The 144179-nt window shown below is 37.9% G+C and overlaps 5 protein-coding genes and 1 long non-coding RNA gene across 9 annotated transcripts; 2 read left to right on the plus strand and 4 right to left on the minus strand.

The window, feature by feature from the left end:
* Positions 1-9847: 9847 nt before the first annotated feature.
* LOC115987483 (transcription factor PIF5-like) lies at positions 9848-14622 on the plus strand. Of its 4 annotated transcripts, none has more exons than XR_004091098.1 (9): positions 9848-10018; positions 10702-10866; positions 10960-11830; positions 11907-12005; positions 12089-12154; positions 13053-13118; positions 13189-13258; positions 13598-13727; positions 14170-14622. XR_004091098.1 is itself a non-coding variant. In XM_031111041.1 (9 exons), the coding sequence occupies exons 2-9, from the start codon at positions 10790-10792 to the stop codon at positions 14172-14174; spliced, it is 1614 nt and encodes a 537-aa protein (XP_030966901.1). In that variant the 5' UTR covers positions 9851-10018; positions 10702-10789; the 3' UTR covers positions 14175-14622. The 4 variants fall into 4 exon arrangements, 3 of the variants coding, with proteins under 3 accessions (XP_030966903.1, XP_030966901.1, XP_030966902.1); XM_031111041.1 differs by having other exon boundaries at positions 9851-10018; positions 13189-13488; XM_031111042.1 differs by lacking the exon at positions 9848-10018 and adding an exon at positions 10034-10163 and having other exon boundaries at positions 13189-13488.
* A 51065-nt stretch (positions 14623-65687) lies between these two features.
* Positions 65688-69443, minus strand: LOC115987670. Its single transcript, XR_004091183.1, has 4 exons — positions 67253-69443; positions 67010-67180; positions 66479-66939; positions 65688-66362 (listed from the first exon to the last, which is right to left on the minus strand). It is a non-coding gene; the product is annotated as an uncharacterized LOC115987670 (long non-coding RNA).
* Positions 69444-71645: 2202 nt separating this feature from the next.
* LOC115987669 (protein PAT1 homolog 1-like) lies at positions 71646-91093 on the minus strand. Its single transcript, XM_031111260.1, has 5 exons — positions 90703-91093; positions 89436-89584; positions 77928-77984; positions 76932-77007; positions 71646-74257 (listed from the first exon to the last, which is right to left on the minus strand). The coding sequence occupies exons 1-5, from the start codon at positions 90764-90766 to the stop codon at positions 72171-72173; spliced, it is 2433 nt and encodes an 810-aa protein (XP_030967120.1). The 5' UTR covers positions 90767-91093; the 3' UTR covers positions 71646-72170.
* Positions 91094-110226: 19133 nt separating this feature from the next.
* Positions 110227-110946, plus strand: LOC115985513 (secreted RxLR effector protein 161-like). The gene has a single exon (XM_031108453.1). It carries the CDS (start codon positions 110227-110229, stop codon positions 110944-110946), a length of 720 nt encoding a protein of 239 aa, XP_030964313.1.
* A 21777-nt stretch (positions 110947-132723) lies between these two features.
* LOC115985515 lies at positions 132724-133557 on the minus strand. The gene has a single exon (XM_031108454.1). The coding sequence runs from the start codon at positions 133555-133557 to the stop codon at positions 132724-132726; it is 834 nt and encodes a 277-aa protein (XP_030964314.1).
* Positions 133558-136079: 2522 nt separating this feature from the next.
* Positions 136080-137172, minus strand: LOC115985516 (glutathione S-transferase T3-like). Its single transcript, XM_031108455.1, has 2 exons — positions 136744-137172; positions 136080-136655 (listed from the first exon to the last, which is right to left on the minus strand). Exons 1-2 carry the CDS (start codon positions 137170-137172, stop codon positions 136080-136082), a joined length of 1005 nt encoding a protein of 334 aa, XP_030964315.1.
* Positions 137173-144179: the final 7007 nt, after the last annotated feature.

The raw sequence follows: 144179 nt of genomic DNA on the forward strand, positions 1-144179 counted from the left end.
GGAAGATGGAATAATCAATTCGGAGCCATACCAGCTTTCAGATCTAGATCAGAAGTTAAGAGATTGGAACATTCTCAAAGTTCCCATAACCCAGGTCTATAAGTCATCATCATGGTCCTTGAAAAAGTCTTTCAGAACAGACTACCATGTTAGAACTATAGAACAAGTTTACATCATCAACAAGGAGTATGAAACATGCTACTTGTTATCCCTTGCAGCTGTGAAAGCTCACAGGGAAAAAGATCATAAATTCCTCCACATAGGACTTGTCCAAGTTGGAGTAAAACCATTGATCAGAGAAGGGTTGAACAATTCAATCCTTATGGCCCTTAGAGACACTCGCCTCATTAGGTTTAATGACAGTCTCCTAGGAACCATTGAATCCAGTTTGAGTAACGGTCCAGTTCACTTTGACTGTTTCCCAAACCTCACTGTTGCACTTGACGACCCTCATATCCTGAAGGTCCTCACCCTCAATATCAAAACCCATGGAACCCTTGTGTTACATGGCACCAGACAGCTTGCTCTTATATACAGAGTGTATTATAAGTGCATGAGGACAAACATGTCCATCCAAGCAGTTGATAAGAGAAAGGCAGGAGAAACCACTCTTATCCAAACCTCAGATGTTAGATCCACAGTTCAGGTACCTAGAACCCTGAAATGGTTTGAAATCACATTCCCAGCACATTGGACTATAGAGAATGAAAATTATCCTCTACAGATCCAAAACCCTGTTAGGAACCCAGATCTAGATCTCGTCCAGCAGTTAGCCGATGGAACGGTTAGACTTAGCTTTGACCAATCTAGGTTTAGGTCACCCTTAGAATATGATGAACCCAGGCCTAGATCTCCCATAAATCTGTACCAGGAACCAAGGTCTAGATCCGTAGATCTACGCCAACCCCTAAGGCAGCCAACTATCCTTCTAAAAGATAGACCTGCATCCCAGTATAGTGCGTCTAGAACACGAGCTCCCTTTCCCACATCTAGGAGAGACTCAGGTCCACAGTTTCAAGGTGTTAAAGACCACCCACAGGTTAGTACCCCTTGTTACACAGCCAAACAAGACTCAGTTGCTGATCAAGAAGAAGACAGCAATAGTCAGGACAGTTTTAAACCTCCTTCACCATCAGGATCTGATATGAGAAATCCTATTCAGCAAGAACCTGAATATGACTATCAGCTCTTAATGTTGACAAAAGAATTCACCCCTGATATGGACGCTCTTGAAAAGGATTTTAATTCTGAAAAGAACAGAGTTAAGAGAGAAGCCTATAGAGCCAACCATACCAAGGAACAAAAAGTAGAAGTTTTGGAGAAATGGAAGTTATTCATGAAAGAGGTAAAAGCTGATTATCCTTTCTTTGAATACTTTGAGAAACATTTCAAATGGCATAAAAAGAACTGTGTCATTTCCAAAACCAACTGGAAATTACTTCCCAAAAAGGATGCACCAAGTTCTAGCAAACCAGAAATTGTTAGGTCTAGCCATCCTCCCCAAGAAGCCTTACTCTTTAACCATCGTGGTACTGATGTTATTGCCTTCCCCTTCAAGTGTACAACCACCCCAGAGGAAAAGGTTGTCAAGAAGGTAATAGAGCAAAACAACTATACCAACCAGTGCTTAGGAGTCATTGGACAACAGCTTGATAGGATAGAGGATAGGATTGACAATAAGGTTATCCTCCAGCCAGGAAACCCTAGCAAACTAATCCAAACTCTAGAAAAACCCTTAGTCAAGCTCCCCACTACTAGACAAGCTAGCCTCAAACCTAAGGACCAAACAGCCTTACAAATAGTGGCTCAAAAGCTTGAAGATCTCGTGAAAAAAGAACCAGTCTCTCCTTCACCAGATCCGACCACAAACAGTAGGGATCCTAGGTTAAAAACCCTACATGCCCATACAGCTTCTAGCAGTTCTAGCAGAACCTCCTCAGAAATTGAAAAGGAGATAGAACACATAGAAGACCAATTTCGAGGATTACAGGTAAATAGGCTTTACCAACCTAAGGTAACCCCAACCAGCCTTACCAAGAATTGGTATCCCAGACCTACACCCCCTGACCTCCACTATGAGGAAAGGTCCATCCAGTTTACAGTATCCAGTGGTAAACTCTATGAATGGAACATAGATGGTTTATCTGAACAAGAAATCCAAAACAAAATCCAGCATATAACCATGGTAGCCAATAACTATCTAAATGATGGTATTCCAAATACTGAGGTTGTAGAGCTCATTGTTTTAGGATTTACTAGAAAACTGTTGCATTGGTGGAACAATTGCTTAACAGAAGCATCCAAAGAAGACATTAAACATGCTGTTCAAAAAGATGAGGATGAGAACCCTATCTTTGATGAACGCATTGGAAGAGGGATTCCCGACGGAGTCAATACCCTGATCTATACGATTATGAAACACTTCATAGGTTAACCCAGCAATATCACATCTAGGATTTACGATCAGTTGAGTAACCTTAGATGTAAGAACCTTGGAGAATACTGGTGGTATGAAGATGTGTTCACCACCCATGTCATGCACAGAAGCGATTGTAACTCTCCATTTTGGAAGGAGAAGTTTATCAATGGCTTACCCACATTGTTTGGACAGAAGGTCAAAGAAACTCTTGCTAGCTCTTTAGGTGTCATAGATTATGATAACCTAACCTATGGAGACATCTCAAGTACAATCCGAAATGAAGGAATGAAGATGTGTAGAGATCTCAAAATCCAAAGCCAAGCCAACAAGAGCAAAGCCAAGTACGAAATAGGAAATTTCTGTACCCAGTATGGCTTACCTTCAATCATCCCCAAAAAGAAATCTAAACACAGAGGAGAAGAACCCTCTGGAAAACCCCATAGGAAGAGAACAGCCTCCAAACATTATAGAAAACAGAAGTTCAAAACTGATGATTTTTACAAGAAAGGCAAAGCCAAGTCCACAAGGGAATTTACACCTAAAGCATCAGGAACATGTTTTAAGTGTGGAAAGAAAGGCCATTACCAGAAGGAATGTAAAGCTAAGGCCAAAACCCTTATCAATACCCTCATTAGTGACCAAACCAGCAAGAAAGAGATCTTCAAACTCTTAGAACTCGACCACCCAAGTAGTGAGTCCAGTGATCAAGAGAAACACCAGCTGTTTAGGACATCCTCTGAAACCTCTAGAGTATCTTCTAGTTCCTCTAGTGACACGGATGAAATCCTAGCCTGCCAGGATAGTTGTTGTAGAAACAAAACTATCCATGTTCTTTCTAAGCAAGAAGAGCTGCTTCTTGATCTCATAGAACAGATCAAGGACCCAGAAGAGAAAGCTCAAAGACTTAGTGAGTTCCACAAAACCCTAGTCAAGAAAGCCAGTACATCTAGACCTAGGTTTCAGGAACCCAAAGTTGATTTGGATAAAATCTACAATAGGTTTACCAAATCCAAAAAAGATATAACTATCCAAGATCTCCAGAAAGAGATTAAGGATACTAAATCAGAAATGAGAAACCTTAAGCAGGAATTAGTCATCCTTAGGGTTGATCATGGTCTCATGGATCTAAGAGTCAAAGACCTAGAAAACACTTCTCATCAAGGCAATGAGGAAGGAACCCCATTACAAAACCCTTCTAATGAAGAAGCAGATGAAACAGATAACCCTACTACAGATATGGAGCCAGAATCATCCATTGGATCGTTCTTGCAAACCATCAGTAGAATTAACTTCCAAAAATGACATTCCAAAGTTAGGATTGTCATAAGTAAAGATTTTGAATTTGAGATAATTGCCTTAATAGACTTAGGCGCTGATCTCAACTGCATTCAAGAAGGAATCATTCCTTCTAAATACTTCCGGAAAACCAAAGAACGGTTAACTTCCGCAAGTGGAGGAAAAATGCAGATTGAATTCAAAATCCCAAAAGCACATGTTTGCCAAGACAATGCGTGTTTCAAAACCACCTTTGTTCTTGTCAAAAATATGACAGATAGAGTCATCTTAGGAAACCCATTCATGTGTCTGTTATATCCTTTCATCACGGATAGTGAAGGTATCACTACCCATCCTTTTGGTCAACCGGTTAAGTTTAAATTTCTTAGAAACCCAGAACCTAAAGAGGTTGAAAATCTTCAAGAAGTTTCTGTTTCTAAATATCTTAACCTCATCAATGCCAAAACTATTCCAGAAAATCAAGTAGAGAACCTTGATCATTCCATTCCCCTCTTAAAAGATGAGTCTTTGAACCTCAATCAATTTCATCAACTTTCATCATCATGCATTCAGCATAAAAGTATTTGCTCCATGACATCTCATGATTTTAACAAAAATGTTTTCAAGAATAACCATTTTGTTAATACATGGTAGGAAGAAAAGCAAATAACTTTTCATACTAGCCCCACTAGTAAGTGGAAAATGGCTTCTTCAAGTAGGAACAAAGGAAAAGCCCCTGTTCAGGGTTCTCCTTTTCAAAGCATGAAGGCGCTTCCTCTGGATCAGAACCCGGAGAAGTAACATCCCTTCAAGAACATGTTCCGTTTCAAATAACATTTTCAGGTGGTAATATGGCCATCACTTTACATGAAGTTTTATCCAGGAATTTCCAATTTGCAAATGGAGTATATACAGGACTTCCACCCTCCATTAAAATTGTCCTCGATAACCTTCAAAGAGCCTTTACCCAAAACAACACTCGCCTTTTCCAGAAAACCCTCAGAGCACTAGAAATACACCTAGTAAACCTTGAGGCAGAAATTGAATTAGGCCGAATGTCTATTAGTCAACTCTTTGGCAAAGAGGATATCCATTCAATGGATAAAACAACTATGATGGGCACCGATTATCCTAGGCTAAGTCTTAAGACTCAAAGCCAGCTAAGAAGTGCTGTTGCCAACTTGCCTTCCGATATACAAACACGTATCTTGGGAAGCAAGGCTATGACTGAATCATGTGACATATGGTTCAGGCATTTCCAAATTATGGTCATCACCCATTTCCCAGTTTATGGTGAAAACTCAGATGATGCTGATAATGCTTTCATCCTGCCATCCTGGGAAAAGTACTTTGGAAGCAGCCATAAGGTCTATGAAAAGAAACATCCCTTCCCCGGCCTAATAATCAACTATGAAGATTGGTCCGTTGAAGAAGACCCAAGCTGGCTTTCACAGATGTTTGAATACGGCTTCATCAGGCTCATCAAGCTAACAAGCCATGACCAAATCAACCAATTCCCACAGATCGTCCGTCAGGTTGTCTCAAAAATCAAAAGTTCTTTTGTTTCCATCAGATGCTGGAGTACTCTCCCACAATGGGATAGAAACAATTGGATGAATGTCCAACCTACGCACCATCTGGTACTCATCAACGGGTACACCCATAATGGTCCTTGGTATGAAGGAGACTTTTATCTCCATAATGAAGATCCCAAAACCCTTGCAGATTTCTGGAGAGGTTACTTCAACAATGAGATTATAGATGTCACCGGCGAGCTATGGCAGAACTACCATTTTGTTGGAAATACTGGCAGGATTTCAGTATTCACCACCAGGCCATACTCCGAAGCCCTCCATACCGAAAGGATTGACTACATTGAGCCCAGACAGTTAGTTCTGCAACAAGTAGAATATGAACCTATCCTGTACTATGGCTTCTGTGATAAATATGCCAAGTATCATGAGCACAACTGTGACTACGACCCTCCATGGGATCCCTATGATGGGTACCCGTCTGGCCATGATACTAATTAAAGATTTGAAAAGCAAAGAGACAGAAGAAACAGAACTCTCCTGCCTCTTAAGCATTTCCAGAACAGCTCCCGGATGCTCCAGAACAGCTCCAGGACCCCCAGATTAGCTCAAGAACCACCTTTGCAAATTTGGTTACTATACAGAACAATACCCGCACCAGTAGAGTTGACCGACAGAAGACTATTTCTTGCACAGTCCAGAACACTATGCAGAATCACTATTTGGGTGGTCGAGTTCTAAGAGTTTGAAGATCTCTTTCTTGCTGGTTTGGTCACTAATGAGGGTATTGATAAGGGTTTAATATATATATATATATATATATGTATATATATTTCTTTTTAAGCTCATAAGAGCACCTTGTCTGTTTGGTTGATGGTTGAGGCTGTTGGCCATGTTTGTTTTTCTTTTTTAGTGACTTTAGGATAGTGAGTCACTCCTTTTGCTTGCAATTGGCAAAACAGGTTTTGGGATAGTGAACCTATCCTTGCTCATTTCTCAAGTAAAAAAGGTGGGACTTCAGATATACAAATCTCATGCAACTCTGCAGAGTTGCACCTTGTTTGTAGTGTGCATAGGTTGAGCCCCAGCTATATGTTGAATTATTTTTATTTTTTATTTTTTTTGATTTCCCTAGCAAAGCTCACAAATTAAAAGAGGGGCATCTGTAGACACCGCATTTTGTACCCCTTACGACTCAAGCTCCCGTTCCCCAATGATGTTGGAATTCTAAAATCCAACGTTGGTTTAGAGCCTGATCAGATTGAAATGGTCTTGAGGAAAGTGTTTTTAAAAAAATATAAGTCTTTCATGAGTTAAATAAGCTATTTTTGGAAAAGAAAGGCCAAGGGAGTATTTTTCACAACACATCCTCAGGGTTTCAGTCAATATAAAGTTCTACATTGGAGGTTCCTTTCTGGCCTACATGATCTTCACAAGAGTTGAATCAAGTTTTTCACTCCTCAATCAATATTTCTTCTTTGGCCTTTCTTCGAGTTTCAAGTGAATAGATTGACTGAGGGGAACGGTCAAAATCAAGCTAAGGAGCTTTATCTTTTGAGGTATAATGCTCTAGTTCTTTTTCTTTTTCTTTTCTTTGTTTTGATCTTCTTTTCCTTGTTGTTTTTCTGGTTTGTTTATGTTATAATATGCCTGCCTAGTTTAGGTTTTTCTGTCTTTGTCATTTTAAGCATGTTAGATTGCTAGTTTTAAGTTTATGTTCTGCTGTGTTCTTGTGTTTTTGGGTTAGGGTTTTTCTGATTGAGGCTTTTCTGGCCTTGATCTTCGAGTTTCAAGTTTACTAATCACTTATTTGTTTGATTGTGAAGATTGACTGAGGGAAACGGTCAAAATCAAGCTAAGGAGCTTTATGTTTTGAGGTATAATGCTCTAGTTCCTTTTCTTTTTCTTTTCTTTGTTTTGATCTTCTTTTCCTTGTTGTTTTTTTGGTTTGTTTATCTTATAATATGCCTGCCTAGTTTAGGTTTTTCTGGCTTTGTCATTTTAAGCATGTTAGATTGCTAGTTTTAATTTTATGTTCTATTGTGTTCTTGTGTTTTTGGGTTAGGGTTTAGGGCGTGTATGCGTACGCATGCTTTCTACATTTGCATGCATACTAGAAGTATGCGTACGTATACAACTGGGCTGCATACGCAGGCCTTATGTATGTGCACACATACTCATGCCCAAAAACCCTAATCCGAACATTTTTGCTTCTTTTTCTTTATTTTACTTATATAATATGTCCCTACATTGTCTTGTTTTATGCTTTTGAGTCTCTGCCTCCATGTTTGTTTGCTTTGTTTGTCCTTTGATTGCTAGCTTAGGGTTTTTATCTTTTTGTTTTGTCATGAACATACATATAACATGTCCATGCATTGATGTATAGGAGTTGTGATGCAGTGAGGTAAGGCATACATTTACATGAACGTGCATCTATTTGGATATTTGATTTTGATCTCGATTTGATGAATATGAATGTATGTTTGCAATGCTTTGCCTTGGATAGGATAGCATGTTTGTTTGATCCTAACATGTCTATGTTTTTGCCTTGGATATGATATGTGTTTGTTTGTTGCCTTGGATATGATATGATAAGATGCATGATAAATGCATGTTAGCGTTTAGGATGAAAAATGCCATGTTGTTTGCTAAATGTATGCTAGTGTGTGTGTGAATCTAGAATACAAGTTTTGAATATGCCTTTAATGAGATTAAGGCATAAGACACAATAAGTGGAAGCCGACCCAAAGGTCGGGTGGGGTTGGGTGCCTAACACCTTCCTATCCCTATACCTAAAATCTGGATACATGCTTTGGTAGTAGATCGGTCCTTTCACGAAGGGTGTTATATTTATGGTTTCTAAACCTAATCTAGGTAATGACTCCATTTTCCTTCTTCGCCCCGGTCCATTTAGCTGAGGCGTACTCCCCCTCCCGTTGCACCCACAAACCCACCAATAGCATCATCAACACAAAACTCACAACCCGAATCTAAAAGAACCTAGATCAAAGTGAGTGAGAGCAGATCCAAACCACCTCTTTCCCATATACCCATTAGAATTCTTGAGATAGCAGAATGGAGGAGAGGTAGAGATGTGGGTTCGCAATGGTGGCGGTGTTGCCGTGGAGTCGATGGCATTATCGTCCAAATAATTTTGAAGACCCACAACCCAAATCACCCAAACGACCGCCTATTAAAGGCTCCTCATCACAAACTCAAAACCCACCATCTCCCTCGTCAACCCATCCACCACCATCATCTTCTTCATCCACTCATTCCGCCACTGCCAACAAAAACTAACCCCTAAAATTTGTCAACCACTGGTCCACCAACAAAAAATTACTAGAAACCTAAATCTGACCCACCACCCTAACCGATCCATAACCCATGAATCCAGTCACTAATCTCGATGCCTTCATTGATCCACAAAACTCCATTATCAATTAAACTCTACAAACCAAAAGCACAGATCTAGATACCCCAAACACACCCACCAAAAATCAAACCCTAAAAACCAAAACCCATTAACGAAGGTGCTCCTTGATGAATTGTAACTTTGTGGTGGTTTTACACAGCTTGTATAGATTGTTTATGGAGAGAGAGAGAGAGAGAGAGAGCATGTGGGCGGATGAACAAAAAAAAAAGAAAAAAAAGAAGAGTTCCTAGAGAGGCAGATCAGATGAAAAGAATAGGAAAATATTTTTATTTTAAAAGGTTACTTTAATTAGATTATATTTTTGTTTTCAAAATTTATTATATTTTTTGTTTACATTTTCTAACACGATCTCTCTCTCACTCTAAACCCAAACCATTCTCTCTCAACCCAGATCATGGTTGATACATAAAATGGTCTAATGATAAAAAATAATAAAAAATAAAAAATAAAAACTCATTTAAATTAAACATAGTTTTAAAGTTAAAAATTGAAAACAATTTTTAATTTAAGATTAAAAAATTAATTTAATTAAATTTAAAAAATTAGAATTTTGTTTTTAATTTTAACTTTTTAATTTAAATGTTGAAGTAGTATTTTTTTAAATTAAATAAAATTTATTATTATTATTTTATTAGCCATGTCAACATCTAACATGCCACCTATGTATACTGTTTGCTACATATGAATTTCCTAATATTGGGTTGACTACAAAAACCAAAATGGACATAATTTTTTGTTAACTAAAATGTAATGACCAAAATGAAAATTGGTCCTAAATTATTCACACCCACAATTGGCAATCTTTTGATCTACATATGAGTGGTAAAATTATTATTTAAAAAAATCCCCTGACGATCTTGTCCCTCAATATCCCCAATAAAACATCCCCTGCCACTGTACACGTGGCATTGCCCTTACTCATTTTCAGATCGCACCTTCTGGTTTATCAAAAAAAAAAAGAAAAGAAAAAGAAAGATCGCACCTTCCTTGCTCTTCGATTTTGGATTTTCCCCTAAAAAAAAAAAAGGAGAAAAAAGTCGAGAATTAATTAAGAAAGAAAGACCATCCAATCCATCCAGAGAGGGCCCCACATTCACATCCAGTTCCATTGATCAAGTGCCACGTGGACAGTCCGTGTGCATTACTGTACTCAAACCAAAAATCACTGTGACACTACCGAATCTATGCCCTCTGTCTGTCTGACCTTTTGTATGTTTGTGTGTGAGCATGACGGGATCCCTGTCATTGTAAAAGTCTTGCTCCTCTCTTTGGTCCATTCCCGGTGTCTCTCATTATCACTAACACACTCAGAGAGAGAGAGAGAGAGAGAGAGAGAGAGAGAGTCTGGACTGGAAGGTGAGGCTTTCTTGTTTAAGAAATTGGGTTTGAATTCTTTTCTTTCTGTTAGTTTTCTGCTTCACTACTTCACTTCTACTTCTACTTCTACTTCTACTTCTACTTCGGGTGTTGTTTTACTTGCACTTCTTCTTTTGCAGTAAAGGTAGTAACCTGTTTTCTTTTCTTTTGCCTTTTCTTCTCAATATACATACATACATATATATATATATATATATATATATATAATGTTTTGTGACTGGTTATCAGTCATGCGCTAAGGTTCCAATTTTCTTTCTTTCTTGTTTTAGTGATTATGGTCTTTGAATTTTATGCTTTATTTAAAACATGCTTTCCTTTTTTTCCAATATTTAGTAACAAAAAAAAAGTCTAAAGATTGCGGCTGTTTAGTTGTTTATGAAATACTAAAATATTTAATAAAAAAAAATACTAAAATATTTTATAATGTTATAGCTAAATCGGGATTCCATTATTTTTTTTCTCCTTTAAGGAAGAATTTTATTATTATTATTATTGTTGTTGTTGTTGTTGTTGTTTACTATTAATTAATAGCTTTGAATAATAAAAAAAATTAATTGATACCTTAGCTGATTAATAAAATAATTAATACCTTTTGTTGTTAAGTGGGTTTGTTTAATGGTTTCCTAAAAGTGATGCAAAGAATAACTCGGTTTTTGATACAGAGACAAAGAGTCTGAAGCGTGAAACTGAAGCCCTCATCTTAATTTCCTGTTTCACTGTAAAGTTGGGTTTGGTCAGTGTAACTGTAACATGAATAATAATTGGCTTCCAGCTGGTTGGAATTTTGAGAGTGATCTTCCTGTGACCAATCAGAAGAAATCCTTGGGGTCTGTACTCTTGTCTCTCTCAAAATTATTATTGATATAAGTTGCTCTTTGCAATCTCTAATCTTGTGATAGAAATTCAAAACATTTTTACAGGCAAGACAATGACATAGTAGAGCTGTTATGGAGAAATGGTCAGGTAGTTTTGCACGGTCAAACGCGAAAACCAAGTTTCAATCATAATGATTCAAGACAAGTAGTTCAGAAACCAAAGCTAAGAGGTAGTGGCTCATATGGGAACTCAAGCAATTTAATTCAAAATGATGATGATGGTGATGAGACTGTGTCGTGGGTACAATATCCTCTCGAAGTTGATCCCCTCGAAAAAGAGTTCTGTTACAACCTTCTTTCTGAATTGTCACCATCTGATCCTAAAGAAATTGAACAAGACAAGCTTCTTAATAAGTTTGGTGCTTCTGACACTGATGTTGATGCTACTCATGTCATTGCGAACTCACATCAACCAACTAGTATTAGTATTAGTAATTCTGCTGTACCTGAATTCCCTGGCAACTTGGGCCATCATCCTCCTAGATTTCCTTTTCCTGAATCAGCAGCCCAGAAAAATCATGAGTTAGGAGGGTCAGAAAAAGTCTTGAATTTTATAGGATCTTCAAATGGGCAACACGGAGGGGAAGGATCAGGTCAATTGATGCAAGGAGAGGTTAGAGAGTGTTCAGTAATGACGATTGGATCCAGCCACTGTGGCAGCAATCAAGTACCAAATGACCCTGATTTTAGCAATGGTGTTGGGACTTCTGCTTTATTTGCTGGACCTGTAAAACAAGATGTTCACAAGATAACGCCTCAGAGTGAAAGACGAAAAATGGACACACTTGAGCCTACTGCTGCTTCTTCGTCTGGGGGCTCAGGTAGTAGTTTTGGAAGAAGATGCACACAATCTACTGGTGTCAATAGCATGAAGAGAAAGGTCAGGGATGCTGAGGAATTAGAGTGCCAAAGTGAGGTGACAATTCTCTCTCTTGCTTTCGACATCATTTAATTTTAATTTTTTTCTGAGCATAAGTCTGAATATATTTTAGGCCGCTGAACTTGAATCAGCGGCTGGAAACAAGCCAGCGCAACGATCAGCATCTTCCCGCAGGAGCCGCTCTGCTGAAGTTCATAACCTTTCAGAAAGGGTAAGACTTTGGGAATTTCCTAGCTTGTGAAATTATTGGAGTTTGTACATTGTAACTATTACCCTACTCATCCACTGATACAGAGACGGAGAGATCGGATCAATGAGAAAATGAAGGCATTGCAAGAGCTCATACCACACTGTAACAAGGTCTGCTTTTCTTGCTGTCTTTTGTTCATTTGTTATTGTCTCAAGGGAAATAGATTATGGTTGCCTGCCACTAAATGTGAACAACTGTTGAATTTCCTTGATAGAGACTCATCAATCTATGCACTATCTTTTCCTTTTTGGCAAAATAGTTAATGACTAGTTCCCCTTGCTCTCTCATAAATGTTACCACGGTCAAATAAACTTTTTAAGATGAGTGTGTACCATGTTGAGAACGTTGTGAAGTGGCAGGATATTAAAAAGAAATAGATTTTAAGACTGTTGGTGCATTCGAATATAGCGTTAATTGAGAACAAAAAGGCCGCCCAGTGTACAAAGGTCCTGCTTTGTCATGAGGTTTAGGCAAGGTGATTGATAAGCAATCTTAACCTGCCTTTTTGTGTGTGTGTGTGTGTGTGTGTGTGTGTGGTGTGTGTTTTGAAGGGGCTGATTCTTGAAGTGTAAATTTAGAACAAGAGAAGGTAAAATCCACTGTTCTGATAATGAAAACGAAGAAATATCTTCACTCGAGGCTGTATTAAATGTTTCCAAGAGCCTTGTATCTCAATTGGTAGCATCTGTTATTTCCCATGGAGACATTTAAGGTTCAAATCTCCTCACCCCACCTATTGAATTATCAACAAAAGAAAGGGTTGTCCTGTCATCATGACCCGGTATCTTTGAGAAAATATTACTCTAAACAAAGCAAAATGGCAACAAAGATTCTTTCAGCCATTCGTTGACTCTTAGCATAAAGCTTTAATTCAGTCTTTGGTTCCACAATAAAGTATAAATAAAAAACTAATGTCAGAAAATTTATATAATTTACTAAAGTTTCTTCTGATTTTCAAGAAATCCTAATTAAATTGTATTTATAACCAAATTTGTCCGCATATTGCAGACTGATAAAGCATCAATGCTAGATGAGGCAATTGAATACTTGAAGTCACTTCAGTTACAACTTCAGGTATTATATAAAAAAAACTCATAAAAGCAAAACTGTTCTTGTTACTCAAGCCACTGACTTCATGTTTTAGGTAATGTGGATGGGAAGCGGGATGGCTCCAATGATGTTTCCAGGCGTCCAGCGCTATATCTCTCTAATGGGTATGGGAATTGCTCCTCCTCCTATGCCTTCTAGTCACAATCCAATGCATTTACAAAGGGTCCCACCAGTTGATCCATCCATGTCCATGGCTCCATCGACAAACCATGCTCTAATGTGCCAAACTCCAGTTTTGAATGATGTTAATTATCAAAATCAGATGCATAATCCTTCTTTTTCTGAGAAATATGCATGTTATATGGGATTCCATCATATGCAAACTGCGTCTCAGGTTTATTGTTCTTACCTATTATGAATTTTGTTGTTTTAGTTTCTCCATACATGTGAAAACCATTTGGCTCCTATGTGCTCTAATTACTATCATATTGTTTGTAGTGCAGCCCTTGCATATGTTGAGATTTGGTTCCCCAACAATTCAACAGAGTCAAACAACGGTACTGCCTGGGACTAGCAGTGCACATTTAAACGGAGGAGCTGCAATTAATGATACTGCAAATGGCATGAATGATGGTAAGCCAATTCTGTCTTTTTCTTAAATCAGTTTTGACATTGTTATGAGGAAATGTATGTCAAATGAAAGAAGAGTTTCTGTTAAGGACAATGTCAAATGAAAGAAGAGTTTCTGTTAAGGACAAATGTAGACTATTCTTGGTGATTTAACTGAGCTTTCCAAATGAGAATTTATATTAGCTACCTTACCTTAATGTCCATAGGGTTGAATAGCGAATTGCCACAACTCACAAGGTTTCCACAACCCCAATTATAGGAGTTTGTGGTCCATATATATAGTACCAACCCTCAATGTATTTTAAATAAGAGGGTCAAATTTTTTTATAATGGCATTTTTTTTTTTTTGAGAAGTCTTATAATGGAATTTTTCTTGGACTGTTGTTTTTTTGGTTAATTCCCTGATGCCATGAGAGTAACAGCGATGCTTTTCTGATGTAAACAGGTTAATCAGACGCATATTTTATATGGTCCCCCACCACTAAAATTAACCCGACCAATGTTGTTGGATGGAGAAAAGGGATCACTCAATTCAGCAAAAAAAGAAAGAGGGGTCACTCTTCCTGGTGGATATTTGAAACAATTATAGCTCGCATAGCACTCATGCGACTTGGCCTGCCCAATGAAAGAGACAGATGAAGAGTCACTTCGTACTTGCATATGTCGATGATAAACTATTAGAAGAGTTGATATGTATCAATCAGCCATTGAACTTGATGTGTAAGTTTTACGAGCAGAGCAGATGCACTAGTTTTTGTAGAGTCCTATTTTTTGTTGCCTCCTGCTTGGAATTCTTTCAACTCTGTCAAATAAAAGATAGTTGCTGTTTTGAAATATGTACAACTAGCAGCATTTTTCTTACTTTTTTTAGTAAGGGAATACAAATCCTCTTATTTCACTTTTTGTGTTCCGCTGAATAGAAGGGTTTTGCCAATCCCTTCATTTGTTTTTTTCTCCATTAATTATGCGTTTGGATAACTAATTGCATTTCAACGTTTGGCATTTTTGCCTTTTTATTTTTTTTATTTTTTATGTCGTAAATGCACTTTTAGTTTTTTTTTTTTTCCTTACATTTTAATTTTACCACTTTTAGTCCTTAAACTAATTAACGCGTGTTATTTTTGTCCTTTTTGTTAGTCAATCGACGGAAATAGCTGAGGTGGCTGCCGGAAGAATTAAAATATTATAAAAAATGGCACATCAACATCCTTTTTTTTTTTTTTTTTTAATTTATCAATTTTAACTAAATAAAAAAGAAAAAACAGAATTAAAAACAATTAGAACACAAAGAACACAAAAACCAACCCAGAGCCAAACACAAACTCAAATTTAAAAACACAGAACACAAAAACAAATAAAAAAGAAGGAATTTAAAATCTTAAAATGGCAGAACACACAAGAGCACAAACCCAAAAAAATCATACAAACCTAGAAATCAAACATAGAAAAATCATAAAAGAATATTGTAATAAAACTTGATTGCTCAATACAAACTCAGCTCAACCACAAACCCAGAACCAACCAGAAACCCAACTCAACCACAGAAAAATCATAAAAGAATATTGTAATAAAACTTGATTACTCAACACGAACCCAGCTCAACCACAAACCCAAAACCAACCCAGAACCAAACACAAACCCAAAATATTGTAATATTATAATAGATTCCTCAACCATAAACCCAGCTCAACCATACCAACACAAACCTAGCTCAATCCCTCTTTTTTGCCCTTTAACCTCCACATCTCATTTTTGTGGATTAAGCGCCGTTCAAGATGCTCTTAGCTTGTAGATCGGGGACTTTAGAAACCCCATCTCTTCCTCAATGAGATAGGAATCGATCACAAACAAGAAAACAAGCAGCGATTGTGGCGGCGACTGGTCGATTTGGTTGTCTTGGGAGTACTCGATGGTGGTGTAACGAGAGAAGTGGTTGCACTGGAAGCAAAAAAGGGCAGATCCAGATCTTGGCGGTGAAGTTGACGATGGCGAAGGGGTTGAGGACGGAGCGACATATGCGGTAGCGGAGAGAAGGGAGGAGGGTGATGTTCGGAAAAGGTCTGATCGGAGAGTAGATGGCGGAGACTGGGACGACGCAATTCGAGGATTCTTGCTTCGTGCCTGGGGTCACGTTCCATGGCATTCAGACTCCGTCGTGGGATTCTAGTTCTAGGAATTCTGCCATTTTGGGATTTTGAATTCCTTCTTTTTTGTTTGTTTTTGTGTTCTTAAATTTGAGTTTGTGTCTGGTTCTAGGTTGGTTCTGAGTTTGTTTCTGTGTTCTTATTGTTTTTAATTTTGTTTTTTCTTTTTTTATTTAGTTAAAATTGATAATTTTTATTTTATTTTAAAAATAGATGCTAATGGGGCTTTTTTTATAATATTTTAATTCTTCCGGCAGCCACCTCTGCTATTTCCATCGATTGATTGACGGAAATGATGAAAATAACATGCGTTAATTGGTTTAGAGACTAAAATGAAAAAAAGCCAAAATGTAGGGACTAAAAGTGCATTTCGGCCTTTATTTATTTATTTTTTACCAGCGCCTCTTGCACTGTTCATGGGACATGAACAGTGCATTAAGGCAAAATGAATAGTGTTTTGTGAGTGTAAATAGTAATTGGAAATTAATTTTTTATTGTTTTCAGTTTTCAGTTTTCAGCAAAATAAGTGGTATCCAAATGCACCCTAAATTTATTGCATGCAATGCTAACATGTTGTCATTCTAGGTGACCTATACAAAAGCACATATGCATGTCTTTCGTATTTGGAAATTATAATTTTTATCCATTGGAAAAAAAAAAAAGAATTGTGAATGCTCAGTCGATGCCCTATCCCTTAAGATAGGTAAGAAAAAGCTTTATAATGTAGAGAATCTTATTTTAATAGAAGGGAGGAGTCAAAAAAGAGTTTGTGATAGAAGTGTTGATGGGAGTGCTTTGTTCTTTGAAGAAACAGCGGTGGCTGTAGTGCAGCATCGTCAAGAACAATGATAGCCTTTGGATGGAATTGCTGGGGGCTTGGGAACCCCCGATAAGTTAGAGTGTTGCGTGAATTTGTGCAATGGTGTAATCCTAAAATTGTCTTCCTATCAGAGACAAAACTAAAGAAGAAAGCTATGTAAAATGAAAAGGAGAAAGCAGGCTTTGCTAATGGGTTGATTGTTCCAAGCTCGGGTAGAAGTGGTGGAATAGCGTTACTTTGGAAGAAGGACATTTCGGTGGAAGTACAAGGGTATTTAGACAATTACATTGATGCAATCGTTACTGATCCTTCATCTGGGCACCCAAAAACCTATTGGAGAAAGGAGTCTTGGAACTTAGTCCGAACTTTGAATAGAAGATACAAAATGCCGTGGATGTGTTTTAGAGACTACAATGAAATAGTATCCATGGAAAAAAAAGTTAAGGGCAATGAGACGTTAAAGATAGATGGACGACATTCGGGAAGCGATACATGAATGTGGATTCAAGGATTTGAGGTATTGTGGACCTAATTTTACATGGTGTAATATGCAAGAAATGGATGATAGAGTATATTTAAGCTTGGATAGAGCATTGGCCACGACTGATTGGATTGACCACTACAGAGAAACAAGGGTGTACCATTTGGTGTATTCCACATCAGACCATTACGCCTTATTAGTCATTGATACTCTACCATAGAAGCCTCTTAGAAAGCGAAGATTCCATTTTGAGGCTATGTGGACTAAAAGGGAAGACTGCAAAGCTGTTATTAAGGCTTCTTGGAAAGGGTGTTGGTAGATGAACACTCCATATAGCTGATAGGCTTAACTAGTGTGCTGCTAATCTGTTAAGATGGAACAAATAAATTTTTGGACTTGTGCCAAAACAAATACAAAAAAAGAGAAGGGCTCTTAATGATCTAGTCCTTATAGACAGGGACGGAAACCTAGGTAGTGAAATCAACAAGCTGAGGAAAGAGATTAATGTTCTCTTAAATAGTGAGGAAATAATGTGGCATTAGCGAGCAAGAGTACTTTGGATGAACTTAGGGGATTGTAACACCAAGTATTTTCATTCCAAAGCCTTAGATTGAAGGAAGAAAAATACCATTTATGGAATCTTGGATGAAAATGGGAATTGGTGTGAATCCATTGAGGGTATTGCAGACGTTGTTGTATCTTACTTTGAAAAACTATATACAACCTCTCATCCTAACTGTATCTCAAAGGTCATTGGAGCAATCCCAGCTAGAGTCACTCCTAAAATGAATCAAAGTCTCATTAAGCAATTCACCAAGGAGAAAGTGGAGACAGCCCTCAAGCAGATGCACCCGATGAAAGCCCCTGGCCTAGATGGTATGTCTGCCAAAAATATTGGGATGTGATAGGTACTAATGTTACTAGCATGGTGTTGAATGTTTTGAATTGTAACATGTACATTATTGAAATTAATAAAACCAACATCACTCTGGTCCCAAAAACAAATAGTCCATCCAGAATGACTAAATATAGACCCATTAGCCTAAGTAATGTAGCCTATAAGCTTATATCAAAGGTCCTTGCCAAACAACTAAAGGCAATCTTGCCCTATCTTATAACAGAAATCAAAGTGCCTTCCTTTCTAAAAGGCTAATCACGGACAATGTCCTGGTTGCCTTCGAACTTATGCATTATTTGGAAAGCAAAAAAGATGGCAAAGATGGCTTCATGGCAGTCAAATTGGACATGAGCAAGTTGTACGATAGAGTAGAATGGGCCTTTATTGAGAAGGTTATGGAAAAAATGGGTTTTCATGAAAGATGGATAAGTCTTATAATGCATTGCAAAACCACTGTTTCCTACTCTGTATTGATAAATGGTGTGGCTTATGGAAGCATAATTCCTACTGGAGGTCTCTGTCAAGGAGACTTCTTATCCTCATATTTATTCTTGTTATGTGCAGATGGTTTTTCCTCTCTAATCAATAATGCTATCTAGAATTAGATGTTGGGTGGTATAACCATTAGTAGAGGAATGATCACCCATCTTTTCTTTGCAGACTACAGCTTGCTGTTTTGTAAAGCAAGCGTCCACGAGTGCCAACAACTCATTGATATCTTCTAACTCTACTAAGCTGCATCTGACCAAAAGGTTAATACTGATAAATCATCAGTATTTTTTAGTCGTAATACCCTTGAAGAAGTGAAGAGTGGGGTAATGAGTATCCTTGGACCAATGAGTGATTCTTGGCATTCCAAGTACCTTGGCCTACCATCTATTATTGGCAAGTCAAAAACTGAAGTCTTTGTAGAAATCAAAGAGAGAGTGGGGAAAAAGCTGTTAGGATGGAAGAATAAAATGCTATCAATAGGTGACAAGGAGATCCTCATAAAAGCAGTTGCCCAAGCAATTTCGACATGTACAATGAGCTGCTTTCAACTACCAATGGGTTTATGTGATGAGATGGAAGGGATGATGCGAAGATTTTGGTGGGGACAGCGTAAACAAGAAACAAAGATAACATGGGTGAGATGGAAGAAGATGTGTAAATCAAAGCTTAGAGGAGGAATGAGATTTCGAAACCTTCAAGCCTTCAACCTTGCAATGCTAGCAAAGTAAGGCTAGAGATTGCTAACAAAACAAGAATCCTTTGTTGCTTGGAAATGATTAAGCAAGGAACCTAATGGCGAGTTGGTAACGAAAATCTGATCCATATTTAGGATGACAAATGGATGCCCACACCCACATCCTACATGGTAATTTCTCCCCCAAAACTGTATGACGACTTTCCCATGGTCTCCTCTCTTATTGATAGAGATACCAAAAGATGGAAAGCCAATATTATCAGATCTATTTTCCTTCCTTTAGAGGCAAACACCATTCTTAATATTCCACTAATCTACAATATGCCTAAGGACAAGATTATATGGGTTGGTAATAGAAAGGGGGAATTTACAGTTAAATGCGCTTACTAGATTGCCCTCAAGGTGATTGGAGCAAAGGGTGAGGGAGAAATTTCCACTGGGGACTGCAAGAATGCTCTTTGGAAAAGGATGTGGCATCTTAAAATCCCTACAAAGACAAATCTTTGCGTGGAAAGCATGTATGGATGGTCTCCCAACATCGAAGGTAAACTTAAAAAAGAGGGGGTTAATATTGATAAGCTATGCCTATGTTGTGGAAAAGGACCTAAGTCAATCTCCCATTCCTTAATTTATTGTGACATTGTGAGGAGAGTTTGGGATTGCTGGTCAGACCGCCTTGTTGAAATCCTTTCAATCCCTTTGGATTTTTTTGATTTAGCTTTGGAGATCATGACACAAGGGACAACTCAAGACCTTGAATTCTTTTTTATCACAGCCTGGTCAATTTGGTACAATAGGAACCAGGTAGTGCATGAGTCAGCTTGCTAGTCCCCCAATCAAATCTGGAGCTTTGCTAGAAGGTATTTACAGGACTATAAGGAGGCAATCATGCCTCTAGGCCATCATAGGTCTTATAAGGGCAATAGATGGGTAGCTCCCCCATGCATGTTTAAAATCAATGTGGACGGGAGCTACATCAGAAAATGGAAGGAACTCAAGCATGGGAGTGATCATAAGAGACTCTCAAGGTTTGGTGGTGGTAGCTTGCTCAAGGTACCTATTTGGCCAATTCACTACCCCTAAAGTGGAAGTGCTTGCTGTTGAGTATGGCATCCTTTTTGCTCGAGAATTGGAGCTCTCACAGGTAATCATAGAGTCAGATGCTCTATCAGCGATGCAGAGTATAGTTGATAAAGAGACTGATGGAAGTCTAGGCCATTTGTATTCTGGTATTAGTCAAGTCCTTGAGTTCTTTAGCAGGTGGGAAATTAAGCATGTGAAAAGGGAATACAATAGGGTAGTTCATGAGCTTGCCTAACTTGCTAGGAGGAACGAAGCTTCTCAAAGATGGATAGGGGCCTCCCCTCCTACAGTTTAAAAGCTAATCTCAGCAGATTGTAGTTAGCTTGAGGCTCTCTTGGTCTTGTATGTTTCTCTATTGTACTCTCTTTTTGTTCTGCTTGTATCTAGTTTCATATAAAAAAGAAAAAGAAAAAGAAAAAGATTGGTGTCTTAATCTGATGATAAAGAACTATCATTAGAAGTGGATGCCATAGGTTGAAACTATATCAAACAAAAAAAAAAACTATAATATTTCTTTTGATTGGCTAGTTAATAATCCTTTCATTTCCAAAAAATAAGATATTCTATCGGTTTTATTTTTTCTTAAATATGAAATTTGATAATAATGATATTTATTAATAAGCATTTATTATAATCCTGTTTGAAAATGAAACTATCTATTCAATGCTTACCAAAAAAAAAAAAAAAACTATCTATTCAATCATATAAAATAAAATATGGTATAGTAAAATTTTATTAGTGCGTGTAAATATATGAGGTTTTACAAGTACTTCTAATTTAAATTTTATCAAAAAAATTAAAGTACAATATTTAGTTGATTATCGCGCACCCTTAGCGTGATAACCACTCCACAAATACAAAATTTTTATAAGGTGGGGGAGACAAGAGCCAGGGTTTAAGTTTCTAAGAGAGAGCTTCACAAACATATACATTTAAATTAGGTGAGAATAGAATTTATACCTTGAATAAAAAAATTAAAAAGCTTACCTAGTGTACGTGCAAGTTAGATTTTGAACTTGTATGAAAAGTGGACGAGCTATCTAACAGTCCATTTTAATGAAAAAACTCGAAAGTGATAAAAATGAAAGCTTTGACATCATAAGAGAAAAAGAAAGCATTGCAAGGAAAGTAAAGAAAACAAAGAATGTACGTGGAAAACCCTTAGGAAGGGATGAAAAACCATGGGTGAGCAAGGGGGAATGTCCCTTACTCTTTCAAGCTCTCTATAATGTCAAAAATGGAAGTTTTTCCTTGTACAATGATGGTGTTCTTCCTAAAAGAGAGACATTTTCTCTACCTCACTTCCTTACAAACTTTCTACTCTTTTCTTTAAGGTTCTCTCTTGGTTCTTCCCCTAATGGTCTAGCAACATGTTTCTCTTATAGTTCGAGGAATGTTGTAAGGTACAAAAGACAGGTGTCAAATTGCAATTCCTCCATTCAAATCCTAATACAACTGCTGTACTATGTAATGGCTGGAGGAGAGAGAGAGTGAGCATGATAAAGTCAGGGTAGTGGCATAGAGGGTGACCCTGCCACTATGTGGGGAGCAATCCTTAGACAAGGAAAGGGACATCAGGGGCATTAAGAGTGATGCATGTGTCCTCAAAAGTGGTCCAGCACAAGCCCAGCCAATAAAAGGATATTTCATAGCCTCTAACCATAGGGGGTTACTATCTCCCTTTTATGAGTACTGGGTGTACATATCAAGTGCAAATCTCACTCTTCCCCAAGATGGTCATGCCATTGACACGAACCAAAGATCCTTTACTTCAACCAATGTTCCCTCTCCTTTGCTCACAGTCATTCCACGTGTAGGGTTCGGACTCAACCATGTTAGCACTCGTTGGTGTACAGTACATTAGCCCCTTGACTGTCAATTGCACTTGGTGGCTAAAGTCTTTGACAGTCACATTGTATCAGACTTCAATTCTCAAGCAATTATACCTCGTGACGTTTGAAACTGGACACATGGCTTTCGCGGGCGTTTCTAGCCGTTTTGGTGTCGCTTTATTTCCCGCGCTTGGCAGACAGACATTACTCTTCATATATGTCATGTCTTTTCACTTGACTCCAGTTGGTGATTAAAAAGGAAAAGATCTTACTATATTCTTCATTCTTTTTGCATCTTCACATCTTCTTTTTCTCAAAGAGAAAATATCCCATTGTCAATGAAATGGCCAGCCTTTCTTTAGCAGGTTCCAACTCTCTTAGGGGCATCTCAAGTTCCTCTAGAGAGGACTCAGGTTCTTCAAGTAACAACAATGCACCACCACCACCCTTCCTCCTCCCCTCCCTTTTCCAATCTTTCCCCCTCCCCCTCAAGTTTTCCATCCTTAAGAAGTTCAACTATGGGAAGGGAGTGAAGAAGGAGAAGAGGAGGACTCAGAAGAGCTTCAGTTGAAGGCCAAAGAATATGCTAAGGATGAAGCCTACAAAGCCTTCATGGGGGCTGCTCCAAGGCGTGGAGCTTTTCAAATAAGCTCTGATTTAAGCATAATAGCCTCCAGCGATTCTGATTATGACTCAGAGGAGTCAGATTCCTCTGATGACTCCGACTCTAGAGATGATGAAGGTGATGAGGAGGAGGAAGATGAGGAGGACGAGGTGGAGGAAGAGGAGGAGGACATGGTTTTGGATTACCCCCAAGAAGATTCTGATTCGAGGAGAGACTTGGATACCTGTAAACTTTGCTCCCCTTAAGCCGCTCGCCTTCAACTTGCAATCATCTTCTTCTTTTATTTTTTATTTTTTTTATAGGTAGGCCATATTATTGGCCTTAGGTTATAGGTTTTTTTTTGGTTAATGTATGGAAAAGGGGTGATAGGCCAAAAGGGCAATACAATGCAAATCTCCCTTTCTTTTTGGAACATATTTATATTTAATATAAACAATATAGTTTGCTCTAAACATTGTTGTGTATTATATATATATATATATATATATATTTATTTATTTATTTATTTATAAATTTTTTTAATTACTGTATCCCTTCACAAAGGCATAACATGCAAACATGTCAGTTAAACAAAATGTGAGACAAAGTAGGATTAGACCTGTTGATGGAGGGTTATGCCTTTTCACCCTTTCTGCAAAGGCAGTTTTCCTTGTTTTTCTTCTTTTTGCCAACAGATATTGTCAGATATTTTGGCTCTCCCTTTTGTTGACACATGTCAATCATTTTGAAAAGGTGTCTCACTTTTGAACAACCATTTTTAGAGGGAAAATAGTAAGTGCCCAAAGTATAAAAGGAAAAGGAACTATCTCTTTCCCCCGTTTTTCTCATTTTTCCTTATCTTATTTTCTTTGAACCCAAACTTTAGAATTCTCCACAAGCACGAAAACCATGGGTGTCAAACGCAACCTAAGATCCAGTTTTTCAAAGATTATAGAGCCTTCAACCCCTGAGTTTAATAGGCCACTGCTAGGGTGAGAAGAGAATCCTTCCACAAAGGAGCAATGGATCATCTCCCCTTTTTTTCAAAGATTGCCTATTCAATAAAAGTTTCGATTGGGACTCTGTTCCCCGTTCTTAAAATCCCCCTACACAACATGTGGGGAGCCTGATGATCTTCTCACTATGGATTTGGATTTGAAGCACATTCCTCGACTTGGCACTTGTAGAGGAGATTTTGCTCCCACCACTGATGTGGTATTCAAATCTCAACCCTCTATTTCCAAAGGCTGGAGAAGTTGGTGTCGAAGGGTGTTAATACATCCTCCCTTCATGGATATCCTAAAAATGTACATCTTGTCCACACCGTGCTAGTGCTTTCTGGCCTAGATATTAGCAGGGATAGTGAAAGCCTCATTTCTCTCTTATACTAGTGGAATTCCACTACTTACACCTTCTTTACAGGGTGTCAATAAGCCTTTCCCTCCCTTAAGGATGTTTGTGAGATATTGAGACTTCCCCTGTTTGGAGATGGCGAGGTGGCTAACATTTCCTTATCTCCTGATGAAGCCAAACTTGTGAAGTTCCTTAAAGATGCAGTAAAGAAAACCTTGAAGAAGCTAGTCTTGAAGGCAACAAGGAAAAGAAAAGCCCCTAGTGACAAAATGCCAGAAGACACTAACGTTGGCAATGACAAAGATTCCAGGGCCAACTCGGATTAGATATTTCTAGAGAAAGTATGCTGATGGCGTGGATGAAGAAGCCAATTCGGATTCTTTAAAGGAAGGCATAGACTTCATTGTAGGAGAAGGTAACTCTAGCCCTTATGAACTTGAAACTCTTATTGCTTTCTTGCTATCTCGCCATCTATTTGAAGGATATAGACATCGCATTTTGTACCTCTTACAACTCGGGCCCTCGTTCCCCAATTATGCACAAACACTAAGGCTCAAGGCCAGTTTAAAGCCCAATCAGATATTAAATTGACTTGAGGAGTGTTAAAATGGAGAATATAACCTTTAAATAAGCAAAAATCTATTTTTCAAAATAAAAGACCAAAGTGGCCCTCGGCCCACATACATGGGCAGTGGTTTGCATACGTGGGCCAAAGCATGCATACGCAGGCACATTTCTACATACGCAACTAGGGTTTCAAAAGCATGGAAAATGCAAGTCTTTTGCAATAGTGGCTGAGGTTTGGAATGAATCTCACATCGTCTGGGGACCATTCCAAACCCCATTTTTTCCACTATATAAAGCCTTACATGGTACATTTTCAAAACAAATAGAAATCCCATAGGAAAAACCTAAGATTCACTAAAAAACTAGTGAATCATAAGGGAGTTTTTCACAAAACACCCTCAAGTCAATTTTATTTGATTAAGACCTTTTCTGGCCCCAATCCTTTTAGTTTAACGTTGCTAATTGCTTGTCTAATGATTTGTGATAAATTTGATTGAGGGGAACGATCAAAATCAAAGCTTGGGAACTCTTTTTTGAGGTATCAAACTTCAACCTTTCTTTTCTCTTTTTAGTCTTTCTTTTGCTATTTAATATGTTTTTCTTGCTTTATTTGTGTTATAACATGTTTGCATAGTTTAGTTTTACGCTTGTTTGATGTTTATAAGCATGCTAGGTTGTTAAAATTAGGGTTTTCTTCTATACTATTTTTTTCTATTTTGTGTTTCTGCATTAGGGTTTTTGAATAAGTCCCACACACGCATGCCACAAGCATGTGTATGCTAATTAAACCCTGCGTATGTAAGTCTCTGGCTGCATATGCAAGCACTTGCCTAGAAACCCTAATTCAAACCTCTTGTGTTGTTTGGTATGTTACTTCACATGTCTTGCCTCTGTTTAAACCCTTTTCATGTGTATATACGTATTTGAGTCTCTGGTTCACATGCTTTATTTGTTGGTATCTCTCATATGTTAGATTAGGGTTTGTTTTCTTGTTTCTTAATACCATGCCATTCATTCACATGCCCATGCATTGATGCCATAGGTGCTAAGTTATTGCAAGGGAAGTAAAGGTAAGTCATGCATTGAACATGCATCTTTTGTGATGAATATGCTTGTATGATGTTTTGTTTTGAGTATGGATGTTTACATGATCATGTGATTACCATGATTAAGTCGCTACCTTGCTTTAGATGTATGGTAGCGTTTTCACATGCTAGATGAATGTTAGGGTTTGTATATGTGTGCAGTTTGGCTTTTTATTGCTTTATGGATAGATATATGTTTTGGGATGAATGATGCCATGTTGTATGTTAGAGGCATGCTAGAATGTGTGTGAGTTAGAATACAAGTGTTGAATTTGTTTTTAATAAGGTTAAGACACAAGACATAATAATAGGAAGCCAACCTTAGAGTTGGGTGATCTTAGGTGCCTAACACCTTCCTAAGAACGTACCTAAACTCTGAATCCATACTCTGATAGCAAGATCAAAGGTCCTTCCTCAAAAGGATGCTATATACATGGTTCCAAGACCATTGCAAAAACTAGGTGGTGACTCCCTCTTTGTGTCCACAATATCCTCAAGAGAAAATCCTAGGTAGACATTTCTCTTTAGCTGTCAAGTTAGCCAAAGGATATTCCTTCCCCCTTGCCCCTTAGTTCTTAGGAACTTTGTATTCTCATTTAGATCGTTTCACCCTTGACCTGCAATGTTCATGAGGTAGATTTCAAGTAGAGACATTCGTACCTATGGCATTTTTACAAATCTGGTCGTGGGAAAACTTTAGGAACTATGCTCCATTAAAACCAACCTGCCATCACCCAAAGGATTACCATGATCATGGCATTGGAATAAGGATGTGGTATCTTCTAACAGCATCTCATGTAAGGTGCTAGATGACCCCACTGACTGGACAGGCAGACCTTATTTCTCTTTGGTGGGCGGACTCCCTCCCTTGTTCCAGTCTTTGACAAATGAAACTATTTCTCGCTATAAAGATGTTCCTTGGTCTGAGAAGGAACTTTCTTTTGTTGCTTGTACCTTTACTTCCCATCTTTAGGCGCTCTTTCAAGATGATTTTGAAACCCAAGCTTATAATCCTCGGAGACTTGCTGGCCAATTTGGTTTTAACCAAGGTGTACTAGGACATCTCTCTACCCTAGCCCTTTCTACTATAGTAGCGTCATTAGCTTTTAAGAGCAACAATCTTATTAAGGTGTTGGTGTTTGGTTCTGAAGTTCCTTTTGCCTCTCCCTCCAGAACTGGATTACCTTCACCTCGGTTTAAAGCATGGTGGCCTGGCATTAGGGAACATGTTAGGAACTTTGGGGAGAGTGGGTCTCAACACATAGATATCTCACCCATCTTCCAAGGTGATCTGACTTTGAAACTCTTTGCCAAAGCCAAAACTTCAGCCATCAAGAGAAAAGGGAAGAACGTCAAGGTTTCTGCTGTGAAGAAACCAAGAGTATGTACCTTCTTCTTTTACTTTGTTTCTTTTGTAATATTTTCCTTGATTAATGGCGTATATGACTTTCCTTTCTCCTTTCTCTCTTTTGAACTTTGATAGTTTAAAGAATTTGTTCTTCAAACTCAAACCAAAGTGAAAGCCCCTCTTTTGGCATAAGTTGCCTTTGTATAAGTTGTGGTTCCTAAGGAGGAAACAGAATCTGATACTAAAAGGGGGATTTGAATTGGGTGTATACCGATGATCCCAAAGAGAAAGAAGATTTCATAGAAGTCACTTCCAAAGAACAAGAATGTGAAAGCACCAAGGCAGACTGCAATCCACTGATCTCATTGCTTTCTCCCCCTTTGAAAGCAGTGTGTTCTAAGCTACTTTCAAATTATCCTGAGATAGTAGGGGATACTACCAAAGTGGAAACTGTCTCTTAGGAGCTTTATTGGGTTTGTTGTATCCCAACTGCAATCTAAAGGTAAAGAGGACAATTTGACCCTTTCCTTTGATGAACTCCTTTCCACACTAGGTGATGCTGAAGGCATAGGTTTTAATGTCAGGTGGCTAAAGAGCCGTGTCATCGTATTAAGAGACCTAAAGAAGGTAGGGCCCTCCGTTCATGCCTCTTTGTCCTCACTTCACTAGTTGAGAGCTAACAAAATCTCTTGTATCAACAAAACAAAGGAGACAAGGTCAGCCATAAAGGCACATAGCACTTTAACCACCCAGCTCCAAGAGTCCATTGTCAAGCTTTAAGAGGAATTTTCATCCAAGCAGGAAGCTAATTCTGCCCTTCAGACTCAGCTAGAAGGTGTTTCAGCAGAACAAAGTTTTTTGGACAAAGAAATTGAGAAGTTGGAAGGCGAGCTAGGCACTCTGAGCCATCCATATTTTTCTCTTGATAATATCAGTACTCTGACATACATTATTTAATTTTCAAGTTTGTAATATTTATGGTCATAGGAAACCCAATTATTGTATTATAAACTCTGTTATGTTCTTATTCAGTTAGGATATTGAACTTTGTATGCATATCATGAACAATAGAATATGAAGTAACTAAATGGAAAGGGTCTTATATATAATAATATAAACATTGTGGAAGCAGAGAGTATCCAGTTACAAAACTAAGCATAGTCATTCTTGCATAGTACTTATTAAGGTGAGCTCTACTAATGGGGCTATACGCCTTTTTACCCGCCTGATCTTTTAGCCAATAGTGTCTAGTTTGATGTGTTTCTTCCATGATGTAAGGTCTTTCCCATTTTGGAAAAAACTTGTGTCTAACAGCTCTAGCCACACCTCGTACATGAAGGGCTATTTTCCATAAAAATTTTCATACTTGAAACTTTCTTTCTTTAACTTGGTCTTCATGCCTTACCTTTATACTTGCCTGGTAAAGGCGGTTATGAAAGGAAACATTGTTGCATTTTTCCTCAACAATCTCCAAGATGTCTTCTCTGGGTATCTCTACTATCTCTGCTAACTTCATTATTGGCCTTACTAAATCTATTGGGATGACAGTCTCTATGCCATAGACTAGGGAAAAAGGATGAGGCTCTTGTAGCTTGCGATTTGGCTGTTCTATGAGCCCACAAAGCTGAAGGAAGTTCCTCTCTCCATCCTTTTCCATTCTCTTTAGTCTTTCCCAATATCTTCAGTAGTCTCTTATTGGAGGCCTTAGCCTGGTCATTTCCTTCGGTTTAATATGGTGTTGATGTCATGTGAGTTATGGAGTACCATTCTGTCAAACGGTGCACATCCTTATTCAGGAATGGTGTCCCATTGTCAGAAATAAATTTGTTGGGTACCCCAAAGCAACATATTATATTTTCCCTAAGAAAATTAGCCACTAAGCTACCTGTTACTTTCTTCATGGCCACAACTGCCACCCACTTAGTAAATAGTTTAGTGGCTACCAATATCCAAACGCATCCCTCAGAAGGGGGATTTATGGGACCTATGAAGTCCAACCTTAGCTGTGGAAAGGATATGGAGCCATTGTTGGGTAGAGACTTTAATGGCTAGTATTTATCTCATCCCCTCGCCTTTGATATTCTTGGCACTTCTTGGCGAAATCTTAAGCATCCCTTTGCATGATGGGCCAGTAGTATCCCTAGTGCAAAGCCATTTGCCATAGCTTCCTGCCACTAGGGTGTCCTGTTGGCTCTCCTTCATGCAAATCCGAGAGGATGCCCTTTACCTCTTTCCTAGGAATGCACACCAGCCATTTCCCATGGAAGCTTCTTTTGAACAACTTCTCATCCACTATCTTGAATCTTGTTGCATACTTCTTTAGCTTCTCCCTTTCTAATCGATCAGCAGGTAGTACACCCTCTAAAAGGTATCTCAAGTATGGATCTAGCCAATCTTCTTCTTGTACTTCACTATTCAACACTTCTACTTAATCTGGAGTTATGATAGAACAAGTCTTACAATCTCTTTACTCTTCCTTGGCATCATTGGCCATCTCTGGCCAAAAGACCCCTAGTCTCTACAATCTTTCATATAGGCCGACATCAAGGTTTACCCCACAAACATCATGGTGTAACCTATGCAATTGTGTTAGCCCTTCTTGCCTCGAAACACACTTCATCAGCAATCCTTCTAGTCCTCTGAAAAAAAATTCCCATTGATCTTGAGGAAATATTTCATAATTGATGGCAAACTCATCTCAATGTCCTTGTCCTGGACCATTGCCTTCAACAAAGGTTTTCACCAATCTTTGGGGAGGCATAACCCACATTTGATCAGGCCAGACTGTTTCTCTACCTGAAGTGTCATCTTCTCCTTATTTAATACATATTTAGTGGCTAGGGTGGCTAGTGAATTAGCCAGCTTGTTCTTATTCTGGTTAACCATCTTGCATTTTGTGGAGGTGAAGTGTTTCATGAGCTTTTGCACTGTGGACTTGTTAGCAACCAAGCTAGGAGTCTCCACCCTATAGGTTCCTTCAACTTGCTTAATGACTAACTTGGAATCCCTAAATACTTTTAAATTTCTTATGTCAACTCTTTTGGCAGCCTTTAATCCTGTCACTAGGGCTTAATATTCTGATTCATTGTTTGAGTAGGGGAAACACAGCTTATAAGCAAACGTGTGATTTTCCCCAATGACTTCAGCACTACTCCTAATTCCCCCTCCTTGAGATGTAGATGACCCATCAAAGTGCATAGACCATTCTTTTTCTTCTATCACCAAAACCTCTTGTTGGGGAAGTGAGAAATCACTTGTCCTTGGGATGTTGGCTAGCAGATCAGCCATTGCTTGCCTTTTAATGGCAGATGGTCTTATGCATTTGATATCAGGACATGATGTCAGAATAGCCCATTGAGCCATTCTCCCCGACAATTGAGGGCGGGTTAAAAGATATTTCACAGGATTACTCTTTGTCACCAATTGTATGCGATGCCCTAGAAAGTATTGATTGAATTTTAACATATCAAATGCTAAGGATAGATATACCTTTTCAGCTGTGGAGTACCTCAAATCTAGTCCTTTCATACGCCTGCTAATATAATACACTAGCTTCTCCACACCTCCTTGTTCCTGAGCCAGTAGTACCCCCAGTGACTCCTCCGTGTTGGCTATGTACAATAAAAGAGGCATGCCAGGTGATGGAACAACCATGGTATGAGGATCCTCTAAAATTGCTTGCATTTTTGTGAATGCTTTCTCACATTGGTCACACCATACAAAGGCTACTCCCTTCTTGGTTTACTCGACCAAGGGTTTTAAGATCTCTGCTAGACCTGGGATGAACCTTCTTAGGTAGGACACTTTTCCCACAAAGCTTCTTAGTTCTTTCAAAGTTGCTGAAAGGGTGAGTGCAGCCATTGCCTTGGCTTTAGTGGGATCCAGGTCAATCCCTCTCTAATGAACAAGGAATCCCAAAAACCTTCTTGAGGATACCCCAAAGGCACATTTCGAAGGTTTCATTCTCATGTTGTACTCCCTGCATCTCTCAAAAACTTGTCTTAAATGCAACAAATGTTCAACCAGGTTCTTTGCCTTTATCACTAGGCCATCAACATAGTCTTCGACTTGCTTATGCAATATATCACCAAAGATCAAAGTCATGGTCCTCTAGTAGGTAGCACTAGCATTCTTCAATCCAGAAGGCATCATTTTTTAGTAGTAATTCCCAAAAGGGCGTCCTAAATGCAGTTTCTTGGGCATCTGCTGGCTCCATAAATATCTTATTATAACCACTATAGACATCCATAAAGGAGAAGCATTCGTATCTAGCAGTTGCATCTACCAGAATGTCGACATTGGGCAAGGGAAACTCATCTTTAGGACAGGCTCTATTGAGATCTTTGAAATCTACACAAATCTTTATCTGTCCGCCCTTCTTCTTTACAAGAACTATGTTGGCTAACCACTCAGGACATTTGATTTCTTCTATGAATCCTACCTCCAAAAGCTTGCTCACCCCAGCTTTGATCTTTTCCTTAATATCTAAGCAATATTTCCTTGCTAGCTCCTTCACAGGCTTTGCTTTAGGATCAACATTCAGCCTCTGAGTGACTAGCTTTGGATCTAATCTAGGAATCTCTTTATAGTCCTAAGCAAAGATGTCTTTATACTTCTTCTATAGAGCTATCGGTTTTCTCTTTTCTCCTTCAGGTAAACCTTTACTTATCTTAACTATTCTTTCTCTTCCTTCCTCGTCAAGGTTGATCTCAACGAGCTCTTCTCAGAAATTCTTCATAACATCATTCATGCACTCAAGCACTTAGGCACTTCCTTCACGGGTTCTGCAATTATGCATTCCCCTATTGGCTGTTGAGTAAGACTAAAGGGGTTAGGCCCGCCATTCTCCCGACCCCTTTCCCTGATTTTCAAAATTCATAGACCACCCTGCCATCAGGCTTGGTGGTCCTTCTGATCTTAGGAGGTCTCTCAGGCTCTACAACTTCTCCATCATCTTCTTCCTCCTGTCCTAAAACTATGGCATTGAAAGGAAGGATCTTGTTCTCTCCTTCAAATTCAAACTCTTGATAGAAAGCTACCTTTTATAGTGGAGTTCTACCCATCATAAGGCATCCTAGTGGCCTCAATGGTCATAAGCCTTCCTCTCTAGACGGCCTTCACACATTAATGATATGTGGAAGCCACTACTTTGTGTGTTTTAAGCCAAGGGCAGTCTAGAATAACACGGTATGAAGTATCACCATCCATCACATGCATAAAAGTGCATGCTCCAATGGGCCTCACCTTCAAATCTAAGGATAAATGTCTCAGAGTGCACTGCTGTAACGATCGTATCCCTACCACTTGAAGTGGCTCTCGAATGGTTCTTTCTCTTGGAATGCCCAAAGCATCCAATGTCAGGAGAGGTAGAATGTTGGTAGAGGCACTAGTATCTACTAAGGCTTTCTTAATTTGAAAAGCTTCTAGAAGAGCAGTAACATACAAGGGCCTCTCACCATCTACGGCCCTGTTGGCTAAATCTCTGGTAGAGAAGATCATTAATTCCCTAATCTCTTGATATGACACTTGCAACACACTTCCCTCGGAGTAACAGATCCCTGGCTTTTCTCCACCACTCGAGTTAGGGCCTAAGCTGCCTTTCTTCTAACCGATGGCCTAAGTCCCATCCCTTCAAGAAAGGCATAAACTTTATCATCTTGCTAGATTCTCAACGTCATCTCTTCACCCTACAATGGCACAGGTGTAACACTGCTACTATATTCTCAACCTTTTCTTCCATAGGGTCCTCACATCCTATGAAGAAGGTCATTGCCACCTCAAGTCTGTGCATTCTTTGGTTTGCACGCTTCCCATTCTTGATGACTAAATCACCCTTGGCCACCTTTTCATGGAATAGTTTCTTATAGCATAATAGTCCATGGGGTAGTGATCACTCCTATGATACCAATAGTAAAGCACACCTCGCTTTTCCTCCTCTATTGGCTCATGTTTGCACTCAGGCAAGACCACCATGCTATCCTTCACCCAGGCATCAAGGATACTATATAGCTCTTCCACTGAGATAGAAAAGGGGTGAAGGATACCATTTCTTTCTCTCTTCCTGCCTTTGGTGGCCTTTTTTGGCTCTTCTACCATAGCTACATCCACCTTTTTGCTCTCCTGCTTCCAAGGCTATCTAGGGGTACTTGTGGTTTGTGAAGTTGAGCCTTTGGAAGGTTTCTTCACTGACATATAGTCCTCCTAGATGCTTCTACCAATCTTGTAAAACTTGGGATCAGAAGATTCTCCAAGTAAGGACAATATCCATATAGCATGCCAGCAATACAAATGTCCACCAATATTTCTACCTCTACAAGATCATAGCAAATTAAGGAGAGGTCCCTAAACCTACGAATGTAGTCTAGTAACCCTTTGGATATCCTCTGCCTTTCTTGTTGTAGGTCCGATAGAGTGAGCTTTTCATCCAAGGCAGAGAACTTCTTCATGAACTTGGTAGCCATATCATTCCAGCATAAAACTGACCCTGACAAAAGGCTGGTGTACCAAGTAAAGGCTCAACCTTCTAGGGATTTAGAGAATTCCCTAAGTCTCAACTCATGGTCGTGAGAGTGAGCCATCAAGGCATCCACATACATCCTAATATGCTCCTTAGCATTCCTAATCATGTCATCATATTTAGGGAATATAGGAGGTGTGTAGTTGGTAGGATAAGGCTTTTTGGCCATTTTTTCAGGGTAAAGAGACCTCATATCGATGTAAGTAGAACTCTCTGCTTTCCTAGCCTAAAGAAAAATGGCCACGATATCTTCCATGGTCAAGTATGGAGATGCTTGGGGTCCTTCAGGCTTTAGGGGTGGAACATGATTTGACCTTTCGGTGTCTTCTTGAGGTCCTTAGCCTCCTTGTGGGGTCTGAGGGGTAGCTATCCTTTGGCGTAAAGACTAGAGCTCTTCCTACATAGAGGCCTAAGAACGTTGAAGATTCTTAATGGCTGCCATGTGGTCCCTGTTACTGGGCTATCTGACCTCTTCAAATGATTTCGTGCCCCTCAGTCTGCATAGAGACATGGTCTGCACTTACTTCTGCAAGCTCATTTTCTCCTAAACCAGCTTAAGCACCTGCGTTTTTCTTTCTTGGAGGCATCAAATGGCCAAATAGAAAGCTTACCTAGTGTACGTGCAATTTAGATTTTGAACTTGTATGGAAAGTGAATGAGCTATCTAATAGTACATTTTAATGAAAAAACTCGAAAGTGATAAAAATGAAAGCTTTAACATCATAAAGTTGAGAGAAAAAGAAAGCATTGCAAGGAAAGTAAAGAAAGCAAAGAATGTATGTGGAAAACCCTTAGGAAGGGATAAAAACCATGGGTGAACATGGGGGAATGTCCCTTACTCTTTCAAGCTCTCTATTACATAAAAAATGGAAGTTTTTCCTTGTACAATGATGTCGTTCTTCCTAAAAGGGAGGCATTTTCTCTACCTCAATTCCTTACAAACTTTCTACTCTTTTATCTAAGGTTCGCTCGTAGTTCTTCCCTTAATGGTCCAGCAACATGTTCCTCTTATAGTCCAAGGAATGTTACCAGGTACAAAAGACAGGTGTTAAATCACAATTCCTCCATTTGAATCCTAATACAACTATTGTACTTTGTAATGGCTGGAGTAGAGAGAGTGAGCACGCTAAAGTCAGGGTAGTGGCATGGAGGGTGACTCTGCCACTACATAGGGAACAATGCTAGGACAAGGAAAGGGACGTCAGGGGCACTAATAGTGATGCACACATCCTCAACAGTAGTCCAGCACAAGCCCAACCAATAAAAGGATATTTCATAGCCTTTAACCATAGGGGGTCACTATCTCCCTTTTGTGAGTGCTGGTTGTCCATGTTAGTCGCAAATCTCACTCTTCCCCAAGATGGTCACGCCATTAGCATGGACCAAATATCCTTTACTTCAACCTTTGTTCCCTCCCTTTTGCTTACAGTCATTCCACATGTAGGGTATCTAACCATGTCAGCACTCTCACATGCCTTGGCTGGTGTACTATACACCTAGCAACACTAAAAGAAGCCATTAAAAAATCAAAGGCATTTACTCTGAGAGAGAGAGAGAGAGCCTCTGACATATATATATATATATATATATATATTGGTAATAAGGAAATAACATTAAAAGATGAAGAGACGCAAGCATCTTAGGACAATGCCTGTTAAGGTACAACCCAGAAAAATCAAAAGAAAGACAATTCTCTAAGTCCGTAGGAGGACTATCATACATAATAAGGCCTAAGGGTTGGTGAGTTCCCCTTTTTGCAAGGTGATCCACACATCTGTTCGCTTCTCAAAAGTAGTGGCTAAACCAAGTTTGGGGATTCTAGTAGTTAGTTGCTTGCAGTCATTGACATTAGAAGAAATAATAGAATTAGGTTGGTTGGGATTAGATATCATGTCAATAATAGCTTTGGCATCTAGTTCAATGATCACATCAGGAAAATTTCTGTCAAGGCAAAGAGTAAGGCCATCTCGTACAACCCATAATTCAGCCATATAGCTGGATGTGATGCCAATACGACGAGAGAAGCAAAGGATCTAGTTCCCATCTTCATCCCGAACCACTCCTCCCCCTCCCGCTACTCTTGAGTTACCAAGGGAAGATCCATGCAGATTTGTTTTCCTTTCAATCTTGTTGAACTATAGTGACAAGAGTCAAGTATGATGGTAGAATCTAATGTAAAAAACTCAACTCCACAATTTAGTTTGAACGCCCTAGCTAAGATTGGACACACTAGCTAGCCTAATTTGGGAGAGGAAATAATTAGGGTTCTTGGCCCTTTTTAGGGTGGGAGTGAGGTATTTTGATTAGGGAATGACATGATGATGAGGATTGTAGTTTGGAGGGCTTTTGAAAATGATGAATAAGCACACAGGGAGACCATTAATGTAGGCAAACCTTTTCAAGAAAAAATTGACTTGCCGCCATTCATGAGACCTTGAGTCCCGCAACAACTATTCTATTACGGGATCTATTACAGTTTATCAAATGTATCTTTAGATCTTCTTGGCATGTCTTGGCATTTTTATAACTAATCAATAACTATAGAATTTTCTTCTACAACTTGTTATAGAAGAAAGCCAAGCCTAAATTTTACAAAATATAAGTACAAACTATTGCAATTGAAAGTATGCAAGTGCTAATACACTACATAAGGTTAGCTTAAAAAAAACCTGTTGATTGTTTAATCTTCTAATAATAAAATGATTGTTTGATGGAAAAATAAATTCTCTAATAACATAAGCAAATGCTTGAATGCATTTTGGCAGTAAAGGGTTTATACGCGAGTCTTTTGGCTAAATATTGCTAAAATATGAGTCCCTAAGAGTGAAGAGAAAAATAACTAACAAGCCCAATAGTGTTTAGGAACCAAATTGGTTAGTTTGAAATATCTTGCACTTGATTGACATTAACTCAAATCTCAAGGTAAGTTAACAGTATTTACCTTCAATTATTATTGGCTTTTATGTATATGTAGTTGATTTTGGTCTTTGAAGTTTAAGGGGAAAAATAAAATTTGGGTTAATTACATATTCATATTATATGATTCTTGATAATTTTATTTGTTGCAAAAGCTAATATGAGGTCAAGGTTTAAAACAAATGGATTGTCAAAAAAAACTGTAAAATAGATAGGTTTGAGGTTTTGAGATTGAAGCAAGTTCAACTATGATGATATAATAATCAATTTCATATTAAATAAATACAGAAAATAGAATAAATTTGCAAAATTTACTAACATTGATTAAAAAATTATCCACTAAAATTTATGTAATTTCAAAATATATCACATGAGTTAAACAAGAAAATATAATATATTTAATTCCTTAAGTATATGGCATGCTTGCATAAACAAACAAATAATTTCAAATTTTTGACAAAGGATTATAATGAGCGAAGACTAATTACAAAAAAAAGAAAGAAAAAAAAAATGATGTTCAAAATTCAAATCCACCATGCCCCGTTGGCTTTACTATTGATTTAAAGAAGAGGGAAATACTTATACTTCTTTATTAAATATCTAATCATTTTTAAAGAATACATATTTTTAGCTTCCAAAACATGTATCAAATGTGGTACAGTCTAGTGATTTGTTCTTAAATAAAAGCTTAGGTTATGTTTAGTAACAGTTTTTGTTTTCTATTTTCAAAAACTTGTCTTTGGGAATAAAAAGAAAAAAAAAACAATTTTCTTGTATTTTTAAATCAAAACATGTTTGGTTAGTTGAACTAAAGAATAAAAAATAAAAAAAAATTTCTAAAGAAAAAAATAGAAAATTTGTTTGGTAATTTTTTTTAGAGAACCTGTTTGGTAATTTTGATGATGCTAAAACAAGATTATATACTTCTTACAAAAGGCAAATGGAAATTATTATCCAAATATAAAGGCAGGGTGATTAAAAATATCTAAAGAAGCTATATGTTATATAGTCTATAGACTCTATACTCTATGTGCACAAAGCTATATGGTATTAGTTTTAGATGGATATTGCAAAAAACCTTTGGCAATGCTGGTAACAGTACGACCAATTTTGACATTTAAAATAGGGAAATTATTAGTTTACATTTTACTATTTAAGGTTTACATTGTAGATTAAAAAAATTTGTACATGCATAAATTTGCACGAATAGTGTATAATATTGTACATTACATGAATAGTAAATATAAACCAATAATTGTTCTTTATTAGTGAGAACCAACCAAGGAACTAAGCCAACATTGCACATGGAGACCTGTTAGGACATATGTATTTCATTTGTTAAGAACATATGTCATGATTTTATGTAATTGGCTTATCTTTTGACAAAACGCACTTTACTTGTATTTGGGTAGATTTAGGATGTCTTTAAATACTTCAAGAAACCTTGTTTCAAGATCAAGTATTGAAGCCGACAAGTCTGTTCAAGAAAATAAGTTCAGAGTGCAAAATCATTAAAGCTCGACAACTGGCTCAATAGCTGCATCTATCGAGCTTAAGGAAGCTGTTCTTCATTCGGTGTGCTCGACACCTTCTCGACACCTGCTATCTGTCGAGGTTTAAGATTTTCAGAATTTTCAATATGATTTTCTTGGGATCCGTGAATGTGTCTTTGGGCCTTCTTTTCTCCTAAACCTAGACATATAAAAGGATCAATTTAAGGGCCGTCAAAGTGTTCACAAGTTGCACAAGCTTTGAGCAAACTTTTTTCAAACAAATTGTGATCAGAGACGAAGTTTTTGCCCTAGTTCATCTCTTTCTCTTGAAGAAGTCGCTGTGTATGTGCACCGAAGGGTTTTGTGACCAAGCATCTTCTTGATCTTCATCATGTGGACGAACTGAAGAACTTTGCAATCAACAACCTTCTTAGTTGGTGATTGAAGTTGCGTACTGGGATTTACGCAATTGATTAGTCATGTACTAGGAGTCATGCCTATGAAAGGGAACTGTCACTACAGAATAAGTCTAATTGGGTATTGGGGTAAGGGTTCAACTATGGGTTGGTAAGGTACTTGGATTCCTTTACTTGTAACCGCTTGTTGTGATAATAGTGGAGTTTCAGGAGTGGTGACCTGAAAATCACCTGGTGGGGTTTTTGCCGTTAGGTTTTCCTCATTCGTAAACAAATCACCGTGTTATTTATTTTCTGCTGTGTATTTAGTTTATTGGTGATTTGTTTGTGCTACCACACGTTTGCATGATAAATTGATTAATTAAAAACTTGGCTAATTAATTAATTAATTTCTATCACAAGGGGTCATTCAGTTTGTGGCATATTAAGTGGTATCAGAGCAGGCACACTCTGATTAGGGTTTAATCTTTGTTGTGTTGATCCATTGACCCCTGTTTGTCATGGATAGAGGACAGTCATTAATCATACTTCCTTAATTTGATGGCACTAACTATGCATACTGGAAAGTACGAATGAGAGCTTTCTTGCAGTTTTTAGATGAGAAAGTGTGGCAAGCTGTGGAGATAGGCTGGACTAAGCCTACTGAAGTGCCAGCCGATTAGGATGATGCCAAGATTAAGGCGGCAAACTTCAACAGCAAAGTTTTGAATGCATTGTTCAGTGCTGTCAGCAATGAGGAGTTCAAGAAGATATCCTCCACTAAAACTGCCAAGGAGGCTTGGACCATTCTCCAGACAACCTATGAGGGTACGAAGGCTGTCAAGGACTCAAAGTTTCAGAGGCTCACTACAAGCTTTGAAGAGATAAAGATGGAGGAGGATGAGTCTTTCGATGAGTTCTACGCCAAACTAAAGGACATAGTGAACTCAACCTTCAATCTTGGGGAAACCATTCCTGAACCCAAGATTGTCAGGAAAGTGCTCAGATCTCTGCCCGAGAGATTTCATGCCAAGATTACGGCAATAGAGGAAGCAAAGGATATTTACAAGATTCCTCTGACTGAGCTGGTTGGAAACTTGCAGACCTACGAGCTAAGGTTGACAAGAATAGGCAAGTTGGGTAAAAGCAAGAGTATGGCACTGAAGGCCAAGAGCAGTGAAACAGATGAATTTTCTGATGATGAAGATTCCAAGATGAAGTCCTACATTACCAAGTAGTTCAAGAAGTTTATGAAGAATGCCAATGGAAAGGGTTTCGACAAGGACTGCAAGCAATCCAGTTCCTATCAGTTTAAAGGCCAAGACAAAGGGAAGAAGGATGCTATGGAAGATGATCAATACACTGTTCCCTCAGGACCTAAGTGCTTTGGGTGTCAAGGGTTCGGTCACATGAAGCATGAGTGTCCTACATACCTCAACAGCATTGGGAAGAGCAAGGCACTTGTTGTTACCTTGAGCGCCACTGAGCCTGAGGATGATTCCAACAATGAGGATGACAGAATCTTAAATGCCTTCACGGCCACGGTCAATCCTACTTATGGGATTGTTGAAGATGTGGTTGAAGAAGAGGAACTGGTGGAATCTAAGTTTGAGAAGATGGATGATCAAGATGACATCCATACAGCTAATGAGAAGCTGTATAAGCTTTCTGAGAAGCATGAGAAATTATATAGGCTAACCACCAAGAAGCTCAGTTATGTGGAACTTGACCGTGAGGAGCTTTCCACAAAATTTGATGAGGCTAATCAGTCTATTGGAGCACTGAGATTCGAGAACAATTTTTGGGCTGAGAAGACCAAGAAGCTTGAAGCGGTGTTGTTTCAAGTCAGAGCTCAATTGGAGAGGACTTCAAGTGCAAAGTTGGATGAGATGCTAAGCATTCAAAAATCTGCTTCAGATCGAACAGGCTTAGGGTATGGTCTTTCTTCCTTTAATACTGCTTCTTTTAGTACTACTGTTTTTGTTCCTCCTGCTAATAATGTTAAAACTGAGAACAATGAGATTAAAACTAATTAGCTAGTGAGAACTTAAACAAGGGTAAATCTATCTTAGGAGCACCCCCAAGCTTGAGAAGAAAGATGTTAAAAACCTAGGGCTAAGAAGGCTAACTCTCAAAAGCCTAAACAAAAGAAGTAGCATCTCTGTCATCATTGTGGAGTTGCCGGTCATACTCGACCAAATTGCTACAAGTGGCTTGCCACTCAACAGAGTAACGACATGATAGCATCTGGGAACCAGAATCAGCTTCAATCCTCTCTCGTTCCCCTTGGTGATCTTTTCAAAGCCCTCATGTTCCTTTCGAACTTAAACGGTTTTAATTCTTCCCCTTCATCGCCGGTTCAAGGGTAAGTTAGACAGAAAGGTTCTTCCAAGGTGTGGAAGGAAAAGGGCTCCAAGTGATTCTGTCACTTTCCTCTCTCTCTTCTTGTTTTTATGTGTGCATTACTTATGTGTTTTGCTTTCATGTTTTGAGTCAGTCTAGTTTTTATGCTTTATTTGTTTAACATGTTCTTGTTTGGTTATTTTTCAGTTTTTGCTTTGTTTTGTTTTTGATATAAAAATTAAAAAAAAAATTGAAAAATCAGAAAAAATACAAAAACAGTGTGTGTTTTGTGTACTTTGGTACTTGTGTACCTTGGATGGTCATTGAAACAAAATCTTTTAAACTTTGTATCATTTGTAGCTTAGATGAGCATCTCTATGCACAACTAAGCAAGTGAGCTTTATGGCTCGTGTATGTGATGAGTACGATTAAGTTATCTCTTAAACTTAACACGCATATCACTCTTTTTGACGGGAATGACTAAAAAATCCTAAGAGAAAGGTATAAATAACCATCTCACCATTGTTGCCCGCCAATCATAATAAGACACCTGTATACTTCGGCATAGCAAAAGTGTAGTGTCAATAACATTTGTATGCTTAGGCATAGCAAAATTTGAATGTCAAATATCATTGGGTATTTCTTTTCTCTCTCTAATAAGCCCATGCATGATATGTTTAAAAGAAAAATTAAAAGCAAAAAGATAAAAAATGCTTTAAAAATGATTGCAAGCATGTATTCTAGGAGATGTGGGAGTTATAGGATGTACCTCAAAGGTGATACTCCCATCAAGCAATTATGATTGTGTGTGAGTTAAAGTAAGTTTCTCATATCTCAAATCGTCATAACATGCATACACTTATGCAATCTTGCGATGTCTTTCACACACAACATGCAATACTCTTTGCTATTCTTGATACATGTACAGGTACAATGTGATTTGGCCATCACAAGGTTTTACATGTATTAATGTATGCTCACTAAACTGTCTAAACTTGTTTTTGAAATATAAAATTAATTAGACTTGTTTAGTGTGTGTGTGTGTGTGTGTGTGTGTGTGTGTGTGTGTGTGTTTGTGGAGATCCATGTGCTTAAATTTTCATTTGAGAGATGATTTTTAGAGCTTAATATGTTGATTGGATCATTGGTTGAGTTGCATGTTGGATTGCATTCATGTTTGTGTTTTTCATATCTCAAAAAACTGTTTTTAAAAGCTGGCTCGACACCACCTCAATACCTTCTCGATAGCTGGCTATCTGTCGAGCTTCCTTAAGCCTTTTCTTATCGCAATCTCGCCTGCACCTCGATACCTGGTGGATCTATCGAGATTGGGTCTGTATGCTCGATAGCTTCTCGATACTTGGTGGATCGATTGAGCTTCTGTTCTTAATTCTGGTGTGTTGATCCTCAATACCTCCTCGACACCTCAGTTGTCAATGAGTATTTCCTTGACACCTCCTCGATAGATCCCTCGATACCTGTCAATACTTGCATCTGTTGAGATTTACTGGCTTTCCTATATAAAGCCCTTACGCGATCCGGATCTCATTTCCATTGATCTCTCTCTTGATACTTCTTTGTTTCTCTCCCAAAAACACTCCAATCTCACTCCTATCTTGGTTCTCAAGGATTTTACAAGGTTTTTCAAGTTTTTTCCTCCCTTGGTAAGCTTCTAATCCTTTCTTATTCATGCATTTCATGTTTTGAAACCAAGGATTTGGGGTTTTTGGAAATTTTTGGGGTTTTTCAAAATTGATAAGATTTCATTGAAATTTTGGGTTGGGTTTTCACTTAAATGTGTTTAAAACCTCATACATTGCATCACATTAGCATTATAATGGTATTGCCATGCATTTAGATGTGTGCTATATGTTTGTGTGCTGATAGGTTTGGATTGGGCCGAGCCCATGATGCAATTTCCTTTGCATGTCACATGTTCATGCATTTCCCAAACATACGTACTTCTTTTCAATATATTTGATATATTTGAAAATGCTTGGGACTTTTCTGATTGTTTTTCTTTCTTTCCCTCTCTGTTGTTTACGTTAGTCGTGTCTATGGCACCTAAGCGTAAATCCACTCCAGCCCGAAACCCTCTTCATTTCGGTGCTTCTTCTTCGTCTGATCCTACCTTATCTCATATCCGGTTTCATGATGATGATGCCTTTAAAGCATTTTTGGAGAACTTTTCTAGACGAGGCATTCATTCAGAACGCCAAGTCATCTTGACGAATTTTGCAGACACCGACCTTCCCTCTGTCATTCACAGTAGGGGATGGGAGTCATTGTGTGACATCCCGGTCACTTGTCCTCTCGTACTTATCCAGGAGTTCTACTCCAACATGCATGAGATTGATCGGTCAGTACCTCTTTTCTTCACTTGCGTTTGAGGTACGTGCATTCCAATCACACCGCAGTTGGTTGCGGATGTGCTTCGGGTTCCTAAGATAGAGTTTCCTGACTATCCCAGTTGTGAGTGTCTGAGGACTGTGTCCAGGATGAGCTCATGTCTGCTTTCTGTGAGTGCCCTACTGCTTGGGATAAGCGTCTTTTTACACCATGTCGACCTTTTGCTAAAGGTCCTAAATTCATGAACATGGTGACGACTTTTGTTTTGCATCCCCTTTTTCACTATAACTCCATCACAGAGCCTCGTGCTCGGTTTTTGTTGTCTCTTCTTGAGTATCTTACCATAGACTTCCCTTCTCATTTCATTCTGTCTATTATAGATGTTCATTTAGATTTGGCGACCCGTGATAAGCTCATCTTTGCTTCCGCTATCACGAGAATTCTACGCCATTTTTCTGTTCCTTTTCTCTCTTCCGACCACTTTACCGTCATGTGTGCCATAGATTACGCTACCGTGAAACGTAGCGAGGCCTAGCTTCGGTCACAGCAGTCAAATTCATCAACTCTTTCCTCCCGTTCCGCTCCATCCTATTTGGCTTCATCCATATTGGCTCCTCCTTCTTCTTCGGGCGATGTGTCTCTAGGAGATATCATGGCGCAACTGCAGCGCATGGATGCGTGCCTCAATACACTCTCTACGGAGTTATATTAGGTGAACGTTCGTGTCGGTCGTATTGCACAACGACAGGCGTCTATGGGTGGCTTTGCTCCTAAGGCTACTCCTTCACCACCTTCTCCCACAGCTTCTACTTCTGAGGATGAGGATGATGATGATGGTGATGATGATGATGCTTCCGATGATGATGATGGTGATGCTAGTTCTGCCGATGAGATGTCTACTTAACACTCTTACCCTTTGTCATTCGTGACAAAAAGGGGGAGTAGTTTTGGTATGAGAGTAGTCCATCTTAGGGGGAAAATTAGTATAGGATCATTTTGTTAGGGGGAGTGTTGATACATTTTTTAGGGATGTAGTGAGGATAGTATGTATCTTTTCTTTTCTTTCTTTTTAGATACATTACTTTTGTACATGAGGTCTTATGACCATTTATAGACATATATTGTACTTATCTCTTTATTTATATTGATGTATGTTTTTCTTTCACCTACCCTTCCATGTGTTGTTTCTTTTCTCTCTTTAACACATGTTTCTTATACTTGTATGCAATCTATTATTTTTGTTTCACACAAAGATGCCTTGATGAGTTTTGTTTAAAGTGTTTCAGAAATACAGGTTGTCAAAGTCTACTTGTCATAAACTCTCTTCTTGCAAAGTTTTTCAAGAGTTTGTGTTAGAATAGATTTAATTGTATTCAACAAGTGAATATGAGTTGAATGATTTATGACTTCTCTCATATGTTCATTTGTTTGTTGTGGTTTTGTCACGAATTGCCAAAGGGGGAGATTGTTAGGACATATGTATTTCACTTGTTAAGAACATATGTTATGATTTTATGCAATTGGCTTATCCTTTGACAAAACGCACTTTACTTGTATTTGGGTAGATTTAGAATATTTTTAAATACTTCAAGAAACCTTGTTTCAAGATCAAGTATTGAAGCCTACAAGTCTGTTCAAGAAAACAAGTTCAGAGTGCAAAATCATTAAACCTCGACAGCTGGCTCGACAGCTGCATCTATCGAGCTTAAGGAAGCTGTTCTTCATTCGGTGTGCTCGACACCTACTATCTGTCGAGGTTTAAGATTTTCAGAATTTTCAATCTAATTTTCTTGGGACCCGTGAATGTGTCTTTGGGCCTTCTTTTCTCCTAAACCTAGACATATAAAAGGATCAGTTTAAGGGCCGTCAAAGTGTTCACAAGTTGCACAAGTTTTGAGTAAACTCTGTTCAAGCAAATTGTGACCAGAGACGAAGTTCTTGCCCTAGTTCATCTCTTTCTCTTGAAGAAGTTGCGGTGTATGTGCACTGTAGGGTTTTGTGACCAAGTATCTTCTTGATCTTCATAGTGTGGATGAATTGAAGAACTTTGCAACCAACAACCTTCTTAGTTGGTGATTAAAGTCGCGTACTAAGATCCACGCAATTGGTTAGTCACGTACTAGGAGTCGTGCATCTGAAAGGGAACTGTCACTACAGAACAAGTCCAATTGGGTATTGGGGGGGTTCAACTGTAGGTTGGTAAGGTACTTGGATACATTTATTTGTAACCGCTTGTTGTGATAATAGTGGAGTTTCGAGAGTGGTGACTTGAAAATCACCTGGTGGAGTTTTTACCGTTAAGTTTTCCCCATTCGTAAACAAATCACTGTGTTATTTATTTTCCGCTGCGTATTTAGTTTATTGGTGATTTGTTTGTGCTACCACGCGTTTGCATGATAAATTGATTAATTAATAACTTAGCTAATTAATTAATTAAATTCTATCACAAGGGGTCATTCAGTTTGTGGCCTATCAAGACCCACAAGATATTATGATCAATTTATGCAATTTTCTAACAACAAGCATAAATACTTTATCAATATGCTTGCCTAAGATCTTCCTACTTGTAAGGTGGTGCTTCTCTATAGGACAATTGAGTTTCACACAATGGAGTTTTAAAAAATAAAAATAGAGTGCAAGATAAAGAGAGAAAATCCTATGCGAGAGAAGGAATGAGATAGAAAAAAAAATATTGAAATTTCTTATTACTAGGATTTGAACTCTAGTGCTAACTCATAAAATGAGACAAATTCATTAAATTAGGCGCACATTTTCATTGACTACTAAAAATTAGAAACTAAAAACAGACTTATACATGTTTTCAATTTCCTTCAAAAATTAATTTTTGAGAACAATTTTTGTTTCTATCCATTTTGGGTTGCCAAGAAAATATTTTAGTCTCAAAAATAGAAAATAATTTTGAAAACATGATATAAGGGAAAAAAACAGGGCCAAAATGGCCAAATACCACTATTGGCCAAAATTTTAGCAATCAACCACTGTTTTCAAAATAATTAGCAATCTACCATCTTTTCAAAACTCGAGTTTGTGAAACTCGAGTTTGCTGAGTTTTAGGAACTTGAGTACCATAAAAATAGCCACCGTGGCACACGCTGAGGTGGATTTTTTTAATTAAAAAATGCCACTTGGAACTTGAGTTTTGTAAAATCGGGTTCCTTGTAAACAAAACTCGACCTCTTTAAGCTCGAGTTATTTAAAAATTAAAACATGGAACTTGAATTTTAATTTTTATTGATGCTCGAGTTTGCAAAACTCGAGTACTGTGTATGATAAAAGTTCATTACATGCATGGCACTCACTCTTATATATAGTTGTTGTGGCCTTTTCTTTTCTTTTTTTCTTTTTTTTTTTTTTTTTTTTTGACAAATGGCCCAACAACAGAAGAAACCCAACAATAGGGAAAGATGAGAGGGAAAGGAAGAGGAAAGAGGTAATTAGCCAAATGGGCTAACGTGGCAGAAATGATAGCCAATATGCCCATAGGCACAACAAGAGGTAAAAGTAAAGTAAATGGATCATGGAAACCTAAAGAATGAGGTAATCAGCCTAATGGGCCAACATGGCAAGAATGACAGCCAACAGGCCCATAGGCACAACAAGAGGTAAAAGCAAGGTAAATGGGCCATGGAAGCCCTAGGAAAGAGGTAATTAGCCCAATGGGATAACATGGCAGGAATGACAACAAGCAGGCCCATAGACATAATAAGAGGTAAAAAAATAAAATAAATGGGCAGTGGAAGCCTAAGGAAAGAGGTAATGATCCCAATGGGCCAACAGGGCAGGAATGACAACCAACAGGTCCATGAACACGGCAAGAAAAGAAGCAATAGGAGCAGAAGCCCAATGTACTGGATAGACATGGACTTCAACCAAGACGATGTCCAAGCCCATGAGGAAATAAGAGAAGACAGTACAAGCCCGAGAGCCCATGCCCTTCATGTCGTGGAGGATAAGCATGAACACAAGAGACACGTACCAGAATAAGACATGGCAAGAGCGACAGAAATGGTGTGGGAACAAAAGAAGACAGATGCAGAGGGTAGTGGAATTCACATATAAGGGTTGGAGCACCACCTACTTGTATCCAGCCAATACAGGAGAGGTGGGTTCTAGGTCACAGGACTTAGAGGGTGTGGTTTGGTGGTGGGGGGGGGGGGAAGGGGTCTATTTTGGGGTTCATGTCGAGGCCTCTTTTGGAGAAAAAGCCTTGCTAGGATGGCATTTCGCCCAAAAGAGGCAAGCAAAGGACTCGGACCACCTGATACATGCCATAGAGGTAGATAGAGACAGAGAGAGCCCCTAATCCTTATCCATTCGGGTAAGTTAGAAAGGGTGAGAGGGAGAAGCAAAACAAAGGAGTTTTGTCCTAAAATGGGGATGGTGAAGCAAGCACAAACTAGGCAGAGGTAGTGGTTGGGCAACCAACGGGTTAATGGGTGATCCTGAAGGGATGTCCACAAGAAGCCAAAAACGGTTGGGGAAGCCTTAGGGACAAAAAGAGAAATCCCTTGAAATTAAGCAATATAACAAGGGGAGAGGTAGCCATAATAAAAAATAAAATAAAAAAGAAGGAAAAAAAGAAAAAATAAAAAAGAAAAAAGAGAGGAACCCAGAGAGAGGATAGCAAGAAACTAAGAGCAATAGGACCTAAGAAAGAAAGAAGGTGGTAAAAAAAGAAAGAGAGAAAACACGGCAGAAATAGGGGCATGCATCAATAGACTATCTTTTCTCTCCTCTGGGATTCTATAAATCATAATCCAAAACCATTTAGGCCCTTTCTCTAGCACAAGTAACTTCAATGGCAGAAACCTATAATAAGGTTATACATGTTGGGGTTTGGTTCCCATTTTGGACCTGTTCTTGCTGAAAGACTCGACCTAGGACTAGGAGAGTGAACTAACGTTTACATTACCATTTGTTTTGCAGCAGTGATTCATGCTACCAGTTGTTTTGTTGTATTACCTTGTTTTTAATTTTTTTAATTTTTATGTTTGCTGTATTAGTTGCCCTGTTGTAGTCTCTTTATTATTATTATTATTATTATTATTTGTTGTATTAGTTGTTCTACTACCGGATTGATTACTATTTGTTGTACCAGTTGTCCCGTGTTGACATCATTTGATATACCTGCTGTATTGTTTGTTTTGCTATGGTATTTTTCTGTTATGTCTACTGTTTCAATTATTCTGCTGTGACATCACCTGCTACGTTCACAAGGACGTCTAGCTTGCTGCAACGTTCTCCGCCCTGTCTAAGCATTAGGCATGCCTGGCTTGTGCACAAGCTGGCCTGTAGTATAATCACACTAGGTTAGTCCCAACTCCCTTACCCATTAGTTCACAGACCTTGGTGTGGCAGAACAGATTTTGGCCTATTAACGCAAAAAGGCCCCTATATTTAATTGGCAACTCCACTGGGGAGTTGGGAAACAGACAAGGAAGGACAGGCAAACCCTTGCGAGCCTTGCCCCCAAGATCTAATACAATGCGGAACATCAGCGTTGTACCATCGCAAGCAAAGTCTTGGCCAGCTACCCCACGCCAGCCCATCCAAGTGGAAGGTGTTGTTGGTGCGGAGGCTGAGCCACAATAGTAGCAAAGGAATCCAGGAGACAATGCTAACCTTTTCATTAAGATGATGCAATCAATGAAGCATACCCAACAATAGTTGGTAGAGGAAGTTCGTTAGCTAAAGGTTAACAAGACTAAAGAAAAGGGTAGTCAGCACGACCTTGAAAATGTAGCTGACAAAGAGGAAACCTCGGCAGGCGGATGCCCATAGAACATAGAATAGCACTTCATAACGATGGCAAATGTTGCGGCATTGTTGGAACGAGAGAAGGCCAAAGCGCCAAGTAGAGATTCTACTCGAGGAGATCACAATACCCTATGAGGTTGCTCAACAAGCCATACCTTGATAAATACCAGCCACCATAAAGGCACTGATAATACAGGAAGTGTAAAAGCTACCTACAGCAGGATTCATCAAGCCAATCCAACACCCAAAATGGCTGTCCAATATTGTACTTGTCAAGAAAAAGAATGGGCAGATCAAATGTTGTGTAGATTTTAGAAATCTAAACCAAGCCTGTCCCAAGGACGAATTCCCCCCCACCAAACATGGAACTATTGATAGATTCTGCTACTAGACACGCCATGTTCTCTTTCATGGATAGGTTCAGTGGCTACCCATTGTCAATAAGCACCATCGGAACCTTGGCACCCATGCATTCAATGGTGATTTGCAAGGGTCTAATGTGAGTAGCTCCTTCAAGAGGGAGATCTTCATTGGAAAAAGCAAGAAGAGGATGTGAGGAACCCTCAACTCCCATGAGAGACAAAACTTCTTGTGGTGTAGTATCTATAGGTACTTCTTCTCCATTCAAGATGTCCAAGAGAGCCTTACGATGCTTTAGAGAGGCCATGAGCAAGTCCCATACGGACACATAAGCTTAGGTCTTTTTCAATTGCATTAAGACCCTATCTTCTTCTTCTTTATCTTCTTTTCCTCTAGTTCTGTGGGCTTAGACCCTTCCCCTAGATCTCTACTAGGATGATCCTTTTCCAAAAAGGAAGGCTTGTAGTGCTTCCCACTCCTAGTGATATTTGCTATATTGTCCTCTAAAACCCTCTTCTTCAATTCCGTCACTCCTTTGGAAGTATTCCCTATATTGCTATCACTTCCTTTAAGACTCATCTTCTTCATCCTATATTCCTTGGACTTTCATGAAATTGATATTGACATTTGTAGTTTCTATCAACTTTGAACAATCTCACTCAATCTCATCTACTTGTACCCAATTTTGATATGGAGGAGGAGCCTTATGGTAATCGGCCAAGGGTTCTTTCTAATATTGGGCTTGGTGATGATGTTCGGATTTGGAAGGGTTCCATTGTCTATGAGGTCTTGTATCTTGTGTTTAAGGTGAAAGCAATTATCGGTTTTGTGGCTGGTTTTTTGGTGGTAGTGGCAATATTCATTAAGGTTCCAAGTGGAAGGTATAGGATTAGGCATGGGTGTGGGGTCTAAAGGCTTGACGAATCCTTTGGAGGATAGGTTTTCATATGCTTGGGTGAGGGTCATTCCTAGGTCAGAGAATTCTCGGCAAGCTTTCTTTGGGTAGGCTAGTGTTTGTTGGGCTATGATGGCGCTCACATTTACGAGATTGGGTGCTTTAGTGGTGGTTGCTCCTCCTCCATATGTTTTCTTGGTTGGAGGCTTACTCTAAACCTTTTCCAATTGCCCATTGTTGATTGTGTCTTCAATTCTTGTCCCACAATCACATAGTTCTCCAAATGAGCTAATAAGCGATGACAAAAGCCTACTATTATAAGCTGGAAGCAAGTTCTTGATGATCATGTTGAATTGGTCTTTCTCATTTGGCCTATTAACCATTCTAGATGCTTTGGTCTTCCATCAAGTCATGTATTCGGAAAATTTCTCCCCTACATCTTGTTTGGTAGTCTCTAAATCTCTTAAAGTCACATCAATCATGGTGTTGAAGATGAATTGGTCCACAAACAACTCCACTAATTCATTCCACACCTCAAGGCTATAGTACCACCTTAATGCACCTCCTGTAATCGAGAGAGGAAATGCATGCAAAGTTTGCTTCTCATCTAGCCCTTTCATTTCAAGGATGCTTAAGTATCTCCTCACATGTTTCTTTGGATCTCCAGTCCCATCAAAATTTTCTGCATCAGAAATCTTAAACTTGGGAGGCAATGCAATAGGAGCCTTTAAACTCATTCCTCCCATGTTATAGAGGTAATCATCCATCCCTTGCGCCTTTCGGAAGACGAGTTGCATTTTCTCCATCTTTTCCTTCATAACCATGGTTTCTATGGTGAGCTTCTAAAATTGCTTGCTCCTTTCATATTCCATTTTATCCTTTTCGTCCCATTCTTCATCTTCCTCCTCATCATCATGGATTTCCACATATGAAGGCTTCTTGAGCTTAGACTCTTCCAACCTAGAGAGACACCCTCCCATTCTCTTAAGGGCCACTCCATGTTCATCCAAAGCCTTAAGGATCTTTTGTGCCATTGGGTCTTCCATGGAGGAAGTCATTGTTTCTTGGGGGCTCTCTTCTTCGTGGTGTGTGTCCTCAATCTTGATCAAACGCCTTCCTTTCTCTCGAATCCAAATGGGAGTGGGGATGTGTTTTCTTGACTTTTATATGCAATGATGCCTGAAAAAAAACTCCATTTTCATTAAGTTCATGTCCCAATTAAAGGTTTCTTTTAAACTTTATATGTTCTTAGAAAATTCTTAGGTTCATTTTAGTGAAGACCTAATTACAATGTCACTCCCTTCCCTCTCATGGATTTTTGCCCCTTGTTTCATTGGGCTTTGGTCCATTTACAATAAAGGTCTCATCTTATTCTTATGGGCTTTCATTAGAATGCACTTAGAATTTTTCAACCCTTTGTCTCAAACATGGGCTTACAATGTATTCATCCCCTTTGGGCTTTTCATTTTTATTCATTATTTCATCAATTTTTTTTCATGAAATAGCCCTCTATCTAGAATATATTGTAGCCTCCCTCTCAAATTCTATGAAATTCTCATCATTTTGGACCTAGGCATGCGACAAAGAGACCCAAGATTAGGGAGAGTCCATAGCGTATTTGTTACCTTAGGTCCAAAGTCCTCTTTTTCAAAAGGGTTTTTTCCACTTGGGCCTATGATAGCAATTAAGATATGGTCTTATGAACCTTTCAAGTTAAGATATGCTTTTGGATTTAGGGATAAGCCTCTTATATGTGAGAACTTCTTCTTTTTTTATCCCAAAACATCTTAGGTTATACCATAACTTTAGGGCCACCCCTTCCATTTTTAATATCTTTTATTTGTCCTTTAGAATTAGGTGAACACATGGTATATGATTGAACAAACAAGAGATATATAAAGGGTATCCTTTGTGATAGGGTCTAGGATCCCTCTAGTGTGGGTAGGCTCCCTAAGGCTAAAGGGATAGATAAGTAGGTCACTCATAACTAAGTGGGCTATTATTCCAACCACGAGCCTAAGTAGACCCCATAATAGATTGGTAGCAAACCTTTTACGTACTCAAAGCCCATTATAGGCGATAGCACCGATTATGAGTTGATGGGATGAACTTCAGAAAATTTGGGTCTGAATAGAGCCTTCCATCTTCCTACTCATCACCAACCAAGGTTAAGGGACAGAAGAGAACAAGTGATGTGTGAGCAAACAAGTATTGAGATAATTTTTATTAAGGTTAAGAAACAAGACACATAGGAATCAAACTCACCATCCCCAATGGAGTCGCCACCTAGCTTTTGCAATGGTCTTGGAACCATATATATAGCATCCGTTCCAAGGAAGGACCTTCGATCTTACCACCTAAGTATGGGTTCGGAGTTTAGGTATGCTCTTGGAAAGGTGTTAAGCACCAAAGATAGCCCAATCCTAATGTCGGCCTCCCATCATTGTGTCTTAATCTTAACCCTATTAAAAACTAATTCCATATGATGGGTTAAAATGAATTGACCCCTTGCAATTAATTAACTAATTACCCAAGTTAATTAATTGGGTTCAATTACATGCAATAGAGTGGTAGCACAAACAAATCACCAATTATACTAAATGTAGTGGAAAATAAATTTCACATAGGCGATTTGTTTACAAATGGGGGAAAACCACCAAATCAAAACCCCACTGAGTGATTTTAAGACCACCGCTCCCAAAAATCTACTATTATCAATCACAAGTGATTACAAGTATAAGGAATCTTACCAAACTCTTTGGCCTATCCTAAAATACCAACCTACAGTTAAACCCTTACCCCAATACCCAATTGGACTTGTATTGTAGCGGCTATCTTTCTGTTCAATGCACAAATCCCAATACATGACTAACCAATGATGCACAAATCCCAGTACATGACTAACTCTAGCAACTTAAAGAGGTTATTGACTACAAAGTTCTTCAATTCATTAACAATGAAGATCAAGAAACTCTTTGGTCACAAAACCCTTAGCATAAAGACACAGTAGCTTCTTTAGAGAAAATAATTAACTATGGCACTTTCTGCATATATTCTACTTGTATGACGAGCTTTAAAATAAGCCTTATATATGTCTAGGGTTGTGAAAAAAGAAACCCTATACAAATATACAAGCATGGGCCAAAAACCAGATTTTGAATTTCTAATTTGGTAAGTCTCAACAAAAACAGCTTATGTCGAGCTTCAACATTAAATCTCAATAGAAGCCTTTCTATCGAGATTGTTGTCGAGCTTTAATGAACAACTCTTCTTAACTTGTTTCTTGGTTAGATCTTCATGGCTTTAACACTTGACTTGAACAGCATGTTTCTTTTAGTCTTAAACCAATCCTAGATCTACCCAATTACAAGTAAAGTGCATTTTGTCAAAGGATTAGCCAATTACATAAAATATGTCCCTAACACAATACTTGTATTCTAGACTCAAACACACACTAACATGCATCTAACATATAACATGGCATCTTTCATCCCAAAACACATATCCATCCATAAAGAAATAAAGAGCCAAAACCACACACAACCCTAACATTCATCTAATCATGGCATCAAGGTATTCATTACATCAGAAAATCCTAATACATCTAAGCATGCTCCATCATATCATACCAAGGCAGCGAAATAAGCATGGTGGGCAGACATAGATTCATCACATGTTTCCCAATATATTTAGGCATGAAATCACACATCAAACAAGCATATTTATTATATCAATGCATGAACATTTCTAATACATGACTTACCCTTCACTTACCTTGCAGCAACTCAATACCTATGGCATTATGCATGAGCATGTGAATGCATGTTCATGGCACCAAATATAAAACCCTAATCCAAGCATGTTGAAAGAAAAACAAGCACGTGAGGTAGAGGCAAAAATACATATAATCATATGAAAAGGCTTTAAAAAAAAGGGCAAAGCATGTGAAACAAACCAAACAACCAACATAAGGAATTTGGATTAGGGTATGGTTGCGTACGCAGGATTTAACCTGCGGACACATTCTCATGACATACGTGTGTGGGACTTGTTCAAGAACCCTAACCTAGAAACCCGAAATAGAAAACAGTGCAAAAAAAAAAAAAAAAAAAAAAAAAAAAAAAAAAAAAAAAAAAAACCTAATTCTAACTATCTAGCATGATCAAAACACAACAGAACTATAAAACTAGCCTAAGCAAACACATAAAAGCCTAAACTATGTAAAGAAACAAGATTAAAACTAAAAAGAAAGATAGAAAAGGAAAAAGGAAGTAAGAAAGAATACCTTAAAACAAAATTTCCTAGGCTTGATTTTTGACTATTCCCCTCAGTCAAATCTATTACAATTCAACAAAATAATGATTAGAAACTTTAAACTCAAAGGATTGGGGCCAGAAAAGGTCTCAATCAAATAAAAATGACTTGAGGGTGTTTTGTGAAAAACTCCCTTTGTATTCACTATTTTCTAGTGAATCTTAAGTTTTTCCCGTGGGATTTCTGTGTGTTTCGAAAAGGTACCATGTAAGGCTTTTTATAGTTGAAAAATTAGGGTTTGGAATAGCTCCTAGATGATGTGGGGTTCATTCCAAATCTCAACCATTATTGCAAAAAATTTGCATTTTCCATACTTCTGAAACCTTAGTTGCGTACACAAGAATGTGACGGCTTACACATGTTTTGGCCCATGTATGCAGGCCGCTGCCCACGTACGTGGGCCGAAGGCCACTTTTGTCATTTATTTCCAAAAATAGATTTTTGTGCATTTAAAAAGTGATGTTTTCCATTTTAACACTCTTCAAGTCAATTTAATATCTAATTGGGCTCTAAACTAGCCTTGGGCCTTAAAGTTCGAGCATCATTAGGGAATGGGGGCTCAAGTCATAAAGGGCACAAAATGTGGTGTCCACAAGCCCTCGGTCAAGAGACTCAGAGGGTGTGGTTTGGTGGTGGTGGGGGGGGGGGGGGGTCTATTTTGGGGTTCCTACCGAGGCATTTTTTGGGGAAAATGCCTTGTTAGGATGGCATATCGCCCAAAAAAAAAAGCAAGCAAAAGGCTTGGACCACCTAATTAATGCCATAGAGGTAGGTAGAGACAGAGAGCCTCCAATCCTTATTCGTTCGGGTAAGTTAGAAAGGGTGAGAGGGAGAAACAAAACAAAGGAGTTTTGTCCTAGGATGGGGAGTGGCACAGCAAGCACACTCTGGGTAATGGTAGTGGCCGAGCAACCAACGGGTTAGTGGATGATCTTGAAGGGATGCCCACAAGAAGCCAAAACGGTTAGTGAAGCCTTAAGGACAAAAGGGAGAAATCCCATGGAATCAAGCAATATAAAATAGGAGAGGTAGCCATAAAAATAAAAATAAAAATAAAAAAAGGAGGAACCCACGAAGAGGATAGCAAGAAACTAAGAGCAATAGGACCTAAGAAAGAAAGAATGCGGTAAAAAAAGAAAGAGAGAAAACACGGCAGAAATAGGGGCATGCATCAATAGATCATCTTTTCTCTCCTCTAGACACACCCACTTTTTGGGATTCTATAAATCATAATCCAAAACCATTTAGGTCCTTTCTCCAGCATAAGTAACTTCAATGGCAGAAACCTATAATGAGGTTATTCGTGTTGGAGTTTGGTTCCCTTTTTGGATTTATTCCTACTGAAAGACTCAACCCAGGACTGGGAGAGTGAACTAACGTTATTGCGCTTGTCTAGAGTTGTTGCCATTGTCCTACCATGGCTTCTTTTAACTTGTTTGACATTTATGTTACCATTTGTTCTGCCGCAATGATTCATGCTACCAGTTGTTTTGCTATAAAACCTTTTTTTTAATTATGTTTGCTATATCAGTTGTTCTACTGTAGTATCTTTTTTTTATTATTATATTTGCTGTATCAATTGTTCTGCTACAAGATTGATTATTATTTTGATGTACCAGTCACCCTATGGTGACATCATTTGATATACTTGCTATATCGTTTGTTCTGCTGTGGTATTTTTCTATTATGTTTACTATATCAGCTATTCTGTTGTGACGTCATCTGCTGCGTTCGCAAGGACGCACAGCTTGCTACAGCGTTCTCCACCCTATCTAAGCATTGGGCATGCCTAGCTTGTGCACAAGCTAGCCTGTAGTATAATCCCACCAGGCTAGTCTCAATTCCCTTACCCATTAGTTCACAAGCCTTGGTGTAGCAGAACAAGTTTTGGCCCGTTGACACAAAAAGGCCCCCACAGTAGTCAACGTAGTTCGTTGATATATTAAATTAAAATAAACATTATAAATCTTCTCTATTTTCTAGCATGGTTTTCAAACCCAAACCATTCAAATAACTGGAAAAGAGAGAGGTTTAAGGTTTTTAAAATCGGACCAAGGTTTAACCGAAGTTGAACCATGATGACGTCAAATTGATTTAATATTAGTTAAAATACAAATAAATGTATTAAATGTATAAAAATATAGAAATTTACCCTTAAAAAAATATAAAGCAATTAAAACAACTTTCAAAATAATTTTTGTTATTTTTATAAAGTAAGTAGAAAATAATAAATATAAACAAGTTTTAAAAAATTTTGTTTATTAATCTTTCAAATAAAAAGCATTTTAATTTAAAATAAAATTGTTTTTAACATAAATTTACAAATTTCATATTCATATTTATTGATGTAAAAGCATAATTCTAGAACAAAAATAAATTTAGAAAATACTATTAAGTAAATAGTGATAAAATTAAATGCATAACTATTAATCTTTAAAATTAAAATAAATATAATATAAATTTCAAGTTTGATATAAGGAATCAAGCCAGTACAGTGGTTGTTGCGTTGGAGGTCTTAAATGTGTTGGAGGTTGTTGGTTCTACACTTGATGAATGCATTTCTCCCTATTTATTTCAAGACCCGTTTTCAATCCCTAAAGAACGGGATTAGGGCTCGGGTCATGAGTACCGGGTCGGACCGTCGGGTCCGGTCCAGATTTGATAACCCTGTTTTCTAGTGCAATATAATATAATTGATTTTCGCGAAAGTTGTGCATTTACATGGCCTCTGCTTTTTATGTTTCAAGTAGAGAAGGAGCTGTTTGTGAAGTTTTGGTAAGAAAACAATGTGTGATCTTTGTCAACTTAACAGGTCGAAGATGCAAAGAAAGAGCGACTCAGCTTCAATGTGATTCATGTTTCTGCAAATCCTTATCTGGGTATGTTTGAAATTTGGTAATGAAACTTTCAATTTTGTTTAATATTAGTAATTTAGTTTTAAAGTCAGCCGCATTTTCTTTGATGTTTCAAGCAGAGAAGGAGCAGCTTGTAATATAATCAACCATCTTCTTTTGACATTTTACTTTTAGTATGCCATACACAGTACTCAGCTTTGCAAACTCGAGTACGAATACAAATTTACAAAGAAATTATTAATTTGTTTCGCTTGGCATTTTTCAATTAAAAAAAAATCCACTTCAGCGGGTGCTACGGTGACTTTTTTATGGAACTCAAGTTTCAAAAAAGTGATACTTCCCTAAATATTTCCAAAACAAGCTCAAGTTTCACAAATTCGACTTCCAAAAAAGTGATACTTCCCTAAATATTTCCAAAACAATAGTAAATTGCTAAAATTTTTGACCAACAATGGTATTTGGCCATTTTGACACCAAAAAACAAAAAAAAACAAAAAAAAACAAGCAGTTACCAAACATATCCTTAACAAACTAACAATAGAAAATAAAAAAGAAACTAATGATGGACAACTAAGGCCTAGCAATTTTTGTGGGACCATTTTGGAATTTTTTTGCATTTAGCATTATTTTTATAATATTTTAGTTAGTTGTCTAACTTACAAAACCATTCAGCAAACTAGCATCTCGAGTGTCTAAAACTCAAGTTTCAAAATAGAATTCAAGTTTCCAAGTCTTGAGTTGCAAGTGGTGGCATTTGATGTGGAAAAAAAATCCACTTGGAAATCGAGTTTTTAAGACTAGAGTTCCACTATTTTATTTCCCACCATCTATTCTTCTTCTCGTCTTCTTCCTCCACCCAGTATTCTTCTTCCTCTTCTCCACCCAGCATCTGTTATTCTCCAACCAGATCGTCTTCCTCTGTTCTTCTTTGTATCTGGTTCTTTTGTTTCTGGTTTTATGGAACTCGAGTCTAAGAAACTCGAGTTCCAAGTGGATAAATTGTTCCACCTCAGCAGTTCGAACTCGAGTCTTTGGGGCTTGAGTTTGTCACCGAACTCGAGTTTCACGAACTCAAGATGTTAGTTTCCTAAATGGTTTCAAATCTATGCTTACTAACAAAATATTCTCTAAAAATTATGCTAGATGGCAAATATCCCGCCATTTTGGGACTTGAAACTCAGCACTTGTAGTGCCACTTTTTATTTCTCTCTTCTCTCTCTCTCTTCTCCCCTTTGTCCTCTCTTTTCTCTTTTGCAAAATCAACACTATTGGTGCCATTTTTGTGAGCAATTCGAGACCTACAGTACCGAATTTTACATCTCTCATTTTGTTAAAAAAATGTTGCACAATACATATAAAGCCTATAAACTCAAATTTTAGCATTATTTATCTAAATTAAATGATCTTTGTTGTATTTAACATGAGATATTATTTAAGGACAATTTCAATTTATCTCTCTATGATTTGACAAATTGTTATATTTGAACCCCTACCACTAACTATTTCATTTTAATCCAAACATTAAGGAATCAAAATGCAACTATTGAAAAAACTTGTGGGAATAAATAATAATTTGGGCCAAACCACAATTGGATAATTTAACTGTCCAAAAAAGTTTAAATTTTGTTAATTTGGATGGAATACTAATAGCTTCATTTTAATCCAAAATGTAGCTGATCAAATATAAGAATTAAAAGTTTTGGATTAATTGTAATAGGATCAAATCACAAAGATAAAATTTTTTAATTTATTATTTATTTCCAAGTGGGCAAGATGCTTGTTGTCATATTTCCAACTAACCATGAGAAGCCTATACAACATTTGAATTCAAATTTACCAACTAATTGCGTGTGGTTGAGTTTTTCCACAGATCTTTTTTTCGGACAAAATCCTTACTGAGATTAAAAATAAAAGTAAAAAGTATATTTATTCTCAACTTTGCCAAGTTGTCCTCTTTTTCATTCTTTTAAGTGAAATTCTTACAGGCTGAGAGTCCCTAGTTGTACTTGAGACGCAAATATCAAATAGGCATATAATCAGAATCACCATCATCTCACTTCTTCCATTCCATATTCTCCCTCACCATCATCAAATATTGATTCTAATAGCTAGTACTCCCACTCCCGTCTCATTTTGAACGGAACATTAGGATCCTGAATTTTTGGCTCAATCAAGAATGTTCAACTTTATTATTTGTGTTCATATGCAAGTTGTGTTGGAAAAAGAAGAGGGAGGGAGAGAGGAGAGATGGGACCCACAAGAAGAAGAAGATGATAATAATAGGAGCCATTGGCATTCATTCAAAGATAGTTGGGTATGTATGGACACCACATATTTTTTCCTTTCTTGTCTCGATCAATCTTTTTCTTTGATGTTGGAAGGTAGTAAGGATTGATGCTGTTAACATGTAACATGTTGGCCCCAATCTTAGCTGTCTGGTGATGTTCCTACCACCGTCCACCATATTTTATATATATATATATGATCCAACATCGCTATCTCATGCCACTTCACTTGAGATTAAGCATTGGCTTCCTTCCCACGCAAAATATTGCTAGTGATAAATTAACTTTAAATCAAGTCTTAAATGGAACCGCGTCGAGTCGAAACATTTTTCTTAATAATTCATTTTTCCTAAAATGATGACATGGGATAGGATGGGATGGGATGCTACATGCTGTAGTGTGATCTAGTTAAGATAAGCAACGAGGCGTTCTTCCAGAGGCATTGATTTCATAATGTGTGTGTGTAATCTTATTTTGGAAGTAAAACAGAGAAGTTTGAAAACATGCTTATGTCGTTTCCTCATCTCTACTTCAAATTTTCTTTCTTTCAGTTTCTTGGAGCTTAGGTTTCACTTATCGAGTGATGATCTTTTTCTTTGCAAGGGATTTGGCTTTTGCGTTCACATCTTCTGTTTATGAAATTCATGTTAGAAATTTCCTTAGATTCCTAATTTGACTTGCTTTAGGTTTTCTTGATATGAAAGGAAATGTTTTTCCTTGGTACAGAAGATAGTAATTCTCCTTGATATGGGAGGAAATTTCTTTTCTTGTTGAAGATCTAATTGGGTGTTATGTGTTCATCAAGAAATAGAATTGAAACATTTATAAATAGGTATTGTTGCTGTTAGAAATATTGAATGATTGTATTGTATTTTTCAAGTAATAGAATATACATGAGTGCCTTTATATAGGAGGCAGAGTGTATAGTACAAGTAAATGTGCTATATAAGTAAACAAGGTGGGCCTAAAGCCCACATACTAATACACGTTAACAACCCCCTCAAACTCAAGGTGGATGTGAGACCAACTTGAGGTTGTCAACCAAAGTACGAAGGTGTCCCTTAAGATGTGACTTGGTGAAGATATCTGCAAGTTGATCTTTAGAGGAGACTGAGATCAGTTTGAGAGCACCATGTGATGATAACGAATAAAATGACAATCGATCTCGATGTGTTTAGTCTATTCATGGAAGACATCATTGTGAGCAATATGAATGGCACTCTGGTTGTCTCAGTAAAGAGGAGTAGTAAAGGATGTGGACACACCTAAGTCCTTGAAAAGCCATCATAGCCAGAGGAGCTCAGATGTGGTATCAAAAAGGGTATGATAACAAACCTCTAAAAGCCAATTGTTGTACCTGAGAGGAAGATGTGTGACCAAGTCGAGCATGCCAAAGTGTAAGGGAAGAAATAGAAGAAATCACAATAGCTACAGCAACAGAAACAGGAGCAACAAGAGGAAAATGAAGGTTGTTCACGGGAAACATATATCCAACTCTGGGACCGGTCCCAAGCTCTTGTCTCATCCTCGGATCCTGCACAATACACCCAAAATAATCAAAGATAATGCGATAACCCAACTTAGCTAATTGTCCCATAGAAAATAAATTGTAAGAAATGTCAGGAACATTAAAAACCCTAGGAACCAAAAGTTGGAGGTCGAAACGGAACCTATATTATGACCAGACATTGTGGAACCATTTGTTATGCTAATATTAAGAGGGTGTGGTGCAGGTTTAAGTTTAGAAAATAAGGATGAGTGACAGTGAGATAAACTAGGTTGCCAACCAAGCATCTGTAAAGAGAGGGATTAGACAATCGTTTCCCCCCTGAAGGAGTCAAATGCGCATTAAGTTCAACTGGGGTGTCAACAGTTTTACTATCAATAAGTCTAGCTCGAGACAAGAGTTCAGAGGCATACTTAGGGATGGCAATTTTTGCCCGACCCGCGGGTATCCGGCCCGGCCCGACCCTAATGGGCCGGATTTTACCCGGTCTGATTAGGAATAGGGTCGGGTATGGGTTTTTAAAAAAAAAAACCCGAAGCGGGTCCAGGTCGGGTTCGGGTTTTATAAAAAAATCCGAGACCCGACCCGAAACCCGGCCCGGTTAAAAACCCGGCACCTAAAATTACAAAAATACCCTGTATATATATATATTCCTATATTCTAACCCTAATCCCTCATTTCTTCACTCTTCAGCAGCCGACACTCACGCTCCATCAGTCCTCACTCCTCACCTCAGTCCGGCAGTCCCTCTCCCTCAGCTCACGCAGTTAGCCAGTCCGACACTCCCTCACTCCCTCAGTCACGCCTCCCTCGCCTCCTCACCCTCACTCCGAATAGTGATGCCTCATTCCGCCACATCGGCAGCCACCACACCTATAAGTTTTACTTCTTCTTTTTATTTTTGTTTGTTTCTAAATTTTGGATTTGATTGGTTAGAAAAATGTAACCAAAAACGAAAATGAATTCTCAACTTCTGATTCCAGTTTTACTCCTAAGTTTCTTTCTTTGTACGCTTTTCTCTTTTTTTGTTTCTATTTTTTTTTTTTTTTTGGGTAGAAATAGAATTGTTTGATTCCTTAAGTTCTGTTTGTTTCTCTCAATAAAAAGTTCTGTTTTTGGTTTGCTAAAAGTTGTTTTTTAAATATCTCTAATGATTTGGTTGGTGATTTTTTGTATGATGGAATTTGCTGAATTTTTATGGGTTATATTTTTGTACTATTTTTTGAATTTGAATCATGCCCTTGGCTGGTTTTTGTTTTACAATTTTGGAATATTTTTTTTCAGTGTTTCATTAAAATTTGTTTGGAGGTTTTGATTATGTGGTGGTTCATTGAATTTGTTGTGGGTTTGGAGGTTTTCAATTTTTTAGCTGTGGGTTAGTTTTAAGGTTCGAAAATGATTTCGTATGTATTTCCTTTTACTTAAATGAATGGTTCTATATTTTGATAGTTTTGAACAATAAATGGTGTTTAAACATTTCTCTTGCAAATTCCTACAATTTGTCCTCTAGGTAACAAATATTGAGCTGTTGTATTCTGTGAGAGAGAATATTTTAACTTTTTTTTTTAAATTTAATGTTAATCATAAATTTACTCTGTTTGAAATTTATTTTCAATTAACAGGAGAACCGGGAAGACTAATTCGCGAACACTATAGAACAGCTTCTCAAGTGGTCCAGAACCAAGTTAGAATCTTTGCAATTTCACTATTGATATATGTATTGGACTGATTTGGCATTTGGCATTTGGGCCATGTTATCTAGGCTTGAATTGGAATATGCAGGCTTGAATGTAGGCAAAAATAAATTTGGGCTAATTTTTTTTTTTTTTGGTTGGCATTGGGCCCAATCCCTAAACGGGGCCCGCGGGGCCCACGGGGCCCGGCTGGGGCTGGTCCGGGCCCCGGGAAAAAACCCGGTACCCTAAACGGGCCGGGTCCGGGCCACGGGTCTTGCCCCACGGGTCGGGTTCGGGTATGAAAAAACCCGGCCTGAACCCGACCCGTTGCCATTCCTAGGCATACTTGGCTTGAGTAATATAAAGTCCATTTTTAGAATGAGTGATTTCAAGACCCAAAAAGTAGCTGAGATATCCAAGATCTTTCATCTCAAACTGCTGACTGAGAAAATCTTTGAGTTCTTGAATGCCATTGAGGTCATCACCAGTTATGATCATATCATCCACATACAGAAGAAGTAAAATAGTGCATTTGTCAGTGCGACGAAGAAATAAGGCAGAATCATAATGACTGGCCATGTAACCTTTGGCAAACCAAACTCGTGAAACTTGTTTAAGGCTATAAAGTGCACGTCAAATGTGACAAACTTTGTTTGGTTCAACAGAGAGACCAAAAGGAGGTTGCATATAAACTTCCTCACTTAAATCCCCATTAAGAAATGCATTTTTTACATCCATCTGAAAAAAGTCTCATTTACTGGCAGCAGCAACAGCTAAGAGGGCATGAACAAATGAGATACGAGTAACCGGAGCAAAGGTCTCTTCATAATTAATCCCATACTCCTGTGTAAAACCTTTTGCAACAAGATGAGCTTTGTAGCGCTCAATGGACCCATCAGAGTGAGTCTTAATCTTATAGATCCACTTACAACCAATCACAGATATTTTGGAAGTAAATCAAATAGATGAAGTTACCAACTAGACCACCACAATTGTATCTTTTCTCAAAAATGGAATACTCCCTCAAGATACAAAAAAAGCAAGGAAACTAAGGGTAAGAGCTACGAAGTTTGTCCTCATGGACGAGGTATTGTATAAAAGGGGTTTTCTCAACCCTATCTAAGATGTTTGAATCCAGACAAGTCTCTTTATGTCCTAAGAGATGTCCATGAAGGAGCTTGCGGAAATCATTCAGGGGCTAGATCCCTTGTCAAAAAGATGATCCATAGGGGGTATTACTGGCTGTCTATGCAAGAAGATGCTAAAGTCTATGTTAAAGCATGTGATAAGTGTCAAAAGTATAGCAACATACTTAGGCAACCATCAGAGTATCTTTCTCCAATGGTGGCCCCTTGGCCCTTTGCCTAGTGGGGACTTGACATTCTTGGTCCCTTTCCCATGGGGACAAGACAAATGAAGTTCTTAATATTTGGAATTGATTACTTTACAAAATGAGTGGAAGCAGAGCCCATGGCAAGGATCACTGAGCAAAATGTCAGAAATTTTGTCTGGAAGAATATAATATGCCGCTTTGGGATTCCTAGGGTACTCATCTTGGATAATGGATGCCAATTTGATAATGCGTCCTTCAAAGACTTTTGCGAGCAATTGGGGATTAGAAATCATTATTCCTCCCCCTCACATCCATAAGCCAATAGACAAGTTGAAATTGCCAACCTGTCCTTGTTGAAAATCATCAAGACCCGGCTTAAGAGGGCGAAGGGAATATGGCTGGACTAACTACCCAGCATCCTTTGGGCTTATAGGATGACAGTAAGGACCCCAACTAGAGAGGCACCTTTTAAGTTGGCATATGGAAGTGACACGGTCATACCTGCGAAAGTCAACTTAACTAGCTATAGGGTGGCTCACTACAACGAAAAGAATGAGAAGCAGCTTCGTCTAAGCCTTATCTTATGGACGAGATAAGAATGGATGCAGAACAAAGGGTGGCTCATTACAAAAATTTGATGTCCAAACATCATGATGCATTGGTGAAGCCAAGACAGTTCAGCATCAAAGATCTCATCTTAAAGAAGGTATATCTGGCTACAAAGAACCCTACTCATGGAAAGCTAGGACCTAACTGGCGAGGTTCATACTACTCGGAGGCCCTAGATAGACGGAACCTCGAACACCCATGGAACATGGAGCATTTGAGGAAATATTACCAGTGAAGGTGACTTGTTAGGAAGGTTAGCATGGACGAGATTAAGAAGTTGTTTTATATTTTCAGTGTTTATGTTTTAAAACTGTGTGTTATGTTTTTAAGTATTTGAATTTCCTATAAAGCACTAGCTACTGGCATGTGCTATGAACGGTGTCATGAACTAAGTCCCTTTGTATATAAAGTAATTTCAATTCCCTAAAGAAGGACTAAGTATTAGCATGGACAAGCTATTTGGACAATGCTATATACTATGTCCTTATGTCCATGGATGATGCTGTGTACAGATGTTGCATGTCCACGGACAATGTTGTGTACAGATGTTGTATATAAAGCAGCTTGAATTTCCTAATTTAAGTGTTTATGATTCTGTAAAATCAACATCCAAATGAAATGACAGGCATATAAAATCTTTGGACGCAGAGAATGTCTCGTCATAAGCTATCGTTGATAAAAAGGAAGCAAATTGTCATAAAAGACAATGAACAAGGGAAAGAAAAAATTCCCCAATGAAACTCATCCAAAAAGGATCAAAGACGAAAGAAAAGCATGCATGCAACATTTCTCATGGACAACACATCCAACCAGTCCAAATCATGGATAACATAACCAAGTTAATTTCCATAGATGAGTCCAAAGACGAGAAGTATAGACGGAAAATACTTGGAAAAAAACAACATAGATAAAAACATTCATAAATAAAAAGGGTAGACAACTATCGTCCAAAAACCCTTAAGCCTAAAAGGCAATTGTATCAAGACTTGTCGAAAAAGCAAAAACGAGCCAAATGTACTTAAATAAATTCAAATGATCCAAAACAACGGATCACATAAAAATTACAATAAAATAGAAAAGTTTGAAAAATTTTCATTAACTACTGAAGGGGATTTTCTCCGAAGGTAGGGTCATTATGAGCAGGCTGGGTTGTAGCATTGTCTTCAATGTTGACATCTTCAAAACTCTTCTGGAGGAGAGAACTTGCAGCACCAATATTAAGCTTAATAGGGGAAAAGTCCACCTCAGAAAAACGCTTCATCACGTCCATACGGAAATCTTCGAAGCCCACAGCATAATTTTTATCTAGAAGATCAGTATATGCTTTGGACAACTTGAATGTCCTTGATCACTTCGTCTTTGGCTCGTTCAAAGGACGATCTGAGCTCTTCATTTTGCTTCTGCAGATGATCCAAACGAGTGTCCTTTTCCACTATGCCTGCCCTTAACTCCTCTGCCAAGTTCTTCAGTTCCACCACCTCAGCCTCAAGCTTCATCCTCTCCCCTGTCTTGCGGCTTGAATCCTCCATATCACGGATTTTGGCCCTCAAACTAATTCTTTCCTGGTCCGCCTCAATAGCCTGTCTAGACGCTGCTATGAACTTTGACATGACTTGTATATGCAATTGGTTAAAAAAGATGGTTAGACGAGAAATGTCAAGTATGAAGATGCAAAAAAATAGTAATAATAATCATAACAATAATCACAATAAATACATAGAAATATACCTTGAAGAGATCATGAACTACAGAATGTTCAAAGTCTTTCAAGGACATGTCATAGCACACATTAATGTCCTCGTCGGTCACAGCCTGTTGAAACCTTTCCCAAGCAAGACCTTCATTTTCAAGAAGATTCATAGGAATGCTTCTGGGCGGTTTGGACAAAATAGTTTCAACAAGCTTGGATGGAGTAGTTTTAGCAAGGATGGATGAATCCAAGTCAAGGATTTGTATGGACGGTTGTTTGGAAGAAGCAGGAGGAAGAACAGAACTAGGCTTGACAAACTTAGACAACCCATGCTTTGCCTTCTTGTGACCTAGACGACTTGGAAGGCTTCCCAAGTCAATCGTCTTGGATAAATTCTTCCTTTTATCTCCAGCAACTGGACGAGGCTGAGATTAGGTCTTTGGCATGGTCTCATCGTCTGCCAAGCCTTTTCCCTTGTTTTCTTTCATAGTTGCTATCCCTACAAAGAAAAAGGGTGTTAGAACTTGGGTAAAACAAGTAAGAAAAAAATTTCAAGTAAAAAAGCTTACGTCTACGTGTAGTGAGTTCATGAGCTAAGGCTTCAATAGATGGTTCAAGCCCAATTCCCCAAGTGGCAAGACGCTAAAAAATGACTAAAGAATGGAAGCTTCTATCAGTGAATAGACGAGCTTGTTGGACGCGATCAAGATAGAATCTGCTCAGAGAATGTCGTCTTACAGCTGTTTAAAAAAAAAGGGGGGTTAGACGAATACAATAAAAGTTAGAAAATGTTGAGTAGAAAAGAAGCATACCTTCTGGACGAAGATTCCTTACCTTGCCAGTATAGGGAGGAAATGGATCCCTGCCTACCTCGATAGGGTTCCCAGCCCAAAAACAAGAGACGAAGAAGAACCCCGTCTTCCAATTCCTATCAAACATGGGGAGGGACTTAATCAATCTACAATCTATACCCGTAGCTGAGACTTGATAAAAGCCCAAGGATTGACTAATTTCAGAAGGCTTGTAGCAATAGAGGAACTCGTTCACAATAAGAGGATGATCCCCCTCAATACTTCCCTCCACAAAATCTGCATAGAGACGATGAGCCTCCATGCATTGGGGTTAAGCTGACAAACTCTTAAACCTAACCTAGTAAGTAACTCTTTGATGAAGGCATTGAGAAGCAACCTAAGTCCCCCCAAAAGGTAAGCCTCGTAAATACCTACTCCAAAACAAGGTTCATAGCACCATTCACCACGGACGAACAATCTAGGATTAAGGTTGTCTGGGATTTGGTACCAACTCCTAGGTGATGTAAGTCTTTTTTCATCGGTTTTGGAGGAGACCCCAATTGCACAATTAAACATAGTCTCCTCCTCACCAGAAAAGGACGAAGAGGCATTTGCAGACGTGCCAGTCTGTGACCCAGAAGCCACTCTCGTCCTTAACTCCTCCTAGAGAACCTCCAATGGGACCCTAGGAACTCCGGACGTGTATTGCTCGTTCGTCGTATTTCCTCCACTACTACTACTACTATCAATGGAGCTTCTATTAGAACTATCATGAGGTGGCACTTATAGCTTAAGGTCACTTCCTCAGTTCCCTACCAAAAGAACTGAAGCGTGATCGGGTTACTAGTGTCATATCATGCCAAGGCACAACCGACACCAGCGCCCGTCAAGGTGGTATGCTCGTCTATCTCCCTATTGTCACTATTACTAGACGAGGATACTACGATTTCAAACATTGTGAAAAGCTGAAGGAAAACCTAAAGACGAGATGGAAAGGGTACCAGGCTCTAAAAGAAGGGGGCCTAAAGACGGAGAAGGACTTCTAGACGAGGCGCTGGACAACAGAGGTCAGAGAAGAAAATTTGAGAAATGTGAGGAGGCAAGAAAGGAATTCTACTATTTATAAGTGATAGGCTTGGTCAACTGAAGCAACGTGACCAACTAAAAGAAACCATGTGGTACTTTTCTTGAAGGATGAAACGACATGATGGATGAACCTTAGGATTGTACCATGTGTCAATAATCAAAGACAGAATTCAAAAAAAAAAAAAAAGGACAAGAGCAGTATTGACAAACAACACAAGGACAAGGGGGCAACTGATGAGGATCAACACAAGTATTACTTGTCCTTGTGTTGTCGTCCAGAGTTTAGCTATGCCTATACCAAGTCATATGAGAATGAGAACATACACATCTGTTAATAACCAAGTGATACGATGAAGGGAGTTCTTCATGGACGAGTTGATTTAGACAGCCATACGCATGGATGATAAAATTTTACTCGGTAAATTCTACAAAAAATTCTCCAAAGGTTCTACATAAGTAAAACATGACACATTACTTAACACGTGGAAGGAATTCCATACACTTCGTTCCACATATCTCATTTTCTTCATTAACCACCAATATCACCCACAATGGTGATAGGTCCCAAACAAGTAGACCCACGTCAAAGTCTCTATAAAAAGGAATAGGCCCCATCTACCAAAAGTAAGTTCTGACCATTTACTATCTCCCATCCTTGTGTCCTAAAGAGAAAACTGACTTAACCGTCAGAGGGTCCTTGATTGGGTCACATCGGTCACCTTTGATAGTTCTTTCTTTCTTTTCAAGATTAACAACCATCATCATAGTTCGAAGCATTCCAGCCTACTGATTTTCGTGCATCATCAAGCTTTGCCACATTTTCCATTAAAACTTGTCTTACATAACTTTCTGAAACCCTAGATGCGTACGCATGCTCGTGGTTGTTTACACATAGGTTTAGGATGCGTACGCACCCTTAGGGTTTCTGTAATGTTTTTCTTTCTTCCAAAAACATCCTTCAACTAAAGAGTTTCTTTGGTTAGATCCTACCTAGTATTATCGTTATTGGGGAACATGGGCTCAAGTCATAAGGTGTACAAAATACGGTGTTTACATTTGCCCCTCTTTTGATTCGTGAGCTTCATTAATGGAATTAAAAAAATTTAAAAAAAAAAAAGAGAAAAATTTTTGTTTTGATGTACGACTTAAGCCCAACCAATGCACATGGCAAACACGCATACACAAGGTGAGGTGCAAATCCCAAAAGTTGTGTGGGATTCATGTGTCTGAAGTCCCAAGGTTGTTGCTGGGAAACAAGTGTGACATGCTCACTATCCAAAAGCCTAGTTTGCCAATTGTTAAACAAAAGGTGAGTGACTCACTATCCTAGAGTCACCAAAAAAGAAAAATAAACATGGCCAATAGCCTCAAACATCAATCCAACAAACAAGGTGCTCTTATGAGCTAGAAAGAGAACGTATCTGGGGGTGTCCGTCTATCGCTCTTGCCTCAAACTTCTCCTAGTGGCTTTTGCCGCTAGGTGACTCTTGCCTCTATCTCAATCTCTTCTATTCTAGGTGGCTTTTGCCTCTATCTCAATCTCTTTTGTTCTAGGTGTTCCAAAAGTCTCAGTGTACGTGTTCAATTCCAAGAAGGATATGTACTGCAAATCCACTTTCTTCTATTCTAGGTTCTCTAAAAGTCTCTAAGGATATGTGCACAGAGTCTGATGTCTTCTTAGGGTGATGGTGATCTTCTGTAATCTTGGTGAAAAACTCGCTCAAGGTGTTTTCCAAATGTTCTGGTGATCTTCTGTAATCTTGTGTAAATCTTGGTCCATTAGGGGTTTGTCATTTTAATCTTTAACTTCCTGGAGGGCTTTAGTGCAAATTCTAATTTTCTTGACTCACTTAGGAGTAATCTTCTGACTTGTAATCTTTCTGAGGAATCTATGTGCAGATCAACATTCATTGACTCACTAGGGAGTAATTTCATCATTTCGGGACTTTCTGAGGCTTCTATGTAATTCCCCATCTTCTCGACCCATTGAGGGGCAATTCTGTAATTTCTTGTGCTCGGGCAAGTTTGTAATTCCGATTTTCTGATCCACTACGGATGGTTCTGAGTCTTTCTTGATTTTCTTCTTCTTTTGAGGTCCACTGGGGATTATTTGTGATTTTCTAGACTTCTTGGGGATTTTTTCTACAAATTTTGAAGTTTTGACTCTTTTTTTGGGACTAAACTACATATACTTTAGCAAAGAGACCTCAATTATACATAGTTTAGCCAATGGGTACCCTTTCCGCCTTTTTCATTTTTCCAACGGATACCAACCATCTCTCTCTCTCTCTCTCTCTCTCTCTCTCTCTCTCTCTCTCTCTCTCAGAAATTCCCCCCTTTTTACTCTTTAATTTCCCCATCCATCTATCACAAAGCCTAACGAGTTCATTACAAAGTCTGATCTAATCATATATTACACCCTTCATCAAGGTGGTAACACTAAAATGAACTAATATTAACACACACACACACACACTCTTCTATGCAAATTCTAATTTTCTTGACTCACTTAGGAGTAATCTTCTAACTTGTAATCTTTCTGAGGAATCTGTGTGCAAATCAACAATCATTGACTCACTAGGGAGTAATTTCATCATTTTGGGACTTTCTAAGGCTTCTGTGTAATTCTCCCATCTTCTCGACCCATTGAGGTGCAATTCTATAATTTCTTGTGCTCTAAAGGGCAAGTATGTAATTCTGATTTTCTGATCCAGTGGGGATGGTTCTGAGTCTTTCTTGATTCTCTTCTTCTTTTAAGGCCACTAGGGATTACTTGTGATTTTCCAGACTTCTTGGGGATTTTTCTGCAAATTCTAAAGTTGTGACTATTTTTTTTTGGACTAGACTACATATAGTTTAGCAATGAGACCTCAACTACACGTTGTTTAGCCAATAGGTACCATTTCCGCCTTTTTCATTTTTCCAATGGTTACCAGCCATCTCTCTCTCTCTCTCTCTCTCTCTCTCAAATTCCCCCATTTTTACTCTTTAATTTCCCCACCCATCTACCACAGAATATCTCTCTCTCTCTCTCTCTCTCTCTCTCTCTCTCAAGTCTGATCTAATCATGTATTACACCCTTCATAGGTAACATTTAACAGAATCTGATGTGGCCAATTGGAGATACTTATCCAGTGAATTGAGTAGTTCGAATGCAGATTTTAAAAGTACAATAAAACTGCTGGCCACTCTAGTACTCTCATTATGTCGTAATATTGACCAGCTCCAAATCGACACAACACACTGAAAAATAATAAATGAAAAAAAGAATTTATTCGTCAACTACTTTCTTTTTCTTTTCTCCACATAACTTTGGAACGCCATGAACTAATTAACAACCTTTTTGAGACCTAATAACAAATTCTTCCAAGTGACTAGATGGAATTGAACGAAATTTTTGAAGGTTCAGTAACATCACCCTGTACAATCTAAACCCTACCAAAGTTCTATACTGGACTTACCAAAGCACCAAAATAAAGGCTCCAGAAGAAAAATCTTAAGAGACAAACATCAAGAATTCCATCATAATACACATTTATGCAAGACTATCAATTCGTCAAAATGAGAATCATAGAAAATTTTCTGAAATAAACTTAGAATAACAAAGATTACACTGGAGCCTTGAACTGCGCCTACAATAAACTACACATGCCTTGCATCCACTCCCCATGCTGCCAAATATCAACCCTAACCACATTCACCTCTTGATAGGTTCACTTCCAAATGCATGCAAGGGGCCATTGAGTAAAATATATATTTAACCCCATGAAAGCATCCAGAGAGGCAGATAAAAACCCAATTAAATCATGGACGTTTCCAAAAAATCATTTAAATTATCCTTTGTCAACCTCTATTAACCCCTCACTGATTCTGAGTTTATCCGGCCACTGCTTCCACCACGGGGATTGATCCCAGAAATGGGCATGGATCGTTGACCAAAATCTAACAAAAGTTTCCGTTGGTGCTCATCAGTGTGAGGAAGACTGGCACGTAGAAGCTCCACAGGCATTTCTCTACTAATAGCTCTGGCTGCCTCTGATCCAATGACTTCTGTGCTTGGTTGGGTGGGTGAACGTATGGATTGCACAATAGTTTCATATTTACTCAGGCAGTACTTAGTAAGAAGAGCAAAGAATTCATCAAATGAAGCCTGCCACAGGGCACGGTTAGGCATGCTACAGTTGCCAGCAGCATGAGGATCAGTTAAGAGTTCAGTTGCCCTTTCAAGGACTGACTTCAAAATGACAGAGGCCCCATCTCCAGCAGTACTTCCAACAGGGCGGAGTGGTGGTTGTTCTGATGAACAAACAACTGCAACAAGACAAGCACTAAGTGCTCGTAGATCCATGCCCTTAACACATGAGGAAACTGTCTTTGCAAGATTTGTGGTTGTCTCAGCTGCCCCTTTATCAGATGGAAGGCCACCAAACAAAAATCTTAAATGACGGAAAATAGCCATACAAACAATTCGGGCAAGCTCGCTACCAGGGAAGAGAAGCTGAAGGAACCTAGAAAGGAGTTTTCGACCCTTAGGAAGAGAAACCAACCGTAGGAACACAAGGTCATCCTTGGCAGTCGGGCCAATAGAGACGCTGCTTTTGCCAAGTGGATCTACAAGCTGAAGTGATGCCGCCAGACCTTCTAGCAGCATCTGTCGCCTTCGTCTGAGCTGAGTACCCCCATCCTGGGGCTGACTAAACTGTAGCAGCCGATCGATATCATCAATATCAAGAAGAAGACAGAGGCCATCCTCAATAGTAATTCTAGCAGCAAGCATTGGTTCCTGTTCCAAAGGCTTCTCAGGGACTTTCTGCTCAGAGCCATCACCAGAAGCAGAGGGAGGAGGATCAACTTCAAGGAGGGGGCGAGGCCTACGTACAGAAGTGAGGGGAATCCTCCCTAGGGCATCAGCTAGGAGGTGAGGATGTTGTTCTGTACTATTACGCCCTCGAGAAGGGTGCTCCCTCAGGTGAGATGGGCAGAAAGGATGTTTTAACCTTGATCCAGCAGCCTTTTTGGCTTGACTTGCTTGGTGGTAATAGTCGTCAATGTATGGGTCATTGCTATGTGTAGCAGCATGCTGCATTTTAAGAATACTCTCTATTTCTTCAGATGTCATATACTTGGATCTGATTTGGACCCACCCACTGTCACTTTTATGGCTACTAGCATCAGAACCCTGCTGAGAAAAACGCATATTATGTTTGCCTCTTTGAGATGATTTAGGTCTTTGGTCTCTCATATCTGCCAGTATAGCCTTATGTGAGGATGATGGATGAGTACTATACAGTTGTGACTGCAGTGCTGCAAAATGGGCCATAGATGGTGAAACTTGATGGTGCAGTCTCTGTTGTTGCAGCTGCTGCTGGGGTGAGATTATTTGTGGGGACATGACACCCTTTTGATGAGGTAACTGATGCTGCAAAATATTATTCAAAAGGCTAGAGTGATCCCCGTGCAACATGCCAGAATGGTTGGCCCAGTGGTTTTGTGGCCTGTTATTAAAAGAAAGGCCAGAAGTGGTGAACTGACGCATATTCCCACCATAGTGCAACCCATGAGCTAAACCAGCCAAATGAAGATTAGAGTTAGATAAAGGAGAGAGGTTCGGTGCAGAGAATGGTATCTGAGAACCACTGCCAAGAGAAGGCATATTCAGATGGTGTGGTGAACCCTGTTCAGATCTACTTCCAGGAGGAGGGAAAGACGTGAAAGTTGATTTGGGTACTAGAATTGGTTCACTGGAGTAGTGGTGCAGCACTGGTTGCTGCTGAGGGTATGAGGATGTTCTGTACAAAGGTTTTGATTCTCCAAGACGAGCAGAAGGTTGAGGCTGTGATGACCACCTCTTCTCATCTTGACCACTTTCTGCATCAAACATTTGCTGGTCTAACCAGTTTCCAAAATCTCCATCTTGTGCCCACTCGGTCGCAGATGAACCTGAACAGAGCTTGCTGTTAGTGAATGAGGGGGAAGAAGAGTGGAGGAGGGACAATAGGCAACAGTTATAGATATAAAGCCCAACCTACTTTTACATTACACTACACCACAAACTGCAAAAATAAAGAAAGCTAAATAGTATAGAGAATTTACAATTATTTATAATTGGCACTTAACAAATAGATGCACAAGGCTCAATGGAAAAGAAAGCAGTTTATCTGGAATCCTCCTAGTAGAAAAAACATCAAAAAGCAAAGTCCAAACCTGAACCATTCAAGGCTCCAATTTCACAACCTAAAACACTAATCCTTCTTCCCATGTGTTGTGTAAAAGGTAGATCAGCTTTTCCCTTAACCAGAACTGAAGAAGTCATCTTATTATCATGGTAAATTTGGGCTGGCAGCCCAAATTAATTTTACACAGATCATAAGCCTAAATGGAATGGTGCAAAATAATTACAGCACCACAGAGCTTCCCTAGCGTGCGTGTGCGTGTGCACACACACATGCTTACATGCACCATGAACAGAGAGGAAAATAGATTGTGCTCTTTGAGACATTGAAACTCAGACAACACCCCCCCCCCCCAAAAAAAAAAAAGAGCCTAAAAAGTCCAATTAAAGAAACACTTAATGCTAGAAAAAATGAAAATTTTGATGTTAAGTGATATAGTTCACATTAAAAACAATTAAATGGCAAAAAATAACGTTAAAAAAAACAAAACAAATAAGCATAGAGACATGATAGGAGCTTCTAGACACTCATAATATATTATTAATAAAAATTAAACTTTATTTTACAAAACTACATTATGGTATATGCATGCACACAAAGAAATAGACTAAAAACTTTTACGATTAAGGAACATTCGTTTTAAGTCAATAGGAACCAAATGAGGAAGATCTTTTTGCTTCCAAAAAATTCCCTGAGTAAATACTAAATAGCTGATTGATGATTCCTGAGATAGACCAAAATTAGTTGTCCAAAAATGTCATCTCATTTAAGATTACGGGTTTTCTATCAAATTGAAAGCTTTTAATCGAAAACATCTAAGGCATCATACAGGAATTCAAAATTTTCTATAACCTATATCTCGTACAAGCCATTTGACAGGGATGCTAGGCTTGAACAGATATATGGATCATTGAGACTAAAATTAATTTTTTGAAGGTATGTTGAGAGAAGGGAAAGAACAATAAACCATTTCACAGGAAGATTGCCCAGGTTATCAGATTAAATAGTTAAAATTATGTCCAATTACTATTATAAATATATATTTAATAACCCTTTTTAACTCTGTTTGTGCCTATGTTTAGCATCATATATTTTGTTCACAGCCAGTACCAGCCCAAAAAAGGAGTTTCAGAGGTTGATGGCCATCATAAAATTTTGGAGCGCCCTCAAACACTGATGAAAGGTGATTGGAAAGCTAACAACAATCTTGTTAGCTCTTGGCTGTGATTCGGTATGCCTGCGACTCTAACAAGGAATTGTTTAGTGCTTTCAATCTTGACTTATTTGAGCCTAAGATCGGTCCCATTGATTTATCCTAAGGATTTCATTTCAATTGGAATTTGGTTATTCACCATGTACGAGGATCCCCGCTAAGCATCCAAATGAAAATCATCGAGGTGAGGGAGAAACTTAACCCAGTCCTCTATTCAGGAAGAAAGCCGGGGTGGGGAAGCTATAATCTCTATTATGAATGGATTCATTACAGATGCACGTTGGGGTGTTACCTACTAGTGAAGTGCTATATTGGACACTGAATGCAGTGAAAAATGGGCAAAGGTTAGCCAGAGCGTTCCATCTACATCTGCACTTGGGTGCAGTGAAAAATGGGCAAGATTTCCAACACTGATGAATGGATGCGGGTAAAGAAGTTAGAACAAGAGGCACTAGGAATATAGGAATTTTAATGAAGAAACCAACGGAAATAGTATAAACAATGACCAGGAGTATAAAAATAGTATATCTTCAGGAGACTAAGTTAGTAGGTGAGAAATCTAGAGAATTCAAACATATAGGGTATAAATTATATTATATAGGAAGAGATTAAAAAATGAAAAATAAAATAAAATAAATTTTAAAAAATAAATAAATAGATAAGAGTTCGGGATAATCATAGATAAAATTCTTTAAAAAGCAGTTGAGATTAAGAGGATAGTGAATAGAATTATGTTAATAAAACTTGTCTTAGGAGAAGAGAAAATTAACGTAATTAGGGCGTACACTGCTCAAATAGGATTGGAAAATCCATTATACAAAAATTTTGGGAGGACATGGATGAATTGATTCAAGGGTGATTGTTTGTCAACACTTATGTTTGAAGCAACATCTGATCACAAAGAGCAAGTTTAAAAGACTTGTCAAATTAGTACTTTAGGAGAAAGGGGAAATGTGTGGATCCACAGGTGCAACAGGTGTTTCCCCTGAGAAAAGTGTCTTTTGTCAAATAAAAGAACCTCCAAAATCACTTTTTGGAACCAGATACCAAAAACTCACTTCCAGAATAAGTTAGCAGGGCCCACACCTCATAATGAGGCCAACATAGAAAGTAATGCCTACTTAAACTTCAAAAAATACTGTGGCATGGCCTGATTGCTGCTCTGATTGCCTCAAAATATCTAAAGACTAACATCAGGAACACAAAAATTCACGTCAAGGTTACTCACTTTCCCGTGAAAAGGATCCGGATCCTCTATCACCAATAACTCCCGGGTGTCTTGGTCCTGTTACAACTCTGTTCAACTGTATAACAGAACAACAGCATAAGCCACAAAATATAAAGGGAAAATTCATGGAGATAGCATATCAATAAAATAACTATGACAACCAAAATAGCACAATCAAGCAACCTTCACTCTTTGGCACATCGTCAAAGTTTTCAAACATTCTACAAGAGTTGCATAAAAATAAACTTCTAGTAATAAGCATATCCATTTTCACAGTTAATATCCGAGTATATTCTGCCATGATTCTAACCAATATAACAATCAAAAAGCCACATAATCATGTCAAAGGAATTACAAATAATAATTAGCTCCATTCAAGCTATCAAATAGTCAAAGCAAGAATGACCAGCCAGTGAATTTAATAACCACTATCACATATACAAGTCTTCAGGCTGAATGGCTGTATATAATCTTCGCAATGACATTAGTTGACCAGTCACTAAAAAATTCCCAATTATATAAGTGGAAACTTAGCTGGAGAAAGAGATGATTAATTAACTGCAATACAAAACAGGCCAATGAGCTCTAGCTCAAGTAGCACCTCCTCCCCTTGCAAGTGCTAGGTGGAGGGTGAGGTAGTGGGTTCAAGACCCATTGGGTGCATATGTAACTTATCTATTTATAAAATAAATAAAAAATAGAATAAAAAATAAATATTCAAGCCAGGAAATTATTCTAACATGATATCAACTGTCATTAAAAACCTATGTTACCCTATATACCTACACACAGCTTAGCATCAGAAATTAAGAGAGAAACCTTACACTTAACAACATAAGAGTGTGATATCTTCAAATCATTGAAATAACAAAATATAAAAATAATATAAATTGAAGAGTATGACATGAGAATGAAAGAAATTGGCTACTCATCAAAGGCTACACAAAACATTTATTCATCATTGCCTGCACAACCATCGAATTCAAGGAAGCTAACCTTGGCAAAAGTAGTTGCCAGATCATCCACATCTGCCAAAGATCCCAAACCTACACCCTGAGATGGAAAATAAGTGAACTGAAGTCATTATACTACTTCAGGCCCAGCAGATTGAAGTGTTGACAATAAAAATTTTCCATTACTAAACTTGCAGTTTTAAAAGAAAAAGAACAAAGTGGAAGGCAACAGCAATAAAGCAAACGAAAAAAATCATTTTAAAAAAAGTGATGCATTTGGCAACCAATGGCATGAGTTCTACAAGGCAAGCTTACTATTATAAAGCTATTCTGCACATGGAAACGGAAAATCATACAAATTTGAATTGAAATCACATGATAAAAGAACAAGAAATGGGGAATGTTTATAAAAACGGGGACTGCATAAAAGGAATATCCATATTATTCTTCTCAAATGTTTGCAGTTCCTTATAAGTAATTGAAGTTTGTGTCACATTTGAAAAAGCAACAGCTCAGATTTATAAAAACCTGGTTTGCACAAAAGAATTGTCATAGTACTAACTGAAGAGTAATATTTTAAGAGTTCAGATGATATATTTACATGCTTCAAGGTAAGTGACGCATATCAAGCAACTCGGTGAGGAAATGTATTATAGACCCAAACTGAAGATATATTTGTTAAAATTTTCTGAATTGCACTGTTCTTTAGTGATGATGCTAGAAACAAAGTTAAAAACCTTTCAACACGCCCAGTTCTTGAAATTATAAATTTTATAAAAACAAAAAACGAAAAAAGTCAACCTTTCTATATAATAATTGAGATTTTCAAATAGTCAATAATTTCAGCATTCAAACCAGAAACACAAAAAAACTAGGAAGGGATTATTACATCCATCATTATGCTGCATTTTGAAGGTTCTAAATAAATCTGTACTTGTTTGGCAGTGAACTGATTAGCAAACTGCAAAACTACCATGACCTATACTGTTTTCTTTATTTTCTTGGACACGGGAGAGAGAGAGAGAGAACCAAAGTGGATAAACTCAGGCTTAGTTTACGAAATTTGAAAGAGGTATTTCAGGCTGTGTTTGAATTGGGTGAAAACCGTTTCCAAAAATCATTTTCCGTAAAACCCACGTGTTTGGCTGTCACGGAAAATGATATTTTCCGGAAAATGACTTCCGGTTGACCAATATTTTCACCTTTGACCCGGAAATGATTTTCTCCCCTCATTTTCACTTCAAAGTATTTCCGGAAAGAGAGAGAGAGAGAGAGCGCGCGCGCGCAAGAGGAGAAGACCAAGCTCCAGTCAGTCCGACGATCGTCGGCGTACTCCGAGCTCCAGTCCGCGCCGATCTCACGAGCTCCAGTCCGACGACCGCGATCGACGCTTCGCAAGATCGCGCCGTCGCGAGATCGCGATCTCGGATCGCGATCGTTGATGATTTTTTTCTGGGTTGTGGCTTGTGTTTTCTGGATTTGTGTTTTCCTTCTTCTTTTCCAAACACCAAAAAATATTTTCCGGAAAATTTTTTGAAATGCAACCAAACACATGGAAACATTTTCCTTTTCCGGAAATTAGCATTTCCGGAAAATATGTATTTTCCGGAAAACGTTTTACAGCAACCAAACACAGCCTCAGTGACAACAAGGTGAGCAAGAAGGAACTCAATAAGCTCCCTTCTAAAAGAGAATAAATTTATCTTGCTGAGATCTGCATGTAACTAAAAAAATCTTTGATAATTCTATCACTCAGAAAAGAACATTACCATGGTAAGATTTTTAAAAGGAAGTCTTGGCTCTTTCCACTCAGAGAACTAGATGATACAACAGTTCTGATAAAGTGACTTTCACATAGGACACATCACTACAGCATTAAACAACTTAGCATATGTGGTGGACATGTAATGGTGCAAAGAAACATAAACTGTTTGGGTTGAAATTTTGGGATGCAGGACGAAGTCCAAGTTTTAAGTAGCTATAAAGAGCCATGGTTAGCATTGGTAGCTGTTTTAAGTTTGCCAACAGCTTGGGCTTGAAACATTGTTGAGGGGATTGGGGCAAGTAAAATAGAATTTTAAGATTTGAAAATTAGATTGAAGGAATCGGAAGAATGAAAATTAGATAAACAGTTCAGAGAAATAAAGCTATTACAGAAGAAGAAGACTAAGAACTTAAATTTCTAGGCGTCACAGCCAGAGTCAGAATTAAATTACACTATTATCAATGAAGAGTTTCATGATTTTGCTGGAGATGCTCTAAACTGATCTCTGTTTACTTGGGAAGTGTCCATATTTATAGAAAATAATATAGCATGAGTTGAAACAATTCTATACCAATCCATACCAGCCAGACATTTGCTTATTAGAGGGGAGTGATAGTATGCTATGGAAACTGAAAAAGAGTGGCGTCTTTTCTGTCCGCTCTTTGCATGAGGCTATCAGAGGTGCACTAACTAATTCTTTCCCTAGGAAGAGTGTTTGGTGTACTAAAGCTCCTAAAAGGGTATCCTTCTTTGTTTGGACAATAACCTGGGGGAAGATCCTTACTTGTGATAATCTTATCAAGAGAGGTTTTTCCTTAGTTGGGTGGCGTTGTATGTGCAAGTGTAATGGAGAGACAGTAAGCCATTTGTTGGTCCATTGTGAATTTTTTATGACTTATGAAGCCTTGTTTTCATTGGGTGTTACCAATGAGAATGGTTGATGTTCTGGCTGCATGGAATTGGTGTCGGTAGCACTCTTCAGATATTATGAATTTTGTACCATTATGCTTGATGTGGCTGAGTGGAGGATTTGGGAAGCACTCTTCGAATATTATGAATTTTTTACCATTATGCTTGATGTGGCTATTATGGAAGGAGCAAATTAATCATACCTTTGAGGATACAGACAGCTCAAAGAATTAACTAGAAGCACTACTAATCCGAACTTTGTTTGATTGATCTCATGCATGGGGTCTTGGTGTCTTGCAAATAGTACCACTATTGTTGATTTAACTGTATCTCTTCTCTTATGTACATAAATTTTTTAGATTCTTTTAGATTATGGAGTGCTCATCACCGTGACCTTGACGTAAAAGTTAATTAATTTAAAATAAATAAATAAACTAACTTCTTTAAAATACATATCATATATGGGAAACCAATGAAGCATATCAGTTGTGTTGGTTCCTTAAAACACAAATAGAATGAGTCAATGAAATCATATCTCGTTTGACGTCTACCTTAGTAGGAATTTTTATCCTCCATGGAAAATATGAGTAGGCAACACCACTCAACCCCTATCCCTAATAAATTGATCAAACGCAGAACCCAATTGGATGATAGCTTTCCGTTGCTCATTCTTTTTGCTCACTTGTGTGTGAAGTTTCTAAACTCATGTAATTTTAGATGAATTTTGTACCTTCCCTAGTACACTTCCTATGTATATGGGGAGTAAGTTATTTTTCTATTTCTCTATTTTCTATTAAAAAAAAGTTCATTACCTATTGAATAAAATCCAAATAACCATAAAAGAGCACCTGTAAAAGACCCAAAACCCAAGGTAAAGCCCATAGATCTGACCAAAATAAAAGATAAACACATGGTTCAGACTACTGTCCATATCCAGAAATTCCAAAATGTATATAATATTCTTGACTGTTAGAAAATTAAAAACAATAACAATAAAGCTATACATCCAACTTTTACTTTTTTCTTCTTCTAATTGGTAAGTTATACAGTATGGGTGTTGAACCCACGACCCTCACCCTCTACTCTGTCGTACTACTATTTGAGCTGGCTCTCATTGGATATACCAGCAACTCATGTATGCGGAGGAAGAAAACTTTTCATACCAAAAAGTAACTAGAAAAGCCTGCAGAGGAATGAAGCCTTGAGCTTGATTACACCTTTTTCCTCAGATAGTTTTCTTTTCTTTTCTTTTCTTTTTTCAAGGGTTGTGTTGACGTGGGCCCTTGTGGCTATGAATTGCCAAGCCCAAATTCAGTCAACTGAACCAAATACAACTTGTACTAGGAGACCCAGTATTGCTGACCTATGAAATATATAAATATATATATATATATATTAGGTTTGTGTTGTATGGCATATAGAATTTAGAGAGAATTCCTAATAACCTAGCAGTGCATCGGCATAAGAAAATAGAGAATTAGAGAGGCAGTCAGCTTCTAGTCTTATTGTTTCTTTTGTGAGAGAGTGCTAGGATGTAATTGGGATTTGGTTTTTTGAGAGTGTTCTTGTGCACTATTGTATCTCCCTATTTTTTATAGTGGAATTTCTCTGTCGTTGCCATGGAGGTAGGCAATTTGCTGAACCACGTAAATTCTTATGTTCTTTGTGCGTGCTTGTTATTTAATTTCCGTTTATTTACTGTTATTGACTTGAATCCTGGGGTGCTATTTGCACAAGTGGTATCAGAGTAAGGTTAGGATTCAATCCTTTGAATACAATAAAGATGTCAAGCACAAAGTATGATGTAGAGAAGTTTTGTGGTAAGGGAAATTTTTCCCTTTGGCAAAGGCGGATGAAAGATCTCCTAATTCAACAAGGAGTTCATAAAGCCTTGCTTGGGATGGAGAAGAAACCGGAAAAGTTGAAGGATGAAGAATGGGTAGAGATGGATGAGAAAGCAGCGAGCGCTATTCGTCTCAACCTAAGTAATGAGGTCATTCACAACATCCTAGAGCAAAGACCACAAAGAAAGTTTGGGAAAAACTAGAAGGTCTTTATATAAGAAAGAATTTGACGACCAAGTTGTACGTGAAGAAGCAACTGTATAGTTTACATATGAAGGAGGGTTCAAATATGTTGGAGCATCTCAACACGTTTAACATGTTGAACACCCAATTGTCAAGTTTTGGGGTGAATTATGAGGACGAAGATAAAACGTTACTCTTATTAGCGTCGCTTCCTATGCAATTTGATCATCTAGTGACTACGTTGATGTACGAGAAAGAGACTGTAGTACTCGAAGAGGTGACTAGTGCTCTCTTGTCACACGTAAAGATGAAGTAAGATGATGATGGTACTCAAGCTGATGGACTTATTGTAAAATCAGAGTCAAGCAATCAGGGTAGAAGCGAGTCAAGATCCACCAAGAACAGTTCTTAGTCTAGATCACGTACAAAGAAAGGTGTAGAGTACTTTTATTGTCACAAGAAAGGGCACTACAAGAATCAATGTAAAGAGTTGAAAGAGCATTTAGAGGAGAAGAGGAATGAAAAGAAGCCCCTAGAATCAGCTAGTGTTGCTAAAGAAACATCAGATGACAATGAAGTTGGTGCAGATTTACTTTTAGTTTCATTAGGTAACAATGTTTTATCGGAATCTTGGGTTTCAGATTCAGCATGCTCATATCATAGGACTCCAAAGAAAGATTGGTTTGACACGTATAAGCCTTACAATGATAATATGGTCCAAATGGGTAATGATGCTACATGCCCGGCTATTGAGATTGGTACCGTAAAGATCAAGATGTTTGATGGAGTTGTAAGAGTTCTTAGTAATGTCAAACATGTTCCAAATCTTAGGAAGAATTTAATTTCTTTAGGAGTATTGAATGATTTAGGGTATTCATACTCATCAAAGGGCGGAATCATGAAGATTACCAAAGGTGCTTTGATGATGATGAAGGGACAGAAAGTAAGCACGCTTTACAGATTGATAGGGAACACGGTTGTAAGAAGAGTTGCAGTCACCACTTTGGTAGAGTCCAACACTGATGACACAAAATTATGGCATATGCGACTTGGCCATATTGGTGAACGTGGTATGTTAGAACTGCGCAAGAGAAATTTATTGAAGGGGATGAAGACATGCAAGCTAGACTTCTGCGAGTATTGTGTGCATGGGAAGCAACATAGAGTCAGTTTCAAGACAGGCTCTCATACAAGTAAACTGTTTTTGACTACATTCATTCAAATGTTTGGAGTCCAGTATCAGTTTCTTCTCATAGCAGTGCTCAGTCTTTCATCAATTTCATTGATGACTACTCTAGAAAGGTATGGATTTATTTTATGAAGCATAAGTCTAATGTGTTTGGCATATTTAAAAAGTGGAAAGCACAAGTTGAAAATCAAACTGGCAGGAAAATAAAACACCTTAGAACAGATAATGGACTAGAATATAGAGATAAAGAATTCATAAGATTTTGTGAATTAGAAGGTATTACTTGTCACTTCACAATTAAAGGAACTCCACAGCAAAATAGGGTTGCAAAGAGAATGAACAAAACCTTAACAGAAAGAGCCAGATGCATGAGATTGCCTAAGGTATTCTGGGCAAAGACAAGAGACAGTTAACACAGCAAGCTTCATTATCAATAGATCTCCATAATCAGCCATTGATTTCAAGATTCCAGAAGAGGTTTGGTTAGGTAGACTAGTTGATTATTCAAGTCTAAAAATCTTTGGTTGTCCAGCTTGTGTGCATGTGCAGAGTGGAGAGTGGAGAGCGTTCTAAATTGGATTCGAAGTCAAGAAAATGCATATTTCTGGATTTTGAAAAAGGTGTTAAAGGCTACAGGCTTTGGGATCCAATCTCAAGGAAAACGATAACCAATAGAGATGTCATATTTGATGAAGCCTTTCTGGTGAAACAGAATGAAGCAGAGACATATGATGATAGTTCACAAGAGAAATTTATTGTTGAGGTAGAGTTCAACGAGAATAGTTCACCCAATGATAAGGGTGATGATAATGATATTGATCTACAGCAGCAACAAGAAGAGCCTTATTCAAGAAGCGAGTTCACAAAGTACCACAGAGATATGGCTTTGAAGACATAGTTAGCTTTGCTCTCATAACCAATAGTAGAGATTCATCATCTTTTTTTTTTTTTTTTTTGATAAGTAATAAAGATTCATTGATAATGAAAAGAGAGAGACACCCAAGTACACAAGGAGTATACAGGGGTGAACAAATCAAGAACGAACATTACAAAAATCAAGTAAATCCAAAATAGAAGAAAAAGGATGGTTCCTCCACACAGAGAACCAGTCCAATAAAGTTCTGAAAAATAGAAGCTTGAGGTCAGGCATGGAACGCTCAATGTCTTCAAAACACCTACTATTTCTCTCCTTCCAAATGCAGCACATCAAACAATGAGGAACAACCATCCATATATCTCCATTATGATGGCGACCAAATTGACCTTACCAGCAAGCAAATAGCCCAACGACAAACATTGGCATAACCCAATAAACTCCAAATAAACCAAACACCGTATCCCACAACTCCAAAGCAACCGGGCAATGAAGGAAAAGATGGTCAACAATTTCACAATTACACTTGCACATATAACACCAATCCAAAATACAAACCTTTCTTTTCCTTAAATTGTCAATTGTCAGACATTTCCCCAAGGCAACGGTCCAAACAAAGAAAGTCACTCTAGAGGGAATCTTCTACTTCCAAAAATGTATCTCCCAATGGAGGACACCATTGGTGTACCTCATTAGATCCGCCACACTTGCCTCTTTTCTACGACAAATCCTAAATAATTCAGGATAGCAGTCAACAAGAGAAGAAGAACCACACCAACTATCTAGCCAAAACTGCACTTTTGATCCATCTCCAATTTCATATAGAATAAACCAAGATAAAGAGTGCCACCCCCTTCTAATATTTTTCCACAAACTGACTCCATAAGGACCAAAGGAAGAGCTAGAACACCAGCCACCCCAATCACAACCATACTTCACCTCTATCACTTGACGCCATAGAGCATCCATTTCTTGCCCAAATCTCCATAACCACTTCCCTAATAAAGCTACATTGAAAGTTCTCAGGTTCCTAATCCTCAACCCACCTGAAGCAAGCGGAGTACACACCATAGACCAATCAACCAAATGAAATTTAGGCTCATCTCCTAGGCCACCCCACAAAAAATCCCGCTGAAGTCTAGCAATTCGATTGGCCACCGAAGCAGGAATAGGGAATAAAGAAAGAAAGTAAGTAGGAAGAAGTAGAGATTCATCATCTTACAGGGATGTAGAAGAGATGAGGTCACTACAAAAGAATAATACTTGGGAATCAGTGAAATTGCACAAGAGAAAGAAGGCTAATGGTTGCAACTGGGTATACTAAAAGAAAGAAGCATTATCAGAAAATGAAGGTGAAAAATTCAAAGCACAATTAGTGGCTAAGGATTATTCAAACACAGAGGAAGAGAATGCCTCAGATATGTTGACAAAGCCAGTTCCAGCAAGTTCAAGAGCTACTTGGACTTAATTGGAGGCAGTGGAGGAATTTGCCAGTGTAGCTTGATCAATTCAAACCAATGTGGAGATTTGTTGACGTGGGCCCATGTGGCTATGAATTGCCAAGCCCAAATTCAGTCAATTAAACCAAATACAGCTTGTATTAGGAGACCTAGTATTGCTGACCTATGAATTATATATATATATATATATTAGGTTTGTGTTGTATGGCATATAGAATTTAGAGAGAATTCCTAATAACCTAGCAATGCAGCCACATAAGAAAATAGAGAATTAGAGAGGCAGTCAGCTTCTAGTCTCATTATTTCTTTTGTGAGCGTGTGCTAGGGTGTAATTGGGATTTGGGCTTCTTAAGAGTGTTCTTGTGCACTATTGTATCTTCCTATTTTTTATAGTGAAATTTCTCTATCGTTGCCGTGGAGGTAGGTAGTTTGCTGAACCACGTAAATTCGTGTGTTCTTTGTGTGTACTTGTTATTCAATTTTCGCTTATTTACTGTTATTGATTTGAGTCCTGGGGTGCTATTTGCACAACAAGTTGCTTTTCCATGAGCTTCTTGATGACAGTAAAACTGGAAATTTACCCTTTCATCCACATTAGACCTGGTTACTTGACACATAGAAAGCCCTCTGCAATTTTTTAACTCACTTTTTTTCCTGATTTGGAGTAAAAATATTACTTGACATGTATCATTTCTCTAAACTGAAATAAATCCACACCTTCCCAACTTTATTCCCTACCTATTCCCTCATAGTGGATATTTCAACAAGTTTCCACTCCTCAAGAGAAAACAACAACCTTAGCAATAACCCTTCCCAGCAGCACTCTCTTTGGATGACCATAGTGTACTACTGTCAGATATGCTTTTAAAGAATTACAGAGCAAGCTTCTTTGCTACGTATAATAAATTGTCTTCTAGGAATTTTTTTGTGGTACTTTACAACACTGTTGCATACAATTATTTTAATATCTTTTATACTAGTCAAGCTACAAACATTTTTCTCTGCTTGTAATAATACATGGTAGAATGAAAGCACAATCACTAGCTCCAAAAGTGCATGGCAATGCTATCTATGATTCATATAAATTTTTTTCATTAGTAATAGAAATTTATTATTATAAAAGTTTACTTCATGCTCATGATGATGAGCACTCCATAACCTGAAATAATCATAAAAGGATTATGTAAAAAAGTTAAGTGATTTTGTGAATTCTAGAATGGTGTTACTATTTGTAAGACCCCATACACAGGACCAATCAAACAAAGTTTGAATTAGCAATGATTCCAACTGATTCTTTGATCTGTCTTTATCCTCAAAGTTACAGTTATTTCACTCCTTCCAACGGACAAAGTTCCAAATATCCGAATCATGTCATAACTTTACATCTCTAGCCATCAAGGACATAATTTATTTTAAATTATCCTGGTTCAATCTTTAACACCACAAGCCAAATATATTAAATTTATGTTCTTAGCCCTAAACCATTCCAATAATCCCACACATAACCCCCAAATTTGGTTAGATTTTGTCTATTATCTTAAACCATATTTCCATTGATGAAATTATATATTATGCTAATTATGTCAAGCACTTTTTCTTGGATGGATCAAGGCATAAAAAAGGCTTTTTTTTTTCAAATTATCAAGTAAAAAAGCATACTTATCAGCGTATCAAAATTTAGGTCAATAAAACAATTTGTTGAGAACTTTTGAAAAAGGAAATGTCAACTTTGGGTGATCAAACTGATGATCCATAAATGGTTTTTAACCCACTTGATTGACTCTATGAAAATCTTTTCATTTGAAAACTTTTGCTTAAAGCTGACACTAACTTTAGTTAAATCCTTTATACAATTTGTGAGCTTGCAAATTTAAAAGGTTTAGCAACCCTACCCATTCAAATAAATAAGTAAATAAAATCTAGAGCTTCAAACTCTCTCAATCTCCCTCTCAACAGTTACAATTATTAACCTAGGAACTATGTAAAGATATATATGACTAAAACCTTAAATTGATAACTCTCCCTAAGAGGATGAATTTTTTCTTTTCTTTTTTTAATAACATAGGGAATCTTTCTAAAAAGATCCCTTTAGACTCACTTCTAGCTAGTAAAACCTAGGATAACTTTCTTAGTAAGAAAGTTCATTGTAAAGAGGGGAACTACACAGAGTGCATACAAAAGCTTCAGATGAGGGAAGGACCCATAAAAAAGGAGCTAAGGACAACTGAAAACAAGATCATGGATTGCTTCTCCAATTGGACAAGATAATTCAAAGCCAAACTGTTTACATGTGCTGCATTTTGTATCCACCAAATCCTTTTGTATAGCTTCTTCAACTTCAACACACTCAACCCTCATGGAAAATCAATCTCTCTCTCTCTATCTCTCTCTCTCTCTCTCTCCCCGTTAACTTGTTGGTTCACTCAAACTCTGCTATTTTCTTTATTTCAATTCATTTCACTTCCAAGATCATTTTAATTGTCTATGTGTCCATTTGGGAACAGCTTATTTAGCTGAAACTAAAAACTTTTTGCTGAAAGTGTTAAAAAAAAAAGTTAAAAAATAAGCTGAATAGTACACTGGGACCCATGAATAGTATCAAAAAGTGCAGTACGACTCATGAATAGTAGCGAAAATACGCTGAAATTACAAATAAACTGAAATTTTCAGCTTGTCCCAAACAGACACTATATGTGTAAAGTTGGAAAAGGTAAAGATTAAAAATTCGGAACTACCCCCACTCCATTGGATCAAAATCTCAGGTCCAATTCTTACTAATTCTAGTTTGAGCTGGACAGTCATCTCTTAATTCATTCCCCTCCTCCATAAATGCATTCTAATTCACAATTACATAAAGTCAATGTGCATGTAGACAGGCCTTCAAGCTCTCCCATTGTGTACTTTAATTGAAACCAACACAATGAACAATATCACCTAAACTCCCCAATTTTTTATAATTTCAATTAAAAAAATTTTAAGCACAAAACCTAGGTCAAACAATACATAACTACAACTACATACACCATATTTAAAGGGCATGTCAATCGTTCAGATTTATTGGTTTTCTCATAACAAACCATAGGTAATTGAAAAAATAAAGTTATAAATGAATGATAAATATAATTACAACTTTGGAAAAAATGCATGTGGGTACTGTTGATTAGTCTATTAAGGATCCATAGCCGACCCCAAAATTTTGTGACAAAGGTTTGGTTGTTGTTGTTGTCATTGTATTAGTAAAATTATAGTTTTTTTTTCAATTACCTATGGTTTCAACAAGCAACACAATTTAATTTGAAGTCAAGTAAACATATACAAAAATATTACCTCTTCTTTGTCAAACAAATGGTACTCATCATCAGCAGGTCCAAATGCAGGACCATTATCTTCATTGTCTTCTAACCCTCCCAACTCAACTTCTTGCAAAACATTTCGACCAAAAAACTCATACTGCGAAGCATCAAAGCGTGCACTATCTGCATGACAAAAAAGAAAAAAGACAAAGTTATAGATGCATACACAGCTACTTAATCCAGCTTCAACCTTCCAAAAATACATTCTAGTTTTAGTTACAAATCTCTCACATGGCATGTTGCACACAATTAGGAAAAAACCAAAAATTTAGTACTATTTTTTTCTTTTTTATAAAGCACATCAAAAGTTTATTAGTTTCGATGAAGACTTGTCTATATATAATTGGAATTGAACTCTCTTGTGTCCACTACTATACTTTTCTATACTTCCAAAAATAACCTTATTACCAAATTGAAAGTTATTTAGCAATATGATAAATTAAGGACACAAAAGTAAATTGCGAAAGTTAGAATTACCCAATCCTAGAAATAGAAAAATCACATTAGTAGATTGGTGTTGTATGTGTAGGTGTAGTGGGGTGTCAATGGATCATTTGCTACTTTACTGTGATTTTGCTTATGCATTATGGGGCTATATTTTTGGTCTTTAGAGAGCAAATTGGGTGATGCCGCCTAGAGTGATTGATTTATAATTAAATTACATAAAATTAGGAAACACCTTTTATTAAATAACATTAGTAGCTCCTAGTCTCCTTCATAAACACTCTGTTCTATTTGTCTCGAGCTTGGGGACTCATATCTAGTGAGTCCATTCCAATGTTTATAGACTCTATTTTTTCTTGCACATAATTTTTGTTGTTTTGTAATTTTTTTCGCTATTTTTTGCTTTTTTTTCTTTTTTTTTTTAATGAAGCAGTCTTTTTTTCAATAAAATTATTATTAATTATTGAAAAATATAATTGTAACAACTTCAAAAAAAAAAAATTATATTTTTTATCGAGAAAAAAAGGAGGGCATTCTCAATCCAAGAGCAGATTCAAAAATCCAAAAAAGGCAGCTTTTTTAACAAACATGCACTCAGGACTACACAGTCTGGAGTCCTAAACTAAACCAAACCAAACCGCCACATAATTAACATACAGAAACCTGTTTATGTGAAGTAAAACAGAGAGATCAAGCAATAATTTTGTATTCATGTTTTTCATCTTTCTCAGCATCCAAACAGACTATCCAAAACCCTAAAATTCGATTAAAATAAAAAGAAAGTAGAGAAATTAGACCTGAGGAATTATTATTATTCCCAGCGAAGACCTTGAAGTCTTTGCCGCCGTCGGATCTGTCCATACCGACGGCACAACGAAAAACAAAGAGACTGAGACTGAGAATGAGGCAAAGCAAAGCTACGTCGTGTCGGCGGAGATCAGCAGAGGGTTTTCGAGAATTGGCCGAAGGCCGAGTAAATTTAGAGAAATAGAAGGGGCAGTTTTGGGAATTTGGAGAAGAAGGTCGGTCAGTTAGGTTAGGTTAGGCTTATAAAAACAAAAGAAAGAAGAAGAACAAAAAAAAAAAAAAAGGAAAAAAAAAACTCTCTCCGAGAGAGAGAGAGAGAGAGAGAGAGGGCAGGGGGATAGGGAAATAACCCTAATAAGATTTACAGGCAGCTCAAGAAGAAGAAGAAGGAGAAGATGGGAAGAAGCGTAGACCTTCTTTTTTTTTTTTTAATTTAGGCACGTGCAACTATCCGACGTACACGGATTTCTTACTTTCACTCGTTAATTAGATGAGATGAGAGAGAATTTTTATTTTATTTATTGTAAAGAGAGAATTTTATTTTTTATATTATTTATAAGATTTATTATATATTATTAAGAGTCATGCTAATTGGGACCTTATAATAATAATTAACAATCTATTTTAGAAAAATTTTGATACCACTTTTATGAAAATGAAAAAAATTATTAAAACACTAATTATCTTTTATCTTTTCTTATAAAAAAATTTTTAAATAAATTGTTAATTATTGTTTTGAGGACATTTATTCCTATTTCTTTATTATTAATAAGGGTTATGTAAACGAATTTGTTATATTAAGAAAGTTTTAAAAAACATTTTTATGAAAAATATTTAAAAAATTATTACTTGACCATTTTTTTCATAAAATATTTTTTAAAGGTAATTTCTAAACCAATATATTAGTACATTCATTAACATTATCCTGTTAATAAGTAACTCTTCTTCTTTTTTCTTTTTTTGGTCCTGTGACTTTGAATGTGAGATAAATGACTTGGCGCAATCTTATTGGCTTGTTCGTTGGTTCTTTTTTAATGCCTACGGTACCGCTTTCACACTTAGACGATGGATATTCTGCGCCTTTAAAAGCATCCTCTGTAGCTTGTCCGGAACATTTCCCAGTTTTCCTTTCTATTATTATTTAAATGGCGAGTAAACGAGTTGAGTCAATTCCACCCGATCCGATACGAGCCAAATGAGATTCATGTCTAAAACATGTTGCAAACTGATGGTGATTTATAACAAGTAATATTCGTACATGAGGGTTGTCCATACCCAACAACAACGTCCGAGACAATTATTAGAAGGGAGAAAGGAGAAAAATGCATCACAAACATAAAAGAATGACGTCCAAGGATATTGCATATTGGTCGTCCACAGCACAAGAAGGTGTGGATGATTAACAGACACTTAGTAAAATTCTAAGTGTTTTCTACTGATCGCAAATGGTTAGACCATGATCATTTATTTGAAAACATGGGGTGAATTTTTCGAAATTCGCTCCACTCTTCCCACTAAGTCCTAGGGCAGCGTCTAATAAACTTTGAGGCCTAAAGCGATATATTTAAATGAGGTCTTTTTGTTATTATTTAAATAATATTTAATTAGTTTTTAATATTGATGGGGTCCCAAGCCAAGTTTAGTTCGTCCATGACCAGATCACATCTTGAGGGCTTCACAAGAAAAGAAGTCCAATAGAAGCACTCCAAACATGAATAAGATCCACCCATAAGATATTACAACCGTCCAAATCAGGATGATCGTCCATAGTTTGGAAGGGCATGGATGACTAGGGATGATTGTCCATAGCCTACAAGGGTATGGACGACTATACGACACTTAGTAAATTTCAGAGAAATTCTCTATAAACTTTACACAATCAAACCACAATTTGTCATTCCAGAACGTGGGGAGGATTTCTCGAAATTCACTCCATTTTTTTCCATTTAACTCCACACATCTACCATGATGATAGTGGATCTGAGCAAGTAAACTCGCTTCTAACTCTCTATAAAAGGATCAAGTATCATTCAATGAAGGTAAGTTTTTGCTATTCACAAAAACCACCATCCTTATGTTCTAGAGAGAAAACTGACTTAACCATCGGAGGGTCCTTGGCTGGTTCATACCGGTCACCCTTGACGGTTTCTTTTTCTTTTCAGGTCATCAAGCTATCACCATAGCCCTGAGCATTCAGCCTACTGATTTTTGTGCATCATCAATTGGCGCCATCTACGAGGAAGTTTAGCCTATTTCCAAGTGTTAACCGCCTTGCTTTCCAAGACAAAAAGGCTGCATGGTTCGAACTAGGTCGATGGTCACCAGTCCAAAACACTAGGAGAGTGAAAATGCCTCCAGTCACCCAAATCGTGCACCTGCACCACCACTAATTATCCAGCAACAATTGTAATCCATGGCAGTTGCAATGGCGGACTTGACGCAACAAAACCAGGAGTTAATAGACTCCGTTGACAGCAACATGGCGAGGAGCACGGGCAAAATTCAGAGAATAGAGGAGTAGAGAACAATGCTAAGGGAATAGATTAGTCTAGAGGTACCGTCACTCATAAGGTACCACACTTGGAGAGAGATGGATCAAATGAAAAGAGCCATAGAAGAGATGAAGGACTCCATGAGGAGGGCAAATCACGTGGATGACCTTGTCCACAAGACTGATTCTCCTTCATCGCGTCCATCACAAGTCACCCCCAACCCTTCAAATTCAAGATGCCTACCTTGGACTCATATGATGGAATGCAGGATCCCTGTGATCATATTGCCACATTCAAGACGACCCTGCATCTCCAAGGTGTTCCAAACGAAATCATGTGCAAAGTCTTTCCTACCACGTTAAAAGGCTTAGCCAAAGTATGGTTTGGTAAACTACCACCAAACACCATAACTTCGTTTTAGGAGTTAAGCAAGTTGTTCATCAACAACTTTGTCGAGGGCCAAAGGCACCAGCGTTCCTCATCCAGCTTGCTGACCATAGAACAAGGAGAAAACGAGAGTCTGCATACTTTCATTAGTCGCTTTAACAAGGAAGCCCTGTTGGTAGATGAGATGGACTATAAGATTCTCTTAGTAGCCTTCTACAATGGGGTTACTTCAGATTTGTTCATCCACAAGTTGTATGACCAAGATTCACAGACAATGGCTGAGTTAATACACTCAACTCAAAGCTTCATGAACGCTAAAGACACTATTATTGCCAAGAAGAAGAAGAAGGCTGAACGAGTGGAAACTTGTTATATACATCAACTGGAACAAGGCCCTTGTCCAAAGAAGGCCAAGACAGGGGAGAAAATGGATCGAGACGGCAAGAAGGTAGGGTCGTCCTCGAGACGATACTCCAACTACACTCCCTTGAATACCCCATTTGACCATAGAACAAGGAGAAAATGAGAGTCTGCATACTTTCATTAGTCGCTTTAACAAGGAAGCCCTGTTGGTAGATGAGATGGACTATAAGATCCTTTTAGCAACCTTCTACAATGGGGTTACTTCAAATTTGTTCATCCACAAGTTGTATGACCAAAGTCACAGACAATGGCTGAGTTAATACACTCAGCTCAAAGCTTCATGAACGCTAAAGACGCTATTATTGCCAAGAAGAAGAAGAAGGCTGAACGAGTGGAAACTTGTTATATACATCATCTGGAACAAGGCCCTTGTCCAAAGATGGCCAAGATAGGGGAGAAAATGGATCGAGACGGCAAGAAGGCAGGGTCGTCCTCGGGACGATACTCCAACTACACTCCCCTGAATACCCCATTTGACCAAGTGCTGATGCAGATTAAAGCCAACCCGTCCTTGAAATGGCCCGAGAAGATGAAAGGAGATCCTAGCAAGTGGAACAAAAGCAAGTACTGTCGTTTCCACCGAGACCATGGATATGATACGGACAAGTGTTACGACTTGAAGCAGCAAATTGAAGTTCTCATTAAGTAAGGAAAGTTGAAAAATTTCCCTGGACGAGACCACAAGGACGAAAGGCAACCATTGAAAGACAAAGTAGAAGAACCAATGTGTTAACCACTTGGAGAAATAAGCGTCATTGTAGGGGGGATGCCAACTGGAAGCTCGTCCAAAGCCAAAAAGACCTATTTGCAAGTAGTCTAGAGTGTTCAACTAACTGGCTGACCACCAAGGACGATTAGAGAAGACGAGCCTCCCATTACTTTCACAAACGAAGATGCGAGATGGTTACTTGCAAATGTTATTGCTTTGACAATTGCAAATTATACAACTAGAAGGGTGTTAATAGACAATGGGAGTTTGGCGGATATCCTCTACTATCCAGCCTTCCAGCAAATGAGAATTAACAAGGAGTTACTTCGTCTAGTGAATGTGCCTTTGATTAAATTTGGAGGAATAAAGGTTCTGCCAATAGGCACTATCTCCTTGCTAGTCATGGTTGGCTCTTACCCACGACAAATTAATAAGGAAGAAAACTTCCTCATTGTGGATTGTTCATCCTCGTACAATGCTACCATAGGACGGCCAACTTTGAACAGTTAGAAGGCCATAATGTCCACCTATCACTTGTCTACCAAATTTTCAACGAAGTATGGCATTAGAAAGTACAAGGAGACCAACTAGTTGCTAAAGAGTTAGCAATGTTGGCAATGGACAAGCAAATGCATACGATAAATATTGAAGAAAGAAGAACAGTGGCTGAACCTATTGAAGTACTGGAAGATGTACCGTTGGACAAGTCTAACCCAGAGAAGTTTACTAGGATCGGAACAAGCATGGAAGAAAAGACGAAGCAAGACCTCTTCCAATTCCTTAAAAAGAGCACAGATGTTTTTGCTTTAAGCCATGAAGACATGTCTGGGATTGACCCAAGTGTAATTACTCATCATCTAAATGTGTCCCCATCTTACAATCCAATCCATTAAAAATGGAAAGTGTTTGCCCCAGAACGAGACAATGCCATTAAAGAAGAAGTTCAAAAGTTGGTAACAGCAGAGTTCGTCCGTGAAGTCTACTACCTTGATTGATTAGCTAATGTAGTGATGGTTAAAAAAGCTAATGGCAAACGGAGGATATGCGTGGACTTTACGGATTTGAACAAAACATACCCCAAGGATAGTTATCCCTTTCCACACATTGACCAGCTGGTGGACTCAACAACTAGACACCAACTGTTGACTTTCATAGATGCATTCTCAGGGTACAACCAGGTTAAGATGGATGAGGCAAACTAGGAGAAAACATCCTTCATCACAAGCCAAGATATGTTTTGTTACAAAGTAATGTCGTTTGGTCTGAAAAATGCAAGAGCTACCTATCAAAGACTAGTAAACAACATGTTTTGTCCACAAATTTGGTGAACTGTTGAAGTGTACGTGGACGACATGCTGGTCAAAAGCGCAAGGGAGATGCAACATCTAAACGACCTTCAGGAAACTTTCAGTACACTTAGACGATACAAGATGAAGCTGAATCCAAGCAAATGTGCCTTTAGAGTTGCATCAAGGAAATTCCTTGGTTTTATGGTTTCTTAAAGAGGACTTAAAGCAAATCCTGATAAAATCCAAACGATTTTGAACATGGAGCCCCCAAAAAATATCAAAGACGTCTATAGTCTGACTGGACGAGTAGCAGCCCTTAACAGGTTCGTCTCAAAGGCTACCAACAAGTGTTTACCATTTTTCAAAGTGTTAGGAAAAGTGTTTGAATGGACGAACGAGTGTCAACAAGCATTTGAAGACTTAAGGCTTATCCCACTTCAACTTTGTAAGGTTGAATTTACTCAATCATTTTGTTAACTTTATTCCGTGCCAAATTTGCTTGTAATTCAGCAATTAGAAACCCTGTATTTAGGTTGGAATCATGTAAGGGTAGTGCGTGAGAGATTGTGAAGAAAAGCTCAAGAATATGCACTCAAGAAGAGTCTCGCGACTAGATCTTGCAATTGGCGAGCCACCAAAGGTGGCACACGTGTGAAGCATGCAGGGGAGCTAAAGGATCATGCCCGCTGGAGCACTACAGGATGAAACTTCTAGATTGGCCATGCAGTTAGCTTGCGACTCGTTCCAGTCGCGAGCTCGAGTCGCCAGAATGCCCTGTTTGATGAAAACTGACTGTTTACATTCTTCACTCACCCTACTATAAATACCCTTATACCCACGAAATGTAGAGAGCTTCCAGAAAGAATTTTGAGAGAGAAACCCTAAAGAAAAACAAGATTGACTCATCCATAATCTTCATCCTTTGATTCTCAAAATTCCTCTACTCTCACCCTCTCCATTGATATATCCTTGAGAGGTACATTAGCCAAATCCTTATCTCACCATACTCATATCTGTGAGGAGGTTATTTGATGCTTGGAAAGCAGTTCAGAAGGGACCAATTCATTTTGGTTGATGCAATGGGTTATTGTGAGATCCGGTAAGTTAGAGAAGACAAGGTTCGGCGTAACCCTGTTGGAGAAAGAAGCTTGAAGGGCTTAGGTGAACTGGGTAGATTAGACTTTGAGGGTTTTTTACTATTCATGTATCCCAACTTTATTCTCTAGTGAATTATTGACCGCTTGGAGGGCGGCGGAGAGATTTTTTGCCGAGGACTTCAGTTTCTTCTTCGATAACACATCGCTATATTGTCTTTGTGTTTGCATCTCTCTTCCCTTAATCTTTGCCTTTTAATTACTGCTGTTGTTGTAATTAATTTCGATTTAGATTGTTTTCCCAATTCTGTTTTAGCTTATATTCATATTTCGCACGTATATTGTTTGTTTATAAGTTTGTGTTGGTAATTTGTAAATTGGGGATCTAAACGTTCATTGGTGTTTTACACACTATTTGAACATTCAATTGGTATCAGAGTGGGCGCACTTGCTAAGGTTTAATTACCTAAGTGTGATCTTAGACCCCTTAGCTATAGATGAAGTTACGGAAAAGGCTATGCTGAATTATGGTTTAAATGTTTGTGATAATAACTCTATGAGTATGTTTGAAAGGTGTCCTAACAATGAACTCTTAGAGTTATTAAAAACAAGAAACATGCTAGAATGTTTGTTCACATGCTGAAATATTTTGAAAATGAGAATCACATCTTACACAATAGTCTATGTGAGTCTAATTCTTTAATTAAAAAGTGTAAAAGAAGAAAAAGAATATTGTGTGATAAGGTTGATAATCTGAAAAAGAAAATTCAATCCAACAAGAGCATGGAAAATGATGATAAGTTTCTGTTTGAAGGTCTAGATTGCTTGTCCGATGCTTGCTTATTTGTGCACACTTCTTTGAAGGTATTCTCGTCATATGATAGGAGATAAATCACTGTTTAAGTCACTCAAAGAGAAGATTGGTGACTATGTGACATTTGGCGATGGGAGTCATGCTCAAGTTCTCGACAAAGGGACTGTTGAGATACCGGGATTACCTCTATTGAAGGATGTCTTATACATCAAAGGGCTAAAGGCGAATCTCTTAAGCATCACTCAAATATGTGATGAAGACTTTCTTATTCAATTCTCAAAGAAGAGGTGCATAATCATTGATGAAGAAAGGATTCAAGTCTTGGAGGGAAATTGGACTACCGACAATTGCTACAGAGTAGTTTCTACGACACCAATTTCCTGTAGAAGTGCTCGTGTTGACATGTTGGAACTTTGGTATCACAAATTTGGGCATGCAAATTTCAAACAAGTAGCTAAAGTATCTAAACTTAAAGCTATTGAGGGACTTCCAAAGTTTGGAAAGGTAGAGAAGACAATTTGCGGTGCATGCCAAATGGGAAAGCAAACAAAGGTAAGTCATCACAAGGTGAATGTGATTGCTATCTCACGTTGTTTGGAGCTTCTTTATGTTGATTTAATGGGGCCTACAAGAACTGAAAGTCTAGGAGGAAAGAGGTACATTATGGTTATTATAGATGATTTCTCAAGATACACTTGGGTGGAATTTCATAGAGAAAAATCAGAAGCATGTGAGAAATTGGAAATTCTATGCAACAGACATCAAAACGAGAAAGGGGTTTCGATTGTCAAGATAAGGAGTGATCATGGAAAGGAGTTTGAGAATGCAAGAATTAAGTCGTTTTGTGAGAAGAATGGGATCAAAAAGGAATTTTCAGCCCCCAAAACTCCTTAACAAAATGGGGTGGTTGAGAGGAAAAATCGGGTGATTCAAGAAATGGCAAGAGTTATGCTACTCAACTAGCATATTCCTCAAAAGTTTTGGGGAGAAGCCATGAACACCTCATGTCACATTGGTAATAGGATATTCTTCCAAGTGGGAACAAAGAAAAGCGCTTATGAAATTTGGAATGGAAAGAAGCCGAAAGTAAAGTACTACCGAGTATTTAGAAGCACGTGTTACATTCTAAATGATCGAGAAAACCTTGGAAAATTTGATGGAAAAAGTAATGAAGGCATCTTCCTTGGGTATTCTACTACTAGCCGGGCATATAGAGTATTCAACAAGAGAACAAAGATGGTAATGGAATCCATCAATGTAGAAATTGATGATGCTATAACAAAGGTAGAGATGGTTGATGATGGAGAAGGGCCAAGCACCAAAGAGCCCACAGCTGAGGTCGAAGCTCTTGATATTGAAGTTGAAGGACCTACATTGGAAAAGGAATCAACTCTTGTGAACTCAAGAATGGAAACAAGATCAATGTCTAGAACATCAAGTCCTCTCACTCCTTCGGAAGTTCATCCTCCTATCTCCCGGAATGACGAAGTGTCCACATCAAAGAAGCCATCATCAAGAGTGATTAAAAACCATCTAGACAGTAATATCATTGGGTCTTTAGATGAAAGTCTTTGCCTTAGAAAAGGAAACGTACTTTTGGTCAATCATGTAACATACCATTGCTACCTTGCCCAATTTGAGCCGAAAAAGGTAGACGAAGTTCTTCAAGATGAAAATTGGGTTGAGTCAATGCATGAAGAGTTGAATTAATTTGTGAGAAATGATGTATGGTGATGGTGTCATAAATAATCCCAAGTCCATAACTCGTCCACGTGTCTCGTCCAACGAAAGAAGCTACAATAGGCGATGAAAATTGCGAGCATACTGGCGAACCTCGTCCATACATGGACGAGCAATACCTTGTGAGATCTATTTATCATTTATGAACGTCAAGCCTTCCAAGATGATCTCGTTCATCTTCCACTAAAGATGGACGAGATCATCCTGGAGGTGTCGTCCATCCTGATTATGGATGGACGAGTTCATCGGCCCGTCCGACCTAGGTAACTTCCACAGCGGTTATGGAAGTTACTCCCAATTCGCCGGACTCCTCGACATTGGGAACGGTTCGTAAACAGATAAACCGTTCCACACACACACTATATAAGGCTTCTTCGATGAAAGGTAAAGGCATTCAGACACTTTTACTTTTTGAGAGAACATTTCTTCGTTACAGAGAGTTCAAAGTAACTGACTTGATCATCGGAGGATTTTTGGCCGGTCCCCCACCGGTCCCCTCTGATTCTGTGTCCTTTGTGTTACAGGAAATAGCCTAAAGATCAACGTTCGAGTCCTATCAACCCACTGATAAAGAGAGAATCATCAGTTGGCGCCGTCTGTGGGAAGAAATTGTTTCACAGTTTACTTCTCCGTGACAAAGGGTTTGATGGTTCGGACTAGATCAAGGGCTACTAGCCCAGGCCATCAGGGAAGCAGCAACCCGCATCGTGATCGCCAGTCTGCACCGGTCATGCAGTCATCTGCCCAACACGCACAATCAATGGCAGACGCTATGGCGGAGTTGACTCGCCAGAACCAAGAATTACGAATGGAGATTAATATGAGGAGGCAAACACATGAAGAACGTGAAGGTGGACAAACAGAGAGTCATGGCGGAAGAGAGAATACTGAAATTGGAAGCCAGTTTAGAGGCACCACTTCACGAACGGTACCACACTTGAAGGAAGAAATGGACCAAATGAAGAGAGTTATGGAGGAGATGAAGGAAAGTATGAAAAGGGCGAATCCGATAGAAGATTTGGTTCACAGAACTGATTCTCCCTTTACGGCTTCCATCAACGGTCATCCCCTACCATCAAAGTTCAAGTTGCCTTCACTGGATTCATATGATGGAACACGTGACCCGTTTGATCACATAGCCACTTTCAAGACCACCATGCATCTTCAAGGGGTGCCTGATGAGATAATGTGTAGAGCCTTCCCTACCACCCTTAAGGGTTCAGCGCGAGTTTGGTTTAGCAAGATACCCCCAAATTCGGTGAGTTCTTTTGAAGAGTTGAGTAAGTTGTTTGTTAACAATTTCATTGGAGGACAAAGGCACAAGCGTTCCTCGTCCAGTTTGTTGACAATAGAGCAGGGAGAGAATGAGAGCCTTCGGTCATTTATCACCCGTTTTAACAGAGAAGCTCTTAGTGTGGACGAAGCAGATGATAAGCTTTTACTGGCAGCCTTCCACAACGGGGTGAATTCGGATCTGTTTATACACAAGCTCTATGAAAAAGAGCCCCAGTCCATGGCCGAACTCGTCCATTCGGCTCAGAATTTTATGAATGCAGAAGATGCAATCATCGCCAAGAAGAGGAAGAGGTCCGAGAGAATGGATGCAAATCCCAGTCGTCATCACGAGCAAGGCACTCGTCCAAAGAAGGGACGGACGGATGAAAGGAGAGATCGAGAAAGTAAGAAGCCAGGCCTTCCAGTACGGAACCAGCAGTATATCCCTTTAAACGCCCCACTTGAGCAAGTCCTTATGCAAATCAAGGATGATCCTTCGCTGAAATGGCCGGAGAAATTGAAGGGTGATCCCAACAAGCGCAACAGGAACAAGTACTGTCGCTTTCATAGGGATCATGGTCATAACACGGACAAGTGTTTTGACTTGAAGCAACAAATTGAAAATCTCATAAGGCAAGGGAAGTTGAGGGGCTTCCTTGGACGAGACCAGAGGGACGAGAAACAGAAGGGAAAGATGGAAGATTCATCGCGACCACCACTCGGAGAGATAAGAGTCATCATTGGGGGAAGTTCAACTGGCCGGTCGTCCAAGTCCAAGAAAGCATACTTGAAGGTAGTACAGAACGTCCAGCTTACCGGACGATCACCGAGAGCAATGTCTATGGACGAGCAGGCAATCACTTTCACGGACGAGGATGCTGACAGAATTCATCACCCTCATGATGATGCCCTTGTCATCTCCCTACTAATTGCAAACTACACAACCAGAAGAGTGCTTGTGGACAACGGAAGCTCAGCAGACATTTTATACTATCCAGCTTTTCAGCAGATGAGATTAGGACGAGACCAGCTCCGTCCAGTGAATTCCCCCCTAGTAGGTTTTAGTGGGATGAAGGTGCAACCAGTGGGTACCATTTCCTTATCCGTGGTAGTGGGGGCATATCCACAACAACTTACCAAGGACGTCAACTTCCTTGTGGTAGATTGTCCATCATCCTACAATGCCATCATTGGAAGACCAACTTTGAATAGCTGGAAAGCTGTTACCTCCACTTATTATTTATCAGTCAAGTTTCCAACAGAATACGGGGTAGGACAGGTACAAGGTGACCAACTGGCAGCAAGAGAATGTTACTTGGCCATGCTGGCCATGGATGAACAAGTTCAAGCAATGAATATTGAAGAAAAGAAGGTTGTAGCAGAGCCTACTGAAGCATTGGAAGATATTTCCTTGGATGAGGTTAACCCTGAGAGGTGTACCAGGGTTGAAGCAGATTTAGACGAGAAGATTAAAAAGGACCTCGTCCAATTTTTGAAGAAAAACATCGATGTGTTCGCGTGGAATCACGAGGATATGCCGGGAATAGACCCTAGTGTCATTACCCACCGTTTGAATGTATGTCCTTCCTCTAAGCCTGTGCGGCAAAAGAAGAGGGTGTTTGCCCCTGAGAGAGATAATGCCATCAAGGACGAGGTCCAGAAGCTGATGGTAGCAAAGTTCATTAGGGAAGTGTATTACCCTGATTGGTTGGCCAATGTAGTAATGGTCAAAAAAGCGAATGGCAAGTGGAGAATGTGCGTGGACTTCACTGATCTGAACAAGGCTTGCCCCAAGGATAGCTACCCGCTACCACGCATTGACCAGTTAGTAGACTCAACTGCAGGACACAAATTTCTTAGCTTCATGGATGCCTTTTCAGGATACAATCAGATAAGAATGGACGAGGCGGACCAAGAGAAGACATCTTTTGTAACCAGTCAAGGCTTATTCTGCTATAAGGTGATGCCGTTTGGCTTGAAGAATGCAGGGGCAACATATCAGAGGTTGGTCAACCACATGTTTCGTCCACAGATTGGGCGGAATGTGGAAGTCTACGTAGATGACATGCTGGTGAAAAGTCAAGACGAAGAAAGACATCTAGACGACCTGCAGGAGACATTCGAGACATTGAGGCAGTATCACATGAAGCTAAATCCTAGCAAGTGTGCCTTTGGAGTATCATCAGGGAAATTCTTGGGCTTTATGGTATCCCAAAGGGGAATTGAAGCGAATCCAGATAAAATTCAAGCAATATTGGACATGAAGCCACCGCAAAATACTAAGGAAATCCAATCCCTTACTGGACGAGTCGCTGCGCTTAACAGGTTTGTCTCTAAAGCTACTAATAAATGTTTGCCATTTTTTAAGGTTCTCAAAAAAGCATTCGAATGGACCAACGAGTGTCAGAGAGCTTTTGAAGATTTGAAAGTATACCTTACCATGGCACCGCTGCTGAGTCCATCAATGGAAGGAGAGGAACTATATTTGTACCTAGCAGTAACCCCGCATGCCGTGAGCTCGGCATTGATAAGAGAGGAAGATAAAGTGCAAAGACCTGTGTACTATACAAGCAAGGCATTGAAAGGAGCGGAAGGACGGTATCCGCAAATGGAGAAGTTGGCCTTCGCACTAATCACAGCATCACGGAAGCTGAGGCATTATTTCCAAGCACATGTCATTAATGTTATGACAGATCATCCTCTCAAAAAGGCAATGAATAGGCCGGAAGCTGCAGGACGATTAATCCAGTGGGCTGTGGAGCTAAGTGAGTTCGATATCAGGTATCTACCAAGGCATGCCATTAAAGCTCAAGCCCTAGCAGATTTTATTGCGGAGTTTACCCCAAGTCATAACGAGACAGAGGACAGTAAGAGATGGATCATCCATGTGGATGGTTCGTCCACACGGCATGCAGGAGGAATTGGTGTGGTCCTGCAGTCCCCAGAGGGAGATAAACTGAAACATAAAGTCCGTCTACAGTACCAAGCGACAAACAATGAAGTCGAATATGAAGCCCTCCTCAAAGGGCTAGAATTGGCAAAGTCCGTGGAAGCAAAGTCCATATGTGTCATGGGGGATTCCCAACTGATCATGGCGCAAGTGAATGGGGCGTATGAGGCGAAGGAAGAACGAATGAAGAAGTATCTTGGTAGGGTGATGCGCCTTGTGAAAAGGTTTGAAAAAGCTGACTTCGTTCAAATCCCGAGGGAGTAGAACGTGGAAGCTGATACTATAGCGAAGGAGGCCTCAGCAGATGAATCATTAGAGAAGTCAGATGAAGTTCAATATGTGCCAAGTATAGATGCCCAGGAAGTACAGCAGGTTGATAACAGAGAAAATTGGATGACTCCCATTATATCCTATTTGAAAGACGGACAACTACCAGAAGAGAAGGACGAGGCCAGAAAGGTGAGGGTGAGGTCAGCTAGATACGTCCTTATGAATGGAGTTCTATACAAGAGAGGTTTCTCTCAACCTTACCTTAGATGTTTAGCTCCGGACGAAGCAAACTACGTGCTGAGAGAAGTTCATGAAGGGGCATGTGGCAATCATTCGGGAGCAAGATCACTTGTCCACAAGGTCGTCCGTGCAGGGTACTACTGGCCGAACATGCAAGCTGATGCTAAAGCATACGTTAAGGTCTGCGACCAGTGCCAGCGATTTAACAACGTCCCCAGGCAACCATCAGAATACCTCACCCCAATGGTGGCGCCGTGGCCCTTCGCACAATGGGGACTGGACATTTTGGGTCTCTTCCCCTTGGGAGTAAGGCAGATGAAGTTTCTAGTGATGGGCATCGATTACTTCACCAAATGGGTGGAGGCAGAACCGTTGGCAAGTATCACACAACAAAACGTGAAAAACTTCGTGTGGAAGAACATCGTATGCAGATTTGGAGTGCCGAAGGTATTGGTGTCTGATAACGGACGATAATTTGACAATGCACTCTTCAAGGACTTCTGCTTACATTTTGGAATTCAGAACCATTACTCCTCGCCTGCACACCCCCAAGCCAACGGCCAGGCTGAAGTTGCAAACCGATCCTTGTTGAAAATCATCAAGACTCGGCTTGAGGGGGCAAAGGGAGTGTGGCCAGATGAATTACCAGGAGTTTTATGGGCATATAGGACCACAGTGAGAACACCTACAGGAGAGACTCCTTTCAAACTAGCCTATGGAAGTGATGCAGTCATACCTGTAGAAGTACATATGGCTAATCACAGGGTGATGATGTATCAAGACAAGGATAATGAAGATCAGCTTCGTCTGAACCTCGATCTAATAGACGAGGTAAGGACAAACGCAGAATACCGGGCAGCAAAGTATAAGAATCTCATGGCTAAGCAGTATGACGCGATGGTGAAGCCTAGGCGTTTCAACATTGGAGACCTCGTCTTGAGAAAGGTCTCTCTGTCGACCAAGAACCCAGCACATGGGAAATTGGGCCCAAACTGGGAAGGACCCTATAGAGTTATCAACTGTAAAAGGCAAGGATCCTACTACCTGGAGGCCCTGGATGGGAGAAAGCTGGAACATCCTTGGAACGTGGAGCACCTGAGGAGGTACTACCAGTAAGAGTGAACCTATGGACGAGACTGGGTCTTATCTGTCTAAATACCCTACTACTACGTATGATGCCGTTTGTGTTTGCTACTATTATGTTTGGTGCTGCTTATGTGTGGAGTTTGAAACTATGATCTTATTATTTATTATAGTTGTGTTATGGTTATGGACGAAGTCATGAAGTATGTATTTATTAAATAAAAAAGGCATCAGTGTGCATATGCCTTGTCTAAAAACAGTATTTATGTTATGTGCTAAATGTTGTGTGAAATTTCTCCATGATATTGTCGTCCAAGTCAATCCTCAAGAGGGTTGAAAAATCCAAGACGAACAAAATCTCTGGACGCAGAGATGTAACGTCTAAATTTTTTAAGGAAAAAACCACATCCACACTCGTCCAACTCATAGACGAGACAAAGCCAACTGAAACAATCCAAAACCTGGACGAGAGAAAAAGTTGGCAAAATAAGTAAGATGGTAAGTAAAATTAGTTTGCAAGTCCTAAGACGAATCAAGCTAATTGAAAATACTACCTGCTAAGACGAGTTAGACTACATGAAAAATATGTAATCTCGACATGGACGAGCTAAAGTTGGAGTTAAAATAGCTTAGCAACATTCGTCCAAGAAAATAAAATCACTCGTCCATGCAAAGATAATAAAAATTCATTCAAAGGGTGGACTTCCTACGTCCAAAAAACCCTGATTAGTTTGAAAAGCAAAAACTACTTAAAAACCCGTCCTAAAACCATGGACGAGTATAATGTATTCTTGTTACATAAAAGAAAGGTCCAAAAACAAAGGACCAAACAAAAAAAGAAAAACCACTAAGGTTAAAAGTCTCGTCCTAAGAAGGGGGAGCATTCACAACAGGTGCGTCCTGAGGCTGGGTACTAGCGTCGTCTTCCACGTTGACGTCATCAGAGCCAGTCTGGAGAAGAGAGCTTGTGGCAGCAGCAAGGTTAAGCTTGATTGCATTAAAATCAACTTCAGGGAAGTTCTCAATAGCGTCCATTCTGAAATCTTCAAAACCAGCTGCATAATTGCGATCCAAAGTGTCGGTATATTCTTTGGACGACTTGAACTCAGCCACAACGTCCTCTTTTGCCTTGGAGAGACGAGCATTCAATTCATCGTTCATCTTCTGCAAATGATCAATGCGCGTATCCTTCTCCACTGCATCCGTCCTGAGCTCCTCAATCAGCTTGCTACGTTCCTTAACCTCGTCCTTAGCTTTTTCAGCAACCCCAGCCCATTTTTTACACTCAGCATTCACCTGCTGAATCCTCGTCTCCAACAAGACTCTCGTCTTGTCCAGCTCTGTTGCCTGTCTAGACGCTGCTATAAACTTTGACATGGCCTATGAATAAACAAAGCAACATAGAGTGATTAAATAAGGAAAAGTGGCTAACCAAATAAGGATGAGAGATACTGACATACCTTGAAGAGGTCATGGACGCCTGAATGCTCAAATTCCTTCAAGCCCATGTTATAGCACATGTTTATATCCTCGTCCTTGACAGCTATCTGGAAACGTTCCCAAGCCAAGTCTTCGTTCTCAATAATGCTCGTAGAAGGCTGGGACGAGCCAGGCGTGGTAGACTTAGCCAAAGGAGTTCTGGGTGGAGTCTTGGACGGCGTGGACTCCACTGGAGTGGACGAGTCCACATCAACTATCTGGACGGCAGGCTGGGACTGGGGAGGTTTGGACTTGACCACCTTGGACGAGCCTGACTTAACCCTTTTGTCTCTACGACTGGGGAGCCCTTCCAAGTCAATGTTTTTTGGCAAGAACTTCCTTTTGTCCCCAGCCAATGGACGTGTCTGACCCTCAGGACGATCCTGGGTCTGACTCTCAGGACGTTTTCCCTCTCCTGCAATCTCCTTCCCTCTGTTCTCTTTCATTGTTGACATTCCTAAGACGAGATGAACAAGTTAGGAATGTATACGTAAAAAAGAAAAAGAAGAGGAAAAAGAAAAGGAGGTTTAGCTAAAAACTTACTTTTTCGCACAGTAACTTCGTGGGCGATAGCTTCGTCTGAAGGCTCAGGACCTAAACCCCACTTGGCTAGACGTCTAAGCGTGACAAGAGAACGAAAGCTCCTGTCTGTATGTAGACGAGCCCTGTGGACGCGGTCGCGGTGAAATTTGCTCAAAGACGGACGTTTGGCAGCTACAGCACAGTGAACAAACAAAGGTTAGAAATTATAAATATACCAAATAGAAGCGAGAATAAAAATAAACAAGGGGAAGGGATATACCTTCTGGACGAAGGTTCCCTAGGTCCCCAGTGTAAGGGGGAAAGGGATCCCTGCCAACATCCACAGGGTTCCCTGCCCAGAAGTCTGAAACAAAAATGAACTCCGTCTTCCATTTCCTATCAGACGAAGCTAGGGATTTGATCAACCTACAATCATTCCCTCTAGCAGTAAACTGATAAAAACCTTCAGATTGACTTATGGCAGAAGGTTTATAACAATAAAGGAACTCGTCCACTGTAAGAGGACGATCCCTACCAAAAACTTCCCTCCACAAAATTTGCATGGAGATAATTAGTCTCCATGCGTTAGGATTGAATTGACAAACACCTAAACCTAACTTAACTAATAACTCTCTAGCGAAGGCATTTAAAGGAAACCTAAGGCCACCTAAGAAGTAAGATTCATAGACGCCTATACCAAAACGGGGCTCACAACACCACTCTCCACGGGCGGGCAGCCTAGGGTTAAACTCGTCTGGGATTTGATACCAGGATTTAAGGCTATTTAACCTCTGTTCGTCCGTCTTAGAATGGACGCCTACAGCGCAACTGAAGACGGTTTCTACCTCGTCCGTAGGATTGGACGGAGAACCAGCTTGAGAGCCAGAAGCTCTCCTAAGCTGTTCTTGGACGACCTCAATAGGGAGCCCAGGGGCCCCAGAAGAGTAGTTCTCGTCCGTGCTTCCTCCACTCTCATCACTAGCACTGCTAGAGTTAGACCTCTCACTAGTATCCTCACAGTACTCGTCTATAGCCTTATTAAGGCTATCAGTAGACGAGGAAGTAGCAGACATCTCTATTTAGAAACTTAAAACCTAAAGACGAGGGGAAGAAGAGTACCTGGCTCTAAACGGAAGAAGACTCTAGACGCAGAGGAACTCCTAGACGAGGCTCTAAACGACGGATGTCAAGGAAGAAAATTTCTGGAATGAAAAGGGTTAAGGGAGGCATTCCACTATTTATAGGATGATGACCTGGGTAATCGAAACGACCCAACCAATACGAAAGCGACACGTGGCATCTACCTCGGAAATATAAATCGACGGAATCAGTCGCCAATAAAAAAGTGACACGTGGTGCAAATAATAAAAAACCAATTACACCAGTACAAAGACGTTCAACCATTTGGACGACTCACATGGACGAGGGGGCAACTGATGGTGTCATAAATAATCCCAAGTCCATAACTCGTCCACGTGTCTCGTCCAACGAAAGAAGCTACAATAGGCGATGAAAATTGCGAGCGTACTGGCGAACCTCGTCCATACATGGACGAGCAATACCTTGTGAGATCTATTTATCATTTATGAACGTCAAGCCTTCCAAGATGATCTCGTTCATCTTCCACTAAAGATGGACGAGATCATCCTGGAGGTGTCGTCCATCCTGATTATGGATGGACGAGTTCATCGGCCCGTCCGACCTAGGTAACTTCCACAGCGGTTATGGAAGTTACTCCCAATTCGCCGGACTCCTCGACATTGGGAACGGTTCGTAAACAGATAAACCGTTCCACATACACACTATATAAGGCTTCTTCGATGAAAGGTAAAGCGATTCAGACACTTTTACTTTTTGAGAGAACATTTCTTCGTTACAGAGAGTTCAAAGTAACTGACTTGATCATCGGAGGATTTTTGGCCGGTCCCCCACCGGTCCCCTCTGATTCTGTGTCCTTTGTGTTACAGGAAATAGCCTAAAGATCAACGTTCGAGTCCTATCAACCCACTGATAAAGAGAGAATCATCATATGGCAACTTGTTCCTAGGCCTGAAAATGTTCATGTCATCGGCACCAAATGGACCTTCAAAAACAAGACTAATGAAGATGGAGAGATTATTCGGAATAAATCTCAGCTAGTGGCTCAAGGATACACTCAATTAGAAGGAGTAGATTTTGATGAATCTTTCGCTCCCGTGGCATGACTTGAGTCTATCCACATTCTTATGTCAATTGCATGCACTATGAACTTCAAATTCTACCAAATGGATGTAAAATGTGCATTTCTAAATGGCTACCTGGATGAAGAAGTGTTTGTTGAACAACCCAAAGGCTTTGAAGATCCTCACTTCCCGGACCATGTACTGAGATTGAAGAAAGCTCTTTATAGCTTGAAACAAGCTCCTAGAGCTTGGTATGATTAGCTTACCTATTACCTCCTGGATAGAGGGCTCAAAAGAGGGTATGTCGACCAGACTTTATTTGTCAAGAATAATGGGGATTACCTTCTCATGGCTCAAGTATATGTTGATGACATAGTATTTGGAGCTACCATTGATGCTCGAGCTATAGAGTTCTCTGAGGAGATGAAGAAAGAATTTGAGATAAGTATGGTGGGGGAGCTTACATTTTTCTTTGGTCTTTAAGTTAGACAAAAGAAGGAAGGCATATTCATTTCACAAGAAAAATATGCTAGAAATATTGTTAAGAAGTTTGGATTAGATGCCAAAAAGCATGTCTCTACTCCCATGAGTTCATCTACAAAGCTTAATGTTGATTCTTCCGGGGTAGAAGTGAGCCCAACCTTGTATAGGAGTATCATTGGGAGTTTACTTTATCTTACGACCAGTAGATCGGATATTGCTTTTAGCGTAAGTGTTTGTGCTCGATATCAAGCTACTCTGAAGGAATCCCACCTGACTGTGGTGAAGCAAATTATACGATATGTCAATGGAACTCCGGATTATGGCTTGTGGTACTTAAAGGACTCTAATGCTTGCCTTGTAGGTTATTCAGATGCAGATTGGGCTGGAAGTGTGGATGATCAAAAGTGTACTTCAGGTGGCTACTTCTATCTTGGAAACAATCTTGTCTCTTGGATGAGCAAGAAACAAAATTTCGTGTCTCTCTCTACGGCTAAAGCAGAGTACATAACTGCTGGAAGTTGCTGCACACAACTCCTTTGGATGAAAAAACTACTTCATGACTACGGGATTCCTCAAGATACAATGTGTGTTTTCTGTGATATCAAAAGTGCTAGAAATCTCTTTAAGAATCTGGTTCAACATTCAAAGTCAAAACACATAAAGATACATTACCACTTCATCCGGGATTTGGTGGAAGATAAAGTTATATGTCTTGAATTCATACATACAAACAATCAAAAGGCGAACATCTTTACCAAGCCTCTAGATGGTCCACGGTTTGAATCACTCTGTAAGACCATTAGTGTTGGTACAGTTCCTTGAATCTCAAGTGTGATGTGTGCTTTACCTCTTTATCTTGATTTGATTTCTCTATTGTAGGTCACACACTACTTTGTTGGCTATTTGTATAGCATGTTCTGTTTGTTTGTAAATTGCTTTGAACGTTTTTGCATTTTTTTTTATCAATTTTTACTTGTTTTTTCTTATGTCAAAAATCCAAAAACACATAAAAAGTAGAAAATCCAAAAATTTTTATCGGCATTATTGTGTATTGTCACAAGCATGTTTTGCCCTGTACCTTTGTACTAATGGCTTTGTGCATTTACTAGCGTAGCTTGTTCTTTATGCACTCATATCATTGTGGGAAAAATCTTGACATCTATGTGACTGTTGTAAATTGATCTTTAAACTTGTCATGAATGATTAGTCAATGGTTTTGTTGATCTTGAAATTTGCATAGACTTGTGCCTATATATCTTTCCACTTTTTTATTTTTTTTGCTTAAAGAGCTCAACAAATGTAAATCTTAAAATGAAAAGAGATAATGAGTTGCAAAAATCATCGCACATACTAGTATTTGACTAGGAAAAAGGGAAAGCAACCTTTATGAAAATGTATGATGCCCAAAAAGCCAAAGGCTTGCTCATCAAATTGAAATATCAAAAAATTTCAGGCATCGATCTCAAAAAGAGATGTATTGATTCAAAAAAAAAAAATATCAAATGATATAATGTGTATGAAGCCTAATAAAAAGCTTCAAAATTATGTAATCAAGTTTATATAGGAAGTCATATATGAATATTTCTATAATTGAGATTGGTCATTTTTCCTTGTGCTAATTGTGTATGACTTGGTTAATCAACTTTCACATTAGACTAAGGACTATCTCATCATTGGTACCCACACACATCACAAATATCTATGTTTAATGAATGCCTTATTCATTTGTGTGATTGTACTTGATTAAATGTGTTGCACATGCTTAATTATATGTTGATCAAACAAAAAAAAAAAAAAAGTGTTTTAGTTGTTTTTGGAAAGTTCTTTTATTTTTAAAATTTTCAAAAATTTCAAAAAACTATGCAACCCTATTCTAGCGACTTGCCTCGCAGGTCAAGCTAGTCACATGCCCTAGTCGCGAGCTTACACAGAAGGTTTTCACGACTCACTAGCGGGTCAAAGTCCCAGTCACAAAAAAGACTTAGAAATTTTTTCAAAAATCTAGGTTTTTAGATTTCTTGCGACTTAGTTTGGCGACTTGTTCGTGAGTGGAAGCTCCAGTCGCGAGGTTTACTCAGAAAGTTTCGCGGCTCCCTTCGCGACTTCCTCGTGAGTGGACCTTCTAGTCGCGAAAAACACTTAGAGACAAATTTTTCATATTTTGTCTCAAGGGTTTTTGGCGACTTGTTTGCGACTCATTTTAGTCGCGAAAATCGCGTGTTTTGCACAATGAGGGTCTTTTTCAAGACTGGTTTCAAAATTTTTCATTTTTCCCTCGCATCTCGTGACTATTCATCTTCTTGTCCGTCTTTCCCTCTTTCAAAATCACCGTGTTCACACACAAACTCTCCATATTCTTCCTCACTTCTTCACCAATCTTCAAGAAAAGGTAGGGGTTCTGGTTCTTTCTCAATGTATTTCACATTTCTTGCCTAAGATTTCTTGAATTGAGTGTTTTTAATGATATATGTGAATATGATGCTCGAATATGGGTATTTGATGCTTTGGTGAAATTGTGGTGTGGTTTTTGTTGGGTATGTGTTGTTACACTCTGCCTTTGGTTGCACAATGTGTTATTTGTGGCACAAACACTTTCAGTGACATGTTTGAGACCTTCATCTCATGATTTTAGGGTTTTCTTCAATATTCTTGTTTTGGGACTAACTTAGTGCTAATAGAGTTTGTTGTCTTGTGTGGTTTCTGTTGTTCTTTAGTGTAACATGATGCAGCTTGAAAATGTATCCATTCAAAAGATTAGTTGTGAAAGAAGGCAGCAACAAAGGGAAAGAGCCCATGATTGATGTTGATGATCTTTCTCCTAAGTCAAAGAGGACCTGATCACCGACGGGAGTGTATGACCCTAACAAGTTCAGATCTTGTGCTGCTTTTCAGACATATGAGAAATATTTTAGAGAAGCCTCATTGCTGGTTGAAAGGGCTGTTAACTAGCCGTCTCTCCTGGACACCAACATCCCTAAATGGTTTGCCACTAAGGATTGGAACTTCCTACTCTCCAACCTTGATGATGCATGCAAGAATTTGGTGAAAGAGTTCTATGCTAATGCCATTGTTAAGGGAGAGGAGCTCAAATGCTGGGTTAGAGGAAAGATTTTCTCAGTGACTCCCGTTTATCTGGCAGAAATCCTACACATCAACCAGTCGATATTTACTAATCCACTGGTATATGATTTGAATCCGGATAAGGATTTACTTCGGGACACTCTTAGAAGAAACTTGGAATTCTCATCAAATAGGAACTTAATCAGTGTTTCCTCACTATCTCCGGAACTAAGGGTGCTTACAATAATCATGTTCCGCAATCTATATCCTTTATCCAGCACCAGGTACATGAATCTCGGGAGAGCTTTGTTCCTTCATGATTTGATTACTGATGAAGAGATTGATATTTGCTCTCATATCTTTCATATTTTATGCAAAATTGTTGCAAGAACTGACTTAAGGACCTACATTCCTTTTTGCTGCCTCATTTCAAGGATATTGAAACTCAAAGGCATTTATCCATCGGAAGATGAGTCTCCCTACCCGAAGCCAAGTCCAATCAACATTCGTACGCTCAACGCTAGCATTGGTCATAGTTGGAAGGGAATCAAAACAGAGACTCTAGCTTCTCATAGTGGTTCACGCTCTAGCTCATCCTCCTATGATGAGAAGTTAGACAATATTATGGCATCCGTCCACGACATAAGCACTAAGATGTCCGGAATTGCCTCTCTCCTGCATTTTGACTTAAAACTCTTGCTAAAGCAACACTTCTTCTTTTTTTTTTTTTTTGGGGGTTGTTTGTAATGATTTTTTTTTTTTTTGTTTTTGTTTTTAGTCCAATTTTCAAAAAAAAAGAAAATAAAAAAGAAGTGTTGCTCTAGCAAGAGTTTTAAGTCAAAATTCTTTATGCTACTTCTATCTAAAGAATTCCACTGTTTTTCATGCTCAACTAGTATGCACGTGCACTTTTGCCACATGAAAATGTTTCTTGGTTGAGAGATAGAGATGACTTTGAAAATCTTGAAAATAAAATGTAGAGACTATAACCCAAGTGAGTTCTTGAGCCATTCATTTTTTTAGAGGGTTATTTTCTTTTGACCACATTTTTCATTTGGAAGCACATAACTTTGTTGTTGCTTAGTCTCATTATTCTTTGATTTGGTCGAATGCTAAGAATTCATCAAATTTTATGCCACACCTAAATATGTTAAAGTCATGGATTTTGAAGAACTATCACAATCCTTAAGAGATGATTTTAGGCCATCTTTGTTAATTTTGAGCCTTTATTATTTTCTTTCTTGATACATTACCGCTAGTCACCCATTTGAGCCTATTATTTTAGCCGTTCTTTCTCAAACCCTTTCCTAACGTGTTCCAAGAATGAATGCAATCAAATTGTTTGATTACAATAAATTTGTGGTGAAATAGTTGGAAGAAAATGAGGACTCACTCAAAAAAAAAAAAAGAAAAAAAAAAAGAAAAGAAAAAGAGAGTCATAAACAGAAAAGGAAAAATGTTGAAAAAAAAAAGGGAATGTGAAATAGGAAGAAATAGAGAATGAATTTTTTGATGAAATTTTGAAGGAAAAAAGAAAAAAAGTGAAAGTGCGACATTCATGAAACTTGAGAAAATAAATTAATTGGCATATATTCAAAAGAAGTTGTCTCTCTAATTATTCTTGGGAACACTTTTTACTTTTACCTATACCCTTTGTTCTAAATTCCTCGTCTTTACCCTACAATACGTCCCAATGAAAACCCTATTTGATCTTAAGGAAGGTATGGTTTGGATCTTGACATGACTAATCAATGTGTGTGGTGTAATATTCTTAGTGTTTGGCATCCTTTCAAGAGACTATAAATATCCTTTATTTTGCTTCACCGTTCTTCATCTTATTTATATGTGAGATATTAGTCTTTGTTCTATATTATTCTGCTCACATATGTTTGAGAGTGTTACACCCTTTTCGGAGTGATTTTATTTGTTAAGTGTTAACAACTGTGAGATTTGAGTTGAAGAATAACTTTGGATAGAAATTCAAGCCATATTTTATCTTAAGACTAAGGTTGTGTTTATGTTGGCTAAACTATTCATACACTAAGTATTGATGGCATGTAGAATATTTTTGGTGGTTGTTAGTGTTTTGACCTTTGATTAACTATTTCTACTAAAGTAATAATTTTTTTGTTATTTTGTGTCTTTGTCTCGAGTCGCTTAAATTGCTAGGGACTAGCAATGAGCTGGTTAGGGAGTGTAATAATAGCTTAATTTTGCATATTTATATCATTATTAGAAAGCATTATCATACTTATTTTGAGTTAATTCATGCATTTTATAGTTGGTTTTGGAATAATGCTAAATAATCAATTTTGTGCTTAATCGAATTTTAATGCGTAAATTTGTCTTTTGTAGGATAATGAAATTAAATAAGTGGATTTGTGCAAAGAAGAAAACTAATGGACTTTAATTTTACAAGGGCTATGATGAAGTCAAAGAAGGCCAACCCAATTAAATTCAAGTCCAATTGGAGCAAGGAATCAAAGGAAATTTACACCTAATCCAAGTCCAATTTGGATTATGATTCCAGCTTGCACACCAGTTAGTATTTGGATCATAACTTTCGGTGCAGATGTCCAATCAAGATGATTCAAGTTGGGCTGGAAAGCTAACTTAAAGGGCTACAATTTTGTATTTTACCAAAAGTCATAATTCGGAAGTTAAATGGGCCAAAAACGTCGGTTAAATGAAACCTAAAAACCTGAGATTTTCTCCAAACGGGAATTCAACTTGTAATAGGATTCTTTGACCTATTTAAAGGCTCTTTAGTGCAAAATTCAGAGGAGAGCTGCTGTAGAAAATAATTTAGGTTTTCTTAAAGTTTCTTAACAGTTTTTAGAGTTTTATCTGTGTTATGGCTTGCTAAGGTAAGGGGTAAAACCCAACCGTTTATTGGTATATTCTTAACAATTATTTATTGGTTTTAATGCTTATGTTTTTATGTTTTTGATTGTTTTACTCATCTAGAAAAGTGTGTTTAGTTCTGTATAATTCTTTGATTTATCGTAGACTCCGGACTCGTTAAATGCTCTGTATTCCCTACAAACTAATTCACTAGTTTTGTTTTGCCTAAAATCAATCAATTTCATGAAACTACCTTAGACAATTAATTCTCGAGTTTTTATTGTTAAATCATCCGACTAAGATCATCCTTCGTATGAATTTTAGTTGAGTTATAAAATAAATATTGTTAAGACTACCAATAGATGTGTTATGTGTGGATCCCTAAACCTTAGCGCCTTAATATATTGTTATTTTCTCTCAATTTAAATTACCTTTACCAAACTACCAAAAATCTCTTTAGTTAAACTCTATTATTTTAGTTTTATTCTCTTGTGGTTTGCAAATCAATTCCCTTTTCCCTGTGGATTCAACCTCGGACTTACCGAGTTATTATTTCGCGACAATCCTGCACTTGGGAGCATTATTCAGGTAACAATTATTAATTGAATAATTAATTTCACAGTGGTCCAATATAATATGTCTTACACACTTAAGACATATTAACATATCAACTAGAAGTCTCAATTTTCATGATCAAGATAGACCATTTTAATTGGTACATTATAGTCATTGCAGATGAAACACCCAATTTCATCACTAACTCCGAACTATGTTTTTTAGTCTAGAAGGAACTTGTGATTTATATCTTTTGTAACTAAATCACATACAATTTATCTTAAGGATTATATCATAATATCCAATTAGTCAATGTTCAAACTATCTCATATAATTAAATACTATATTTGTTTAAAACATGACAATAAATTGATTTTAGGACTCAAACCCTAACAAGTTAGCATTTCCAAGGGAGTAGGTCAAATGATAAACATTGTAACATTCATTGGTAACACCTTAGGGCACTGATACCAGTTTTTCATTTTATTAACTCTATTTAACATTTTGTATACTATAAGAGCATTAGTATAGGGTTTGCTAAAGGCTAAATTTTAGCATTTTAAAAAAATTATATTACATGTAGTAATATATATATATATATATATATATATATATATTAAAGATTAGTGTATTTCCTTCACATTGAAGAAGTTGATATGAACAAAAAGTCTAATATTAGTCTAATTTATGGAAGTGTGAAGCTGATTTTTTTTAAAAATTTATTTAATTGAGAGAGACTTCGTTTGAAAAAGAGGTCAATATATAATAGTTGATGATGATGCCAAAAAATTAACAGTAAGTTACACGGTCCTGTCGTGCTCTAAACAGCACCTGCACAACAAAAAGAGAAGACCTAGCAAAAAGCATCGGTGTGGTGTCGACCAAATACTCTCCAAAGGTCAAGTTAGAACTTTTCACAACTCTAGAGTTCCAGAGCTGGGTAAATTATGCGTACCTTGGTTAGTGAGGGTATTAGGGCTTTTATAGTAGAAAAAGATTGACCTCTCTTTCCTTGGCTTAAAAGTCTTTTCCTTCTAGGAATCCTCATAAGCGTATTTTTCGGAATCCTTTCCTTGTAGGAGTCTTTTTGATCAACATTGGGCATGGGGCACAAGAAATTTCCTTATACGTATGCGTGGAGACCAAGTTAGGGTTACGTCAGAACCGTTAGCCTAGTTCCTCCCTTCATCATGGCGGCGTCAGCTTTCAATCCCCGTCCAAAGTTAATCCCGTCAGCTTTGTAGACTTATTGTTTGTCATGTGCTAATAGACGCAAGGCTAACGGGTTGGTTTGGGGCGTCACTCTATGCCTTGCCATGGGTAAGTCCCAATATTACAAAATTATCCTTATCAGATGATAAGATTTCAATTGTGATCAAATTTTTGTTTTTTATTTTATGTTTTATGCATCTTAGGTTTCTTAGACTTTATCTAATTAGGTTTTTTGGTCATTGTAATTCATTTTAATTAGAAGTTTTGTATTCCTACTTTATCTAATTAGTTTTGGAAGTAATATTTTATTCAGATTAGTATTTCAATTGCATGACAACACAATTTTTGTTTTCTCTATATATACCTAGATTTATCTATTTTTAAAATTATCTTGATTGTAGTAACTTGGTAGGTCTAGATACTTATATTGGGAAAAAAAAAAGTGTCTCCCTATAATGTTAGAATTTTTAAGTGTCATATATATAGGCATAAATGCACTTTTAGTCCCTATATTTTGACTTTTTTCCATTTTGGTTCCTACATTTTAATTTTACCACTTTTAGTCCCTAAACCAATTAACGCGTGTTATTTTCGTCTTTTCCATCAGTCAATCGATGGAAATAGCTGAGGTGGCAACCAGAGCAATTAAAATATTATAAAAAATGCTACATCAGCATCTAATTTTTTTTAAATAATTTATCAATTTTAACTAAATAAAAAAAAGAAAAAACAGAATTAAAAACAATAAAATCAAATGCCTATGAACACAAGAACACAAACCCAGAAATTCAAACCCAAGAACACGAATTCAAAATTAAACCCATTGAATCAACTTCCTTTCCCATTTAAAATCAAATCAATAATGCAATAAAATTTGAGAAGACAACAAAGACCAATGCTGAAAGACCCATGCTAAAAATCCATAAGTTTTTCTCGTTCTTCCCTAAAGATTCATAGCCAAAATCATAAAATTAAAGAAAACCCAGAAATCTCAAACACTCAAAAACCTAGAAACCCAAAAACTTAAACGAAACCCAATTTATTTCAAACAATCAACAACAAAATCAACCAACCTAGCCAACTCAGCTCATTGAATCAAACAAACACAAACACAAACCCAAAAAAACCCAGCCAAACTCTCAGCTCATTGAATCAAACTCAGCTCATTGATTTTTTATTTTTTCATTTTTTTGGTTTGGTTATTTGATTTTCGGGTTTGATTTTCTGGGTTTGGGTATTTGTTCTGGGTTTCTTATACTCGGCTTCGGATCTAGCCAATGCTTCCAGTGCTTTTTTCGATCGAACTTGAAAATTGCTGGCGTCGGATTCTTCTTCATTTTGGTGGGTTTAGAACACGGTCTCTAAGGATGACAGTTGAGCGCACCGAGAGAGGAGAGCCCTAACAGCGTCGTAGAATTCAGTGCAGTCTGGTTGAAGCCAATCCAAGGTTTCGAAAGCCCTGTTCACCGATGCCACCATCATTCCCACATCCCCAGACCACGACGAAAACTCTGAAACCAACAGCTTCTTCAATGACTCCACCATCTTCGCATAGAGTTCACGCGTTGCTGGAGCGAGTTGGTTGAGATTATTGCTGTTGTTGTTGTTGTTATTGTTGTTAGAGGACCCATTACTCCGCTGTCGGAGTTGCTTTTGACTTTGAGCAAATACCCAAACCCTGAATAGTGTTCAGGTTTAGATCTTATGTTAATTTTTTGGGTTGGTGTTGTTGTTAAATGCACTTTTAGATCTTAATTCATGTGAATTTTGGTTTTTAATTATATTTTTATTTTTTTTATTTAGTTAAATTAATAAATTAATTTTTTTAAATTTATATGTTGATGTGTCATGGGTGATGTGGCATTTTTTTTATAATATTTTAATTGCTCTGGTTGCCACCTCAGCTATTTCCATCGGTTGACTGACGGAAAGGACAAAAATAACACGCGTTAATTGGTTTAGGGACTAAAAGTAGTAAAATTAAAATGTTGGGACCAAAATGAAAAAAAGTCAAAATATAAGGACTAAAAGTGCATTTACGCCATATATATAGAGAGAGAGTTCTCATTAATAATTGTTATACTATTTTAACAATTTTCATCAATTATATTTTCAAAATACGATTTAACTTTCTAACATTTGAATGCTCATATTGTGGTTCACATAACAATGAGGAAGCATGTATTACGCATATAGGCACCGAAGAAGTGAAGGACAAACAATTCTCTGTGGTGGTTGACTCTTCCACCATTTCATAATTGATGCATACACAACTATTGAAGAAGAAAGACAAAGGTTTATACGCAACAAATAACAACATTTATAGAGACCAAGATAAATGATACAAAACCTTTAGGATGAAGGACAAACAATACTCTGTGGTGGTCGACTCTTCCAACAATATTGCATAATTGATGCATACGCAACAACTCGTAATCTGAAGTTATACAGCAATACCTGTTTATTTACTTATTTACTTATTTGTTATTTATTACCTTCTTTATAATAATTATTTTTTTTTGTTATTTTTTTCAAATAAAAGATATATTTTAAAGTTTATGATAGAACCGTGTAATTGGGCTTTTAACTAGTCTATATATATATATATATATATAAAATCGAAGCCTTTGAAGCTCCCACAATTTTCCACGTCAGCATAATATTTTTTTAAAAAAAAATTTCTGAAACCAAAAAAAAAAAAAAAAAAAAAAAAAAAAAAAACGCAAAAAATCTTTTCCGAAACCCACAAAACCAGCCTTCTTTTTCCTCCAAAACGCAGACCCCTCAGACCCCTGCGACTCCTCTCTCTTCTCTATTTCTCTACCCTCTCGTTCCCAAAAACCCAACACTGAAAATCAATCTTGCCAAGAAGCCATCCCCCACGCTGTTTGGTCCGAAATAGAAAGAAGACATCATTGATCTTTCCATGGTGCTACTCACAAGGACCGATCTCCACCTTTGAGCGTTGACGACAGCCATCAAAATTGGGCAGATTGCATCAAATGGTTGAATTAGAGCTTTGTTCCATAAAATTAGGGTTCGTTTTCTTCATCTTCTTCTTCTATTTCTTATTTTTTGAGATTTTCGATCAAAATTGCATAAAGTTGATTTTTTTTTTCATTATCAAACCTAGGGTTCGATTCGATTTATTAGCAAAAATCATTGGTTGACTTAAGAGTACATATCATTACATGTTTACAGAAGTAGACAATTATCCGTACAGCTTAAATATAATTCACACAACATGCAGATTTAACAACAATGAAGCCTTGCTTCCAATTTCGTAGTTGCCAAATCCTCATACTAATTCCAAATGATAGTTTAATTTATTATATACATATAGAATTTGTTCACAGCACCAACAATTGAGAACACATTACCAGTGCTCTGCAATATTATACACAGAAGTGACGATACAATAATCTACCATAGTTGTTTGTCTCTGTAATGGAGTCCGAAGGTTGTTAAAATCTTTATCAGGATCTTGAATCTCATAATTCCACAATTCTGGAACGTCAATGATTTAAACGGCATTTAGAGTCTTCTAAGATTAGGATTTTTAAAAATCCTAACCCAGATTGTGGTTTCTTTTAGAGAAACCTTTAAATTTAACATAGAGCTAAAATAGGGACCCCAATTTGGTAGCATTTTTTTGGACTTCTTTTTTGGGTAGAGGGTGGAGTGGGGGAGAGCAACAACCCAAGTTCTAATGACTGTAAGTCCATTTGAGTTGTAAAGGAGGCCATAGGCCTTAATGTAACAGACCATGGGTCTGTGGTTTGAAAAAGAGTAGAAGACTGTTAAGTTTGTTTGACTTGGAAAAGGATATAAGCCTCTTTTGAGTTCAAAATAGACTACAAGTCTATTTGAGTTGAAAAAGAGTGAATCTCTTTGAATAGACTTTGGAGAATGTTTGCACATGTAAGTGGGAAAAGGAAGAGCTTCCATTTTTGTGGGGAATTTGGTACACATCATCGTCTAACTTCCTACATGGTAACTTTTGGGCGGGTCTTATAATTGCATATATCATAAAGACACTTTACTTTGGAAGGTACAATCAAATTCACTTTGTTTTTAGCCTGAAGTTGTTTGTGCTATGTATATGTTGCATTCACTTTTATTATGGTTCAAATTTCTGCATTCTTAAAATTTTTTGATTTGACGTCTTTCAGATGGTTCATTGTTAATAATGTTAGTGGATCTATGCCCTCCTATAATCGTACATGCTTATCCCCCCCCCCCCTCACATCTAGTTGTTGAATTTATAGCCATATATGTTCCAAGTCTGATGCAATGGCATCACTTTGAAGTATGCATGTCATTCCTGATTGGTGCAATTAACATTATATATACATTTACTTGAAGCCAAGTTATTACATTCATCTACTAAAGAGTACATGATTGCGCACATTTGAATGGTATTGAGAATTTGGACCTAAACAAAGGAAGAGAGCTAAATGGGAAAAGAACAGATGTAATTCAAGTAATGAGAAAATTAGTGAAGGTGATAAAGGATAAAGGTATTTAGCATGATTCATGTCTCAAAATTGGGATAAATGTGAAAGAATCCCATAAAGAAACACAATCTTCAAATCACCTAGACTTCAGAGATTATTAATAGATCTTTTTGACTTCTAGCTTTGTCTTCAAAAAATATTTAAACTTTGTTTTGAACTTTCTAAGAAACAGCATTCTTTTGGCTTCAAAAAACACAGAGAGAGAGAGAGTATTCTTTTGAGTTTTATAGATTTGTCTTCAAAGAGTATCTTATATTCTTTCTGAGGATTTTTTTTTTTTTTTTTTTCTGAATCACTAACATTTTTTTTAGTTGTAAAATTTTATGATCTTCAATCAGATCCGAAGACCCTCACACATATGATGAAACCTTTGGATTGGTGATCTCTTCAAGCCTCACAAAACCTTGATACAATGCAAGGTTAGTTTTTCAAAGACCAATTTATCCGTAGATTAAATACACATAAAAACCACTTTGAACAGGTTACAATGTACCCACAAAGGAGTATAACAAGTCTTGAGGTGCAAATTAAGACAAAATATCCTGGAAAAACTTGCAAGATCAAATAATAAGGTGCTATTTGGTTAAAAAAATGGTGTATTCAATTTTCGTTTTCATTTTTGTGTTTTCATTTTTTGGATATGAATGCACAATAAAGGACCCATTTTCACATTCATTTTCTATACATACCAGCTAACCTTTGAGCTCTCTCTCTGCTTTGTTTTGGGTCCTTCTGCTTCCCCTTTCTCTCTTTATTCCTCAAACCTCTCCCTTACAAGCCATCCCCATTCGCTCATAGGTTACACTTACGTCATCAGTTGAAGGAGTGGTGTTCCTTTGCAAAGCAGCCAACAAATATAAAGCTATCAACTTCATTTTCTTTTGTTCTTCCATGAAGATGAGGGTGATGCATGTTCACAAAGCTTGATGTGCAGGTTTAAAGAAAAGAGATGACTAGATGAGATTGTAGAAGGAGAATGTTTGGATCTAGATTGTCATAACATTGAGCAACCTTGATAGCTATTGCGGTTGCTATTGACTTCTATGTAAATTAAATGCCTACAACAAATAGAGATGTGGCAATAGTGTTTATTGGAATTCTTTTGACAATATTTGATCTACAAAATACATTAGAGCAAAAAGTGAATTTATGTAGTGAGATTGATTTACAATTAATATGAATTGTGTTTTCATTGTTTCAAAATTGAATTTGGATTTTGACCTTGAGCCAAGTAAACATACAAAGGTTGCAATCCTTTGCAAATAGATTTTCCATTATCTTATTGTTGCTTTAGTTTTCAACATTATTTTCTAAAAAAAATAGTTTTTTCTTTCTTTCTTTCTTTTTCAATGCCTTTTTTCTTTTCTTTTTAGCTTTTTCTAGGTGGGCAAATCAACCTGCCCTTGATTCTTTTAACTTTTTCTTTTAATGTGAGGTTGATTAACTAAATATTTATTTAACTATCCCGTGCATCGCACGAGTTAGCGACTAGTATATATATAAAAATAAAAAAAATAAAAAAATTTAAAATTTAAAAAGTGAAATCCTTATAATTTTTTTTTTAAAAAAAAAGGTTAAACAACAAAATGACGTCATGCCGCACATAGACAATGTTTTTCAAGCTAGAAGAGAAAACTAATAAAATTAAAACTTAAGAGCATTCACACCAAAGGTGTGATAAATGCTAAAAATCTATTTTTAGCACAAAATCACCAAAATGCAAGCTACAACACAGATGCTATACTTTAAAAAAATAGCATTGGAGCTACAGTAAGTTGTTTTCATTGACACCTTACTGTAGCTAAAATCTTATAATAAAAAAATATTTTATTTATAGAAAAAGTTCAGTTACAAAATTGGTCATAACTTTAAACTACAACATTTTTCAATATCTTTTTACTGGTGGTGAATTTTGACAAATCCACCATCAGACTACACCTTCTTCTTATATCCTCTATACTTGCAAAATTTCTAAAAAATTAAAGATCAATAGCTATGTCATCAACAAATTACTTAAATTGCACATCAACAAATTGTTTAAATTGCAAGTTTTTACAGTTTAAAATTATGCATAAAATATAAGCTTATAGATGCGAGCGCAACGGAGTACGCCTCGGCCTTTGGAGTGGACCGTGATGGAGGGCAAAAAATGGAGTTGTCACCCAGATTAGGTCTAGGAACCATATTGAGCCTTTTGGGCCAATCACTTACATCCATAGGTCTGTATATCAAATTATGGGTCCGGAGTTTAGGTATTGCTTGGAAAGGTGTTAGGCACCCAAGGCCACCCGGCTTGTGGGCCAGGCTCCATTATGTGTTACTAGACCATATTTAAATAAATAAGTGATTAAAAGAATCATAATCCTTAACCTAAACATACATCATGCACTTAAATGAAATAATACACACAACATTTTAAAATTTAAATCACAATATAAAAGGAAACAAATAAAACACAATCAAACAAATATATTAAAAAAAGGAAAATATAACAAATAAATAAAAGGTGAAAATGCACTTTTGGTCCTTACATTTTGGGCCAATTCTCGATTTAGTCCATAAATTGATTTCACCCCTAGGTCAGTTCCTGATTTCAGAAAATCGTTTTTATTTTGGTCCCTGCCATCAACCCAATAACAGAAAAATCTGAGGTGGCAAACGGAGTGTCCTTCTTGCTGACATAGCGCTGATGTGGCCATTAAAATATTATTAAAAAAATTTATTTGGATTTTTTTAAATGCCACGACAGATTTAAATTAATAAAAAATTAAAACAAAAAATTTTTAATTCCTCAATTTTAATTTTAATTAAAAAAATAAAAAAACAAACAAATATTTTACTTTTTTAGTTTTAAAGATTGAATATATGTTTACCCAAAAAAATAAAAAATAATATTCACATCAGTGAATATGACCAAATACATTTTGGCCATCACTCATCCACTAGATTCAACTTACTAAAGCTCTCTCTCGTCTAAAATGAAGCCATCTCTCATCTAAAGCTCTCTCTCTCTCTCTCTCTCTCTCTCTCTGGATCTGGGTTTAGAGAAAGAGATGGTGGGTGCTGGGTTCGATTGGGTTTGTTGGGATCTAGACTTTCCTTCGGCTTTGATCGGTGATCGTTGGTGGGTTTGACTGGGTTTGATTGGATTTGGGTTTAGAGAAAGAGATGGTGGGTACTGGGTTCGACTAGGATTGTTGGGATTTGGGATTTCCTTCGGCTTTGATTGGTGATCGTTGGTGGGTTTGACTAGGTTTGATCGGATCTAAGTTTAGAGAAAGAGATCTTGGTAGGTGCTGGGTTCGACTGGGTTCGTTGGTTGGGATTGCAAGGTTTGTTGTTGTTGGTCTGATCGGTGATTGTTTCTAGACATTCGGGGTTTAGGGTTTGGGGTTTGTTGGATTGGTTTTTGCGTTTGCTGGGAATTTCACATTTTGAAATTTCTTTTTGTTTTTTAAGTTATTAACTTGTTATGGTATTCAAAATTTCTTTGATTATGGTTTGGTTTGGGAGTGGATGAGTTGGGTGCTTTGCTGGGTTTCTATTCTTTGTATGGTTTGGTTTGGGAGTGGTTTCATGTGGATTTTCCTATGGGTTTTCTTGTGTTTGGTTCATGTTCTTTATTTTGGTGATGTTCATGTTTTTTTTTTTTTTTTTTCCTGTGGGTTTGATGTTCATGTTCTTTTATTCTGGGTTTTCTGTTTGATTCTGGGTTTGATGTCGTTGATGTGTTTATATATTGGATTTAAGAAGAATATTGAAGAACAAGTTCTTATGTTCTTACCAAAAAATAATGAAAGTAAAAATGATAATGATGATGATGATGATGATGATGATAAAATTAGATTTAAAGTTGGTTTCGAAAAAAAAAAAATTTAAGTTTGTTTTTTAATTTAGTTTAATTTTTCTAAGCTGGCTTTTTTTTTTTATTAATTTAAATGTTGACATGGCATTTAAAATGCTAAATATAATTTTATTTTATTTTATTAGCCACATCAGCATATAACATGCCAACAAAGCACTCTATTTGCCACCTCAGATTTTTCTGTTACTGGGTTGACGAGATCAAAATAAAAACGATTTTTTGAAATCAGGGACTGACCTAAGAGCGAAATCAATTTAGGGACCAAATTGAGAATCGGCCCAAAATGTAGGGACCAAAAGTGCATTTTCGCCTGAATAAAACACACAAGAAAAAAAAAATCAAATAAACCAAACATGTCAAAAAGACTCAAACAAATTAATATGGAAAATAATTAAACACAATATATTAACCTAAATAGAGTCAAACAGAATCAAAGAACATGTGAGAAATGATTAAATAAATAAAAACAAGATTTTTGCCATAATCTAGGTTCAAGGTGCGTACGCATACTCAATTATGAGTTCGCATAATTGAACCATGCGCACGCATACTCGATGATGCATACACGTCCTTTAGCACAAATTCGAAAAATCACATTTTTATAGATTTAATCAAACAAAGATATAAACATAGAAATCAAACAAGCATGTTAGAAACCCTAAAAACCTAAACTAACATAAAACAAATAAACATGAAACAAATCAATAAGTAGTAAACTACATTAAATAAATAAACATGTTAAACTTTACATAAAAATAAAATAATAAAATAAGAACAACCAAAACAGATTATAAACAACCTAAAATTAGATAAACACATATTAAAAAAAATTAAAATGAACAAGCAAATCAAATAAAACAATTAGAGGAACTACATTAAGAAACTCATGTGAATCCTATTAAACAAATAAAGAACACAATAGTTTTTAGGAATCACAACTCTAGAACAAAAGGTTTTGAAAAAGTTTTGTAGAAATCCAATTAAGAACAAGTTTTTGCTTTAGAACTAACTAAAGAGAGGTTTTTGAATCCATAAAAAAACGTGCTAGCTGCTGCCCTAAGGTTTTTGAAAAGAGAAAATAGGGTTTGAAAGACGTGCTAGCTGCTGCCCAAAAAATAACTCTCTCTAACTAGGGTTTTGATTGGAGATAGAAGATAAGTATTTATAAGTTAAAATTAGGGTTTTCGGGGCTTTTTAATAGTCTTTGGACGTTCCTAAGGATCTAGGAGCTGACCCACATCAAAGCATGATATTATGGGCCCTTAAAATGAAGTTTTAAAACCCAAAAAATCTAATTGCTTAGTTGGTCCAATTTCAAATAGTCATAACTTACTTGATATAAGTCCAAATTAGGCAAAATTTGTATTCAAATTGAAGCCAAGGATGTCTACTTTCTAATGGAATAAACCTCACTCAAAAATTATTTTTGGATAAAAAGTTATGATAAAAAAGTGAGAAAAGGTCATTTTTAGTATCGATTTCAAAGCGATTTAAGCACTTTTGAGTTGTAATTACTACCAAATTATTGTGAATTCTCTAATTAACCTTGGTTGACATATGTCAAGCTCATCATTGGGGCTGGGACCAAAATTTATTAACAGGTACAAAATGCAGTGTCTACGATAAATCATATAATAAATATTATTTGATTGATCCAAAATTTTGACATGTGTATTAAGAGTGTAGAAAACATGCAATTCAATGGTAAATTTTCAAAATACAGTATGTAGTATTGTTTTTTTTATTGAGTAAGCTTGTAATTTTAGGTTATAACTAATTTTGTAACTAAATTTTGTCATTTATTTATTCTCTCCCTGCTTTTCCTTAAAAAAATATCTTTCTTCTCTTTCTTTCTTCTCGGTTCAGTCTATTTGTCTCTCTCTTTTTTGTCTTTCTTTTATCTCTTTCTTCTCTGTGCAGTCTTTAGTCCTTTTTTTTTTCTTCTCTTCTCACCGGTTCTCTCTCCTTTTCATAGGTGGATTGTGGTGGTGGTGAATCGTGGACCGTTCTCTCTCCTTTTTTTGGGTTTCGGTGGTTCCGGCTGTAAGTGATCGTGGTTCATGGGTCATGGTGTTTCTGTGGGTTACTTTGATTCTGTGGGTAATGGCGTTTTAGAGGAGGTGATGTGGGTTGATTCAGTGGCTATGGGTTGCGACTAGGTTTTGTGGTTGGGTTTTTGGGGTGGTCATTATTGTTGGTGAGAGCAGCTACATCAGATCAGATTGGGGTTAGGGTGGATCGTTTGGGTGGCTGGGGTGGGTTGTTGTTGGGGTTTTGTGGGTGGTGGTTGGAATTTTTTTTCCATTTAACTTTATTGTTAGAAGAATTTTGTTAATTGACCAGCTGAGAAAGAAAGTGGAAAACTAGCATCTCAAGTTTTTAAAACTCGAGTTTAATAGCAAATCGAGTTTTAAAAACTCGAGTTCCAAACTTCTGACTTAGTGAGGTGGACGAAAATACCACATGGAACTCGAGTCTTAGAGACTCGAGTTCCAGTGGATACTCATACAACTAGATGAACATATCAGATTGTCCACCAGCACCAGATCGCGTCCAATCAGAGCTCCAGCGTTCTTGCTCTGTTCTTTGTCTCTTCGTCCACCTAGTCGCTGAAGATCAGATCATCCACCAGCACCAGATCGCTCTGTTCTTCTTCCTTATTCTCCAACCAGATCCTCTTCTTCGGCGCTGCGTTCTTCAGGTTTTGTTTTTCTTCTCCGACAAAAATCGAGTTTGTAAGACTCAGTTTTGGTTTTTAAAACTCGAGTTTTATAAACTCGAGATCTATGTAGCTAACTTGGTACACGACAATAGAGACTCAAGTTTGAAAGCGTCGATTTTTGTCATCGATCTTGAGTTTTAAAAACTCGAGATGCTATTTTCCAAAATCCTTACAAACGTGCGTTAACTTATTATATTTTTTCTCCCTAGTGCGCTAGCCTGCAAATTCCCCCGTGGTGGTTGGTTGTGGGTTTGTGGAGATGGTGAATGGTGGGCTGTGAGGTTGATCAGACGAAGAGAGAATGACCGAAAGAGGAGAGAGAAATTAATAATAAAAAAAATGAATAAATTTTAGTTGAGATGTGAAAAAAAAAAAAAAAAAAAAAGCTTTTTGATATTTGATAATTTGTAAAGTTTGTTGTTAAAATAGTTAAAGTTATATTTTAAAATGTTAAAAGCTAAAAAATTTAGCATTTTTAATAAAAAACAAGAATTTAAAAAAATATTTGGGTGCGAAATAAATTAAAAAAGAAGAAGAAAAAAAAATTGAAAAAGAAATAACAAGAAGTTGAAATTTATTATTAAAAAAAGAAGAAGTTGAAAGGCGCAGATTCCAAAAAATAGAAAAGAAAAGAAGAGCGGCAATTTTTAAATCTGCATCTAATTTGTAAAAGTTGGGAAGGACTTTGTTTAATTTGAGATTTTGTCACCTGGATAGTGCCTAGAAAATTTTCAATTGATTATGTTCTGTCTAGATATGGTACCTATAAATTTGGCGCGATGGCAAGTGCCCTCTGCCCAAGTGACATGCCACGAGTTCAAGCTTGCGAATTAGTCTCTCCCACATTGGGGGTAAGGCATCAACCACCTCTCTCTAACCTTGTACAAATGGGAGCCTTAGGTACTGGGTATGACCTTTTTATGTTTTCTCTAGGCTCAAGCCAATGCAATCGTTGCATTGTAGGAGAGGTGGGGGCGGTATATGTTGGATTCTTTAAAACCTAATTATGATTTTTGATACGGTTGAGGACTAACTGTTGAATTGTGAGGAGGGGATTGTGGAACACACTATATATGTTGGATCCTTGAACTTCAAAATCCTATTTGTATCATTTAAGAAACTTGTCATCAAAGTTTGGCGCATGTGTAAAAGGGGATGGGGAGACTATTGATCACTTACTCCTCCATTGCTCTGCCACTTGGGAACTTTGGTGCAGGGTATAATCTCTTTTTGGGGTTTAGTGGGTTATGCCAAAGGGTGTTGTGGAGTCCTTAGCAACCCAGCAAGGCAAGTTTGGTGGGTATCATAATGTTATGATTTGGAGAATGATCCATCGTTGTCTCATATGGGGCATTTGGTGAGAGAGGAACGCCAGGATGTTTGGAGGACGCAAAAATTATGTTTCTGGCCTGAAGCTTTTATTCCTCAAGAGTCAAGTCTGTATTTGAATTGATAAATGCTTTAGGGCTTTTGTCTTTTGGTTCTTTGCTTGAGATACTTGACAGTTGTTCTTTTAGAGGTTTGATGTTGGTGTACTTGTCGAACACTCCCTGTGTATTTACTTATAAAAATAATAAAATACTCGTTGTCAAAGTTGGATAGGAGACTTTTTAGTTAACTCATTGAATGCTACTCAGTCCTCACATCACACATTGCATGTGTATACTTCTTCTATCTCTCTCTTTTTACTGTTTTTTAAAGCAAAAGGGGGGGTGGGGGGGGTGCTTTGAGCATTTTGATTTGAAGGTGTGCAGTGAATTCCCCTTGGGTTTATTATTGTAGAACATTATCTGCAAGTGATTTTGGATTATTTCAACATCCTTGGGAGGTAGAAGCAGTTATGGCAGAACCTGCTACCTTTATATCATTGCGCCCTTGCTTACACTATATTTCATTTTGGCCACCAATGCCGCTTTAGCTTTTATGAATTTAGTCTTCATTTCCAATCATGACAAACTAGCTTTTCCCTTCCCTTTTTATACTTACAAATGCCTATTTAATATATTGTTATTTAAAATATGTTTTGTCCTGTGAACAGGGATATATTCCCCAGCCACGTACGACTATATGTTCAGAATGATGCCGTTGCAGCTCTAGCAAGTGGCACTATGGGAAAGCTTCATGGATGTGTTTTAATCGCTGGTACAGGGACCATTGCTTATGGATTCACAGAAGATGGCAGAGTAGCTCGGGCTGCTGGAGCAGGACCCATCTTAGGTGACTGGGGAAGGTATAGGCTTTGTCACTAATCTTCTATTATATATATATATAACATGCCTTTTGCACACAGCCAGCACTCTCCAGATGAGTCTGTCTAATTCTGCAGAACCTATTGGGAAAGATTGATACTGTCTAGCTATAATTGTTTTCTTAGGGTGTTTGAGAAATTGCTGAGTATGTTCAGCTTATTTCACTTATTTATCGGAAAAAAAAAAAAAAAAAAAAATTGTTCTGCTTGTTTCTCTTGTTATTACCATTTTCTGGTGAGGGATTTAGATCCAGCTGATCTAACAATTTTGTTCTGTACTATATTTTATTTTATGCTATAACATTTTTGGCCTAATCTATGTTTTAAAGTCTTTGCTACTAAGATAAATATATTTACGGATCATGTTGATATGGTCCATTAAGGTTCTTCAAAAGGTTATGACCTTGGCAGTAACACCATATAGAGCAAGTCTTTTGTCTTTAATTAGCTGGTTTAACATTCTCAATTCTCCCTCTGAATTATAGCCTTCGATTGATGGATTCATTTACTTGCAGCGGGTATGGAATAGCTTCACAGGCATTAACCGCCATCATAAGGGCTCATGATGGTCGTGGTCCACAAACAATGCTTAGAGCATCTACATCCGGATCTTATAACTCATCTTATTTTACCATCCCAAAAAGCTACTTTATCAATTATACCATACCATTTTAAAATACACACAACATCCCAAAACTCTATTATTTTACCATCTTATTAAAATATTATTTTTTTAATCTTTCTTTATTATTACTTTTCAAACCGTCAATTTTTTTTTTTTCAAATTCAACTATTCCCAGCCTTTTCAAATGCAACCATTCCAACGGTTGTCCTCAACAACCTGCCAGTTTTTTTTCTTTTCAATTTCTTTCCAACTATTTCAACAACCTGCCAATTTTTTTTTTTTTCAATTTCTTTCCAACTATTTCAATAACGGCCATTTTTTTTTTTTTTTTTAAAGAAAGAACTTGCCAAACATCAATGTACTCAAATTTGCCAACTTTAAAAATCCACATACATATATATTCCATCAAACCTGTCAAATATTAATGTAAAATCCACATACATATTTATAGATGCATCCTGTCAAATATTAATGTATTCAACCTACCAATTTTAATGATCCACACACACACACACACACATATATATATATAGAACTTACCAATTTTTCGTTTTTTGTTTTGAGAAAGAACTTGTCAAATATCAATTTACTCAAACTTGCTAACTTTAAAAATCCACATACATACATATAAATGCAACCTGTCAAATATCAATGTACTCAACCTGCCAACTTAAAAAATCTACATACATGTATATACATACAACCTGCCAAATATTAATGTATTTAACCTGTCAATTTTTAAATTCCACATACAGATATATATATATATATATATATATGCAACCTGCCAAATATCAATGTACTCAACCTTCCAACTTTTATAATCCACATACATACATATATATATATATATATATACACAATCCACATACATAACTATCAAATTACAAGACTCGTACATATATCAAATTACAATAAAACCCCACATGCATAACTCACACACTTAAGTTCTTACAACTCCCCTTGTAATTGCCATAAATGTTCAATGAGGTCTAATTGGAGTTGAGAATGAATTTTATGGTCTCGAATACATTGATGGGTTTCAATGAACTCCGTAAATTCATTTGTGTTCTCCTGTGACAGTTGTATAGTAGGATTGTCATCAATTTGCTCATAATCTACTTCCACCGCTTCATTTACATCTCGCTCATCCTCAATGATCATGTTATGAAGAATTACGCATGCTTTCATGATGTCTTGGAGCATTTCACTATAGAAAAATCTTGCAGGCCCACGCACAATTGCGAATCTTGCTTGAAGCACTCCAAATGCAGGCTCTACATCCTTTCTATTCGCCTCTTGAACTTTTGCAAATAATTTTTTCTTATGTCCTCGTGGAGATGGAATTGTTTTAACAAATGTTGACCACTTCGGATATATGCCATCGGCAAGGTAGTATCCCTTTGTATACTCATGGCCATTGATTGAGTAATTAACTGCAGGAGCACGTCCTTGTTCGAGCTTAGAAAATATAGGAGACCGTTCTAATACATTAATGTCATTATTTGACCCAGGTAACCCAAAAAATGCATGCCATATCCAAAGATCAAATGATGCCACTGCTTCCAAAACAATGGTTGGCTCACGAATGTGACCAGAGTACTGACATTTCCATGCAGTCGGACAATTTTTCCATTTCCAATGAATGCAATCAATGCTTCCTAGAATCCTTGGAAATCCACGTCTTTCCCCATTGACTAAAAGTCTAGCAATGTCTTCATTGTTTGGAGACCTCAAGTATTCATTGGAGAAAATATCAACCACCGCTTTAACAAATTTTTTCATACTTTCTATTGCAGTGGATTCTCAAATCCGCACATACTCATCCATAAAATGAGTTGTCACTCCATACACAAGCATTCTAAGTGCAGCTGTTATCTTTTGAAGAGAAGATAAACCGAGCCTTTGGGCATTATCTCTTTTTTGGATAAAGTAAGGTTCATAAGTTTCCATTGCGGATTGAATACGGAGAAAAAGAGACCAACTCATCCGAAATCTCCTCCAAAATAAATTAGGAGGATATATTGTTGTGTCGGCAAAGTAGTCGAGATAAAGTCTTTTATGGCCTGCCAAACGATCACGTTTGATATACCGACGATGTTTACGTTGTGATGTTGAACCCTTAAGAACTTGCCTCATTATCTCATCCTCGTCTGAGTCGTCCAAAAGCAATTTGCGAAGCCTAGAGCGACCCATGGAGACAACCTTGAAGACAACAGTGTTAGGAAATTATTACAATTATTGCAAAGCAAGTAGAGATTACATTATGGAAAGGGAACAAGTAGATATATTATTCAATAAACAAAGCTTAAAATCTTTCAAAGCAAAAGATCTCTGGTAAAGATTGATAAGACATAAAGCATATAGTTGATACCACTATTGTATATGCTAAAGATTGATAAGAAATAAAGCAAAAGTCCCCAAGGCTCATAATCTTCTCCTTCAGCACTTCGAACTAGAACCATGTATTGTATATGCTATAATGTTAAATAGTCAAGTATGTTTAACAACTACCAATTTAGGAAGAAATTCTTAAGACACCACCTTTGATTGTTTTGATTCGGCAAGCAACTAATACGTATATGGGACAAAAAGCAATGACATGAAAGACAACAAAGAGTCCAAATCCCAATCATTCACAGGTCTTGAAAATTTCTTCTTTTTTTTTTTTTTTTTGAGAATGAGGTCTTGGTCTTGAAAAATTCTATTGCCAATATTTAAAGCAGCCCACATACACTTCCTGTGTACATGGGTTGAGATGTTACTCTTTTATTTATTTATTTATTTTAATACAGTAGGATTTTAAGAAAGCAAACCAATCACACTTATCCTAAAAAGAAAAAGTAAAAAGCAAACCAATCACAAACTCATTTCCAAAAACATGGTGGTCTAACAGTTGTTTCCTGACTATAATTAGTACTTACACAGTTACACCCTTAATCAAAGAAAATGTCAACATTGAAATTTGAAAACTCTAGTATGCAAGCAATCATGAGCCCCAAAGGATGCTTAATAACTACCACAAAAGGCATGGTATATACACAAAGCATCTAGGCATAATAAGGCCTACTCAGAGCCTAAGACAACTGATCAACCCTATTCCAAGTTTCCAACACCAAAAAGACATTGTCATAATATATGCAACAATACTGGAAGGCTGGAACTATCAAATGCGTAAATTTCATAACAACATGGCATGATGAGAAAATAGTTAAATATTCCAGAAGACACCGAATAATCCAGCTTCTCTTATATGTAGGTAGAAATGATCATATTTGACTGTTTAACAGAACTAGATGAAACCCAACTCAATATACACCCTCCTGATGAATTAGGATTAAATTCAGTTTAAGCCAACACAATGAACCTAAGGGACACTTGTATTGTGGTTTACTCTGAATTTGAAATGTAGCCATCCAAATAAAGCATTTGATCTCAAACTAACAAATGAAGTTCATAACAAGAAAGGTTATAGTAGAAAACTGCATGTGTGTGTGTATGTGTTTTGTAGCTTAATCTGAAATAACCAAGCAATTGGATCGATATACAAGTTGCTCAATTACTGCACTTGTCTAAATTTAAATGGTGATACCAAATAAATTTATTCGAGACAAAATAAAAAAGCATTAGAGTGTGAGAGACTTCTTATATATTTTCAGCTTAATCCAAATAAGCAGTTGGACCAAGTGTAAGTTACTTCACTTAATACATACAAATTACAGTAAATTAAAATTTGGAATCCAAGAGTGAAGATTGTAATTGAAAAAGCCACCAGCTCAATTTGACGGTACCAAACATTTGGAGCACTTCAAATCTAGCAATTACGAATAAAGGAAAAATCAATTAAGTTTATTCTCAATATAATGACCAGAAAAGAATTTAAGAGAATTAGAGAGAAGATTTTAAGCTCAAGCTAACAATATAGACTCCATTATCCTAAAACCCTCCAGCATACAAGTTTTTCAATCTTATTATAAGCAAAAATGAAACCCTTCAGCATAACAATATAGACTCCATATAATCAATCTTATTATAAGCAAAAATACATCATCAAACATAGAAAGGACATAAGTTTTTCATATAACCAAAAATGATGTGATTACATAAGTGGCACAACCTACTGCCAATTGATCAAGTTGGAACAATACATCATCTACATGTTCCAAACCTACGCTTAAAATAAGCCATTACCAAAATAAGGTTGAAACAAAATATCATCTACATATGCCAAACCCCAACCCATATATAATTTACTACCAAAATATAGTTATGACAAGACATCATCTCCTTGGGTCAAACCCAACTATTTACTCTAATTGTTGTCTTGCAAGGATTTGATCCTTGAGATTTTCAAAATAAAGTCTTTCTTTGTCATTCATGCCACTTGTATCCAAGGTCATTATTCTTCCCTCCTCCCTAATAGTTTCAAGACAAAGCTTTTCATTTTCAATATCAACTCTATGCGTCTCTCTACTAGTTTCAAGACGAAGCCTTTCCTTTTCAATATCAGCTCTTTGCGCATCCACTCGAACCCTATCCGCTTTGATGCGAAGAGCCTCATTGTCTTGTTCATGTGATTCTTGCATATATTGCATTTTTTTCGCCAAATAATCCTCAAAACCCTTATCACCATTTGTTCCCTTTCGCTTAGCCTTTTCGGCTTTTCTGCCAATTGGTCTCTCTACCTCCATTGTGTCATCATCATTACTACAAACTTGATCAATTGAACTTGGAGTTTGAGAGAGCCCTTTTGATCTTTCCTTAGGCATACTCCACTTTGGTTGGTTCTTCAACACAACCCAACAATGTTCAAATGCAAAAGCTGATTTTTTGCCGGTTGTTGGAGCTGGTGAAACTTTATATAGATCATTTTCATCTTTCAACTAAATTTAAAAAAATAAAATAAAATAATTAGTGTCTTAAAACTATTTGGAAATTATTATTGTGACACCATTACAATATAATTTATACCTTGTCCTCATAAGTCTCACCACTTGGATTTTGGGCTTCAATTTTAGCCATGAACCCAGCAAACCTACTTGTCTTCCTATTAATATTTCCCCATCGACATTGGAGGGAGGAAGCAGAATGTGTGGTCCCATAAGTATTGTTCTCGCAAAAGTATTGCCAAATTTTCTCCCAAAATTTTTCAACCCTTTGGTTAGTACCTTGCACGGCATCCACGCTAGTGTTAAGCCATGCAGAGACGAGGAGGTTGTCCTCATCTACACTGAAGTTGCCACCACGTTTTGTTGGATTAGGGGTGACAATTTCAACTTCCGGACAAGACTCTTGGCCATGCATTGAAGTATTTTGAGACCCACTTAAAAATGGTGCCAGAAAATCATCATCCATTTGTGAGATATTAGCATATCGTGTTATCTCTTCTTGTGTATCCATCCCTTTTAAATAAGGAACTTAAAATAGTTAGTGTATGAAGTCAATTAGAGCCAACTCACAAAGTCCAAGAGTTCAAGTATTGGTGATAAGTGATTACTACAATTAGAAATACAAACTTAACCAAATCTACAAGAGTTCAAAGCCTTCACATATTATGATTGGTGGCAGCTTCTCATGTATAGCAACATCCTACAATATATGTTGACAACTCCTAGTCAAAACAATATATGTTGACAGCTTACTCTGCTAGACTTACAGCTCGAATAATCATGCATGGAGAAAAAGACTAGTCATTTATTTATTTATTTTGATACTCCACTGCTCATTTATTTATTTGTTTGTTTGTTTGTTTGGTTTTCCTTCCTTTTAATTTGGGAACTAAACCCTCTTATCATCGGGACAATCAATAACCTCTAAAGATAGAGAGAGAAGGAAAGTGGGTGGATTTGCTATATAATTCCTTAATGTAATCCTCCCATAGCTCCCATAGTTGTTAGGTTGGTGTATCAACTATCAACGGTGAGAATACTGATTGGAAAGCGAACAATCCGTGCATTATGTGCAGTAAGTTTGCCAAATATAATCCAATAATCAATCTATTTAGACTATATATACAACAGTAATTTTTTGTTACAGAAATACAAGCCCTTTACACAGCCAAATATTAATAGAATATAGCGGCAAATATAACTCAAAATATATTCTCTGCAAAAATATACTCTCTGCAAACACAGCCCATACATGGCCAACATGTATAAATAGAAATCAAATAAAACCATAGAGTTGAACACAACAAAAACCACTGATAGAACCTTTGCATACAACATATTAATTTGTTGAAGAAAAAATCAGTAAACAAGAACACCGATTATCTAATAAAATTGGGATTTTGATGAAATTGGGATTTTGGTAATTGAAGTTGAACCTGAGCAAACTTTCTGAAGATGCTAATCTGACAGCAAGCGAAAACCCCTCGTGATGAAGCTAAATCCCACCTCTGCAAACATCAACAGCAATTCTTAGATCAAAATCCAAACCCAAACACAAACTGAATCCCCCTTTTTCTTGCAGAAAGAGAAAAGAAACACAAACACAAAAACTCAAACATGGATCAAAACCCACTTAGTAAATTGCTTTGATTTTGATTTTGATTTTATTTGAGAGACCGATGGAGCTTCAGTGAATCGGCAGAGGCTTTGTGATTTGGACAGCGGCTTCGTGATCGGAGAGAAAAGCGAGGCTTGGTGATAGTGAAACGGATTTGGAGATGGGTGAGGGTGAATCGGCAGAGGCAGAGGCTTGGTGATTCGGACAGCGGCTTGGTGATCAAAAAGAAAAGCGAGGCTTGGTGACAATGGCTTGGTAATTGGAGAGAAAAGCGAGGCTTGGTGACAGTGAAACAAATTTGGAGATGGGTGAGGGTGAATCGGCAGAGGCAAAGGCTTGGTGATTCGGACAACGGCTTGGTGATCGGATAGAAAAGCGAGGCTTGGTGACAGCAATGGCTTGGTGATTGGAGTGAAAAGCGAGGCTTGGTGAGACAGCGGCTTGGTGATTGGAGAGAAAAGTGAGGGAAAGAGAGAAGCTTGATGGCGCGAGAGAGAGCAAAACCCGGTACTGTAGTAAGAGAGAGAGAGGGGTTGAACGGACTGTGCACTATTAAAATAAAAAAAATTTGGATGGCATAGCACTACAATGCGATCTCATATGTGAGATCTCATTGTAGCACTATGCCAAAAAAATTTGGCCAGTCCCGGGTATAGCCATCCAGTTGCTAGAGCAATTTGGGCCCAAATGCCAAATATACTTTACAATTTGGCATTTGAGAAGCCCACTGCTGATGCTCTTACAATTAGTATCTTACAAATACTTGGCCTTTCATCTCCTGATGAGCTCATTGGGTACCTATCTAAAAACTATTAGTAGTCATTATCACATCTGTGTGAAGTTACTAGTTGTCATTTTGGATTCTACAGTGTACAGCCAATCCTACGCACAGTTTCTGAAATAAAATGCTTGACTAGCTTTTTTTAATGAATAGAAAAGGACAACAAGCTTTGTTGCATTAAACTAACAATTTTATATTTGAGCAATCCACTTGGATATTTGAGAAATGAAAATAAGATCGAGGAATTTATATTTTTATAACCACCAAAATTCATAGTGGAAATAATTTGGTTAATTGTGGGAAGTTCCATTGATTTTCTAAACTACATTATGATACATTGAAGGAAAAAGGCCTCCCGGAAGTATGATGAAGATCAACCTTTCATTTTTCTTCTGTGGACCTTCGCCATGTGTTCTTGGTTGGAATACAGTTTTGCTAAAACAAATTTGTTTCTTGGAGAAATTATAGTAAACCCACCTGTAGTTAGACTCATTTTCACTTTGTCTACCTATGATTTAAAACTTAACATTTTGCTCACCTGAGGTTAATTCCGTTAGGGTTCCATTACCCACCTCTATTAAAAAGAAGGTTAAATATGTATTTTTGCACCATTTTTATGTCTCTCTCCTCCCAAAACATAAAACGCATAAAAATTCAAGGGAAAACAAGATCAAAATGTGCTAGTGGTAAAAAATATTATGCAATTTCTTAGAACTTCAACTTGTATTTGAACTTATCATCTCAACCACAAACAAACTAATTATACATCTGAAAGTATGATAAAGGTGTATGAGAAAAATTGGATAAAAATTCAAACTCCTAATCTAACTCAACAACATTCAAATAAATCAAATCAAATCTCCTACTCCTCGTGTCCCTACCAACAAAAATTGAAAACCTAGAAAAGTTCAAAAACTAGAAACCCAAAACTGGCACTACAAACGCCATTAGATCCCACAACTGCCACTAGCACACCCACAGTCCACAACCACCGCATCACTATCAGTCAATGTTACATGTAATTTTCTATCCAAAACAATAATCCACTTGAGTGACCAAACGTGGTGCCAGCAGGCCAGAGTGGAACTTGAGAGGAGGCCATACATGGGGAGACATGAAAGTCTCACCATTGAATGATCTGTGTGAAAGAGGAGATTTTGGAAATGGGTCACATCCAATCTTCTCTATTAAAGGAGATCGAACTAGTGGGGGTTCTTCCACTTGTAAATCTGATCCCTGAAAACCCAAAACTCAAAAAGATGAAAAATAGAGTCATAGAATCAAAATGAAAGTGAAAGAAGCAGATTAGAGTTAGACCCATAATATAATTTGAAATAGAAAGAAAAGGTAGAAGAGAACAAAACAAAGAATAAAGAACTCAATTTTCTGTAAAAGAGAGAATAATTTTTACAATACAAAATGTACCTATTTGACCCACTTGATTGCGCTTTCATCCAAGCCTTCAGTGAACATCTTTGTGTGCCTTTTGGTTTGAGAAAAAGGGTTTGGAAATGAGCAAAGCTTGATTGAAAGGATAGGAGAGGATCTAAGAGTAGAAGTTGAAGAAGTAAAGAAGAAGAGAGAGTGTGGGTATCATGCTTTGGGGATTTTCGTGATTCTAGGAAAGAGTTTAAGGGTTCATGGTTTTGAGCCATGTTGTGATTTCTATTTTTCTAACGTCTGAGGGTGAGGTGGGTAATGGAAAGCAAACGGATTGAAGCTCAGGTGGGCAAAGTGTTAAGTTTTAAACCACAGATAGGCAAAGTGAAAACGGACCAAACCACAGGTGGGTTTACTATAATTTCCCCTTTTCTTTTTTTTTTTGGTAGATGTTCTTCAGATCATTGCTGAAGGAATTTAAATATTGGTGGACCTCTTTGTCAACTATCCTTTATTCATTTTATTGACTAAATTTCTAAATTTCATTCTAGCCTTCTATGTGATATTCTTTTGTATACAATTTTTACACTTGGACTACACCCCCTTGGCATCCTTAACTAATTTTCTTTGTTTCCTAAAATTAATAAGTTAGGAGATTGGTCAAAATTTTCATCTTTTGAACTATAATTCACATGATAAGTTAATATATAAAGAATATCATGGAGATAATTGGATAGAATATGGGTTTGGATCATTCTTATTCGCATGTCTATGCTTGTTTGCTTCTATGTTTTATGCTTGTGTTAGTCTCTCTTGTTCTAAGCTTTGCCACGCTTGACACCCTTAGCGGGTTTGTGGTTGTGCAGTTACATCCAACGCCCATGAGGCCTTGTTTGGACGTAAACATTTGGGATGCATTACCATGATGCCGATTGCTTTGTGCATACCTTTCCCCCTTTCCACTCCGTGCGATGATATGCTTACCATGCTTATTTGTGCCACCCATTGGCTTTCTGTGCATCTTTACACGCTTGCGCTTACATGTCCATAAATGAGTATTGCTTGCTAGTGTGTCATCCATGCTTCAACACAATGAAGCTATGGACACCACATTTTGTTTGCTTTCTTGCTTGTTTGCCTTATTGCTTGTTTGCTTGCACCCTTGCTTCTTTGCTTGCCATGCCTATCATGCTTATTTGCTTTATGCCTTTTTCATATGCTCTTTACATCTTTTCTTTCCATTGTTTGTTTGCTGGTTTCTTGTTTTTGCCTCTGCATATACACACATGGAGCAAGGACGCTTGGAGCTTTGGCACAGTTTCCCAGGCGTAGGCAAAAAGGGCAAAGATGCAAGCATGTGGTTAAGCCACGCGGCAGTATTTAGTAGATTTAGGAGTTTAGCCTTTCCCTTTAGTTATGTACTCTTAAATGGTTTGTATTAGATATATCATGCCATGTACCATTCGTCCTCATCTCTAGAGTATGGCGACCACTGTTTATTTTCTTGCACTTATATTTTAGGCCATGTTCTAGGGACGTAGGCATTTACTTTCCTTCTCTGCGTGCTTGCATTGTGCATGATGTATGTATATATATACCTGCTCGCCCTTTTCTAATGTGATCGTCACAGTCTGTGTCACTTAAGGAGCGATGCCTAATTCCTGCTATGAAAGCAAGGTGACATGTCGCTAGGTTTTCGCCGTGGAAATCTAGCACTTTGCTTGAATGCCTTAGGAAAGCATAGATTGAGACCACACCCATTCAAAAGCCAAACCTCAAAACCCCCTTGTATGCAAAGCCCCAAAAGCCAATGCTGAAATCATGTTTTTACTGCCAATTTCTAAAAATTAAAGTTTTATCAAAACAAAGGATTGTCCTTGGACAAGCGTTGTGGGGTACCTAACACTTTCCCCACACGTAACCAAACTTCTAGACCTAAGAATCAAGATTTTTTGCCATCCACATTAGATTAGGAAAAATTCCCTTTTTCTTAATCTAGGATTGCTAATAAAATCAACTAGAAACAGGTAACCAATCACACCTTAGAAAAACCCAATGATTGGTGGGGACTTCACTTACCTTTGGTAATTCCCTTAAATTTTGGCCAAGATCCCTACCACACCTCTAAAGGTAGACCTACCTTCCCCCACATAGAGAGAGAGAGAGAGAGAGAGAGCACCCGAAGCTCCGCGCAAACCATACCAAGCTCACCAGTCATTCGAAAGGGGCCTCCAACGAGCCCCGTGCGTGCGGGAGTGTCGCCATGGCAGGTGGTCAGAAGAAGGCCCCAATGGTTCTCCATGCTAGGCTAGGCATTGGCAGTTACACATATGTTTAAGGAGCTGGTAGTGAAGACAAGGGAGGGAGTGGGGCATGCACATGACCTAGAGAAGGTCTTTGGCATCTTAAGGCAACATAAGTTACGTCTTAACGAAGAGAAATGTGCCTTCGGAGTGGGATTGGGCAAGTTCTTAAGGTACATGATCACTATATGAGGCACAGAAGTGAACCCCGACCAGATAACAGCCATCCAGCAACTACGCCCGCCCAATAATCCTAAGGAGGTCCAAAAGCTTACGGGTATGGTTGCTGTGCTAAATAGGTTTGTGTCGAGATCGGCTGATAGGTGCCGACCATTCTATCAATTGTTAAAGAAGTGGAAAGGATTTCATTGGACGAAAAAGTGCAACTCAACATTTGAAGATCTAAAATCCTATCTTACCAGCCCGCCTATTTTATCTCGACCCAACCCGGAGGAGGACTTGTACATGTACTTAGCAGTATCCAATCACGCTGTCAATTTTGTGTTAGTCAAGCAACATAAGGGGATCCAAATGCCCATGTATTACCTTAGCAAGACTTTTGTGGATGCAGAAACCTGATATTTGCCATTGGAGAAAATAGCCTTAGCCCTAGTGATTCCACAAGGAAGTAACCTCATTACTTCCAAGTTCACACGGTATGGCTGTTGACCGAGTACCCCTTGCAGTCCTTATTAAGAAGATCGGATTTCACAGGAGGATAACGAAGTGGGGGACAAGACTGGGATGTTTGAAATGCATTATAAACCAAGGAACTTCATCAAGGGACAGGTGCTTGCATACTTTGTGGTTGAATTTACCACCCCTCTCCCAGGTCCGATTGGAGTATGTCAGATCAAAGTTGGCCAATGGAAGGTATTCGTAGATGGGGCCTTTAATGCAAAGGGGTCGGGGTCGAGATAGTGTTGGTATCCCTTGAAAGGATCAAATTGGAGAAGTCGCTCCAGCTCGGCTTCCGAGCCTCGAATATTGAAGAAGAGTATGAAGCCCTCATTGCAGGGCTCAAGGTTGCGAGGAATCTAGGGGCGAAGGAGGTGGAGATATTCTCAGATTCAAGGCTAGTGGTAAGTCAAACTGAAGGGAGCTTTGAGGCAAGGGACCATCATATGTCATAGTATTTAAAGATATTCGAAAGCTTGCGGGCAGGTTTCTAGAAGGTTGGTGTGGCAAGAGTCTCAAGAAGCCAAAATAGTCATGCTAATTTGTTGGCCACGTTAGCATCTTCCTTAGATGATTGGATACCCCGTATGATTACCCTGGAAATATTAAAGCAACCAAGCATTGAACAATAGACAGTGATAGCAACTGTGTCGAAACTAGAGCCGAGTTGGTTGGGTCCTTACATAGCCTTTCTGTCAGACGAGTCCTTGCTAAACAATGTCAAAGAAGCCAAGAAGGTGTGGAGAACAACAACTCAT

This window comes from Quercus lobata, chromosome 4 (assembly GCF_001633185.2).
Source record: "Quercus lobata isolate SW786 chromosome 4, ValleyOak3.0 Primary Assembly, whole genome shotgun sequence".
Lineage (NCBI taxonomy): Eukaryota > Viridiplantae > Streptophyta > Magnoliopsida > Fagales > Fagaceae > Quercus > Quercus lobata.

What these genes read in the sequence shown, in the direction of transcription:
- LOC115987483 (XM_031111041.1), top strand. Translation starts at nt 10,790, where the DNA reads ATGAATAATAATTGGCTTCCAGCTGGTTGGAATTTTGAGAGTGATCTT. An exon ending in TTCATAACCTTTCAGAAAGG is followed by an intron (nt 12,006 to 12,088) that starts GTAAGACTTTGG and finishes CCACTGATACAG; the next exon opens with AGACGGAGAGATCGGATCAA. An exon ending in CACTTCAGTTACAACTTCAG is followed by an intron (nt 13,119 to 13,188) that starts GTATTATATAAA and finishes TTCATGTTTTAG; the next exon opens with GTAATGTGGATGGGAAGCGG.
- LOC115987669 (XM_031111260.1), bottom strand. Translation starts at nt 90,766, where the DNA reads ATGGACAGATCCGACGGCGGCAAAGACTTCAAGGTCTTCGCTGGGAAT. An exon ending in GAATAATAATAATTCCTCAG is followed by an intron (nt 89,585 to 90,702) that starts GTCTAATTTCTC and finishes TTTGTCATGCAG; the next exon opens with ATAGTGCACGCTTTGATGCT. An exon ending in CGGATCCTTTTCACGGGAAA is followed by an intron (nt 74,258 to 76,931) that starts GTGAGTAACCTT and finishes AGCTCTGTTCAG; the next exon opens with GTTCATCTGCGACCGAGTGG.
- LOC115985513 (XM_031108453.1), top strand. Translation starts at nt 110,227, where the DNA reads ATGAGTTCATCTACAAAGCTTAATGTTGATTCTTCCGGGGTAGAAGTG.
- LOC115985515 (XM_031108454.1), bottom strand. Translation starts at nt 133,557, where the DNA reads ATGAAAAAATTTGTTAAAGCGGTGGTTGATATTTTCTCCAATGAATAC.
- LOC115985516 (XM_031108455.1), bottom strand. Translation starts at nt 137,172, where the DNA reads ATGGATACACAAGAAGAGATAACACGATATGCTAATATCTCACAAATG. An exon ending in GTGAGACTTATGAGGACAAG is followed by an intron (nt 136,656 to 136,743) that starts GTATAAATTATA and finishes TTTTAAATTTAG; the next exon opens with TTGAAAGATGAAAATGATCT.